The sequence below is a fragment of the Ictidomys tridecemlineatus genome, chromosome 5 (genome assembly GCF_052094955.1).
Source record: "Ictidomys tridecemlineatus isolate mIctTri1 chromosome 5, mIctTri1.hap1, whole genome shotgun sequence".
In the NCBI taxonomy this organism is placed as follows: Eukaryota; Metazoa; Chordata; class Mammalia; order Rodentia; family Sciuridae; genus Ictidomys; species Ictidomys tridecemlineatus.
In genome coordinates, this window is record NC_135481.1 from 113,853,911 (window position 1) to 113,993,511 (window position 139,601).

General features: G+C 51.3%; 6 protein-coding genes across 9 annotated transcripts; 4 read left to right on the forward strand and 2 right to left on the reverse strand.

Moving 5' to 3' along the window:
* Window positions 1-21,626: 21,626 nt before the first annotated feature.
* Window positions 21,627-34,810, forward strand: Ccdc197 (coiled-coil domain containing 197). 2 transcript variants are annotated; one of them, XM_078050770.1, is made up of 6 exons: window positions 21,627-21,736; window positions 22,768-22,854; window positions 24,037-24,211; window positions 25,327-25,455; window positions 26,489-26,605; window positions 29,499-34,810. In XM_078050770.1, the coding sequence occupies exons 1-6, from the start codon at window positions 21,642-21,644 to the stop codon at window positions 29,871-29,873; spliced, it is 978 nt and encodes a 325-aa protein (XP_077906896.1). In that variant the 5' UTR covers window positions 21,627-21,641; the 3' UTR covers window positions 29,874-34,810. The 2 variants fall into 2 exon arrangements, 1 of the variants encoding a protein (XP_077906896.1); XR_013439241.1 differs by lacking the exons at window positions 21,627-21,736; window positions 22,768-22,854; window positions 24,037-24,211; window positions 25,327-25,455 and adding an exon at window positions 25,881-26,132 and having other exon boundaries at window positions 29,499-29,522.
* Window positions 34,811-42,025: 7,215 nt separating this feature from the next.
* On the forward strand, window positions 42,026-62,694 carry Otub2 (OTU deubiquitinase, ubiquitin aldehyde binding 2). The gene is made up of 6 exons (XM_005339162.5): window positions 42,026-42,286; window positions 53,182-53,277; window positions 54,593-54,711; window positions 58,179-58,263; window positions 58,734-58,928; window positions 59,794-62,694. Exons 1-6 carry the CDS (start codon window positions 42,041-42,043, stop codon window positions 59,998-60,000), a joined length of 948 nt encoding a protein of 315 aa, XP_005339219.2. The 5' UTR covers window positions 42,026-42,040; the 3' UTR covers window positions 60,001-62,694.
* A 1,582-nt stretch (window positions 62,695-64,276) lies between these two features.
* On the reverse strand, window positions 64,277-82,927 carry Ddx24 (DEAD-box helicase 24). The gene is made up of 9 exons (XM_005339163.4): window positions 82,774-82,927; window positions 80,569-81,294; window positions 73,518-74,036; window positions 72,497-72,650; window positions 71,691-72,206; window positions 70,502-70,577; window positions 67,869-68,057; window positions 66,257-66,386; window positions 64,277-64,819 (listed from the first exon to the last, which is right to left on the reverse strand). The coding sequence occupies exons 2-9, from the start codon at window positions 81,287-81,289 to the stop codon at window positions 64,551-64,553; spliced, it is 2,574 nt and encodes an 857-aa protein (XP_005339220.2). The 5' UTR covers window positions 81,290-81,294; window positions 82,774-82,927; the 3' UTR covers window positions 64,277-64,550.
* A 28-nt stretch (window positions 82,928-82,955) lies between these two features.
* Window positions 82,956-97,453, forward strand: LOC110599537 (cAMP-responsive element modulator-like). Of its 3 annotated transcripts, none has more exons than XM_078050772.1 (3): window positions 82,956-83,661; window positions 88,529-88,723; window positions 91,725-97,453. In XM_078050772.1, exons 2-3 carry the CDS (start codon window positions 88,647-88,649, stop codon window positions 92,029-92,031), a joined length of 384 nt encoding a protein of 127 aa, XP_077906898.1. In that variant the 5' UTR covers window positions 82,956-83,661; window positions 88,529-88,646; the 3' UTR covers window positions 92,032-97,453. The 3 variants fall into 3 exon arrangements, with proteins under 3 accessions (XP_077906898.1, XP_077906899.1, XP_077906897.1); XM_078050773.1 differs by having other exon boundaries at window positions 82,958-83,661; window positions 88,627-88,723; window positions 89,826-97,453; XM_078050771.1 differs by having other exon boundaries at window positions 82,959-83,661; window positions 88,627-88,723.
* A 6,808-nt stretch (window positions 97,454-104,261) lies between these two features.
* On the forward strand, window positions 104,262-110,144 carry LOC101972259 (uncharacterized). The gene is made up of 7 exons (XM_005339164.5): window positions 104,262-104,405; window positions 105,377-105,533; window positions 107,029-107,133; window positions 107,936-108,040; window positions 108,965-108,994; window positions 109,317-109,478; window positions 109,921-110,144. The coding sequence occupies exons 2-7, from the start codon at window positions 105,410-105,412 to the stop codon at window positions 110,001-110,003; spliced, it is 609 nt and encodes a 202-aa protein (XP_005339221.1). The 5' UTR covers window positions 104,262-104,405; window positions 105,377-105,409; the 3' UTR covers window positions 110,004-110,144.
* A 5,270-nt stretch (window positions 110,145-115,414) lies between these two features.
* On the reverse strand, window positions 115,415-117,068 carry LOC101972532 (interferon alpha-inducible protein 27-like protein 2). The gene is made up of 4 exons (XM_005339165.5): window positions 116,930-117,068; window positions 116,778-116,807; window positions 116,127-116,288; window positions 115,415-115,628 (listed from the first exon to the last, which is right to left on the reverse strand). The coding sequence occupies exons 1-4, from the start codon at window positions 116,934-116,936 to the stop codon at window positions 115,429-115,431; spliced, it is 399 nt and encodes a 132-aa protein (XP_005339222.1). The 5' UTR covers window positions 116,937-117,068; the 3' UTR covers window positions 115,415-115,428.
* Between the last annotated feature and the right edge of the window lie 22,533 nt (window positions 117,069-139,601).

Here is a 139,601-nt window from a genome sequence, read left to right on the forward strand (position 1 = left end):
TCGCCCCACCCCATGACATCCCCCTGTCCTTCCGAAGGACGTCACCTCTTTAGACGTGCCCTCGTGCGTGCGTGGATGTGCACAGGTAAGGAGTCTGCTCGCTTCCCTACCCCCAGCTGTGGACCCCACCTGGAGAACCCTCCCCCCTGTTTCCTCTCCTGAACCCCAAGAGGCTGCAGGTGGAGCCACGGCACCTTGGCCACTCAGGACCCCAAACTCCTGCGCACGCACAAGCCCCCGGGCAGGCGGCGCTCACCGGAGTCCCCTGCGTGAAAGCATCTGTTTGTTCACCTGACCTGAGACCAGTCCCAAAGACATTTGTCAGACACAGATGTTGCCCGAGACCTGGGGACCCAACAGTAGCATCAGTGACAGCCCCTTCTGCATTTCTACTTCTGGACGGTCACAGCAGAGTGCCCAGCTAAACAGGAGTCCTCCAGAAGAACGGAGAAGTACCTGCAAGTTGCCAGTTCTCTGTCCCTCAGACCCCAAGTGAAAGTCCCCAAGGGGCTGCAGGACTCCAGAGAACAGGACTGCTCTCCAGGGAACAAAGCAACCAGAGGTCCCACTGCAGGACAGCTGGCAGGTCCCTACGGGCAGGGCAGGTGGGGCTGCGTTACCTGTTAGACCGGAACCAGGGACTCGCCCGGGGGGCGGTGGTCGGAGCTCTCCTGAGAGTGTGAGAATTCAGAGCCCAGAGCTGTCCCTCTGCCCTGGCCCTGCGCTTCGGGCTGCTGTGCCAGGCAGCTGGGTGACGCGCTCCTTTGAAGCAGGGAGTTTATTTCGGGCCCACCGCATGACCACTGATGGCGAGCCAAGCTATACGGTGCTCCGAATCTCAGATTTCCTGTTCCAAGACGGCACAGAGGAAGCTGCGGGGCCCCTTCCGATCCTCCGGGTGCATTAGAGCCGGACTCTCACTTGGGAGAGCATCTCGGAACGTGGGCCCTCACGTGATGTCACCAGTTGTGATCCTTGACATGGAGGCCATATATGGGTATGTTTCTGGAACTACCCAGGAGGGAGCTAGAGAGGAGAGAGATGCAGAGGGTGAGCCCCAGGGAAGCAGGGAAAGAGAACGAGAGGCAGGGAATTGGGAAAGAGGCAAGAGCCAGGGAGAAGAGATGGCCTCCAGACTTTCCCTGCTAGGGTGGCCCACAACACAGCGGCGGCCAGAGGGGCGGCCGAGGGAAGAGAAGGGACTGAGGAGTCAGCACCGAAGGCCTCTGGGAAACGAAGGGTCAGTGCAGATGGCACAGCTGGTGTTCGGAGACACAGGGTGTCCTGTTGCTGGACACTGTGGAGGGCACAGGGGATAAAGGGTAGGACACCAACTAAGCAGCCACCACACATAAAAGCATGTGGGCGAGCTCTGGGCAGACTCACAGGCCAGAAGGACCCCTCCCTCCAGGCCTGGGGGACACTGCCGTCCCTGAGGCAGGGGGATGGCACACATGGCCAGCCACCGAGCATCCAGGACGTGCCCAGGCACTGCCAGGCGCTCACAGGGCCACAGGCAAGTCAGATCACAGGCTCCAGGGGTGGGGGCCCGGAGGTGCCGTGGTCCACTCCTCTGAGTGGAAAATGATTTCCGTCTCAAAGCCCACTTCCTCCTGGAGGACATGGGATGTAGGACAGCCATCAGATTCCTCCTCAACTCAAACTCAGGAAAGCCTGGGATGCCGCGACCCTCACTTCCGATGTTCCACGAGGAGATAAATCTCAGGTGCCAGGCGTCCGGGGCTGAGCCAAGGTTCGCCAGGGATGGGAGGGGCACCGTCGGTGCCGGGGATGTCTCCCAGCTACTCCGGCACCTGCTGTGTTGTGTACCACCCTAGCTGGGACAGTCCGGAGGTCATCTCAGGCACATCCTTCCAGACCACGTGCTGTGGCAGGGAGGGGAGGGGCTCCGTACTGTTTGCAGATTCTCCTGGGGGTAAGGCCAAGACTGGCTTAGACTGGAGACTTTCTGCATCTTGTGCTTCCTGGGGCTCCTTGCTGGGGGTGAAACACAATTTCCTCTGCTCACCGACTACCACCAACCCCCTCTGCAGATTTGACCTGGGGAGGGTGGGCCTGGGTCGCCTCCCAGGCCCCCGTTAGGTGCCTCCTGCTTTGCCCTCGCAGTAGAAACTTCTCATATCAAGAGAGCTGGGGAAGCTCGGCCTTCAAACCTTCCTGTCTCATTCCTGAACTCGGCATTTGAAAATCAAGAACTAGCCGGGCACAGTGGGGCACCCTTGAAATCCCACAGCTCGGGAGGCTGAGGCAGGAGGATCACAAGTTCAAGACAGCCTCAGCAACTTATCGAGGCCCTGAGCAACTCAGCGAGACCCTGTCTCTAAATAAAACAAAAAAAAGGGCTGGAGGTGTGGCTCAGTGGTTGACTGCCCCTGAGTTCAATCTCTGGTAGAAAAAAGAAAGGAAGGAAGGAAGGGAAGGAAGGAAGGAAGGAGGAAGGGAGAAAATCAAGAACCCAAGTTGTGTGTGGAGAGTCTCAGGGACAGGAAACGCCCAGGGGAGCACAGCAGGGCAGGGTTTGGCTGGGCTCCTTGTTCTGTTGCACTTGTGAAAACCCTCCAAGTAGGGGCTACCACTGCCCCATTTCACAGCTGGGGAAACTGAGGCTCAGAAGCAGCCTGTCAGTCCCACAATTGATTCATGACTGTTTGGCCCTTGGAATGCCTTAGGCCTCACCCCAAATCCTGTGCTTTCAGCCACAGCTCTGTGCGCCACGTAAATATAGGGGCAGAATGAAGAGCCCATAGGCAGTGTGGGAAAATTCCCTAGGGGAGAGGCTTCTGTGTTTCGGTTCCCTTAGGAAAAGAACCTGCTAGGAGAACGCCCAACACACACGCATCCTGCAGACTGGCGGACAGCGCTCCCTCTGCCCCCTGCCCTCTGTCCCCTGCCCCCATACCAAGGAGTCTAGCATCACCGGGTCGCACTGCGCATGCACCTGCTCAGGGTCCATGTGCTCCTGGCTGGGGTTTCAGATGGGGCCAGCATCCCAAGCGTGAAGGGTCTCTCCAGGTGCACACTGGGATCAACCTTCCGGGGTCTTTCTCCTTCTCTCCCCATCGGAGACTCGGACTTCTGCTCGCAGGGCACAGGACTCAAGCACGAGGCCCAGTGTCCAGAGGAGGACACCAAGTGTGTCACTGGGGCAGAGCCAAGGTCTGAGCCCCGAGCCCCGACCCCCAGCACCGTCTCCTTCACTGGGCCCCACGAGAGCCGAGACTTTCCACAGGAGGGACCAACCACGGGCCACTCAGACATGTTCCAGGAGGTGGAGGGCCACCCTGGGCCCCTGCCCAGCACCACCCAGGCCCAGGACCCCATGCTCACTCCCCTCGTGAAGGGATATTGTGTTGATCAACAGCACAACGTCACAATAAATGGCTGTTTTATGCCACTAAGGACAGGGACATTGGACATATGCAGGAACCAGCCCTTTCATCAAACGTTCGCTGAGAATCGGCTGAACAGTGCGGCCATAGAAAGAACTGTGCTAGATCCAAGCCTGGCCATGGTGCTGCCCTGCTCTGTCCTCGAACCTGTCACCTCCCTCTCTGAACTGCAGTTGTTCATCTCCAGAATGAGCAAGTCAGGTCACTGGGTGAGGGCCAGCCCTGCGTACCCGCGTTGTACTGACCGTCCCTGCGCCCGCGTCTACCCCAGAGGCTCTGAGCTAACTCATCGAGGCCCACACAGCACTGACTGGTCTTTAAATTTTTTATTAAAAGCTTAACGGACGCCCAGTAGAGCTCAGCACATCTGCACCAACTGGACACTCCAGCATCTGAATCAGAAAGAGAGTATTTCAATCACCCGGCAGCTGCCCTTTTGTCCCGCCCCCGGGCTCGGCCACCCCACCCGTCCCTGGGCGCTGTTGTCTTGAACTCATGGGAATGAATCCTGCGTCCTTGGAGGCGGACACAGGGAGATTTGCCCGCGTGGGTCCACCTAGCTGTGGAGGGTTTGCTGTGATCTCTGCGTGGATGTCTCACTATGACTAGGTGACAATTTATCCACCTACTGCCGGTGGACTGGAGCCTCGGGAGACCATGACGGGTGTGGCCGTGAACCTCTACCCAGTGCCATCGGGCACACACCTGGGAGGGGAGCGCGGGGTCGGCCCTGAGCCCTGTGTTGGGTTTGGCGGTTCAGGAGGCCCGTGTGCCCGTTCGCCTCCGGTCAGCCAGGAACAGGAGTTCCAGTTCGTCCACAGCCACACCACCTGGCCGTCCCTCTGTTGCACGTCCTCCATTCTGATGGACATCCATTTGCATGTCCATGATGACAAATTCCAGCGAACATTCGAGAAAGCCTGGCCGCAGCCATCTCTGGAGCTTTTCCAGGGTCCCCAGCTTGGCGCGAGGTTCAGAGGTGGTGCTAGGGATAGTTCTCCAGGGAAGGCCTGTGTGGAGTCAGGAAGGAGCCGAAGACGGAGAGACGCGGAGAGAAAAGCCATACAGCTGCCCGGCCTGCAGAGGAGGAGGAAGGTGGGCCACCAAGGGGTCACCCACAGGACTCGGGAGGCCCCAGGGCGATCTCTCCTGGCCCTGAGTCGAACCCGCCTGCCCCGTTCTCCAGCCCCACAGAGCTTGGCTTTTCTCTGGTGCTCACTCTTCGCCCCTGCCCCATGACACACGATCGGCACCGCTTTACTGCCCGTCTCTCTCAAGCAGAATACTTCCTCCCTGGGCTCACTGCCTTCAGTACTGCCTGGCACGTAGTAGGTGCTCAGTAAACCACGGTGGTGTGCTTGGGCTCACACAGCCCCTGTGTGGACAGAGTGGGAAAGGGACTTGCTGCTGTCTGTCAATCCCAGAGAGGCCTCTGGACACACACACACACACACACACACACACACACACACACACACATACACACACAGAGTCCCCAGGCCTTTCCCTTCCAGATTTCTCTCCATGTTCATGCGTTTATTTTAATCTGAATTCCCATGAATAAAGGGGTGTGTGTGTGTGCATGCGTGTGTGTGTGTGTGCGTGTGTGCATGTGCGCGCACGTGCACTAGAGAGGCATCTTAGGAGACCCAGCCCCAGGAGGGTCTGAGGGGAATGAAGACCTGCACACTTTCCTGTGACAGTGCCATCGCTTCCGGGAAGGAGGGAAGGAAAGAGCACAAGAAGGAAGGGCAGCCGGATCCTGGGAGCTGGTCCAGGTCAGTGCCACGCCCTGGGACGACTGACCCCCTGATGGAACGCCATCCGATACCCTGGGCCCTGGCATGCTGGCTCCCGGCCCGGCTGCCTCTCCATATCTGTTTATTTTGGTTTCAAATAACCGAGGTGAAGAGGAGCACGGGCCCTGGGCAGTACTCTGGAGGGGGAGGGTAGACAGAGTCCCCAAGCCCTGGGAAGAGGAAGGGGCAGCTGTGGGGGGGCCCAGGGGAGCAGGGAGAAAGCTGGTCTCTCCACCCACGAGGGTCAAAGTGCACCGTGACCCACACCCTCATGTGCACCCTGCACCCAGATGAGGGGGCACCCTGGGATGAGGCTTGGTCACCCAGCAGTGGCTGGTAGGCACTGGCCCAGAGATAGGCCATGCAGCTGGCTCAGGGTGGCATCAGGGGTCTCCCCTTCTGTTCGTCCTGTTGTGCCTGGGTCCCCCAAGGCCTTCCTGAGCCGGGGCCATTCTCTGGAATACTGCACATATGTGCAAAGGGGGAGCCAGCCAGCGGGGTCTTGTAAGAATGTCCATCAGAATTAGCAGACCTGAGCCAGGTGCCGCGGCTCACGCCTGTATTCCCAGGGACTCAGGGGGCTGAGGCCAGAGAATCCCAAATTCAAGGCCGGCCTGGGCAACTTAGCGAGACCCTGTCTCCAGATAAAAAATTAAAAGGGCTGGCGATGTAGCCATGTGGCAAAGTGCCCCTGGGTTCCACCCCCAGTACCGACAGACAGATGGATGGACACCAAGCGTGGTGTCAAGGGGGCGGGGCTGTTTTCAGCTGCCTGTACCTTCCTGAGCCGTGACTGACACTTTAGATGCCAACGGCCCAGCCTGGGACAGCCCAGCAGGTCAGGCAGCACAGGCAGAGCCTTGGCCTCGGCTGGCCTCGCAGCCCCCTGCTCTAAACCCACTCCCCCTACACTCTCCCAAGTGTCCTCCACACGAGCCCCTGTCCCTGCTCATGGCATCCCTGGGACTGCCTGTGTGAGCTGCCACTTCCTCCCAGGAGGAGTGTCCAATGGGAAAAGGTCCAGGCCTGGTGGCCATGCTTGGCTAGCCCTGGGCAAATTGGCCACCCTTGCTGAAGAGGCCTGTCACTTGCAATCCCAGCGCCCCCCACCCCCCCGTGGGCCCTGGCGTCTGGGGATCCCTTGCTGTGTGACCCCAGCTGCCCCCCACCCCGTCTCTGGGTGTTTTCCCTTCCGATAGCAGAAGTGAGAGCTCCAGGGGTCGTAAGGGATTAAGTGGGATTCCAAACTGCCCTCGGGACCCAGCGGCTTCTTCCTCCCCAGGCCACCTGCAGGAGGGAAAGGCGTCTCCCATGGGCCAGGACTCATGGGTGCTCAAGTAGCCCATGGGCTGAGGCTGGACTGTCCCAGAGGCTGCTGGCTCTGGTGGCCGGCCAGTCACTTGGTCTCTCTGAGGCTGTGTCTTGCCATCCCTGAATCACCTGGGGATCTTGGGACCGACATTAAACCCCAAGTGGCCACAGGCCCCAGTTAACTGCGGAAACAGGTTTTCCATAAACATAAACATGTTCAGAGCAGAGCTGGGAGCAGCCTGTTGCCCTTCAACTGGACACAAAGGCCCAACAAGGCCAGAATGGGGTAGGCCCAGCCTCGTTCCCCGGGGACTGGTCACTGTGGGCTGGTCCTACATCTCCCGCTGGATGTGACAGCACCTGGCCCCTGGGCAGAGCTGGACCAGCCTCCTCCAGACCTAGCTGCAGCTGGGGAGGGGAAGGAAGGGGCAGGCCCGGTCCAGCCTCTTTGGAGCCAGCGCCAGACACACAGCTGCTACCCCTCTGGTGCCTCTGCGGGGGCAGCCAGCGAAGGGTCCCTGCTCTCAGCCTTTCACCCTGGGCCTTGCTCCTCGGGGAATCCTAAGTGGCCAGCGACGTGGCGTTACAGAGGGTCAGCCAGACCTGGCCATCCAAGGGAGGCCGCAGCTCTGTCCACCAGGGGAGACAGGGCTCTGGGGGGGGAGGCGGGGCTGAGAACACGGGGTGGGGGGCCGGGCGAGGTCCTGGGGGAGGCCTGACTCCGTCACCTTGACATGGGAGGGACGGGCAGGGCACTCACTCACCAGCACCCTCCTGGGGTCTGGGCACTTGCCAGGCCATCCCGAGAGGGAGGCGTTGTAAGCTGATGTTAGGGACAGGAACGGAGGCCCACCTGGCCCTGCCCAGTCTCAGTGACGGTGAGACCCAGCCACACGGCCTGTGTCCCACGGAGAACTGAGGGAGCGGGCGGTGAAGAGCTGGGCGGTCTCACCGCCCATGAGCAGCCCTCTTGCTGAGGAAGGGGAACCTTCTTTGAGTCTGGAGGGGGCAGAGCTGTGGGGCCTGGCAGGAGCCATGGCTCTGGCCCTGTGCAGGGCTGTCGCTGCCTCTCGCTGCCTCCCACGCAGATGGGCTGGGTGAGGGCCATGGCACGTCCCCAGGGGCCTCTTTACCTTCCTGGTGCCCTGTCCCGTCACTCTGGGGCAGTTCCCCCACTCCTCCTACAGGAACTCCACAGGTGGCCGGCAGGGGAACCTCTCATTGAGTTAGAGCAACCCAGGAGCAGCGTGGTGACCCCCTTGAAGGTTGGGGGTTCTTGTTTAGACTGGAAAGGGGGAAGCTGGGGGGCCTCATCGGCTGCACCTGTGCTCCGTGGTGCCTGTGGCCACCCTGGCCTCACCCCGGAGGAACAGAGGGTGGGCATCCAGCTGCTGGCAGGATGGCCGATGCGTGAATCCGCTTTACAGAAAAGTATTAAACGTCAGATCAAATCCCTTGTTCTCTGAGTTCTCCGCCTCGTCCCGGTGTGTGTTTGCTGAGGCACATGTGTGAGCTGCTGGATCGTGACGTATGTGCACGTGTGTGTTCTGAAAACTGACAGCTACACACGCAGGGAACACCTGACATGATGGAAAGCACTTGGGCCTGACCCCGTGGCTGGTCTTGGCCCTTCTGGAAAGTTCCATGTGACCTGGGCCAACTTTTCCCCTCTCTGGATCCCTGGGAAGTGGAGGAAAGACGGCCCTGTGGCGCTGTTACGAGCACGGAGTAGACTGAACTCAGCGCCTCTGAACCTGCAGAGTGGCCGTAACCTGCTGTCCCCGTAGCACAATGCCAGTCGGGAACCAGTGGGAATTCAAGTCAGCCTGCCTGAGTATTCCAGATACAGAAATTTAAAAGTGGGATAATTATTTTGGAAGAGTCTGAATCTTGGGACTTGAGCTTCGTCGCAGATGGTTTCACAATAACTGCCCGCTGCGCAGGTCCAGTGGGCACGCGCTCCTGCGGCTGCGCTGGGTGCAGGGGCACACTCGTGCACACACTCGGCCTGGAGCAGGCGCCAGTGAGACCTGCCCTCCAGGAAGCTCGGGGACCCTGGCATGCGCTGCCACGTCCACTCCTGCTGCCCTGGGAAATGGGGCTCCGTGCCTGGACGTGTTTACAATTCCATGGCTCACGTGGGCCAGGTCCTTCTTTCTTCTCCCCCCTTACTTCCCAGTTTTCTCATTGCCACGGAAGCTGGCCGTTCCCGACAAACTGCACTGTCATAGTTCCTGGCCTGGCCCCAGAGAGCGTGTGACCCAGGCACCCAGGCCCAGCGCCCACGACCGCCAGGCCTGCCCTGAGGGTGGCTGCCCTCCATCTGCCAGGCCCTGCCAGCCTGGACTCCTGGGACAAGGCTGACTGGGCCGACACACAGCCTGCCCTGGGCCCTCCTGGCTGGCCAGCTGGCCTCTCAGACTTTGCCCTACCCTCAGGGCCTCTGTCCCTATATTTAGTGTCACTCTTGGCCCAACAGGATGGAGTGTCTGTTGTGCCACACGTCCTGGGATAATCTCCAGGCCCCGATGCCCAGTGGCCTGGTTTCTGACCCAGGGGTCTGTGGGGCCCGAGGGCTGCTGCTTTCCCAGAGGAATGGCCGGTCTTACGGAAATAAAAACAGGCTCCCGTTGATCACATCCCCCGGTCTTCTTTGTGGGGTCTCCAGGGTCAGCCCCAAAAGCCTCCCACAACCTGATTTCTCCCTCCTGCCTCCACCTGTGCCCCACCCTCATGCCCCTTGATGCCGAGGGGCCCTTTTGGCCCCAGCAGGTCCAGAGAGCAGTTGGTGTGGGGCTGTGGGTGCAGGGCTTGGCTCCATCTTCCTGCCACCCCTGGGAGCTGCTGGGTGGCTGCCCCATCCTTCTGAGCCCAACTTCTCACCTGCAAGAGGGGAGTCACAGCTGCAGCACCTTCCTCCAGGGGCGTGGGGCGGGTGGGGGGTGGAGTGGGACTGAAATGAGGCAACACACTGAGCAGGATCAGGGCAGAGGTTGCTCCAGGCAAGTGCCCAATAAATATAACTATTATTATCTTTATCCTCAAGGCGCAAATTATACGCCATAAGCCCAACCAAGAGCCAGAGGCCAACACATGGGGCAGATGGCCCTGCCCAGGGGAGGCAGCGGGGCAGAGGAGGAGGGAGCATGGGGGGCAGGGAGGAGGGATGGGGGAGGGGAGCCAGTGCAGAGGGCAAGGGGACCGTGGGGTCCTGGAAGAAGGATGGGGTGAGGATGGGAGGGAGAGGGAGATCGCGGGGGAGGGATGGAGGATTGGTGGGAGTGAGAGGAGGCGCAGAGTGTGCATTGGGAGGTCTCAAAGCTACCAGGCTGCCTTTGTCCAGGGCACAAGTGGGTGCATGGAGGTCCAGGGCACAGCACAAGTCCAGGCCTATGGGGACTCCCCCAGGAGCTAGATGTGGCCGGAGTGCAGGGGGCAGGGTAGGGCAAAGTGAGGTCAGCCCTGTGTCAGGGCACTCGGCCACCGTCACCAAGGGTTGGATTGCATCCTACGGGAGGCAAGGGGCAGCGTCTAAGCAGCTCAGAATTCCTGACCTCTCCTCTCTCATTTCTGCAGCCCAGTGCAAGGGGTCTTAGTGGGCGGGGTCAGAGCAGGGACCTGAGCCTTGGGAGGGAGCTCCTGGGTGGGACAAGCCTGTGGAGACAGCTCAGGGGCAGGGGGCTTGGGTGGGGGAAGTCCAACCCTGGAAGTTGGTAGAAATCTTGGGAGAGGTTTTGGATGAAGGACCCCAAAACCTGATGAGCCACGGAGCAAGACCGTGAGGGTGGAGGGCCCCATGGACACCTGGCTGCACCTGCTGGGCCTTGACTCTCCTCTTGCTCGGCCGAGGCAGCTAGAGAAGCTGGGGCCTGCGTGTGGCATCTGGGCCTCTGACCGGCCCTCCCCGTCTGTGTCTGACCTGGAAAGTCCTCTAAGTCTCATCAAGGGGACAGAGCCCAAGGAGGATTAAGACCTGGTTCCCTTTTCGGACCACACTGGCCACCCAGGTGCTGCCAGACCCAGGCTCCACCCTCTGTGCCCGGCTGGTGGCATAGGGTGTTCCTGGGCTTCCTTGTTCCCAGGATGCCCAGAGGTCCTGCCTCTTGCCATCTGCATTGGCTAAGGCTTGAGCCTGGGTCCAGACAATGGGAGGCTCCAGTGGACAGGACGGGGACAGGACCGGGTATTGCTCTAGCTTCTCTGTCTCGGGCCACAGTTCTGACAGGCTCCTCCATGGCTGCAGCCCCAGCTGGGCAGCTTCTCACCAGTCCCCAGGGTCACCACTCCCTCTCCCTGCCTCCTCTCTTGGTACCCTTGACCCTATCCCTTCAATGACTTCTTTTTGGTCAACCTTTTTCATGAGCCTGGCGTGTCTTACCTAAGGATCATCAGATCAAATATAGAAATGTCTAGTTAGATTTACGTTTCCGATGAATAACAAATACTATCTGTAGTATAAGTGTGTCCCAAATACCACGTGGGATATACTTACACCACATGATTACTGGCTTCTTACCTAAACTCCACATCTTGGCTTTCTTTCTCCATTGGACTCTCGTTCTCTCAGGGCTCCTGATGGATGCCTCATCCTGCCTCTCAGCCACCCCCGACCACAGGAATAGCTGGGTTTGGAAATGCCACACCCTGTCACACAGAGTGGGGGCTGCTTCTTTCTTAGCTGACAGTGGGAGTCTTCCCTGCAGCAGGAACCGTGGCCTAAAGAAGAGGAGGGGAAGAAATTGACTAGGACATTCCCTAGCTTCCTGATATCAGCCCCAGACGCCCCCAGGCCCATTGGCAGGTCCTGGCCATTGGCAGTGGCATGGCAGAGGTGTGAGGGGGTTGGGATGCAGGACAAGGGCATCTAGAGAGGGAATTAGAAAGATGTGGAGCCTTTATCTGTACTGCAAACTGGCTTTGGAGTCAGGTTGAATTCCCTTTCTGTCTCCTCCTAGTCATGTGACTCTGAGCCTCAGTTTCCTCATCCATGAAATGGGGATAATGATTCCTGTAGGCAGCCGGTCTGCAGTGAGATTAAAGGGCCTGTGTGCTCAGGGCACTCAGACAATGAGAACAGGAAGCACCAAGACCCCGCCTCTCGCCCTCTGCATTGGCTAAGGCTTGCTGCTGTGACAAATGAACCCCAAGATTCAAACAGCAGGGTTTCCTTCCTCTTGAAACATCTGCCTGTGGCCAGGATCTTCACCAGCAAGTGCTTCTCCTCCCTTCGGTGATTTGGGCCCAGGCTGCCTCTATGGGCAGCTTGGCCAGGTCAGAAATGTGTCTCCCCAGGTTGTAGCTTTTGTCTGTGTTAAGCTGGAAGAGGAAAGAGGACAGAGAATGGCGTGTGGAACATTCTACCACCTGGGCCTGCAAGAGGTGAAGTCACTAACGCTCACATCCTGCCAGCCAGAAGGCAGGCAGTGGGGTCCCTTCTAACCAGGCAGCCTGGGAGAAGTTTTCTAGATGTGCTCTCAAGAAGAAGGGACAATGGGTTTGGTGGCCGCCAGCAGACTCAGCCACCTCCACTCCCCAGGAACTAACACTGCTAACAGCACCCGAAGGAAAGAGCCCCAGGAAGAGGACAGTCCTGGTAGTCCCCCTGTGAGGTCACGATGGTGAAATATAGGCTGTTCATGGTGAAGGTTCCCTAGAAACAGGTCCTGAGATGAAGATTTGAGTTCTGATTGTGCATTGAAGAAGAGATCTGTATTAGTATGTTTTCTATTGCTATAACAAAACACCCAAGGCTGAGTGATTTATAAAGAAAAGTCCAACCCTGGAAGTTGGTAGAAATCTTTGTAGGCTGAAAGTCCAAGACTGGGAAGCCCATAGTTTGGCCTCTGGTGAGGGCCCCTTTGGATGGGTCACGTCACGGCCAATGGCATCATGGTTGGCAAGCATGCAAGAGGGAGAGATGGCATGACAGAAAGCCAGAGAGAGATTCAAGAGCCTGCCATTTACCACAATTCACTCTCCGAGGAATTAACTGGGTCCCACGAGAACTGTGTCAATCCCTTCCTAAGAGCAGCACCCGGGGACCTCACCACTCCCACCTCTTGGCTTCCGCCACCTCAGTACAGCCACACTGAGCACCAAGCCTCCACCACTGGAACACTTAGGGGACAAGTCACACCAAACCCTAACAGGACCCCACAGAAGGTGTCAAAGGAGCCGAGGAGTGAGATGGGAGCGGAGCCGGCTGACGGGAGCCGGCCCACAGCGCCCAGCCAGGCCTCTGACTTGCCCGTTGAGGGGGTCCAGAGCTGGGTGTTGAGCTCCCTCTGGGCCCGGCCTCCGTGGCCTCTATACTGGGCAGAGGAGGCTCAGGCAAGGACTGCAGTGGAAGCCTGGGCTGTGTGCCCAGTGGTCATGCTGAGGGCACATGAAGGGGACTCCGGTATCTGCGACACTCATCACATGCAGAGGACACTTGATTCCTCTCGACGGGTCCCATGAAGGTCAAGGCCAGCATTAACTCCCAACCTGTGGTGGTGTCCGTCACATGCTCCCCTGTCCCCTGACTCAAAGGAGCAAGGTCACAGAGCTGAGAGGCCACCATCTGGCCGGGGGGCAGGCACGGACCTGCGTGGAGCTGCTGCTGTCCTGTCGAGACCTGGGTTCCCTTCTCCCCGCCGTCCAGTCTCTGTTCACCACTGAACAGGTGGCTTTGCGCTGCTGGTCCTGAGGACGAAGCTGGGGAGGGTGACTGCCTGCACCCCGAGGCTCACACTGGACAGAAAGAGACAGCCCCAGCTTGGGTCATCCCTACTTTGCAGAAATCAATGGGATTGAGGCCTGTAAAGGCCAAGAGGAGGACCCCCAGCCCCGTCCCCAGGGTGACTTCAGATGCTTTGAAAGAATCGACCAAGCACCAAACCCTGGTGCCCGATCCCTGGGTCACAGGCGCCGACAGGTTTCTGCCGGGAAGATGGGTGCATTCATTCTCCCTCCTGAGGCTGAGGCTCTGCAGACAAGGACACAGGTCAGGGCTGCTCCAGAATCTGCAGGGCCAGTGCGCAGAGAAAGTGCAGGCCCTGGCTCGGAAATGACGGCGAGTCTCAAGACAGCGACGGTGGAGGCTTAACCAGGGGCTTCTGCACGCAGGGCCCTGTGCGTCTGCGTGTCAATGAGGTCTTGCGGCAAAGGCTTGATCGAGGGCCCTGCTCAGGAAAAAAGGGCAGCAAGGTCACAAGCACAGCCTTTCAATGGCGCCCATCCTGGGGGGGCCAGGCCTGTGCCCATCCTGGGGGAGGCCGTACCCGTCCTCCAGAGTCATCGAGAAGCTGCTGCGGGTCCTGGGGGTAGAATAGGTTGCTCTCTAAAGGGCCAGCCAGTCTCTTGACCTTGGCTAAGTCTCAGAACCCTGCTCCCAGGTCACAGGCATTGGTGGCCTGGGCCCCAGGACAAGAGGCACAGACTGGATAAGAACAGCAGGCACAGGGTGACACACAGGGACATGCCATACCTTCCTGAAGCCTGCCAGGGCTGGAGCATACCACCACCCAGGGTACCAGTTGCTGGGTCCCGCCTCCCCCCAGGGTGAATGCTGCTCTGAGGGGGGGGGTCCTGTAATGCAGCTCTCGTACCCAGCATGCTCTGCTGGGCAGGTGGGTGGCCCTCCTCCTGCCCCACATCCCTCAGGAGAATCCCTCAGGGTTTCCACCAAGTATGTTCCCCTGGCCGGAGTTGGGACAGGTCAAGTGGTGGCTTGAAACTCTCCTTGACCTGGCTTCTCATGCAATGGTCCCCAGAGCCCCCAGGATCTAGCCGTGAGTCCTTCCTGTGTCTCCTGGGGTCTTTCCTGGACCCACTCAGATGTGCTGGGGTCCGGAATCTGGGAGGGCTCAACTGGGTTCTCTTTGGGCCTCCCAAGGCCGGAGTCGGGGCCCAGGCTGTGCTCTGGAGGCTTGGGGAGAATCCACTTTCCTACGTCCCCAGTGGGTTGGCAGCTCAGCTCCTTTGGCCGTGGGAAGGGGTCCCATTCTCTTGCTGTTGGCTGGGGACTGTTCTCAATTCTAATGGCTTCTTTGGACTTTGCCCATGACCCCTGGCATTTCAGCCCAGAGAAGGATGCACCCTGTTCCCAGAGAGTCCCGCCCCCACTTCGGATTCCTCACCCGCATCTTCTGCCACCAGCAGAGGAAACGCTCTGCCTTTAAAGGGCCCGACCCAGGGATCATCGCAAGGCCCACTGACTCGTGACCTCGAATCCCCCTGCAAAATCTCTGATGCCGTGGAGGAGAACATACTCCAGGGGAGACCGCGCAACGTTGTCACAGCCCCAGGGACCTTGGGGGAAATCACAGGGCATCCTGGATCCTGGTTCCCTCCCTCCCCCACCCCGTAGCTCCTGCTCTCTCTCCTCACTGACGTCCCCAGCTGCTGCCAGCATTTTTAAGAACATCAGGATCCCTAAAAAATGATATGAAAAAGGGCCGAGTCCAGGCCACCCAGGAAACTCACAGGAGACCCCAGCTGGAGACTTTCAGCACCCCCACCCCCAGGTTTGAGACCTCTCCCTCCAATCCCCGCCGATGGAGACCACCCAGGGTCAGGTATGCCTGAGGGAGGTTTTGGAAAGTGCCAAGACGCCCTCTTGTGGGCTGTGAGGGGACAGCTCCGATGGACAGGGGTGAAGCGGGGGTGGGAGACCCAGACAGAACTGGCCCGTTTCCCTGCTTAGCTGGAAAGCACGCAAGAGAGGCCTGGCCTTAACCACAAATGGCTGTGGACCAAAGAATGGTCACAAAAGCTGGAATGCAGAATAATAGTAATAATAGCAACTGATGTTAAGTGCTTTGGGTATATTGACTAATTTAATGTCCACCACAGCCTTAGAGGTAGCCGTGACAGTAGCCCCCCACACACACTTTTCTGCAGTTTCTCTTCCACAGTTTCAGTTACTTGTGACCACTGAGGTCCAAAAACATTAAGTGGAAAATTCCAGAAATAGACATTCCACACGTTTTTAATTGCATGTCATTCTTTTGAGTAGCATGATGAAATCTTTTGCTATCCCACTCCATTCAGCCTGGAAAACCAATCATCCCTTTATTCAGTGTATCCATGCTGTGTATGCTACCCTCCTGTTGGTCACTTAGTTGCTGTCTCCTCTTATCAGATTGGCCATTGTGGTATCACAATGCTTGTGTTCAGGTAATGCTTCTCTTACTTACTAGTGACCCCAAAGCAGTAGTGATGTTGGTGCTTTTACTATAGCATATTTCTATAATTGTTACATTTTATTATTATTGACTGGATCTAATTTATAAATCAACCTTTGTCATAGGGTGTGTATGCCTAGGAAAAAACGCCATCTATGCAGTTCTCAGTACTATCACAGTGGCGGGCATCTGCAGGTGTCTTGGAAGCCTCCTCCAGGGACAAGGGGGACCCCCTGTGTTGTTTACCTTGTTTTGCAGAGGAAGAAACAGGCTCAGGGAGGTTAAGACTCAGGTGAGGTCAGACGGTTCATGATGAAAGAAGAGATGACGGACTTGCCCTTTGTGGTCTTTTCATGCCAAAATTCACAGCTCTGTCTGTGCCGTGATTTGGATCTGGAATGCTCTCCAAAGGCTCCTGTGCTAGACACTTGGACCCCAGCTTGGCACTCCTGGGAGGTGGCGGGACCCTTAGGAGTCCTAAAGTCCCCTGCCTACTGGGGGGTCCTCAGGCCTTGAGGGCTTGTGGGACCCCAGCCTCTTCCTGTTTCTCTCTTTCTCATCCTGATCTTGAGGGAAGCGGCTTTGCTCGGCCACGTGCAGCTGCCCCGTCCAGAGGCCTAAAAGCCACAGGTCGTGGATGGGACCCTCCACACCTGAGAGCCAGATCAGCCCTCCCTCTTCACCAGTTGACCACCTCGCTGTTTGCTATCGCTAAGGGGGAAGGACACAATCAACCTCCGTCCCAACCCTAGTGGCTCTAATGACCTGAGACTCCCCACGTGGGGAAGAAGTGGGGCTGGAACTACGGGGGGTCACTACGGGGGACAGATCTGGACTCAGCCCAGGGGAAGGTTGACACCCCATGGTCAGATTGGCCCAGGGCAGGAGGCCACCGTGGAGGGGGGACGCTGGCTGCACGGGATCTGTGCAGGCGAAGATGCCGCTCTCACTTCTGAGGTCCTGGAGTGACACAACCGTCCCAAGCCTCTTGTCTGTGTCACCGCTAGGTTCTCGCGCTCCATCTTACGGGTACAACTGTCCCCACACCCAGGTGAGCACACCGAGACTCGAAGACCTTTGTGACTCATGACGCCTACGCTCCTTGATGGGGGAGTCGTGACTCAAACCCAAAGCCTTGTCTCTCCAGACCTCTGCTGGTGACCAAGCATCGATTGAGTGCCTGCTGTGTGCACTACTATCCTAGACACCAGGACTCTAGCAGGACCCATCAGTCCCCGTCCTTGCCCTCATGGAGATCACATTCCAGCTGGGAGGGAGATGACTCAGAGTGCCGAGGGGTGACCGTAATTGGTCAGGGGGCCACTCTGAGGAGGCAAGAGGGAGAGGGCACTGTAAGAGCCGGGAGCATGGCAAGGTGGACAGAGTGAACCACGGGTGCAAAGGCCCTGTGGTAGGGAAAGGGGACAGAAAAGACAACGTGAGAGGGATGGCCACGGCGGGGCCCCAACAGCGGGAATTTGACTTCATTGGTGATTTAACGCAGTGGCCACCAGACCCAGTGACACGCGGGCTGCTCCTCCAGGCACCTTGTTGTTAAACTGTTAGGAGCCGAAGCCAACCACAGTGGGAGAATTCCCCCCATGGAAACTGGCCAGGGCCACAAGAACAGCTTTCCCCCTGGACAGCCCGATGCTGAACAGTCACCTGCAGGTCACTGGTTTTCTGCAGGGAAATGGGGAGGTTGGATTTTCTGAGACGTGCTCCCCCTGGTGGCCGGGTGGAGAACGGCCTGCAGGGGCCTGAAGCCGCAGGTGCAGGGAGGCGGTGGCTTGGTGCAGGTTGGGGAGACCACGGCCAGGCCGGTCAGCGGAGGGAGGAGGAGGGACTCTAGAGGTCTTGGAGGCAGAATCAATGGCCTTGCAGGTTCAACTTGCATCCCAGGTTCAGAGCAGGAAGGTGACGTGGCTTGAACCCAGTCGGCCAGGCTGACTCCCCTGTCCCCCAGACCTGGAGTTTAGGCTCTGGGACAGGAGGAAACAGGGGTGTCCCCGGCTGCCCCTGACCTGGCCCCTGAGGTCAGAGCACCCGGCCCACCTCTGTCCCCTGGAGGGTGGTTCCTCTCAGGTGCTGCCGGGAGGGGACTGAGACCCTGGACACTGGGAAGCCCAGCGCCCGGTGGACCAGGACCAGGGGTCGGTCTTCCCTCCCACGGAGGTGGGTCTCAGGAGGGCTGGGCCAGGGACGGCCTGGATATCCCAGGACCTGCTGGTGACTCCCCAGCCCAGAACCTTCCCGGGGCAGGGTAAGGATGAGCCGGGGGCAGCAGGACTGGGCCTGGCCGAAGCTCCGAGGAGCGGGACCTCAGCAGGGCTGCCTGGGCCCTGGGCTGCTTCCGGATCTGTGTCCTCATGTGCCAAGGACGGAAGGAAGGGCCAGGTGGACCGCGGAGATTCTCCCTCAGTGAGGAGGGCAGGAGGCCAGAAATGCCTGTCTGGGAAACTTCAGGTGGATCAGCAGAGCAAGTTTGTTTCCTCACCCTCTCTCAACTCTGCCTGTGAGCAACCTGAGGCTCAGAGAGGCTGTTTGCTTCTCCTCTGGTCACACAGCTGGTCTCTCATTGACTCCACAGCTGCAGCCTCACTCTTCATCCTGAGCATCCCTCGGGCGGGAGACAGGCTGGCTTTGTCCCTCTTGGGAACATTTGGGGCTGCTGTGAGGATGAGGTTGGAATTCTGGGCAGGGAAGCTGGATCGGGTCCCTTCTCCGGCTGCACCTAATGATCCAGGCCCTGAGGGCTCAGGCCTTTGGAAAGGTGGGTTTCACTGGTTCTACTGCCATTGACGAGCAGCTCTGCCCCAGGGCAGAGGCTGAGCAGAGGTCAGAGACCTGGGCCGTCCCCAGCTGTGTGTCCTCGGCAGGTAGCCAAAGCCTGTCCGTGGGAGAGAGAGAGAGAAGCTAGCGGGGCAGTTCGGAGGGCCTGGGAGGAGCAGGGCAGAGTGGGATACCCAGGCCTGGACTTCCTGGGCCCCGTGTGTGCTCGCGTGGGTCTGTGTGCAGAAGAGCCACGTTCCATTTTCTCCTCTGCTATCCCGTCTTGCAATTCTTACTGATCCTTAATGACAGCCTCGCGTTTTCACTGTGCACCGGGTCCCCCAGGCGATGTGGCAGCCCTGCTACCAGGTCCTAACCCAGACGCGCTCCAGGAGAAGAGCCAGGTGCTGACTATAATAGGGCCACCCCTGATGATGACCGGCACCTGCCAGGGCTGACCAGGAGAAACGGCCCCTCCCAGCCTCATCTGTGTGTTCTCTGGGCACTTCATGGGACTCTTCAGGCCAAGATAAGCCCTCACTGGGAAGCAATGGTTCTGCCAACGCCCCAGCCTCGTGCCTATGGCTTTCGGGGGCCACGTGGGTTAGGGACCTCAGCTTCTGGGCAGCGAGCGAGGTTCTGGGGTTTGGGAAGGAATGCTGCAGGTAAGCTGCCCCAGCACCTGCTTCAGGCCACAGGAGGGTCAGAGATGCTGATGGAGTCCCTCAAGAACAGCCTCCCAGCTCTACATCCTGGCTGATAGGACCCTGTTGATCCCTCTCCAAGTCCTCGCAACTCAACTTCCCGCATGGTCTGGATCTCAACTCCTGGAAGGACGACTCGGCTATTTCACAACAGTGAGACCTTGGGCAAGTTATCCAACCTCTCTGCGTCTCAGTTTCCCCATTTGAAATATCATCTTCGACCTTGTGGGTGGGTCCTGAGGACTAAATTAACCCCCCACAAAAAGTGCGTGGAACCTGCTGCCCAGACGCCACCCCCGCTGCTGGTCCCCTCCACTCCTGCCCTCTGAGTCGGGGAGCATGCTCAAGCGCACAGTGTGACCAGGACCCTCCCTCTGAGAGCTGCCCGCTGGGGGCTTCCCTGGTCCCCTAACCCTAACCCTTGGTCCCCTGAGCAGCCGGGATTCCCAGAGCAGCAGCCAGGTGCGGGCCCCAGGGTGGGGCTGTCAGTCAAGCCCGGGGCGGGGCCATGGCCCAGGCTCAGCCAATGGGCTGCGCTCTCTGGGTTCCTGAGACCGGAGAGGACGCCATCCTCCCCACCTCCCTCCCTCCTGCCATCTGTTTCTTCTCTGTGACAGTGACCTGTCACACTGCTGCCTGCCAGAAGCTCCTCCAGCCTCAGCCCAAGTCCCCTGCCTGTGGCCTGGTGGCCTCGCAGGCCCTTCTGTGCCCCTGAGCCTCTGCCCTGCGGTCCCTGCTGGCAGACGCCTCCCACCGGCTTCTCCTTGTCCTGGAGAGTCATGGCTGGCTCCGGCTCCCTGCTCTCAGCTGCGCCCCAGCGCTCCTCAGCGCAGCCCTGGGGCCTCTGCCCTCTACCCCGGTTCCCCTCACAGGGACCTGCCCCTCCCTCGTCTGACCCAAGACCAGAGCCTGGGACCTCCGCTGCCGGGCTCAGTGGGCTCCACACGCCCTGGTTTCTAGGACGGGGGCAGGGGGCTCCCTTAGGGCCTGCTCATGGGCACAGCCTGGCAGGGGCGGGGTCCATTCCCCACTGACAGGAGGGTTGAGGGGAGTGAGGAGACTGGGGTGGGGAGCAGCCCAGAATCCCAGTGAGTGGTCCCCTCTGTCCCCCATTAACTGTGGTCATCCAGAAACCAGCCAAGCCCCCACCCCGGTGCCAACCCCTGCTCGGCTCCAGCCACAGACCCGCTCCCCCGCCCCCTCCTGCAGCCCTGCCCCACTCTGCCCCTCCCCAAGGCCCTGCATCCCCTCTGTCCTCCCTGAGCTCCCCACTTCCCTCCTGAGCAGTGGCCCCCACAGAGCCGGCTCAGGTCAGCCTGGCCAGCCAGCAGGGCAGGTGCAGGGCAGGATGTCAGAAGGGGCACCAGGCCCAGCGCCCCCAGTGACCCTGGCCCAAAGCGGCACGGATAAAGGCTGACCCATGGGCAGGGGAGGGTCCAAGGCCTGAGTCCTTCTGCCTGCTGCCCGCACTGGGCCAGGCTTGGCCCCAGGTCCTGGGGAGCTAAGCCTGCAGGGGTGCTGGGGACGTGCCCAGGTGTCAGTCACCAAAGTCAGGCAGAAGGGGACGGAGGGATTTGGGCAGACACAAGGTCATCAGGACCTCCGCCTTGACTCCAGGTGACCAGCCTAGAAGCAGAGGCCCATGAGTCCCATGGGGTGGCCGATGCCTCTTGTCCCCTTCTCCATGGAACTGAACCAGGAGGGCAGGGCGGGGGATAGGGGCCACAGGACATGGTGACTCTGGTTCTGCACACACAGGTCTGTCCCAAGGACAGAGCCAGCATTGTGATGTCACAGCTGGCTGTGGCTCTGTGCTGGGAGAGCGCGAGAGTCAGCTGGGCCCCGCTCCTCCTGCTGCTCAGGAAGCCGTGTCCAGTGCAGGTGGTGGACAGGCTGCCCAGCCCTGCCCCTGCTCTCTGCTCCCTGGGAACCCTTGGCGCTGCCGTGCGGAGTCCCTGCTAGCTGCCCTTGGGCCTGCAGCTCGTTGGAGGTGTCCATCTCAGCCCCAGCCCAGCTCTCCAGCAGGCACGCATGAGTGGTGCCCAGTGGGTGGGCGGGCGGTGGGCACGGAGCTGTCATGAGGGCCCTCTGAGCCAGCCCTGCTCCCAACCCAACCTCTTTCCCAGATGCTGCTGGAAGTCAGCCCCTCTTGGAAGATCTGGGGGTGATGGGGCCCTACCAGTTGTGAGGTGGCTGGGGTGATAATGCCACTGCAGAGCGGCACTCTCAGTCCTATATTCCAAAGGCCCTGGACTTCAGATTCAATAAGCCCAGAGTCCAAACCCAGTTCTGCTGTGTGACCTTGAGTGGGTCCCAGCCCTCTCTGAGCCTCGCTTCCATCCCTGTGTAGCGGGATTGCTAACCGGCTGCAGAGGACTGTCAGGAGCATGAGGAGGAAGCCGCTGCTGTGACCGTTCTGACCCTCGACCCCTCCTCCATCCCGCGTGGCCTGGGGTGCTGAGGGGCAATTCTGGTGCCATGGACACAGCCCAAGGAGCTGACCCAAGCGATCCTGGTGACAAGGACGGGGACCTGCAGGTGCTGCTGCAGGAGCTCTGCCAGCTGCAGGCCAAGTACGTGTTGTCCCAGGGCCTGCTGTGCCTTGCCTTGGCCCCTGCCTTGGCCCCAGCCCCAGTGCCACCCACAGTGAGCCCAGTGGCCAGGACGTGCAGAACTGCCCCATAGAGGCCAGGCCAGGGAAGGGACAGGGGCGGGCAGCAAAGCCTTGAAATCAACCCAGCTGTGGCAGGAGAGGTGAAAGGCGTGGCCACCACCCCTTGATGACCTCAGATCCTGGCCAGTCCCTGCCCCCGGGGCTGAGTGACCTCCTCATGAAGGAGGGGCTGCAGGCGGCCATCCCAGTGCACCTTGACCCCCAGGAAGTCCATCTGCGAGGGTGAGCGGGTCCTGAGTGGAGACCCTGGTCCCCGCCCTCACTTGGGCCTTAAGTGGAGGCTGCTCTACAGCCCGAGTAGAGGGCGAGGGACGGGCCCCAGGAAGGGCGAGGGCGCGGGCGCGGGGCACGAGGTACTGAGCCAGACGGCTCCCCCTGCATACCCCAGAGAGGGAGAGGGGCTTGCTGGGTCCCTGGGGGTCACTCTGAGAAGCCACTACAGCCCCTGTTTGCAGAGGCAGACTGGGGCTGGCCCTGCCCTGCCCTCTGCCCTGCAGCGCTGACCTTGACGGGGCCCAGGTAGGCCACCGACTGGACGCTGCTTGCTTAGAGTTCCTCCAAGAGTCAGCTCAGGAGTGGACGGGGGCCACCTCCCCCGACGTGGTCCTGGCCTGCTGTGGGGCTGCTCTCCACCATTGCCCATGGAGAACCCAGGCCCAGGGTGGTGGCGCACCTGGCCAGGGCGGGGTCTGCCTCCTGGACGGGCCACCACCTCCCCGCTCCAGGAGGGGTCTGTAGACCACCCCCACCCCGCACCCCACGCCTGTCTGGGACCCAGTTTGCTCAGCAGTAAGACGGGATGAGAGGCCGTGGCCGTGGCAGGAAGTGGCCAGCTCAGCACAGGGCCCAGCAGGAACCCACAGAGGTGGCCTGGCAAGGGGCCATGCAGGGCCGGGGTCCCACGCCACGTCCTTGCCTCTGGCCCCACAGGCAGAGGAAGCTGAAGAGAGCCGTGCAGAGGCACAAGGTGTTTGAGGACTACCTGATGAAGGTCCTCGAGAAAATCCCCAAAGGTACGCGCCTCCTGGGGCCTCCAGGGCTGACCCGGAAAGGCCACCACCGTGGCTGAGAAGGGCCGAGTCCCCCTCCTGGTCCCCACCCGGGGCCCCGGCTCGCCCCTGGCTCTCAGGCTAATGGAAACAGCTCTAGGGACGGTGACCAAATAGACTCATTCCGCCACGCAAGGAGCCCCGGGGCCGCGTTCCCCGCTCAGCCACGTGAGCCACGTGGACCACCACCGCGGGCCTCTGCGCATCCGCAGACCTGGCCAACCCCAGGTGCAGACCAACGCCCGCCTTGCCCTGCTCCTGAGCCACAGGCCACAGCTCACGGACCCTCACGTGGCTCAGGCGTTACTCAGGTTTCAAGGCCACGCGTGACCTGCTGGCTCGTCATCTCACATAAGGGACTTGAGCAGCCTCAGGTTTTGGTGTCCACGGGGGTCCTAGAACCAGAGCCCCTGGGATACCGAAGGACAGCGGTATTTTGTCTGTGGCTTTTTGGTTTTGCTATCGTGGACTAAGAGTGGGTGCTTGAAGGGGATATGGCATTATTTTGTCTTATCATGATTTGTTCCAGGGTCCACTGTTATAAGTGCTGGAAGTTCTTTAGAAAAGAGAGACAAAAACTTTAGTTATTTTTTATTTTAATATTATTATCAAAAATAAAAAATAATGATCAACATTGATTAAGTATTTACTCTGTGCTAAGCTCTTTAGCAAATCTTTATGACAGCTCTTTCCCAGCCTTGGGCTACTGTGCTACCCAGGTTCAGAGAGGGTAAGGAACTTGCCCAAGATCACACAGTCAGGAAGTGGTGGGCTAGGTGCAGCCTCTGATCCATCTGTCTTCACAGCCGCTGTGCTCAGGGCCATATTAAAGGTACTGGCCAGGGCCGTGGGAGCCCTGACCCCGCCTGAGGGTCAGAAAAGGCTTCACAGAGGAGGCCACCTCTTTCGGGGCTCAGATGAACTCGGCAAAGAGCAGGCATGGGGCTGCAGCCCCGGGGCACAGTGGCAGGTTTGGGGCTGGTGGGTTCCATGCAGGAGCTGGCAGGGCTGCTGGGGGGGTGGGTGGGGCAGGGCCTTGGGTGCCAGGCCAAGGGCGGGTGTGGGGCTGCTCAATTCGGGGCTTAGCCGCAGACACCCCACCCACCTGGTCAGCGCCCGCCCCTGCCACCCTCCCTGTCCCCACAGACAGCAGCCTTCGGGAGGAGCCGGAGTCGGCCCTGCTGGAGGCCATGGTGCGGCACTACGGGCGGCTCCTCACGGCCAGCCAGGAGGCCCGGAAGTGCCTGGACACCTTCTCCCAGATGAACCAGGCCCTCCTCCAGAGCCTGGAGTTCCTGGAGGAGGGCCACAGGACTCTGGTGCCGGTAAGTGCTACCTGGAGCCGGTCACCCCGGCCAGAGCGGCTGGGGACCCATTTCCTGTCCACCCCAGGGGACCTCGGGTCTCCTCCCCACCTGTCACTCTGCCTGTGCTTCAAGGGCCTTCCGTGGGGTAGGAAATCCAAGAGCTCTGGAGTCGGGCAGACGGGGCTTCCAATCCCAGGCCACCCCTGGCCAGCTGCAGGATGGGTGTCCTGTCTGAGCCTCAGTCTCCCTGTCTGTCAAATGGGGCGGACACACCCTCTCGTGAGACACCAAACACAAACTGTGTCACATGAAGTGCTCTTGCTGGAGGGGGGCACACGTCCGCGGGGGAGCCACCCAGCAAAGGCAGGGCATCATGGAGCCTATACTGCCACGTGAGGAAGTGTGACCAGTTGCTTGGTTTGTCCCAGAGGGCCACTGTGGGATGTTTGGAGCGTCTCTGCCCCCTAGTGGCAGTGCTGCAAAACCACACCACTTAGTAGTTTCTTTTCCTTTGAGGGCGGGATCCACGCAGGTGCCGGACACTGGGAGAAGCACCTAAATGAGCTTTATCTCATTTAAACCTCCCTCCAGCACCTGCATGCAGGGATGTGATTCCTGGTTTAAGAGGAGATCAAGCAAGGGTCGGCTGATGCTGTCCTCACCCACGAGGTGGAATCCTGTCCCCTGGGGTCCCTTCCCTGTTACCTCTAATAGCTCAGAACACTGCATGGAAACAGCCCTCATCTAACCACTCATGTTTGGGGAAGGGGCTTAAGTTTTGCCTTCAGTCGCAGCCGTGCTGTTCTCATTTTTGAAGCAAGAAAAGGAAAGGCCAGAGAAGTGAGGCTGTGTCTGCCCCGCGTCTCCCTCTTCGCAGCCCAGAGTCCGGCTGGGCCAGGGCCGGGGCCAAGCTGGGTCCCGGTGCCGCCCAGTCGGTCAAGGCCGGGGCACGCAGCCTGCTGGCTCTGGCTCGGGTGAGGGACACCAGGCCTGGGCAGGCCCTTCCCGCGTCTCCCGGGCCTTGAGCAGCCCTGGTCACTCAGACCACCGTGGGCAGGGAGCTTCTCAGGGTGGCCCAGGCAGATGCCCTCAAGAGTCTGCTGCCCCACGATGACCCAGGCCTCTCACCTCAGAGCCTCAAGATCCAGCTGTGTCAGCTGCAGAAGAAGTGTCACAGCACGCAGTGGCAGAGGCTGAAACACAGCATCAGCTACCAGAAAGACGTGGGCGTGGACACACATCCACACATCCGGAAACACAATGTGAGTCCTGTGTGCTGGCCGGGGTTGGGACTGCTGCCTCCTCAACCAACCATTCCCAGCACAGACAGACAGACAGACACAGACACAGAGACACCGAGAAACATGGACATACACACCGGCACACAGACAGACGCACACAGAGACATGCAGAGACAAGTGCAGACACACAAAAAGACACCCAGAGACTTGCACACACACACACACACACACACACACACACACACACACAACCCACCTGTCTCTCCTCAGCTAAGACGGGGAGACAGACAGTTAAGGACCGAGCTGTGGAGAAGCAGGGCTGGGCCCGCTGGCCTGTCCCAGGGCCTGGGTTTGTGCCAGGCCGTAGTCAAACCTTATGTGATTTTTTTGGCCAATCATGGCATTTTAAGTGAGTTACTGTGCAACGTCGTAGGTCACCTGGTGTCTCTCTGGCCATGGTCTGGCTGTGCTGAGCGCAGGGCCAAAGTCCTGACCAGGCGCCAGGGTGTCCAGCTCTGCTCCGCCATGGCTGGCCTCAGGGACGTGGCTAGCTCCCCCAGAGCCCCGGGTCCTCACCGTAGCCAGAGCCAACAGCCTGCACCCCCCAGCCTCAGGGACTGCTGAGAGGTCAGCTGGGGCCCAGGCTCCGGGCTGAGCGCTGTGCCGGGCTCCCTCCCCTGGCGGGACGCGGTCACTGAGTGAGTGCGGGACTTCTTGGCCCCGTGGACTGTGCCCGTGGGACCTGGGTCGGCAGGACCTGCGGGCTGGCTGTGGCGGCAGCTGGACCGGACAGTCGTGGAGTCCTGGCGGCGGCACCTGACCGTGTGCTGGAGGTTGGGGTTCCTCTAGGCCCACTCACGGCCCCTGCCCCTGGGGAGACGCGCAGATGTCTCCTGAGAGGAGGACCTGGGCTCTGGGGGGAGAGGCTCTTCCAAGCCCCGGGAGCAGAATACGGCAGGCGGAGGGGGCTCCAGGCTCCGGACACCCTGGCCTGCATGAGCTGGGGCAGGGGCGGGCAGCTGGCGGGGCTGAGCCTCGGTCCGTCCTCCTGCAGGGCGAGCTGCTGGACTACCTGCAGCTGACCGTGGACAACATGGCCCGGCAGTGCAGCCGCGCGGCCCACAGAGTGCCCGAGAGCCTGGGCCTCTTCTCCAAGCTCGACTGGATTAAGGTGAGGCCAGGGGCTGGCCACTGCCCCCACCCCCTGCAGGCCTCCAGCTGAGCCCGTCCTGGGCCTTCACCCACGGCCCCCACCAGCCCTCCCTCACGGCTACGTGGTCCCGTGCTTAGGACCCAAGGCCCCCGAGTCTGTCAATGAACTTGAGCCCCATCAGGTGACGGGGTCAGGGTGGTGCACAGGGGAACTCCTGTCGGGCCTGATCTTACGTGCAGCCCCTGGACGTCACCACACACACACACACACACACACACACACACACACACACACACAGCTACACACAATGCAGACATGGATGTTGCTCTTTGCACACCAACAATACTCGTGAAACACACAGACACACCTGAACACTCGCACACGCGCAGACCCAGGGAGGGTCACACAATTACACACACGAGTGCACCAGAAGGAGGTGTTCTAGGGACTGAGGGGCCTTCTGCGCTGGATCTTCAGTTGAAACCTCAATGCTGAGCCAAGTTCAGCCAAGTTCATTCTGGACCCTCTCGTGGTTGCTCCTGCAGGGACCAAATGAAGTAGATGCTTCAGTGTCTGCAGCACACTCAGAATCACACGCCCTCACAGGGGCGAGCTCCAGAACACGTTTGTCTCCCCAGAAGATGCACTTGACATCTGGCTGCTTTCCTTCAGCCCCGTGTTCTTGAGGTTCAGCCACATTGTAGCCCGCATCGACTCCTTCGTCATTGTTTATGGCTGGGTAGTACTCCACTGTGTGGATAAGGCACATCTGTTCTTCTCCATTCATTACTTGATGGATGTTTGGGCTGTTCCCACTTTGGGCTGGTGAACGTGCTGCTCTGAACATCAGCAGACAGGTTTTTATTCGGACATGTTTTCAGTGCTCTCGGGCACCTGGGTACATGCCCAGGAATGGCATTGCCATCATAGCTCTATTTCCCATTTTGAGGAACTGCCAAAGTGCTTGAACAACTCAGGATGGATGCCCGGGGGTCCCGACGTCTCCACCCCTCTGCCAACCTAGGCACTGGCTGTGTCACTGAGCCGTCCTGGTGGGTGTGGAGCAAGTGGAATCTCACCTTGGTGCCTTGGTTTCTGTTTGCATTTTCCTGATGACGTCGGGCATTTTTTTTTTTTTATGTGCTTATCGGCCGAGAGTCTCTTGTTCTTTGGAGAAATATTTATTCAAATTCTTTGCCTGTTAAAAAATGTAGCTATTCATCTTTTTGTAGCTGGGTTGTAAGAATCCCTTACGTACCCTGGATGCAGGTCCTTTAGCAAACAAGGGATTTGAAAACCTCTCCTCTCCTGGGAGGGTCTTTTACCTTTCTAATGGTGTTCTTGGAAGCACAGATTTTTTAAATGTTGATGGTTGTTTGTTTGCTGGTGCTCTGTGGGTCGTGTCTAAGAAACCAGTCCTCGGCCAAGGCCGCGAGATTCACACCTATTTCTGGTATGTGGCCGTGTTGCTCTCCTGGTTTTGACCCGTGTGGGCCGGGGCTCCAACTCCATCCTCCTGCAGGAAGCTGGCCACTTGTCCTGATGCCATTTTTTCTTTTTTTTAAAAAAACAATTCTTTCCCCCGTTGAATCGTCTTGTAACTCCTCAGACCTCAGCCGACTGTGAACGGGAAGTCTGCCTCTGGACACTCAGCTCTGGTCCATGGATTTACGTGTCTCTCCTCTTTTCTGGGGGAGGGGGGTATCATGGATTGAACTCAGGGCCACTGGACCACGGAGCCTCACCCCAGCCCTATTTTGTTTTATTTAGAGACAGGGTCTCACTGACTTGCTTAGAGCCTCACAGTTGCTGAGGCTGGCTTTGAAATCGCGATCCTCCTGCCTCCGCCTCCAGAGCCCCTGGGACCACAGACATGTGTCACTGACCTGGCCTAATGTCTCTTCTTTCGTCAGCACCACTTGTCCTGATGCTGTGGCTTTGTAGTGATTGGGGGCGGGGGGGTATGCCGGGGGTCACCCAGGGCCTGGCACACACTAGGCAAGACTCCACCCCGAGGGACGCCAGCCCTCGGGTAAGTGCTGGAGTTGGGCTCGGCCGGACCCCAGTGCCTCAGTCCCCAGGGCAAGTCTGGTGCCCAGGGTGGGGATGGACATCAAGGCTCAGTGGCACATGGGGACCCTCCCCCTCCTGTCCGTCCTCTTCTGCTCTGGCTCCATCCTGCATCCAGACTTGCATTGGAGGCCGGCTCAGGGAGACGCCCCGTCCCAGGATTCCTAGCTCGGGGCACTTATGGGCAGAGCTCTTCTCTGGGGTCCCCTGTCAGCAGCAGCCAGCAAGAGTCCCCTCGAGAGGGACTTGTCACAGGAGTCTTTCAGGCCAATTCAAGGCTGCCATGAGACTCGACTTGGGACACATCCAGCTGGTCTGTCTGTCTGGCAGCCCCAGGTTGTGACTCTGTCACTTGCCAAGTAAGGGCACTAAGTAGCCACAGCGTATTCACTCAATTTTCTCCCCAAGAAAACAGAAGAAATGACAAGGTACTGTCAGGGGGTCCCCAGGGCCCCCCCATAACAATCACCCATCAGGCCTCGGGGGCAATCTGTCAGTCCTCAACCAACACTAATGAAGTCACCCAGACGCGCTCAGCATTGACAGGCTTGGAGGTGGGGAGAGACAAAGACTCACCTGGTCCTTCAGAGAGGGAGAGGGCACGGTCTAGTGGGAGCCTAGAGGGAGCAACGAGAAGGGGCAGGTGGCTGTATTCAGGAAGTCATCTCACACGACCTCTCTAAGCCTCGGATTGCTCATTTTCCCAGAGGCACTGCACCCCGTCCTTTTGAGAGTTGTGGGAGAGGCCAGCCAGCCTCGGACAGGACAGTGTTCTGGTCCCTGGGAAGTGGTGTCCAGGGGCCAGAGCCCTGTTGGGTGAGAGACTGATGTCCCTTTGCAGGAATTCATGTTGGACAAAATGGAGATGGTGAGGACGAACTCACAGCTCACAGAACCCAGGGAGTGCTGGGCAGCGGACAGTGCCAAGGACCAGGAGCCCAGGAGCTTCCCCAAGCCCTTCGGGAGCTTTCCAAAGAAGCAGGATCCGCCCCCCAGCATCCCCTGGACCCCCGTTCTCAGTGCCCAGGCCTCCGAGTGCTCTGGCCCTCACCCAGGGCCCACAGCATCAGGACCAGTCCTGTACCCGCCTCGCCTCTTTTCTCACCACCGCCAGCCCACGGGGGCAGGGGAGAGTGGGGGGCAGAGGGGTGGGCAGGGTCCTGGGGCCAGCTGGGGGAGGGTGGCAGGGATGGAGTCGGGGCCTGCCTGGATCTAGCAGAGAGGAGGAAGAGGGTGGTGGCAGCTAAGCAGGGGTCTCGGGTGGCAGCCGCACACCCAGGAGCCCAGGCTGCGTTTCTCACTGTCACTAGAGGACCTGGCTCCAGACCTGCACCATGAGGTGGCTCCTGAGACCCAGCTCCTGAGGCCGCTTGCTATTGCCAGCTCTGAGTCCCAACAAATCTGGAAAGTGCCACTGGCCATGGGACACGCAGGAGGCGACAGGATCCCTGACGGGTGCTGAGTCTGCAGGGGGCCCTCCCTGAGGGTCAGGGTGGAGGCTGCTCTGGGGGCACCTGGCAGGGCCAGCCCCTCTCTGGCCTGTAAAAGCCTCAGGGAGTCCCCGACCTGGCCCCCTGCCGACCCACGTTCTCAGGTCAAGCTTGGAGAAGGTCCATCTAAGTGGACACTGGCTTGGCTTCCTCCTGCTGTCGCCAGGGCCCTGAATGACCTCTGGGGCCATGCCAAGGAGGTCGAGCCAATTTATTGCTCCTACGTCGTTTATTCAGCTGAAGGTTCAGGGTAAGGGCAGATGACCTGTAAACCAGAGAGCTTAGAACAGGTGCTGGCGCTTGGTCAGTGGAGCTGGGTCCACGTTCTTCCAGGTCCCGAGGGAGGCGCCGGTGGGGAACCGTGAGCAGGTCTTGGCCCTGAATTCATTAGGAGGCTGAGCAGCGTGTAGAAGGCGGAGCCCGGGCAGGACTTGAAAGTAATTTGAAAAGAGAACCAAGGCCGGGTGCAGTGGCTGTGCCTGTCACCCCAGTGACTTGGGAGGCTGAGGCAGGAGGATTGCAAGTTAGAGGCCAGCCCCAGCAACTTAGGGAGACCCTCTCTCAAAATAAAAACTTTTGAGAAAAAAAGGTCTGTGGTGAGGCGCTTCCATGTGGGGACATGGTCAGAGCTCCTGGGTCCCTTTCTCCCCTGCTCTTTCCAAAGAGACCTAAGGGGTGGGTCCCACTAAGCTTCCGGTGTGGACAGCTGGGCCGAGGCCAGACTTGCAGTGCACATCCCTCGCAAGTCCTGCAGTGATGTCCCTGCTGCAGGTCCCCAGAGCCCAGCTTGAGAACCTCTGCTCTAGACCTGCCCCAGGATCTGCCCCAGCAGGGCCACCGATACCCCTGCCTGGGCTTTGGTTTCCACCTGCATCCTGGGGCTGCACCTGGGTTTGGGGGACAACTGCCTGCTGGTCTGGCCTCCTGGGAGGGTCTGGAGAACAGCGTCCCCCAGGCCCATCTCTGGCTCTGTGGCTGTGCCTGCGGGGCTCTGTGGACGGCTGGTCTGGTTCCCACGTTTTGTCACACTGCCGAGGGATGACAGGACATGTCCTGGGTTGTGGTGGCCAGGATATCCGTCTGTGCCCTCAGCTGGTTCTCTGAGGAGCCCCTGCCTCTCCTGGGCCATGGAATTGACAGGTGGCGCAGGGCACCTAGTGGGGCTGCCGTCTGGGGCTGCAGGGGACTCGACCCAGGGCTCCATGTCCTACCTGCCTAGAAGCCAGCTCTCTGGCCCCGGGTCCCTGCCGAAGGCACTTTATTCAAGGTTGACGGGAGACAGGAGGTGCACTTGAATCTGTCCCCTGAGTGGTCGGGAAGAGGGAATTCCGTGGCCCTGGGGAAAGGGGAAAGAGGGCAGCCTGGGTGTGACCGGGTCTTGGCAGAAGTCAGCGCACCCTGGGGGGGGGAACTGGCAGCTGCTTTGAAGTTGGGGAGTTTGGTCTCTCCATTATTCTGGTCCCTCTAGGGCTACTGACCAGGGTGAGGGTTGGAGGTGGCTGGCTTCTGACGGAGTCCCTAGGTCCCGCGCCTGCGTCCTGCTGCGTCCTGCGTCCTGAAGACCGGCTTGAACAGCCTGGAGCCAGGGAGTCGCCCTTTGACGGGCGGGATTCACCGGCCTGTGCCAGAATGCTGGGGCTGGCCCTTCTGGGTTGCCACACTGTCCAGGGGGCCCTGCCCCCGCCCCTTTAAAGCCCCCCCCAGGAAGGGGGAGGGAAAAGCAGTGTGATGTCCCTTAGGAAGTCCATCCCACCTGACCCCACAGCTGGGCCCTGGGACCCCAGGACACACCAGGCCTGGGGAGAGGACAATTTCTGAGGACCAGACCTGCCGACACATTCCAGCTTTGAGCAACTTGGAGCCTGGGGACCTTCCCCTCCACGGAGGAGGGGGTGACGTCAAAGCTGGGCCCAGGAAACCGGCTCTGGGGGGGGGGAGGGTCCACCTGGGTCCTTTTCCCATCCCGTACACGGGAGTCTACTCCAGTCCCTCTGGGTGGTGGTCGAACATCTTTAATGTTCATTAAAACCACGGGTGACACTTGCCGAAAATGGAGGTGCCCAGGGCTGAATTCTACATCTGTGTCGGGGCCCAGAAGTCAGGAATTTTAGGAAGCTCCCTGTGATTCCGGTGCCGACAGCTCCCAGATCCCAGAGTGAGGAATACTGGGTACTTCAACATGAAAGAGAAATTCTGGTCCATATTTTGTGGTCATTGTCGGGAAGGACTTGGAAACATGAGATCATCATGAGAGACCCAAGACAGCCGGATCTCATGAAGACCGGAACGGCATCAAAATATCCAAATACCTGAAAAGAATGAGCTGGGGAAATGTTTGGCATTTACAGAGCTCTTACAGATGAAGGCCAAACCATTGCCAATCTTTCATAGGCAAATCACAAAGTAAATAAAAATGTTCTCCCAACATGAAAAAAGGTTTCAACCATATAGTTTTTGCCCATCAAAAAAAAAATCAAGCTGATATTCAAATGCTTGTAAAATAGGCTCTCTGATACTCGAGTCCTGTTTGCATAAACTCTCTGGAAAGTCATTTGATAAGAGGTCCAGAGGGTTCATGCCCCTTGGCTCTGTAATTCTAGCTCAAGAACCAATGAGAGACCAATTCAACTTGGCTTAGGATAAAAGATGACGTGTGGAGCTGTCAGAGTAAAAGACCAGAGTCTAGCTTGAAGCACAGCTTCATCCGGGATCATCTGTCAACGGAGTCCTCTCTGACGTCCGGCTTCATCCTCAGGCTCAGCATGGACACGCTGGCGCCCAGCAGCCTCGGCCCTGCAAGCTCTGAAGGCAGAGTCAGGGGGAAGGAGAAAAAGTCTCCTTCCACATGCTCCTGAGCAAGTCCCAGGATTCACAGTGATTGGTCATCTTGGGTTGTCCCTCTTTCCACAAATGACTCATTGGCCAGGCCTAGTCTACAGGTCCAATCCTGAACTATCCTCTCTAACTGGGGTTCAATTTTTGAGCTTTGGGGAGATGGAACATCTTCCATGGCCAGCAGCCATTCCCCTGGGGCCAGTAGTGTGTGCCACGTGAGCCCCATGGACTGAGCGAAAGGGAAGGGGCTCCCCCAAAGGGAAATCAGGACACTGTTGTCAGAGGGAGACAGGACCAGGTGCTGGGCAAGCAGACACAGATATGCTCGTGACAGAGGTGACTACGGTTCTCTACCAAGATGTCCATCACACCATTGTGTAGAGCAGCTCAAACAGGAAAATGCAATGATGTACCCCAGAGGGAAGCCCTGGAAATTATGATAAAACTTTCTGATTCTGCAGCCATCACATGTTTTCAAAGCTGTTTAAGGAAAACTCTCTCTAGGGCATAAAAATAAGTGGGAAAAAGGAAGGAAGAACATGAGCCAAATTTAGTAAAAAATATATGTATAAAAGAGTGGAGCCGGGCACAGTGGCACACGCCTGTAATCCCAGCGGTTCGGGAGGCTGCGCGAAGCGGGGCCCTAAGCAACTCAGTGAGACCCTGTCTCTAAATAAAATACAAAATAGGGCTGGGGATGTGGCTCAGTGGCTGAGTGCCCCTGAGTTCAATCCCTGGTACCCGCCCACCCCCACAAAAAAGAGTAGAAAGAAACACTGTTGGTATCCTCAGGGAATTGGTTTCAGGACCCCCAAAGATACTCAAATCAAAGGATGTTCAAGTTCTTTATATAAAATGGTGTAGTATTTCCATATAACCTGCTCACATCTTCTTGTATCCTTTAAATCATCTCTAGATGGCTTATGACCACGTAAATGCTATGGGCGCAGTTATTGTATTGTTTAGAGAATGTGACAGCAAAAAAAGTCTGTGCATGTCCAGACAGATGCATGTTTCTCTCAAACATTCTCAATTGGCAGTTGCTCTGAATCTGCAGGTGCACAGAGCCAGGTGTACACCAGAGAGTTGCTTCTAAGAGAGAGGATCCTGGCCCTATGAGGCAGTAGCAAATACAAGACTCACCCATTGTGGCAGGTTGAATAATTGTTCCCAAGTTGCCACCCTGGGGTCACAGACACCCATCCTTGAGCCAGCGCCCCCTGGTGGTCAGAGTATGCATTTCCACCTCTTGACTTTGAGTTGGCCAGGTGACTTGCTTTGGCCAATAAGATGCAAGAGGATTATGACACTAGCAGAAGTTTAAAACATGGCTGTGCAGGGCAGCTCACTACCGGTGAGCTTGACTGTGGTGAGAATGTTCCCTGGTTTCAGGAGGATGAGGCCACCTGGAACAGACACAGAGCCAACCTGTAACACGGATTCACCTGAATAATCCAGTCATCAGTCAACCCAGAGGCCCATCAGAGAGAAATAGATGGTTATGAGTATAAGCCAGTGAAAGATTGGGGCTGTTTGTCACTCAGCAATAACTGTCTGATACACCCACATACTCATTCACATTCCATGTCTCTCCAAACTAAGAGTCACCCTCACACGGGGAGCCAGTCCACCTCATGGAATGGTGTACCCCAGAAAGCTGGGGAACTTAGAAGTAGGGAAAGACTCTGCCACGGGTGATAGCAGTTAACTCTATGTCAGAGGATTCTGGTTTTCTATTTTCTTCTGTATAATTCTTTTTCTTTTGTATGTTTTTCAAAGTTCCCATGTTTAACTTTTATAAAATACATTTTGTTTTGAAAGTTGGAAACCAACTGTCCTTGCATCTCACTGACCCTAAGCTGGGTGTCCCCAAGAACAGGGCTCATTGTCAGGTCTTTCACCCACACGACTGTCTTCAGGGCTCTTGGAACCTGCACATTTTCTTTCCTCAAAGTGCATCTATCACCTCTGGTGCCCCCTCCATGCCCCCTCCACCGGCCCCTGCTCTCTGAGTAGGTCGCCCCCGCCCACCGCTCTTTAGCCTTGAAACTTGGTGTCCTACTCTGATTCTGCTCCCCAGGCAAGGAGGCTAGCCGACTGTTTCCAGGAAACATCTGGAAGAGGCTTCCTTACCATGGCCAGCTGGGGAGGGGCCAGGCACTCCAACCTTCACCCCTGCCCTCACACAGGGCCCCATGTCCTGTCCCGTCCTGCCCTGGGTCAGGAAGGGCGGGGCCCTTGGAGGTTTGTGTCCTGAGGCTGCAGGTGCCAGCCTGGCCCATGGAGCTCGGGGGAACTTCTCCACATCTCGCACCTGTGGGTTCCTCGGCCTGCCTCTGCCTCCCGGGGCTCTCACCCCTCACGGGCAGCTGCTTGGGCTTTCCACAGACACGGTCACGTGTGAGGAACTGAACCCACAGAGTGCAAGAGTGGGCACCGTGGAAGGGGCAGACACTGGGGCGGGAGGGGGCTCTGTGCCTGGCTGGAGCTGGATGGGTGTGGAGGGGTGTGGTGAACGGGGTTCCCGATGGCCCCCTCAGTGAGAGCTTCCAGATAGGGTGCCCGAGTGCTGCTGGCAGGCCACCGTGCCTCCCGGCGGCATCCCCCCGCCCCTGAGCAGAGGCATCGGACTCCTACCTCCCTTTTGTGGGTGTCACGCACTCGAGTGCATCAGGTTCCAACAGGAACATCCCTAGTGTGCATGAGAACAAGGAGGCTCCGGGAGCTGCTGCGGCCAGGCCAAGGGCTCGTGGGACAGGCCCCAGGGCTCCTTTCACAGCGGGGGCTCTCAGCCACTGCAGGCTGAAGGACTGTAGCGGAGTCTGGGTGGCGTCCCTGGGTAGAGCGAGGGAGGCGTGTGCTCCTGAAGGCCCTGCTGCTCAGTGTGGGGGAGGTCCTGCATCTGGGCACCTCCTGGGAGCTGGGAGGGGCAGCCCGAACCTTCTCACAAGTGCCCCAGTGGCAGCCCCTGGTGGAGCCCGAAGGCGTGGCTCTCCTTGGCTGAGCTGAGCCTGGCATCGCCCTCCAGGGAGGGAGGGTCCTGGGGACGGCAGGCCACGTGGAGGGCTGGGGCAGCCTCTGCTTCTCTGAGCTCCCCTGCAGGGCTGGGGATGCCAGCCGCCCGTCCCTGCCCGCTGCCTGCCGCCACTACTGAGCTCACGCTGCAGGACCGGGGGCAGTATCGGGGGGCAAGTCACTCTTCCACGTGTGCTCCTGAGCAGCCCCCTTCCGCCCTGGTGTCCTCCCCTGTTCTCTCTTCAAGCCTCACCTCCTCCGCCATGAAGCACTCCAAGCAGAGCTCTCCCCTGGCCCCAGCCCCTCCCCAAAGCGCCCTCCCTAGAGTACTGCGTCCTCAGTCCCCACTGCGTCACCCACACTCTTCGCCCCTCCCTGGAGGAGTTCTCGGGAAGAAAGGCTCCGTCCTACCACACACCAGCACCCAGCGGGCAAACTGGCACAGAACATCCCTCCGTGAACGTGTCAGATGAACACAGGCACAGAGTAAATGGCGAATGCACGAATGAAAGTCTTAAGCAAAGAAATTAATATCTAAGTGAAAATTTAAGGAATGTGTAGGAGCCCAAAGTGAGGGACATTTGGTGGGGTACAGAGGAACCTTGGCTAGCACTCGGGGTCAGCCATGTGCCGTGCACAGGTGCTGATGAACGCCTGGGGGCCACAGCAGGCGGGCAGCCAGGGAGGCTCCTGTGTCATCGCACACTGTGGGAGGGCTCGCCCAGAGTGCAGCAGAGCCACTGTGCCTCAGGCAGGGATCTGGGCACAGCTTAGCTGGGTCCCCTGGCTCAGGGTCCTCCATGAGTGTCTACCAAGCTGCTGGCCAGAACTGTGGTCTCCCTGTCTGGAGGAGACCAGGCCCGAAGCTCACGGGCGAGGCTGTGGGGAGCTGAGGTTCTCCCAGGCCAGTGGTTGAGGGCCTCCAGAGGGTCACCCGGATCTGCTCACTTCATGAGAAGGTGAGAGAGCAAGGGGACGGAGCAAGCCAGGCCACAGGCTTTTAGGAACCTAATCTTGGCAATGACATTCGGTCACCGTGGTTGTGTGGCCAACAGAAGGCAGCCCCGCTGTGAGGGAGGGCCTCACAGGAGGGTCCTTTCCCCGCAGGTTTTGTGAAGCCAAGAACAGGTCTGAAGTCCAGCGCCAACAGCAAAGTTTTATTCCGTGGCCAAAGAAGGGGGCAGCAGGAGCCTGGCTGGGGACCAACCTCCCCACCCCCAGGGGAGGCAGAGCCAGACACGGGCTGCAGAGCTTCGCAGGAGGGGTGGACCAGGTTTTCAGGAAAGGGGTGCAGTTTAGGCACCACCTGTTGGTGGTGCACCCTGTCTGGTCCTTCCTGGCCGCTACCATGGTGATGGTCAAAGGTCCTGGCCCTGCTGGGTGTCATTGGGCATGGAGATTGGATGATAAGGAGGGGTCTGTTAGAGGCCCTGGACAGCCATCTTGCACCCGGCTGGTTTCAGCTGGTTCCTGCAGGAGAACCTCCTGGGGCCTGCTCTTGAGGAACAGCACGGTCAGCCGGGACAGGACAGCGGGGCAGGCCAACCCAGGAGACAGGCTGCGCCCTGCTCTGGTGGCAGCTGTGTGCGGTTGATTAGAGGTGAGTGGCTTGGTCCATTCCATCCTCAAGGGAGTGTTACTCAAGGGCTCAGGAGAGTGGGGAGGGTCCCTGGGGACAAAAGGCAACAGGACTTGGTGTCCCCGCCACAGGGGAGCCAAGACAGGACCCCGGAAACCTGCCACTGACCTCAGCTTTCTAGAGACCACGCCAAGGCTCCTCCCGCTGAGGAAGCCAGGGGCGTCTGTCACCTGGCCCAGGAGGCACTCAGCAGCAGCCCTTGCTCTCCGAACTCAGAGCCTAGGCCCCCAGGCCCACAGCCGGGCAGTCCTCTGGGAACCTGGCCCGTCACTGTCCTTCTGGGGCTGTGGGCCCTGTTTCCGCAGCAGAGGAACCTCAGCTGGGTGGGGCTAACTGCCCTGGGCAACTGTTTCTCCTCCAGGACGCTTGCCTCGCTTCTGAAAGGCCAGAGCAGCTCTCGGGGCGCAGGAAGCCTCGCTCCTTTGGTGGACTCGGCCTGCGTGGCCACCTCCCTGGGAAGAAGCCAGGCTCCCTCCCTCGGGGGCTCCCTCTCCCTCCTCCCCCTCATGGCAATTGTGCGTCTAGGCAGCTCCTTCAGTGCAGACAAAGGCATGGCGTGACCTGTCCTGGGTCCGAAGGCCACACTCCTTGTTGAGCCACCCGGTGTCCTCAAGGGCAGGACGAGGGTCTCTGGCAGGCCAGGGCCCAACAGTACAGGCAGCTCAGCCTTTCCTCTGATGATGCAGTGGGTGACATGTGGCTGGGGGTCTCCTGTTCGGCCCTCTCTTCTGACACACTCCTTCTACCCTGCCTTATTCCAGAAAGTTCTCCCTTTCAGCTAGCTCAGCCTCCCCATTCTCTGATCCCATGGTTCTTCTTGGGAAGATCTTTTCCGACTTGCCCCTGGGGGTGGGAGCTAGGACACCCACTGAGCCCAGGGCCCCATGGTCCTGCTCCCTGGGGCTGGGCCGGGGGAGGCCAAGACGGGCCACTCCAGCTCTTCTTTCTGATCTCCCAGCAGGGGAGACCCAACACGAGACCCTAGGCTCATGGCTGGGGGTGTCAGTGCTGACCTGTGGCCATGGAAACTCCAAACCACGCAGGGCCTGTACTCCACAGGGGCGAAGTGCTTTGCCCCGGGGGTTCCTGGTTCCCAGGCAGAGCACCAGGAGCCTGCAGCTGCCGGGCAGAGCAAGCAGTAAGTGCACGAAATGGCACCAGGTGAAGAGCCCAGGAGGGGCCTGCACTGCCCTGGCTCCCCCAGTGTGGGGTGGCCGCCTGAGCCTCCCCTGCAGCAGCTCCGCCTCATTACCTGGGGGAGGGCGGGCGACCCCCGTTTCAGGCGCAGACACAGCCTCGGGGAGCGCCCTCCTGCCACTTGTGCATCCACACCTTCTAATGTCACAGGGCAGCACTCAGGCCTCAGCGTTCCCTGTCCCCTCAGGCTTAGTCACAGGGGTGAGCAAGAGTCAGGCCCCAGGTCTCTACCAAGCAAAGCCACATTTATTGGGCACTGACTGGATACCAAGTACAGGGTCAGGGTCAGGGCACCCCACTTTACAGACGCGGAAACAAGGCTCAGAGGTGTGACTCATCCAAGCGGTGATGCCAAGGCAACTTGGCACACGTTTGGTGCCACTGCCCACCCTCATCATCACCATGTCTGCTGTCCCCTCCAAATCACAAGAATCTCCACGGGGTGGAGTGGGGGATTCATGGCCGCTGGCCAGTCCGGGAAAGCTTCCTGGAGGAGGAGGCAGACGGTGAAGGAAGGTGGGATTTGAGAAGCAGAGCCCGTGAGAGGGGCGTTGGGGAGGGCCAGGTGCTGAGAGGTGGGAAGGCACGGGGAAGGCTCTAGGCACTGGACGCCATCCTCCGAAGCTCCCTGAGAAGTGGGGAAGTCAGGAGGAGAACAGGAACGTGGGCTGGGGCCACGCGGGGAGTGAGGGGTCCGACCCGGGAGATGCCTGCATATGGCCGGCCTAGGACATGAGTCACAGGCACGGGGACAGCAGAGCCCAGCCCAGGGGGGCCCAGCCCTGCCAGGTCCTCTGCTGGAGGACGAGACACCCCAGGCCTCGCTCTCCCCTGTCCTGGTGAAGTCACAGCCTCTGTCCCCCACTGGGCACCTGGACGCTGGGCAGCAGGGGTGCTGGGAGAGGGGAGTCAGTTCATGGTTCACCCCAGGAAGGACCCATGGACCCTCCCAGGGCAGCCCAAAGCCTGCTCATATTCTAACTCTGAGCCACCCTGAAGGCAGACTAGAGGCTTGGCCAACCTTTCTCCCTTCTAATCAGCCTTCACCAAGCTCAGGAAGGAGCCTGAGTAGAGTCGGGAGAGATGACGATGATCTTTGTTCATTTGAGCTTCAACGGAAGAAAGATTCATTTCACGTACATTGGGATTCAGGGCATTTTGTTTGAAGTCCTCACTGCTATTAGACTTTTTGTAACCACTCAGATTGTCCAACCTGCTCATTTGAACAAGAAACAAGAAGCCCAGAGAGGACCTGGGAGTTGCCTGAGGACACACAGCATGAAGGGCAGAACTCAGAGCCAGGGTCCCAGTGTTCCTTGTGGACTCCGGTCCATGCTCCCTCCACACACCATGAGGAGCCTGGGGCTGTGGGACTCAGGGGCGGGGGGAGTGGGTCCGGGGCTCAGGTATTCATGCAGCTGTTCAAGGGCTTCTGGAAGCCTCAGTGGGCAAACTGAGGTGACTCATGGTCTCACCCATACCCCAAAGCACACCCCATGAAGCCACTCCTGGCTCAGTCATTCCTCCAAGGAGGGAGGAGGGAGGCCTCACACATCCCGAGTTGAGCAATGGAGGAGGGGTCAGAAGTACAGGGGTCCAGCCTTACCTACCCAGCAGCTCTGCAGCTCTGGGCTGCTCCTGTCACTTCCTTGGCTGTAAACAAACAAACAAACAAACAAACAAACAAAAACAGCCTGTGGTCCCAGCTACGTGGGCCGACGCAGGAGGAAGGCTTGAGCCCAGGAGTTCAAGGCCAGCCTGGACAATGTAGTGAGACCCATCTCAAAACAAAACACAAAGCCAGAAACTTTCCAAAAAGCAAATAAGTGCATGGAGGCATGCACAACATGCATATGGCTCCGGTAGAGAGAGTTCAGAACCAGCTCTGCAGTCGGACACCTGGGACTAAATGAAAATCGCTTGCATGTGGTGTAGATTTGGGCAAATAACTTAATCTCTCTGTGCTTCAGAGTCTTCATCTGTAAAATAGGGATAGTAAAAACAGGATCGACCCCCATTAACTAAGAAAATCAAGTAAGATACTATGTCTTCAGAGTTTGGGACACTGCCCAACAGGGAGTGCTCTGTGTCACTGGCCACCTGCAAACAGCTGCTATTGCTGCTGCTCCTTCAGCTTCTATTGACCCCATGGTCCCTACCCACTGTATGATACCCCATTGAAGACAGGTGTTGGTCTGCCCAGAAGCCCAGCCTGGGGCCTGGGGCACAGGGTAACGGTGGGGAGGAGAATAGTCTCCTGAAAGTACTAGTACTGATGCCCCCACCTTATGATGGGGTTACAGTTGAAATCAAGACGATGATAAGCCAGATGTGTGTTCAACACACCCGCCATCCACACACACCCTATTTAGCCACCCCGCACTCGGCAGAGCCTCCCTTATTTTTCCTTCTGATCATGGTGGACCGGGAGCTGCCCAGCATCCTAAAGCAGTATCAGATGAATATTCCAAGCCCAGAAAAGATCAAAATTCAAAACTCCAAGGATCATTTCTACCGAATGTGATTGCTTTCACACCATGGCAAAGTAGAACCAAGTTGGCACCTGTACTCATAAAATGGGTGTGTGCCCTGGGGTATGCATGTCGGAGTACTCCCACTCCCACCATAAGCACAGTAGCTCCTCCAGGGGTCAAGTGAATGAATCTTTGAATGACAAATGCTCCTCATTTGAGGCCCAATAATAACGAGCTTGCCAATGTGAGTCACCCACACCTGGTTCATCGTCTGTTCCTCCTACACACCCCTACAATTCCAGATCCACAGCGTCAACCATGCTGAAAATTCAGCCATTCAACAAACATCAATTGGGTGCATGGCAACCTACTGACTCATGAGCCGGAAGGGGGTAAAATATTAGTGGCTAGACAGGGGTGGCAGGTGTCTTGATGTTATTGGACACATGTTTCTTAAGTGCTTGTCTAGTCTGATCTTGAGCAAACTATACTTATGTGACCTTGTTTAAGAATTAATGAGGGCCAGCTAATATTTCAGGAACTGCAGTTTGCTATTTTAGTTAAAAGCCCTTCAGGCTTGACAAATGAGGACCTCGTCTTCTCTGGGTTGGGCTAACTCTGAGGCTAGTTAAAAATCTTTCTGTATCTTTAAAAAGGGGAGGCATCCTGTCAAATGGGCCCTGAAACATAGGCTGAAGGCGCGTGAAGTCCCACCCACTTTCTGTGACGCCTTATGTCCCGGCTTCTGATTGCTCACTTCCGACGTCAATCGCGGGGCGTGTGTCTTGCTGGGACACAGTGGCGGTCTAACCTTTGCTTTGCGGAGCGGTCGGGTGTATTCTCCGCACGCCCCCCACGCCCTCGAGGCCCCCGCCGCCCGACCCAACGGTGGAGCCGACCAACGCCTCCCGCGGCACCCTCCCGCACCGGATCGCTCCTCGCTGGGGCGGGACGTGGCCCGACGGCGCCGGTCACTATGGTCAGTGTTCAGGGGGGAAAAGGGAAAGGGTGCGGGGGCGGGGTCGCCGCCTCCAGGGCGCATGTGCACTCGCGAGACTGGGGTCGGCGCGAGGGTCATTCTCCAGCGGTGTCCCCGCGGCGTTCCCACCCCCGGGAATTCTAAATCGGAACGGGTACTGGGGCCCCGGTACGCGTCCCGCTGTTCCCTAGGGATGCCCAGCAGAAGGGCCCCAGCTCGGCCCGAGGTCCCCGGGCTGGCACGTCGGCCCCAGGTGGCCCATGAAGTCGCGAGGTAGGCGCCCGGACAGGAGCAGGGGGTGGTGTGTGGAGTGGGGATGGGGAGGGGGCTCCAGGGCTATGATTGTCCCCTCTTTGTTAAGTAGCCCTCCCGCCCTAGGCTCACAGCCCCACCCACCAAGGGCTCGGCCATCAAAACCCACTCCTCTCCTGCCCCTCTGCCTCTGCCCCCGGAATGGACTGACACGGGTGGCCAGGTCCAGGTGCTTGTACCTGTGGGTGGTTGGACTTTCGCTCAGATGTCAACAGGTCTTTGTAATTAGGAGAGGCTGCCTCAAGTGGGGAGGCTTGAGTTAGGGGAAGGCCGACTAGAAAAACCCCTGAGCAGAGTCCTGTCTGCACAGGAAGAGCCCCAGGAGAGGCCAGACCCAGGCTTGAGCATGTGGGGACACAGGCCAGGCAGGAGGGGCTGCTTTCCCACTGGGAAAAGCTTCTGGGCTCCTGGTCCCGTGCTCTTGGTGTAACCCATCAGCATAACTTCCAGGTGGCCATGGGACTGGGCATTTTAGCCACCCAGAGCACCTTAGCCCTGTGCAGAGGCTGGGGGCTGGGTCGGGATCTCGCCTCCACCCCTTGGGAAGCCAGAGGCTTGGGCCTGAGCTTTGCATATCCCTGCACTGGGCACTGGAAGGGAAGCCTGGGCAGCCCTGGACTCAGCTGCAGCCTTTCTGCAGAAGCGAGTCCTGGAAACAGGTGTGCACAAGGTGCCAGGTCCTTTGTGCTCAGCCTCCTCCTTCCCATGATGGGCGGAGAGCGGGTCACCACTGCAGGAAGCTGCGGGGCTGGGGTGGGAGCCAAAACCTGCTCATGGCCAGGCGTGCTCTGAGGGGGTGTGGGCAGCCAGGGCACCTGAGCCCCGCTCTCCCAGACTAGCAGGCCTCATCCTGGGCGTGGCTGGGGGCCTCTGGGGCATCTGGAAGCACCAATTTCCTGCTTCTTCCTGGTGCCCAAGAGTTTCCCTGCTGGTCCTGGAAGGTGGCTCAGGTGTTTTGGCATTACCCACCAGGGAGTGGCAGGAGCTGAGGCGATGGCGGGGCCACCTGGCAGCTGGAGGCTGGCATGCCCTCTGGCCACCACAGGGTAGCAGAGTACACAAGGGCAGTAGGGGCCGGGCCTCAAGTTCTGACCTTTTTGCTGTGCAGACTCCTCTCCCATCTGCTCCTGGCTCAGGGGACCAGAAGTTAGGCCTGACCCTTACCCTTGGGGGTGAGGGTGCCTTGGAGTGGATGAAGTGGCTAACCCCACAGAACGCTTGCCTGGGAGTCGCGGTGGTGGCAGGTTTAGGAACAGTACTGGAGGCTGTGCAGGTTTGCTCTCTTTTGTTCTCCTGGCATTTTATTGAGCACCTCCTCTGTGCCAGGCCCCATGTTGGGCCCTGAGCTAGGTGGTGGGTTTACAGTGTTTGAGCCTGGTGGGGGTGGCGGTTAAAAGAGAATGTCCTTAGAAAAGATAGCTTCTTCTTTGCTTTTTGCTTTCCAGGTCAAAGTCACTGGGCGAAGCCTGAGGCAAGGTCCTGGGTAGAAGCCATGAAGCCTCTTGGCAGGACGGGGGCTGCCACTGGCAGGGTCTGCAAATAGCGAGGGGTCTCGTGCTCCCTCAGGGTGCATTTTGTTCCTGATAAGTGAGGGGATGTTGGATGTGAACAGTGAGCCCAAAGGTCTCTCTGTGCGCCATTTCTGGGCGGGTGCTAGGCAGGAGTGAGAGAGACAAGAGCTGGTCCTCTCGGAGCTCGCTGCCCGTAGGCCAGGTGGGCTGGACCCAGGCAGTCCTGAGCCAGTGACATGGCCTGAGAGGGGGCTTTGCGGGCACAGGGAGAGGTCAGTGCACTCTGGGAGAGTTGGGAAGAGCTTCACCGCGGAGGTCTTTTGAGTGGGGCGTTGGAGGATGCGTAGGAGTGTTTAGGAAGCGTCCGGTCCAGGCAGGGGCTGAGGGGCTGCGCAGCCTCTGTAGGCCAAGGGACTGGAGCAAGGCCAGGAGGGAGTGGAAACCTGTGGGGCGAGGCCGGCTGTGGAGGGCCTCCTGCTGTGCCTTGGAGCCTCCCTATCGCAGTGGGACCACAGCATTTTTGACAAGTAAGAGGTGGTTGATGTGGATGGTCTCTGCAGTGAGTGGACGCAGGTGGCAGTGGCCAGTCCACGACCCGCTGGCCCGGTTCGCTGTGTGCCTTAGTTTGCTGGGCTGCTGTAACACAGCGCCACACACTGGGTGTGCAGAACAATGGCGATTCCTCTCTCAGTTCGGACGGAGGCTGGAAGTCCCAGATCCAGTGTGTGCAGGGCCACACTCCCTCTGAGGACACTAGGGAGGCGTCTGTGCCAGGATCCTCCCTGAGCTCCTGGTGGTTCCTTGGCTGTGGCAGCCGAACCCCGTCTCCACATTCCTGTGCGGGGGTTTCTGGGTCCACATTTCCCCTTTTCACAAGGTCACCAGTCCTAGGATGAGGGACCCACCCCACTCCAGTGTGACGTCATCTTAACATCACAGCTTCAAGGACCCTGTTCCCAAGTTAGGTTGCATTCGGGGGTCTGGGAGCTGGGACTTCAGCATAGCAATTCTGGGGGCACAATCGACTCATTTGGGTTGTCACAGTGAGTCGGATGCTGGGGATCCGGCAGTGACAGGTGGAGTCCCAATGGTTAATATGTGAAAAATATTAAATCTCAAGGTTCAAGGTGATCTTCTGTTTTAGTTAGCTTTGGCATCATCCCGACCAAAAGACCTGACGAGAACAACTTAGAGAGGAGAAGTTTATTTGGGGCTCACAGTTCCGGAGGTCTCAGCCACAGATGGTCCAGTCGTTGCTCTGTGCCCAAGGGGAGGCAGCACATCATGGGGGAGGGCCCAGGGGAGGAGAGCTGCTCGCTCCTGGCAACTGGAAAAAGAGTGAGAAGGGGCTGCAGGACAGATGCACCTTTCCAGGGTGTCCCCCGCAGTGACCCACCTCCTCCAGCCACAGCCCACCTGCCTGTGGTTACCACCTAATAATCCATTCAAGCCAGGATGGACCAATGAGGTTCTAGCTCTCAGAATATAATCATTGTACCTCTGACTGTTCCGGCAGTGTTAGCAGGAACTTCTGGGGGACACCTCATATCCAAACTGTATCATCTTGCTCGACTCCATGTCCTGCCTCCTGGACACACTGAGGCAGGAGTTGGGCCCCCAAGACCTTGGGCAGCCGTACCCTGTAGCTTTGCTGGGCTTAGACGGTGCTGCCCTCATGGAATTGGCAGTCTGTCTAGAACACAGCTGAACAAGTGAACCCACCTGTCAGATCATGCCCTGAGAAAATAAAGCAAGATAAGGCAATAGGGGTGGGGAGAGGAGCTTCAGTCAGGTGCTCTGGGAAGGTCTCTCTAGACGTGTAAAGAGCAGAGGAGCATTCTAGGCCAAAGGAGCAGCATGTGCAAAGGCCATGAGGTAGAAATGAGTGTTTCCCATTGGAGAACAATAAAAAAGCCATCATGGCTGGAGGTTAAGGAGAGCAAGGTGAGCAAGGGCCACATGTGGCCAGAGCTGGGAGTTCATGGTCAGTTCAGGCCTTTCCTAAGTGAGGAAGCCATTGATGCTGTAGCAGAATATCATAGTCTAGGTAATTCTAATGACAGGAAGCCACCTCTTCATACGTGATAGTGGCTTGGGAGGGGACATCTAAACCACAGCATTCCTCCCCCACACCCCATGTCCTCACACACAGAATACATTCATTCTGTCCCAGCATCCCCAGAAATATCCATGCACTCCAGTCCCAACTCAGAAGTCTCAAGTCCAGAGTCCTGGGTAGGGCAGGTCCCCACTGTGATCCTGTGGGTCTCACAGGTGATGTGCATCCAGCACAGTGCCCAGTCAGGCACGGGACAGACACGCCATTCCAAGAGGGAGAACGGAGGGGTGGCCAGTGTTGTACGTCCCACACCCAGCAGCGTCGTCCTCTGCTCTGCAGGGTCAGCCCCATGTGGACAGGGCCAGGGCCCACAGCTGTGGCCACTGGAGCCACCCAGCCACACCCAGGCGAGGGCTCCACTGGACTGTGGGCTGCAGACACCGCGCCCAGCTGTCCCTCTGGCTCCTAGCTCCTAGTTGCCTCCAAGGTCTTGAAATGCCTCAGGTCTTCTTTGTCCCACTGTCTCTGAGCATGGCACCTGGTCCTACCAGCCATCCACACTGATCTCATCTACAAAGGACGGCTTGGCCGGTCCTGCATTTGCTGTCCTGTGGGGACATTTCATGCTCTGCTGGCCAGGTGCAGGGTTTCCACTTCTTCAGTTATAAACTGCACCGAGGGTTGTTTGTCCTCACGTCTCACCGCCTGCCACCACAGCCCCGGCCTCGCTGCCCGGGGGGCTCCTTCCTCCAGGCCCCTTGGTCACGGCCCCACCTTCCACAGGGCGCTCGGGCGTGGACACAGGCGGCAGGTTCCTTGGCGCTTTATGGTGAGGATGGCCTTGCCACCCTGCTCCTTGGCACCGTCTGAGACCTCAAGAGCAGGGCCTACATGTCCAGGGGTCCACTGGTGTCCTGGTCATGGCCACTTAAGAAGTCTCGGAGAACCAGACTTGTCTGTGGCTCTCCCCTCCTGAGCCTCAGGAACGGCCCTTGGTACTGCGCTCACCATCACAGAAGTGGTCCCCCGCATGCACTGTCCCAGCCGCAACCTTTCTCCAGTTCCAAGGCCACTTCCATATTTTCAGGTGTGTGTCACTTTGCGTCTTGGTCTGGTTGTGCTGCTGTGACAGAGTGTCGCAGCCCACGTGAATGTAACGACAGAGATTTATTTGGTGGGTGTCTGGAAGCCGGACGTCCTGCTCGGGCGCGGGCAGCAGGCAGGGTCCTGCTGTGTGTGGACATGGTGGAGGCGTCCCGGGGGCAGAAGGGCTGGAGAGATCAAGGGGGGCATGAGTCCACTCATGGGGCAAGAGCCCTGCCTTTTAGTACTGTCACAGTGGCAGTTAGAGTGCCACATGAGCCTGGGATGGGACAGACATTCTAGCCACCGCAGAGGGTGTTGGGGAAGGGGATTCCCCATCCATTAGCAGCTCTCACTGGCTGTGTGGGGACCATGGCAGGGTGAGCCGGAGGATGGTCCATGTCGGGGTGAGCCGGAGGTCGGTGGGGACCGTGTTGGGGTGACCTAGAGGTCTTTGGGGACCGTGGGGACCGTTCGGGTGAGCCGGAGGTCAGTGCACACCGCTGCAGCCTCAGTGGGGAGACAGCAGAGGCTCAGGCCAGACCCAGGAGCACAGCCAGTTGGGGGTGGGGGGAGAGTGGAAGAGGCTGGGGCTTGGGGTGTGTGCTAGGGAGCTGGGAAAGCCAGTGGGTGACAAGGGGGAAGCTACTGGGGACCAGTGAACTAGAGCTGCTGCTCGGACACCCCCATGGCTGGTGACCTTTGAGGCTGGAGCCCGCGGGTGAGGCCTGGCAGGAGATAGACTCTGAGAGTCCACTGGGAGGATGTTCGTGAGCCCAGGCAGCACTTGAGGGGGCAGCACCCAGCTCAGGGCTCTGCAGAGCCAGCCAGTGCTGACCTGGGCCCGGCCCAGCTGCAGGCCTAACAGAACTTCTTAGCCAAGCCACAGAGGAGGAGCATGTTGTGTGACGTCTGCGTCCTGCCCCTCAGAACCCAGGGACATGTTGCCATGGTGAGAGGAAGTCACAGATGAGATTGAATTAAGGAGATGTCACCAAGTCATCCAGGGGGTGCAGTGATGTCACAAGGGTCCTTACAAGAATAAAGAGGGCAGGGGACTTGGAGTCGGTAGACGTGACCGTGGAAGGAGGTGCCAGAGCCATGCATAGAAGGAGTGGCGAACTGGGACAGGCAGTTTCCAGGAGCTGGGAGCAGCAGAGCGGCAGAGTCTCCGGGCCTGGCAGGAGCCACTCTCCTCCCGTCTTACCTGCAGCCCAGTGAGACTCACTTTAGACTCCTGACCTCCAACTGCAAGAGAAGAAAATTGTGTTGTTTTAAGTCACCAGGTTTGCCCTTGTTTGTTGTAGCAGCAACAGGAAACTCAGGCTGATTGTTGTCCTTTCACCTGAGGCTTCCAAACACTGGATCGTCACCTCATCAATGAAAGCTTTGAGGACTCGGTGCATACCTGTGTCATAAATCATGTCCCCAAGGAGACGTTTGCCAGGGGCATTTCCTTCTAGTGCCTGGAGCAGCCCATGGCAGAGACCTCAGCCCCAGGCAGGCAGGGCCAGAACCTCCAGAACTGACCTGGACCCTCTAAGAGGGGATGGTGCCCCAGTTCTGAACCCTGTCTTGCTGGCAGGTGAGGCTGGAGTCTCCAGCCTCTTCTGGGATGTGGCTTGAGGTCAGGCTGTGAGGCCAGCTGTGGCTGCTGGAGGCAGGGCCTGGTTAAGGAGGCTGACTCAGCCCAGGCCAGCCAGCCCTGTCCCTTGCAGCCCAGGGGGAAGATGGGCTGGCCAGGAGCTGGGGGCTTGATGGTGGAAGTGGCACAGGCAAGGCAGGGAGCCGCACCTCAGGTAGCCCTCAGGTGCATGCAGACAGGGATGTGGGGGAGGGGTGGGCAGAGGTGTGAGCCAGAGGCCTGGCTGGAGATGCTAAAGACTGTTTCCAAGCCCAGGTGCTGTCCTCCTGACTTAATTAATCAGCATCTATTTGCAAACCAGCAATTAAAGATCTGAAATCCTTTGATGTGGCCTGATGAGGTCTGGCAGGGCGTGGGGCATGACCCATCTGTTCTCTCTCCATAACATCCTGGAAATTTTCAGCCAGGGTTTCAAAAGCAGATACCTAGCCTCAGCCAAGGTCAAACGCAGAGCATCCTTACGATTTCCGATTTCCGGGCTGGCACCTCAGGCGCGTGTGTCAGTTTCTCCCTGGAGCTTGAATCTCTAGTATCACAGGACGGGGAGGTGACTCGAGCTGTGCTGGTGGGGAGGGTGGGGGCTTGGGTCGTCCTGGAGGTGTACTGGGTGGAAACCCACTGGTCCCCAAATTGTCCCAGTAAACCTGCGACCGATAGGGGCCGCTAGAGGCAACTCAGGCTCCATCACCCAGGGATGGAGGAGCAGCCTGGAGCCCTTTGTCAGCTGGGTGGGTCTTAAACAGTACTGAGTCCAGAAAAAGGATCCTCGATGTCTATAAAATAACATATGTAAATTTAGGACACCCCTGTACAGGCAGCTCTAGCACATTCTGTTTCTGCGGGGTCCCCAGAGCCATCAGATCCATGAAGACAGGTTGTCCAGAGTCAGCTGCCAGAGGAGGAAGAGGGAGCCAGGGCTTAGTGGGGATGGAGCTTCTGGTGAGGACGATGACGTTCTGGAGATGGATGGGGAGCCGGTCCCCAACAGCGTGGGCACACTTAGCACCACCAAGCTTCGCACCTGAACGTGGTTAAATGGCACGTTTCACAACCCACCTTTTACCATAGTGACTTAAAAAGATAATTATTGAAAGATGTGCCACAGAGACCCTAAAGGGCTGAGGGTGGGAATGGGGCTGGGGCCCTGGAGGCAGGACGTAAACTCGGGAAAGTGCCTCGCGGAGGCTGCGCTGGCCACGGGTTCAGGGCCCTGGGTGTGGCCCGGCCTCAGCAGTGCACAGGGCTCTGAGCTGAGTTTCCAATGGCTTCCTCGGTGTGGCTGTTTAAAACAGCTTACGTCAGTTTGTCAGAAATGCCAGGTCGACTCACACAGGGGAACCTGGACAGGCTCCCCCATGCCTGCCTCGCCCCTTCCACCTTCACCTGGAGCCATGGGGTGGGGGGGGATGTGGTGGCAGTTCTCGCCATGACACGCCCATCCCAATGTACTTAGGGTAGATTCCTCGAGCTCCTCTCTGCTCCTCCCTCCCCACACACGAAGTAACAGGCCGTCGGGGGCCTCCTGGGGCCTCCCTTCCCCAGAGTGTTGGTTCCCTGTGTGTCTGGGGCAGTCCAGGAACAAGCAGCGATAAGTGCGGTCATTCTTCTTTTTAATTCATCATGTTAAGAACCCCAAGTTGTTATGTTAAGCCTTTTGTTTGTTTGTTTGCTTGTTTGTGTTTTGGTACCAGAGATTGAACTCAGGGGCACTCGACCACTGAGCCACATCCCCAGCCCTGTTCTGTATTTCATTTAGAGACAGGGTCTCACTGAGTTGCTTAGTGCCTTGCTTTTGCTGAGGCTGGCTTTGAACTCAGGGTCCTCTTACCTCAGCCTCCTGAGTCACTAGGATTGCAGGCGTGTGCCACCGTGTCCGGCTCATGTTAAGCCTTTTGCAAGGTGTGACCAAGTTGTTAGTGAGGTGGAGTCCCCTGCTGCCCGCCAGGGTTGTCTGCTGGTCATCTTGCAGCTACTCAAGGCCCAGAGACTTGGAGAGCTTGAGGACTGGAGCTTCAGGGGTCCCATGGGCACTTGGCACAGGCAGGAGTAGGACTGGCCCCTGCCTGCCCTGCACAGTGCATTCCCCTATGCCCCAGCCTCCTTTGTCCTGAGAGAGCTGCGGAACTCTGCGCTTGGCTTCCTGGTGGCTTGGCATAGCAGAATGTCCACAGGCTTCAGTTACACAGCAAGGCATTCAATCACTTCCCAGCAGAGGGCGCCAGACCATGACACCAGCATGGGTACAACAATACTCACTGCACAAGATGGCTGTGGTCATTAAGTCACACAATGGGGATATGGTATCCTCTGTTCCAGAGTTTGGCTCATAGTAGGTGCACAAAATGGCATATGTTAGCTTTCAACCTCATGGTCGTAGGGTGGCTGCTGTAAAATAGACATTGCATCTGCATTAGAAGTAGGAAGGAGGAGGATGGAATAGAGCATGCCATCTCTCTTTATCCAGAACCAGAAACAGTCTCAGAAGCCCTCCGCAGATTTGTGTGGGTGTGGATGGCCAGCCCTTGTCACACAGCTGCCCAGAGCTAGCTACAGGGAGGCTAGGAGCATGAGTGGGAGAGAGGTGGGTGGTCATGGCCCACCCGGTCATTTCTCATCATGTGGCCAGAAAACTGGGGTCTGTGGGTGGGGAAGAAATTGGTAACCGCTGAGGGGACAGCAGCCTGCAGCGACTGCCTGAGTGCCACCTCAGTGTCAGGGCAGAAGGGAGCAAGGAGCCTGAGGCTGACTTTGCAAAGGAGCAGAGTATCGAATGGAAACTTCTAGAAATGAACTCAGGATTCCTCTCCCCCACCCAGACCTTTGCACCTCAGGCCCTGTTTGGGAAGACTTTCTCTTGCTCTCTGGGGTGACAGCTTCTCCCTGATCCTCTGGGGAGCTCCAACCCCCAAGTCTGGGGGAGGGGAGAAGAGGGACACGTGCGGGTTCCAGGGGAGCCCAGGCTGGCTCGGCAGGGTGGCTTTTATTTGTTCACTCACAGACTCCTTATCCCTCCCTGTGCCAGGCCCCGTGATGAGCCCTGGGTCTCAGACAGTCTGACGAAGGGAGGCCAAGTGGCACTGGAGACATGGAGGTGGGGACAACCCTGCAGTCCCAGCGCCTATTCCCTGGTCTGATGCTGGGTGTAGGAATTGGGGCCAGAGAAGGTCGTTCTCAGAAGTTTGGAGCCTGTCCCTGTGGGGACAGGAGCGGCCCTAGGAGTCACCAAGGCCCCACTGTTGCCCTGGCTGTGCAGCTCTGGCAGGCTAGTCATCACCACCCCAGGAAGGCTTCTCCCAGCGGCGTCAGGGTTTGTGACATCAGAGGCACTTCGGGGTGTGCCCGTTACTGAGTCAGCCATGAGGCCGACAGGCCACGTTCATGTGATCAGAGGCCCAAAGTGAGAGACAAGCTGAGCCACAGCTAGGTGTCAGGGTCGGGGGCACAGCTGGTGGGGTACTGGGTTTCCATTACAGAAATACGGTGCACAGCCTTCCAGCTGGGTACCCTGTGTGACACTGGTCTCCCTGGGTTGCCGGAGCGCTCCCTTTGACCCAGGAAGTGTGAGCGGCCTGAGTAACACTTCCCCTTGCCGTGTTTTCATGGTGACCTGAGGGTGGATCTGGGGCGGAGTGGAGGCCCGAGGCCTTGGGAAGCCAGCAGAGCAGATTCTTCCGTGGTTTCCCTGGCCCTGGGAAAAGGCCGTTCCCTGCCCGCTGAGTTCTCAGCCCTGGAGAGACCTGGCTCTGGGAAGCCAGTCCATCTTGACTAGACTTGACCTTGACTTACTGGGCTGCAGCGTGAGCTTTGCGGGGAGGCCGTGTCTGCTGCATGACCCCAGATCTCCAGATCCTTCTGGCACCTCTCGACCTCCCCCTGCTGCCAGCGGGGGCCTCCTCATTCTGGGCTTTTCCCTAGACATGGCCCGGTGGAGGGGCCTGGGTGCTCTCCCCTGTGTGTGTGACAGTGGCCTTGGCAGGGGCTGGATGTACAGGAATGTTTGAGCGAATGTCCAGGCAGGATGGAGGCACAGGTTGGAGGTTTTATGTTTTACAAAATGGGTCAGTCTGCAGGTCACAAGTGACTTTCCTCAGAACCAGAGATACCTCTTCACCATGCTGATCCCGACCATCCCTGTCCTGGCACTGTGACAGTCCAGGTGGGCATCTAGGATGCTGGCCACGTGCCCAGGTTAGCAGCTCAGAGGCCATCCACCAGGTAATGTCCGGGTGACCCCGTTAGGTGCTTTTGAAATCATCACAGCAGTTCTACCTCCCCTGTCTTTCAGAGTGAAACATCTTTCAACCTAATATCAGAAAAATGTGACATTCTATCAATTCTTCGGGATCATCCTGAAAATAGGATCTATCAGAGGAAAATTCAGGTGAGGAGGGGACAGGGAGGCTGGGGGTTTTAGATGGAATGGACTGGAGTCAGGGGTCAAGAAGGTGCCGCCTTGAAGTCTAAGAGTCTAGCTTGGGTTCCTGAGCTGATTAAAACACTCCAGATTATTCAGCAAGAAATCTATTCCTTGTTTTGTTGTTTGTTTGTTTGTTTGTTTTTAGACATTGTTTTAAAAGCTGAGCACTATCCCAGGTGCTCAGTTCGCTCACTAAGCTTCATCACTGCTGAGGGCAGGGACTGTGCATCCCCACTTTACAGCTGGGGAAGCCAGGGCACCGTCAGAGCCTGCTCCTGAGTGGCCAAGTTGGAATTTGGACTGGGCATCCTGATTTCCTGGGTCGTATTCAAAACCAGTGCACCAGGGGACTCTCAGGAAAAGGAGCCTCCTGGGGGTTGTGAGACTCCCTCTGGGGACAAGGACAGGGAGGAGCAATCTGCCCTCATCTTGGGCAGATTCCTCCCCTCCTCTCACCAGGGTAGAGTGGGCCTGCTCCGGCACTGACAGGAAGTGCTGCCCAGCCCCCCAACCCTTCTTGTAGTTCTGTAGACCCAAGCTGCTAAGGGCTCCCTCATGGAGTAGGTGTCCTTCAGCAGCTCAGGGTGGTGGCAGTGGGTGGCTAAAGATCCACAGGCCTCCCCAGGGTGCACTGCCCGGGGCAGGAGCCAGGCACTTCCTGCCACCCCACCAGCCTTCTCAGGCGGCCCAGGCTCTGAGCCTCTCCATCTCTGTGATGGGACCTGGGGTTCCTGACCCCTTGAAAACCACGCTTTGCTGGCAGAACCCTGACTGCGGCCCCATGGGATAGGAAAGGGGATCCAGGCCACTTGCAGCCAGGAGCAGAGTCCCATGGAGTGGCATGGCCTTCCTCTGTCCTGCAAGGAATGTCTGTAGGACTGTCCACATGGCCGTGTGCATTGAGGAGGCCCCTCCTCCCACCTGCAGCACCAGTGCCCACCGGCAGCTCCGCTGACCCCCTGGCCCACCTGTCTGCTCACAGGAGCCACCTCCCACCTCCTGGAAGCCCTCCCTGATTACTGCAGTTGGTGTGGATGTCCCTGCCCCGAGTCACCCCTCCTATCACCATCACTCAGCTGCCTGTCACCTCCCCTACTGCAGGCTGCCTGGGGACAGGCCAGGGTCCTCCATGCCTGACACTCGGGCCACATCAGTGTATTTGTGCATTTGAGAATGAGCGCAGGTGGGCAGCAGGGAGCGAGTAGGTGTTACCTGGGAGGAAAGTCACTGTCACATGTTACTGCAAATGTCCTCATGTCCTTTTCTCTTGGGACCACAGGAACTCAGCAAAAGATTCACCGCAATCCGCAAGACCAAAGGGGATGGGAACTGCTTCTACCGGGCCTTGGGCTATGCCTACCTGGAGTCTCTGCTAGGCAAGAGCAGAGAGATCCTCAAGTGAGTGGGTCGTGGGTGGCGTGTCCCTGGGTTCTCTGTGCTGGGTCGGCCCTGGCTCTCCTGAAGGGGAGCTAGTGGGCTGCACGGGTGGCAAGTTGTTGGCACTGGGGAGCCTGCTGCCCTCTGTGGTAGAGGCGAGGGCTGCCCAGAGCTCAGCGACCTTCCAGGAGCTTGGCAGCCCTGGGCACCCCTGCACGTCTGGGTCAAGCCAGGCGAGTCACATTGGCTGGGTACTTGGTGACCTAGGCCAACAAGAGAGGAACACAGAAGAGGAAGCTTACCCTGGTGTTCTGAACCACCCTGCTGGCCTGGCCCCAGTGAGTGTGACCAGGTATTCAGCTGGCCGGGTGCCTCCAAAGCTAATGCCACAGAGGTCCTGACCTCTCCAGCCTCGGTGTCCCCATTTGGGAAGGAGGACAGTATAGTGCACTTCAGAGTTGCCATGAGCATTCAGCAGGGTGATGCTAGCCAAGCCTGTGCCAGCTCCACATGCGCTGTTCCCCTCACCCTGTTCCTGCCGGGATGCCAGCCCTCAGCTTGTCAGGCATCATCTGAGGTACCACATGCAGACCCAGCTCCAGCCTGGGGATAGAGTCATGAGCAAGAGACAAAAATCCCTGCCTCGTTGGGCTTGTGCCCTGTGGGAGCAGATGGAAGTATGTGGGTGCCATGTTTGGTGTGCCTGGTGGCGATGAGTGTCGTGGGAAAGAATCAGGCCCAGGGTGGCTGAGGAGCAATGCAAAACAGAGTTGGGGGCAGGGCACACAAGGCTTCTTGGACCTTTCTAGGGGTTGTGGCCTTCAGCTGAATGTTGTAGTGGCCACCTAGAGACTGAGCAGAGTGGGGACCTGACCTGCTGGCTCTTTGTTCAGGTGGAGGCAGGGTGGGGACACAGCCCAGGAGGCATGCCTGGGGAGAGGTCCAGAACAGAGATGGTGGTGTGAGGAGCATAGGGAAGGGCTGTGGAGGGAAGTGTCAATTCTAATTATCTGAGAAGGTGGCGTCTGCAGGTTCATGCAGGACTTGAGTGTGGCCGGTGGGTGGAGACAGGGTCCAGTCGCCTCCCCTGTGCTAGCCTGGAGTAGCCATTGCTGCAAAGGGCAGGCAGGGAATTGTGGAGCTCCATTTTGGTGATGCTAAGTCTGAAACATCTGCGAGCCATCGAGTGCGAGTCTCCCCAGGTTAGGAGACCAGTATTCCGGGAACAGGCCCTGCGCCCAGTGGCCACCAGCATTTTCTTTCATAAACAAATATGGGATCAAGTCACTCCCTGTTGGAAATATATCCAGGCCTCCAGGAGCCCAGGAAACCCTCCCTCGAGGCTCCCCAACCCCGTACTGCCACCTGCGTTCAGGCAAAGGGTCCATCAGGATGATGGAGCTTGCACCTGTCACACTGCCAGACATGGGCTCTGGCCCGACTCTGACTGTCCTGTCCATAGTGCCCCAGGAAGGCTGCATGTCTGCTCTGTAATTCCCTCTCCCCAGGGAGTGGTGGCCTGCTGTTGTTGTGGGCATTAAGTGGCCGGCTTCTGTGAGTGCTTAGACCCTGATGTGTGCACCATGTCAGCTCTTTTGTCATGCTGTTGGCCCATGGCACAGAGACCCCCACAGAGATGGGGAGCTAACCCAAGGGTTTGCCCCACTCAGCGAGGCCTGCAGGTCACTCATCTCCACGTGCCCCAGGCCTGGCAGAGAGGAGCCCACAGTCTTGGTGAGGAGTGAATGAGGCAGGGGCTCAGGGGTGGGTGGCCCAGGGGCAGAGGGGAGAAGGAGTGGGGGGCAGGGATCCAGGAGCAGAGCTGTGTGCTGTGGCCTTGCCGGGGACAAAATGTGTGGACCCAGAGAGCTGCAGCGGCCTCCTGAAGCGCTGCCAGTGCCCAGGCCACAGCTGGGGACAGGCAGGGGCCACCATGAGGCTGCTGCAGGTCAGACCCTCAAGTCCCCCTGGGACCTGACTGGAGGGGGTGCTGGTGGGCAGAGCAACAGCAGCCACAGCAGTAGAAAGTCCTGTCCTCACGTAGCCTGCAGCAGAGGTCTGTAGGCACCCACATGTGTGCAGACGGGGCCTGAGGCCACAGCTTGATGGAGTTGGGGAGCTGTGAGCAGAATCCAGCTCTGTCTGTGCCCTCCCCTGCGGCCCCTCCTGGTCAAATCAGGGTCTCAGGTGTGTGCGGCCCGGAAGTGACCAGGACGCCTTTGGCAGGAACGCCCACTCCTGTTTTAGCTCCCCCTCCCCGAGGCTCTCCAGGCCTTGCCCAGCTCACGGCTTCTCCAGCAGTGGCAGGCTCTTGTGACGCCTTCTGCTTCCCAGGTCCTTGTCTGCTTTCCCAGGGGACCGGCTGCTGGGCTGGAGAACTGAGCATGGCAAGGGGCCGCGTGTGCCCCTCACTCGGTCCCTGCGTGGCACGCAGCCCTTCCCACACAGCCTGCAGTTCCTTGGTTCTGTGTCTTGTCCCTGCTGTCAGCTCTGTGTGTCTTGGAGCCAGGGGTCAGGCAGGGGCTCCTTGTCCTGCCCCCGCCAGCATCATGGCAGGTGCCAGGCAGGCTCAGTGTGAGAGGCTCCACAAAGGAGCAGACTCAGAGCAAGACCATGGGCGGTGACTGGTGACCGGGTCCTGGCAAGGGTTTAATAACTGTAGGGTGGGGGTGGGGCGTGGCCCCATCCGTGGAGTTGGCCGATTTCTGTGGTGTAAATACCAGCAAAGAGTTGGGAAGAAACCAAGGTACCACACACGGTAGTCCCTACTGTGTGCCCACCAGACACAGTAGGCCCGTGACCTCATGAGTATAGGTGACACCAGATAATTAGAGAATGATGACCTTTGAGTATTTGTCCTCTTTGTTTTTTAGTATGTGGTGTTTCATCGTAGTTTATACCGTTTGGGTTTTAATAATGACCATGTGAACACCTGGCTGCAAACGCAGCCCTCGCAAGTGGGGGTATACCAGTTCTGGCAGCCCCTCAAGCGTGTCCTGCAGAGGGTCGCAGGGGCTTCAGGAGGAACGTGCCAGTGGGGAATGGCAGTGGGGGCCCGTGGCTTGCTGTTGGGTTGCCTGTGAGGTGCCAAGGGACATACGTGTGGGGGTCTGTGTGCTATGGGCAGAGCAGGAGCATTCCATGAGAGCAGCGTGTTGGTCACTCCAGAGATCCCCATGGAGGCGGGGGGGGGGGTAGCAAGTGCAGGTTGCATGGAAGTGAGAAGGTGGGGCCACAGGGACAAGGAGGAGGACTGCAGGCCTCTGAGAGAGGGGGACGAGTCCCTCACCTCCTCCACTGCAGCACGGTAGATGCCTCCCGGGTGGTCACGTGGGGACAGGAGATGGTCAGTGTGGAGTGCTTGGAGAGGTGGACAGGTGCTCTTCCTGTACCCCCTCGGTGTGTGTGGGGTTGGCATGGGCTGAGCAGTGGTCATTCATGATGGCACCCTGTGTTCTCCCGTAATCACCCAGTCTAATGGCCTTTAGGTTCAAAGAGCGTGTCCTACAGACTCCAAGTGACCTTCTGGCTGCCGGCTTTGAGGAGCACAAGTTCCGAAACTTCTTCAATGCTGTGAGTTCACCAGGACCACGCTGCCGAGGAGCTAGGGCCCTCCACACTGTGAAGCGGGCAGGAGTGCCCTGCTGAGCCCTGGGCCTGCAGCTCTGCGCCTGGGACCTCTGGCTCCTCCCATCTGGGCCTGGGGAGGTTCAGGATTGCTCCTACTGGTGGCATGTGTGGGCACAGGGGACCTAGTGCCCTGCCCTCCTTGCTGTCCCCATCTACTAGTAAAGGGGCAGCTTCCAGGACTCCTAGCCCTGTGCCACGCTGAATGTGAGGTGGAGGAACCCTGCCCATGTGGTGGAGGGGCCTGTGCCTGTCCCTTGCAGCGCCTCTGGTCTGACACACTGACCCCATTGCTTGGCCTTGGCAGACTCTAAGAATGCTGTCCTACCACGGCCCGAGAATCTCAAAGTGAACCCCTAGGGAGCCCCCGGGTGGGTTCTGCTGGGTCTCCCCTGCTGACGGCCAGCGGGGTGCAGTTTTACAGTGTGGTGGAGCTGGTGGAGAGGGACGGCTCCGTGTCCAGCCTGCTCAAGGTGTTCAACGACCAGAGCTCTTCCGACCACATCGTGCAGTTCTTGCGCCTGCTTACATCAGCCTTCATCAAGAACCGAGCCGACTTCTTCCGGCACTTCATCGATGAGGAGATGGACATCAAGGACTTCTGCACTCATGTAGGTCCCCAGGGTCTCGGGCCTTGGGGACACAGCCCCGCCCCTGGGCTCTGCACCTGTCCATCTGTTGCAAACTTTAGCACCACTGTCCCTGGCCAGGGGATGGTGGGCGTCAGGTCTGCACTTGCAATTCAAATTACGCTGGGTTCACAGCAGCACCCGGGCCTCCTGGAGCTGCCTGAACCAGGTGACTTAGGGCAAGTCACTTTCCCACCTGGGCATTTCCCTCTGGAAAACCAGGGCTTTGGACCAGCCTATTTACAAAATCTCAGAGTCACCTTGGCCCCCGAGATATGTTTTGGTTAACGGTGTATTTTTCTGAAGGAGGGGGCCAGTATTTAACAATTGGGTAATTTTTATATGAATATCTGGATGTCTCTAAAAAAATCAGAATGTCAAGCCCGAGGCCCCAACTCTTCATGGCAACAGCAGTAGGCCCTAAGTAGCAGCTGGCCTCTCTGTGGGACACATCTGCCACCTCTACTGCCTTTCTCCATGGCCTCGTCATCATCCAGACTCAGATACTCACCCACCCACCCTCTGGCCTGTCCCCCTGAGCACTTTGGCCTGGAAGCCTTTGATGACAGGGTCCTTTCATCCCTGAATCTTTGATGACAACCTGAAAAGTTCCAGTCCTCTTTTCAGATTCCTCATTTGGAATTCCGCATCTGCAGCTCCAGTGAGTCGCTTCCTCTAGAGCCTCAGCCTCCTCTGCAATGAGGTCAGCTCCTACCTCACGCATGGTTGTGAGATCCTGTCCCAGCACAGAGGCTGTAACTGTGGCCCAGAGAGCCAAGGCTGAACCCACCCGTCCTCTACAGGGCCTCCCTCTTAAGCTGGTTTGTTTTTCATTTTGGCTTTGCAGGAAGTGGAGCCCATGGCCATGGAATGTGACCACATCCAGATCACAGCCCTGTCCCAGGCGCTGAACATAGCCCTGCAAGTGGAATATGTGGATGAGATGGACACCGCCCTGAACCACCACGTGTTCCCCGAGGCCGCCGTCCCTTCCGTGTACCTGCTCTATAAAACATCCCACTACAACATCCTCTATGCAGCTGATAAACATTGATTAATTTTAGGCCACGCAGTGGAACCTTCACCTCACGGGACTGCACTCTAAATGGAACATGCCGGCTTTTCAGTTTTTTAAGCGATTTGGACTCTAACTAGAACATGTACAGCCTTTTGGGCAGAGCCATGGGAATGAGGCCTGCCCACTATGGATGGTGGTAACTTCGTGTATTTTTTGTATTTATTTTATGAAGGACCAAATACCTTCTAACTCTGGGCCAGAAAGCCAGGATCCCTGGCTCCGCATGCCAGCCAGTAACCGTGAGACCCTGTGTGGGTCACCTGCCCTCTTTGGACCTGTTTGTTCATCTGGAGGTGGTTCCTGCCAGTGTGGACATTCTGTTGTGTAAAAACGAGGAACTCATGTTTCTCCTTGCCAGGTCCAGGAGGCAAACCTCAAGTCAGCTATTGACTTGGTGATTGACCTGAAGCTGTCAAGGTCAGTCCAGTCTTGTCAGGCTGACTGAAGGTCAGGGCTTCCTTGTGGTTCCTTCCATTCATGATGGGCCTGTTTTCCCACCCTTCACTTACAGAGAAAGAGAGACTTTTATACCAAAGTCCAGCAAAGGGCCTTTAGCCTTCAGAATGAAACTCAGGTTGCTGGAGTCCCTCTACCTCTCAGGGGAGAACAGCCTGGCTTTTAAAGACTAGATGAAGTCTAGGGTCTGCACTGAAATCTGTGTGTGAATGGCTGGGACTAGGAAGCCACAAGTGTCCTGCCAGCCCCAGTAAGTCCTAGATTACATCAAGGAAGGGGAGCTTGCAGCTGTGGACTCCACATGAACAGTCATTTTGCAAGGCAGTCTTTGGCTCCTTCCTCCCACCCGTTTTCTTTATGGCCTGATGAGGGGTTGGTGGGAGAGAACAGAAGAGCAGCTGTGGACGCTGGCAGGAGATTTCCTTGGTGAAGATGGCCTGACAGCCCTGGCTAGCAGCTTCTTCACTCATCCACCTGGACATGCCCCCCACTTAGGAAGCTCCTCGCCCTGCTGCCCCAGGACCCCTATGAGTCCCCCCCCCAGGACCCCTATGAGTCCCCCACCAGGCTGGCAGGCAACACCCCAGCAGTGGAGCGTAATGACACTGGCTGGTTTGTGGTGCTGCCAACCACCTGTTTGCTGCAGGATTACAGGGAGACAGAGGGTGTAGAATCACCTTCTGGGGTCCCTATTTAATGGAAGGCCATTTTCTCACAGGTTTCATTGTGCAGGGATTTGTTAGAATACATTGGTGCTACTGAGGGAGTCTGCTGACAGTCTACGCAGGACTAGGCAGCAGACTCCTAAGTCTTGACACAATCATCACATTTGTATCACTCTTGCCTTGATGAAAGCCAGCAGCACTCTCAGAGTTGGGGTGCTTTAGTTCTAGGTGGGCCCTGGTTCCCACTGTCCTTCATTGGCATTTGGACCCACGGGCTCAAGCTAAGTGATTATGTCCCTCTTTCACAGGATGCCACCTGACTGTCATCTCTATATTTGTTGTAATCCATCCTGCTCTGGGTAGGACAAGTACCCAAGACAAGTACCGCAAGACTCGGTGTATCTTCTGGTATCATCTGCCAAACAAGATCCCAGGGTGTCCTTTTCCACACTGAAGGGCATGAACACACGATGCTGGCTAATACCCGGGCCGCTCCAGGGGGTTGTGAGATGGGTCCTGGGCACTCCAGCTGAGCTCTTAAGCACAGCAGAAGCCAGCCCTAGCTACCAATTCATTGCTTTTGTGGCTGTGATATTCTGTGTGGCTCACCTGACCTTGGCTTCCAGGCCAAGGTCAGGTGAGCCGCACAGAGCTGCACTGGGCCCTTTTCTAGGACAGAATCAGCCAGTTAGGATCAGGATGCCCACAGTCTGGCAGAAGCAGGTCATGTCGTCTCCGGGTCGTATCCTCTGGTTTTCTCCTTTTACATAAACCCACCAGCCAAATTCAAACCACCTGCCCTCATTGCCTCCACATCTTCCCTCAGACCTTTGTCTCAGGGAAAGAACTGGGGAGGAAGAGGCATGGCAAAACTCAGGAAGCCATGTGGTCACCTGGTTTGTCTGAGTGGTGTCAGGTTGGCACCCCCACTTCCTGGGTGACCTGCTGTCCCCACAGAGCCGCCTCTTTCCAGACCAAATGCTGGAAGGAAGTTGCTTTTAGGGTGTGAATTATAACTGCATGTGTATGCTTTTTTCCCAGAGGAAATAATTGAAGGGAACTATTTAGCAACAGGAGGAGCAGTGTGTATGCTTTGGGCTGGTTTCCTATTTTAAGCACAAATGAAAGGGCTCTAAAACCTGACACCTGGGTTCAAATCCCAGCTGTGCCTCTCATCACTTTTGTTTGATCAAGTCTCTTCACCTCTCTGAGCTCATCCTCACATTTGCAAGAGAGACAGCAGGTATCACAGTGGTGAGATCATGTATATGAAAACATGTCACACCTGACCTGTTGGTGCTCTACCCATGGGACACAGGGAGCAGAGCACTGCTAGATGGGGAAACCTGCCACCTTGGTAGTGACTGTGGCTTCCCCAACAGTAGGAACGTCAGGGGAACCATCAGACAAGTCTAAGCCAACACGCTGCCACCATGAGCAGTAGTGCAAGGCAGGGGCTGTGGTCCAGTGAATGCTCAGAGGTCATACCCTGCTGCTTCCCTGGGCAGCCAGTGAAGTTTCCTAACATTAAAATGTTTTCCATAAACAACTTTTGTCTCAGCTTCTTTATTTTGAGTACCTGGCATGTCCCCAAGGGCTATACCACCCTGCTACAGGGCTCTGAATTGGAGTGAACTATGCAGGAGGAATGTTCCTTATTTAATGGGTGGTCCAGGACACTCGAGAGGCTCTGCCCACATGATCTCTCCCAAACCTCTCCACACCAGCTGAAAGAACAGCCTGGAAAGCTGGCTCTCTCAAGAATCTATGTCTGGCCTATGACAATGGCCTTAGGCCTCCCATGGCCCAAGTGCTCCTCAGGCACCTTAAACCGGCTTATTGACCCCATTGACTCTGTCTGCCTCATTTGGAGAGTGGAGTTCCCCTGCTCTCTGGCACATGTCAGGAAATGACCTCCCACAAAGAGGCGCTTTCTCCTCCTGCTCAGGTCACCAGTTGACACTGGGAGCCAGGAAGGTGTATTCCCTGGTGACACTGCTGTTTCCCAAGAAAAAAGCAGTTTTCTGAACCTGCCCTGTGTCCAGAGGGAAGATGCTCTCCGGTTCTAATCCCACTTGGCTCTTGTGTGGCCCTGAGCATAGCCTCAGATTCCTCACTTAAGCTTTGCCTTGGCCTTGAGGAAGACTGAAATGATAATCAAAATAGATAAAAAGCATCTAATAACAGCTGGCACATAGTTGACAGTGCTACCTGAATCTGTTCAGGCACAAGGCCAAGTGTCTTGTCATTTATCCAGAGGGGCTCAGGGAATCCTGCTGCCATCCTCCCAAACTATCGAGGCTGAGGGAGGCCAGGGTCCTCTTGTGTACCCTCTTCAAACCCATAGGGCCCCGTGGACCAAGCAGGTGTGCTCTGCGTGAACATCCAGATGAGCTGTGCAGAGATCTATGCTCCTCCTATGTTGTGACAGCTATGGGTGCTCCCCTAGGGAATGACCCCGGGCAAAGCTGGGACAGTACCAGGACATTCGTTCCCTCAACACAAATTTAAACCAGGTCTGATGCCTCAAGGGCCCAGTCGCCCTGGACCTCAGCCCAGGGAATGCTGCTACAGCAGGTGCTCTTGAGGAGGGACCAGGGCACTGAAGTGCACTACAGGGAGAGCACTGCTGCTCCTGGAGGACACACAGCAGGGTAGAGAGTGCACAGGCATGCAGGTTGAGGGGAAAGCTGTTTTGTAAAATGGCTTGGGACAAAATGAAGCGTATGTGGAATCTGGCAGGAGTCCATTCTGTCAATGAAGAGAGGAGAACAGGCTTGAGTAAGATCCCGGGGCCTCCTGCTCCTGACCCAGCCAATCATGACTTAGCTCTACAATGGGAGGAAGCCTTAGGACAGCAACCTCTGCTGTGCCCACCTTACAAGGCAGCTCAGACAAGCAATGGCCAGCAGGGAATGGCCCAGAGCTAGGTGGCTGGTAGGGTGCCGCTATGGCCAAGGGCAGGAATACGTGCTGAGGTCTTAGAGCAATGTGCTCCAGTGACCAGCTGCCAAGGCCTATGATACGGTTCCCACCCTCTCCAGGAACTAGCACTGTGCTGACCCAGGGGAACCACTAAGTTAATTAGGAAACTGCACACCCCATTTTCTGGCTACAAATATAAGAAGACATTCTGTCTCTGACCATTGTTTTTAATTCAGGAAATCAAAGAAGCTTGTAACACATAAGAAGCCTGTATACACTGGAATACAGAACAACAAGCTGCTGTGCAGGATTTACTCCAAAACAATGTAAACCTGCCTGAGACCCCTCCTGCTATGGGGAAAGAGCAGGAAATTTTCCTAATGGGTTGAAACTGAGTGAAGCACAAGGATGGGGAGAAGCTTTTCACATACAACCAGAGAACAGACACCATGTGCAGACACCAACACTGACCAGGGGCAGTTACTCTGCACTTGTACTTGGCTGCGGCAGTCCTTGCTGCTGCTCTTTTGGCCTCTTCTTCTTCTTCTTCTGTTTGGAGAGGCAGCTCAGTGCCGACTCGCCAGTCCTTGGGGCAGCTGTGAGCTGGGGCAGTCTGCCAGACTGAGTGGGATACTTGGTTTTCAGGTCCTCTTTGAACAATGGCTGGGAGAGCAGGTGACGAAGCTCCTTCTTCAAGACTTTCATCTGCTTTTGTCGCCTACGCTCTTCTTGCTGGTCAGCTTTTCCTCCTGGAGGGAACACAAACAAGCTCATATTTACTAGGATGCACAGAAGCATGTTTCCTTCAATGGATAATACAATAAAAAATGTAAACCTTCCAGAATCTTTTAGGGAGGCAAGTTGGCTTGATGGGATCTGTGAATAGTGTGGACTTCTGTTTAGGAGGAATACACAGGACCACCCTGTCCTTTATTCCTTATAAAACCCTTCTAAGAAAGAAATCATCTTCATTTTACAGAAAAGGCTGCTTGGATTTAGAAGGGTCACTTGCTTACGGAAACAGAGCTAGCTGTCAAACAGACCAGAATGCAAGACTCCAGTGGCAGATCGGCTTCCTTCCTGCCTCCACTTACTGTCCATCTGGGGCCTGGCAACATGACTGGTACCACCAATCCCTCAGGAGTCAGTGAATATTTCTCTGCAGCCTGGCCCTCCTGCACCTCACCCAGTGCTGGGACTGCATGTGCAGAGGTGGGCCTAGCCAAAGGACTCTATCCCTGTCATGTCCTCAGGAGGGAAGGCCAGGGCCTCCACACTTTCACCTAAACCCCAGGCCTGAGCTACAAGAACTTGCTTGTTGTCATCACAACCAATGCTTTGGTTCCTGGCTTCCATGAAAGGACAGCAGTAAGCTTGTTTCTGAAGCTGCGGCCTTTGACACAAGGATGCCATCAACTCAGCTTAGCTGCATCCTTGATGGGATGGAAGGAACCTTGGTGCCATTAATTCTAGATGCGGTTCTGCTTCTGAGACTCTGAAGTTTTCCTAAGCAGGGACTGTGCAGACCCACAGTCTGAATCCATATAGAGGGGGCTCAGGCACTGCTGGTGGGGAAGCTGTTTCACAACACAAATCCCCTCTTTCTGTGAACCTCTAGTAATTCTGATTTATTCATGCCATGAATCTTGTGGACAAGATCAAAGGAGATGGTGACACAGAAATGCTTTGTCAGTGTGAAAGATAGGTATAGTAGTAATAATAATGATAAATATAACTTAAGAAGTAACATAGACTTTGTTTGCCAGGCTCTGTTATACACACTTTATACTCCTTAATCAATCTTCAATCCTATGAGGTAGTTTATTACCTCCATTTTATAGATGAGGAAAGTAAGATACAGCAGAGAGGCTTGACTGGTCACATAGTCAGTTAAGGGAATGGGCTGGCAGTAAACATGGGCTGCGTGATGAGAGGGCCTGATCCCTGCACTATGCATGTCCAATGCAGGACGCAGGCAGCTAGAGCTCCAGACAGGCGAGACAGGAACAGACAGGCCAAGGACATCCAGTTCATCTGGGATTAGGGACCACCAGCAAAGGAGGAAAGGGCTCTGCTGATTCTGACAGGGCTCACAGCAGTCTGTATGGTTCTGACAAGGCAAAAGCTGAGGGATAAAAGGAAAAGCTGAATCCTTCCTTAATTCCCATCCAGCCCAAAGGACTTACCTTTATACATCTCTTCTTCCAGTTCAATCTCCAGGGCAGCTGCTGCCTGCTCAATCCAAGAGTTGTGCAGACAAGCCTGGAAGTTCCGGTACTCGGCTTTCTCAATCTGTCGAGCTAGACGGATTCGCTCCTGGGGGAAAGGAACACAGTATTCATCTGATGGGAGTTCAGGTCTGTAGGAAGCAAAGTCTCATGATGGGAGTTCAGGTCTGTAGGAAGCAAAGTCTCACTAAAATTGTATTCCCAGCAGGCACAGGGCACAGGCCTATAACCCAAGTGGTTTGGGAGGCTGAAGCAGGAGGATCATGAGTTCAAAGCCAAACTCAGCAAAAGAGGTGCTAAGCAACTCAGTGAGACCCTGTTTTTAAATAAAATAAAAAACAGCGCTGGGGATGTGTCGAGTTCCTGAGTTCAATCCCAGGCACAATCCACCTACCCCTCAAAAGTTCCTGAGATAAGTGGTCAGAGAGATGCAGCTCAGCTCCTACTGAAGTGCATCTGCTTGGGTTCCTGATAAAAGCCCAGAGGGCAATCACTATACACACATGCACATATCCAATCACAGGCCTCAGCTCTCCCAAGGATAAACCCTAAATGTCTCCTTGGAAGTCCAGCCCAACCCAACTGCCAACCTACAGGTAGGGGGAGAGGTCACAGCTAGTTCTACAACTCTCCTCATAATTTTGGGGTTATACTACAGTGACAAGAATCTTTCCCCCTCCTCCCCAAATGGGAGAGATCATGTAGTGCAGGAGTCAAGAACCATGAAAAGCAAGGGTGGCTTTCAGTCCTCCTTAAGGAATTCTCTTTGAATTCTACCTTTCCATCATCCTCCACCTTTCCCCACAGAGCTAATATTCCTTTGGAGCCAGAGAAGACACCAGTCCTTGAACCATTCAATGCCTTTGGACCCTCAGTAGCCACATACCAACCAACACCACAGTGCTCCATTGGTACCTGAACTTTAGCACGGACAGGCCTGCTCACAGGCTGGTGAACTCCTGGGGAGAACCCACTTTGCTTTGGTCCCTGACACACTGTGGTCCACAGAAAGCATCACTTACAAATGTGTGCCACTGAGTTAGCATGAACTTCCAAGGCAGGATTTACTGGCTTCTGTTTCAGGTATGTACCAAAATCTTTTTCTTTTTTTTTTAATTTATTTTTTTAGTTTTTGGCGGACACAACATCTTTGTTTGTATGTGGTGCTGTGGATCGAACCCGGGCTGCACGCATGCCAGGCGAGCGCGCTACCGCTTAAGCCACATAACCAGCCCCCCAAAATCTTTAGTATCTACTTCAATAAGACACATTTAACTTGCTGCTCACAGCCCTCTGATAGGAAACCCATTTGACCAAGCCCACTGCACTCTCCAGTAGAGATGGAGGTGGGTGTGACCTTGGGACCAGAGTGAAAAAAACGGATGAGGGAGAATATACCTCATACCTTTGGTCACTCCCCTTTCCTCCCTTTTCACAGATCCCCCCATTCAGCTGTGTGCAGGACATAACTTTGATTTCCAAGAGTAAGGATGCTGGAATCTCAGCAAGGCGCTCTGTGAAGAGTAGAGGGTTCCCTCTTAGCACTGGGGTTTGAATTTTTTTCTTTTACCTTGACTACATCCATGTATTTTGTCTGCACAGGGAACAGTGGAATGTCCTCATCTTTCTTAAGGGTTTTGTAAATCTTCTTAAAGTTGATCACATCCTCAGGCCCAATCAGCATCAGGCTTAGGCCTTCACTTGTGGCTCGAGCAGTTCGTCCGCTTCGGTGGATATAAATCTCTGAGGTGCGAGGGACCTGCCAAGCAGGAACTGGGGTCAGCACCTGGTGCCAAATACTGTTCTTTCCCTCATGGCCAGATCCCCAAACCAAACCCTCCTCCAAGCCAGCCAGGTAGGTAGAAATCTTTCTAGCATCACGAACCAATCCAGGCCTTCTCCCTTAGGCCCACATTCAAACTGTCCCTAGATTAGCCCATTCATTGTGCATGCTTTGCTGTGCCATGCCCCCTACCCTGGCTCAGGTCCTTCTGCCTACTCAGGTACAGACCATGACAGTCCCTTCTTATTTGATCTCTAGTCCTCTATACTCCTGCTCCTGCCTTGGACTAAGCTGACAGTGTCATCTTCTTGAGTCTCATCTCTGTTCATAATCTCTTCCAGCTAAAGAAACTCCACAGGTTCTTCGTTAACTTTGCACGGGTGACTGACTGATGGTACTAACACCAACATTTATTGAGTAGCTGCATTGTGCCAGAAAATTCTAAGCACTTTGCATGTATTATCCCATTTATTCCTTACAGTAACAATATGAAATACTTTATGATTACCAATATTTTATAGACCATGAATCTAACCCAGAGAGATCAAAACAACCCCCCCTTGGTCACTAAGTGGTGGAGTCGGGATTTATTATGAAGCAGTTCAGCAGTAAAGACCATGCTCTTAGGCTACACTGCCTCTATTCCAACATATACCGGATGTTTACCCATGATAATGTGGCATGGTGCTGACACCCCTCTCTCCCCCAGCCTCAAGGCAAACACCATTAATGAAACACAGAGTCTTCTCCACTGGGCCCAGATTGCATTTCAGTATTGTTCTCAATACAAAATTCTAGAATGATCTGCTTCTAATGGCTCTAGAAATAAGATCTATTTGCCATTCTTCACTTACAGGATAAAAGTCCTTCAGTGACATGCCCCCAGTGCATTTCCTTCCATTCTCAGCAACTACTCAAGCACTCCTCTCTAAACACATCCCTCTTTAAACTCTAGCCCAATGTCCTCTGAACTAAATGCCACGCACCTCTGGAAAGCACTTTCCCATCTCCCAAACTAGAAATTACCTCTTTTCTAATACCTTTTGCCTTAAATCACTGTGATGGCCATCTACTCGTTCTGCTAGACTTGACACCTCCTAAGAACTGGTGCTGTATTAGGTTCACCTTGGTATTTCCCACAAAGACTAACCCATAGCCCCTTCCCCAAACAGAAGCAGAGATTTGCTAAACTGAAACTAGTACCCTAAAATATTTTTATAAGAGCAAAGAAGAATTAAAGAGGAAAAATAATAATAAAGATATCATAGTAACTACCACTTATCGAGTACTTACACTACAGGTGCTTCATCAGCAGCTCGATTCAGTTCTCATAACCACCCTCTCTGGCAGGCAGCATTATTACTTCCATTTTACAATGATTCTGCAACAGGAGTACTAAAATAATCTGCCCAAGCCAGTCAACTATGAGGCATGAGTGTGGAGAATGCAAACCTGGCAGTTGGCTCTGGAACACAACTCCTAGCCACAACTACAAGCTTACACTAATATCTCTGCTACTACCAACATATACTAACATTTAGTAAGTGCTTCTGATGTGACAGGTGGTTTCCTAAACTCTTTCCATGAATTAACTTATTTTACCTTAATGAGAATCCTACAAATTAGGTATTATAATAATTGTCATTTAACAAAAAAGAAAACTGAGGAACGGAGAGATTAAATATCTTGTTCAGGGTTACAAAGATGGGATTTAAGCCAAAGGAGATCTTAACTACAATACTTTCACACTTTTCTACATCAGGATAACCATTCGATATGCTGACATGTTTGAACATGGTTTGTCTCTACTAAAACTCAAGTTGTGTCTTAATTCCTCCAGTTCAGCAGTTAGAGGTGAGGCCTAGTGGGAAGTGTTTGGGTGGAGGTTTCATGAACAAATTAATGCCATCTCAAGGGAACGAGTTCTTGCTTGCAAGGGACTAGAATGTGTTGTTACAAAACATGGTTGTCTCTATTCTATTTTCCCTTTGCAGATGCTGCCTGCTTATTACACCTTTCCACCTTGAGGCTCCCAAACAGAAGCTGAACAGATACTGGACTTTCTATTTCTAGCCTCCAGAACCATGGGCCAAGACAAGCTACTTTTCTTTGTAAATTGCCCAGTCTGAAGTATTCTATAATAGCAACAGAAAACTTAACTTATATATTTTCCATTGCATGGAAAACACTAAGATTCTAACTTGATGATATTAAGTAGCTTGGAGGGAAGGGCTCTTTGACATTGGACTACAACTTCTGAGACTGAATCTTATCAGTGACATCAGTGGTTTTTTAGATGCTAGTGGTTATTACCTGTTGTGGAGGCCTCAGAACAATAAATTCTCCTCCTTCCTCCAAACTTTGCTTTAAATTCCCCGTTCAATGTAGGAAGATGCTTTCAAACCCCCAGATATCCCTACCTGGTAATGAATGACATGCTGGACTTTAGGAATATCCAGACCCCGGGCTGCCACATCTGTTGCCAAGAGAACACAGCTGTGGTGGAGATGGAAAGCACATTTATAACTAAAAGCAATCATTATTTAAATTCCCACTATCTGCTGAGCACTCCATAATCCTTACAACCACCCTACAAGATAATACTATTGTCTCCTTTCATATGTAAAGAAACTGAAGCTCAGAAAAATTAGCTTCCCAAGGTACAGACAGGTCTATTCAGGTGCACAGGCCAGGATCCAAATCTGGATCCCACTGACCCGACTAACATGCTACACTCTGTGATGACATAAGCCCCCCCCGCCCCCTCTTCCTCCAGAGAAGTGAATGAGGCAAATGACAAACAGCATGTGCCCTAGGGTCTGACAGACTTATCTGATACCCAGCTCTATACTTCTAGGCTGAAAAAACTTGGGTAAGTAGATCAGTTTTTCTATATCTCATTTTTTTTTCACTTATAAAATGAAAATAGTGACAATGAAAACAAATGACAGCTGGACTAGCAATTATTAAAGATAATATTTAGTATGCACATACTATATGCCAGAAACTGTTCCAAACATTTTACATGAACAAATTTTCAACCACTTTACCCTTATAACAACCCTGAGGTACTTTCTATTATTATCCTAATAATGAGAAAATGAAGCATAGAGAAGTTAAAAAACCCGACCAGATACAAGTAAAGGAGCCAAGATTTGATCCCAGGTATTCTGATTGCAAAGTCTCTGCTCTTGGCAGAATTTATTCTGCTGATTTTCAAGGATGTTAGATAAGTAAAACAATGGGGAGATGCATCTGAAGGGCCAGCACAAGACTATGTCTGTGTGTTCAATAAGGGTAGGTTATCACCTACTCTTTGAGAGTTTCTGTAAGACATTAATAGCAACCAAATACTAAATGAGGGTGACCTTGCCAATGCTGTGCGGGACTGAGCGACAAAACAAACTACCTTCTATAGATAAAGACTTTATGACAGAAAGTAGCTTCCACTGTTCTCCCTACCAGCCTGGCTCTCTGGCCCAGTCTCTGAAAACAGGCTTTTATTTTTTGGTAGTGCTAGGGATTGAACCCAGAGCCTTATGCATGCGAGGCAAGCACTGTACCAACTAAGCTATATCCCCAGCCCATGGAGACAGGCTCTTGACTTACTCTTCCAGACGGGCAAACTGCTCCAGATTTCTGAGCCTCTGTTTTTGGTGCATGCAGGCGTGCAGGGTGAGTGGCATGATATCCAGGACTTTGAGGAGCCCAGAGAGCCGTTTGATACAGGAGATGCTGTTGGCGAACACTAAGCTGCGACCTGGATACTGCATCAGGAAGTAGTACAGATACAAGTCTTTCTCATCCGTCTCACAATGGATCTTGGTCTCTGTCAGTGTCTCAACTGTACCCTCATTCCTTGTGAGGTCAATGACTTTTGGCTTGCCCCTCATGCCAATCTTCTGCATGAGGAGGTCAAGTTTGGCAGTTTTGTCCATTTTCTTTATGTGCTTCTTATGAAGGATTCGAGTTGGAGCTTGATGTACCAGTGTCAGTGTGGCAGAAAAAACGAGTGTCTGTCTCTTTGGATTGTACTGGGAATCATTAAGCATCTCCAGCAGCTGTGAGAGCTCAGCAAAATGACCTTTCTCAATCATTCGGTCAGCCTCATCTACTACCAGGCACCTGTAGATCCAGAAAGAGCCATATCACTGGTTGGTGGTGGGTCACAGAAATCATACAGCAGTACTCTACTCCTACCCCAACCACACACACACACACACACACACATGCAGGCACCCCACCGTCAGTACCAGGGCCTCCCTTTGCATGCTTGGCTCTCTAAAGGCCTAGGCCTGGCTGGTACTATCCTGTGGCATTCTTTTGACAGGGAGAAAGCATTGCACATAGCATCATGTCACCTCAGGCTCACTTCAGAGTGGGTAAAGTAGAAAGGAAGAGGTACCATTTCTCACCTGAGCTGCCGAAGGTTGCTCAAATGAGGGTGCCTTTCTTTAACTAGCTCCCACAGCCGACCTGGAGTGGCCACCACAATCTCAGGATGGCGGTTCAGCATCCGCTGCTGTTTCTGTGTGGACATGCCACCAACCAAAATAGCAGTTTTAATTCCTATAGGACAGAAAACATAGGGATGCTATTATTCAGTCTGGCTGCTTGTTCTATATTAGCTAATATAGCACCCCCAGAATGGCCCAGTCACCAGAACAGCTCCCCACTTCCAGAAGTGCTAAAAGACAGTCCTGGCCTGAGTGCTGAACCTACTCCTAAAGGAAGTATCCAAGTATTCTGTGATTTGGGCCTGCCTACTTCTCCAATCTCATTTTTTTCTACTTCCTCCCTCCAATCACAACAGAAGGTCTGGATCTGAACCCAGTCAAGCTCTGGGAAACATGAGCAGTGCTGCACTACCATGCTGTGAAAGATGTTACCTGCAGCTCTGACATACCTTCTGAAAACCCTTCCCATTCCCCTCATTAGCATTAATGTGAAGTTCCTCTAATGCCTAGTGCGCTGTTTTTCTCTCTAATGGAGGACTTCTCACAGTATTCAACAAAGGAATGAACAGAGGATAATGCAGACAAAGTGTGAATAACGACAACTTGATAACCAAATTTCCATTGTAAATCTCCTTCCCCAAAGGAGCCCCCTGAGAAAATTAAGGTCTTACTCTAAGGCAGGGGTCACCAAACTTTGCGGGGGGGGGGGGGGATCATTAGCAAAAGCAAGCTGTGTTGCTAACCCCTGACCCAAGCATTCATTATATCCAACATATTAACTGTTTTCCTATGTATCTAGAATGACTTAAGCTATGTAGTACTGTTGGGAGGACTGAGAAAATGTCACTCAATTAATTTTCTTTAGGGCTTAATTCCAGGAGAAAGGTTTCTCCTAGCTGACAAGAACGGCAGCTTATTCATCTTCATCCCTGGCATGTGGATTTGCTCAGGAAACATATTAAATGAAACTAAACCTCACCTGTAAACTTGGCCACAGCATCAATATGTTGTTTGACTTGGACGGCCAGCTCTCGAGTGGGAGTCAGAACCAGGCCAAGCAGAGGACGCTTTGGATGCGATTTACAGGGAGCAATTTTGCTATCTACCAACTCCTGTTTTAACTTTCCAGTCTGTTCTTCATCAAGCTTTTCCTCTTTGTCCTCATTCTGTTTGGGGACAGGCTTCTCTGTGATCAGGGAAGAAGGGCCTTCACCAGCATCATCATCACAGAATGGTGCCTGGTCAGAGACTGAGGCACTGATCTTGCCTCTGACCTCAGTTCCAGCCTCAGGGAGCAGAGCTTCACTCTCAATTACTGTCTCATCAGGCAACATTCCAGACCCAGTAGTGGCCTCACTTGGTGATCCAGTCTCAGCTCCAGCCGAAGTCTCTCCAAGTGGCACTCCAGTGTTACTTGGGATGGGCGAAGGTTTCCTCTTATGCCACTGCAACACTGCATGAATCATCGGGATGGCAAAGGCAAGAGTTTTCCCACTTCCTTAGAAGTAAAACAAAATAAGAAAATAGTCATCAACTTGAATGTTGTTGCTTGCATTCATATAACCCTTATTTAACTTAACAATGGTCCTAAAGTACAAAAGTAGTAATGCAAGGAATTCAGATATGCCAAAGGAAAACTATAAAAGTGCTTCCTTGGGGCTGGGGATGTGGCTCAAGCGGTAGTGCGCTTGCCAAGCATGCGTGTGGCCCGGGTTCGATCCTCAGCACCACATGCAAAAAACAAAGATGTTGTGTCCGCCGAGAACTAAAAAATTAAAAAATTTTAAAAAAGTGCTTCCTTTCATTGAAAAGGTGAAAGTTCTCAACTTAGTTAAGGGGGGGAAAAAAAAGAAAGAAAATGAGGCTGTTAAGATCCACAGTAAGAAGAAATCTATTCATGAAATTGTGAAAGAGAAAGAAATCCATGTTATTTTGCTGCTGTACTTCAAACTATAAAAATTATGGCCCCAATGCATAGTAAGTACTTACTTAAGATGAAAAAGGCATTAAATCGGTTAAGTATATATGTACAGGAAAAAGCACTATATGGGTAGGTTCGATATTATGTGCAGTTTCAGGCATCAATGGGGGATCTCAGAAAGTTTAACTCAGGAAAAGCTGCACTGAAGAGCTACAGAGGGCAAAGTACTGGGACAGGGGGAGGTGATAGGGCACAAAGCATCCATATACCTCTCTGGCACATATTCTATGAATTCACCAGCCTAGAAACTCCAAAAATACTGTCGTAGGGTTTTTATGGTATTTCTATTATGTAGGCATGACTGATAAAATCAATGGCCATTGGAGACTGAACTCAAGTCTTCAGTCCTTCTTTCCTCCCTGTTGGCCAGGAGGAAGAGTTGTGAAAGTTCCAGCTCTCTGATCACTTGGTTGGTTATTCTGACAATCAGCTCCCATCCTGAAGTTATCTAAGGACTCCAGCTGCCAAGTCATCTTATTAACATACAAAGATACTCATTGGTCCAGAGACTGTAAGGGTCTTACAAGGTCTAATAGGAAGAATGGAGGACCAAGATCAAATATTGTAGTAAAAGATGCAAGTTACAAAAGTCTTACAAACTCTGTACCGGGAACTGGGTCCAGAGAGGAAATATATGTTCACAGATACCATCTTTTTAAAAAATATTTTTTTTAGTTACAGATGGACACAATACCTTTATTTCACTCATTCATCTTTATGTGGTGTTGAGGATCGAACCTAGTTCCTCACCCATGCTAGGCAAGCACTCCACCAACTAAGCCATAACCCCAGCCTCACAGATCCCATCTTATTTCCTTAATCATTTCATTAACTATAATTTTTTGTTTTTTTAGAGGTTGCTTTGGGATTTACAGTATATATATTTTATCTATCAGTTTTCCACCAAGTGAAGCAGTACTTCACATAGTATGGGATTAGCACCTGGAGTGGGGACAATCATATTGGACTGAGTCATTAAACCTAAGAGTAATGACATAAACTCCAGGTAGACAGCATGAGAATTTAACTGAATTGTAGGGGCATCCCACTGATAGATCTGAAGAATACGTTGTCAGTGTGGCAAGAACCCACACAACATGGGATGTCACAAGTGTTCTGTAGGTATAAACAGATCTTTTTTTTTAAATTTTTTTCTTAATTATTGAAGGACCTTTATTTACTTATTTGTATATGGTGCTGAGAATCGAACCCAGTGCCTCACACATGCTAGGCAAGCACTCTACCACTGAGCTACAACCCCAGCCCCCCCAAACAGATCTTAATACAGGTTAAACACCCCTAATTCAAAAACCTTAATTCCAAAATGCTTCAACAGAACTATTCAAGTGCCAACATGACACCATAAGTAGAAAACTGCACACCTGACCTCATGTGACAGGTGGAAATCAAAAAACAAGTGCACTAAAACTTTGAATAAGATCACTTCCAGGTTATGTGTTAATGTATATATGAAATATAAATGAATTTCATGTTTAGACTTGAATTCCATTCCCAAGTTATCTCATTATGTAGACACATACTTTTTTTTAATCCAAAATCTAAAGCACTTCCAGTCTCAACCATTTCAGATAATACTCAATTGTGGTGTCACAAAAAAAACAAACAAACAAACAAAAAAAACAACCAATCCCTCATAGGTGAAAAAGGAATAAGGAACAAAGAATAATTGTGACAAATAGAAAATACCAAAACAACACATTTAAACTCAACTATTTTCAATAATCACACTAAATATAAATGATTTCAATAATTCAATTAAATAGCAGAAATTGTTAGATTAAAAAAGATAAAATTTTATGCCAACTCCAAGAAACCCATATTAAATAAAGCTTTTCAAAAATACAAGTATGGAAAAAAGACACACCATAGTATCATTAATTAAAATACAGCAGGAATAGCTATATTTATACCAAAGCAGATTTTAGAGCAAAGATTATTATCAGGGATAAATGAAAAGGAACCAATTCACTCAGAGAATATATGATAATGTTTTAATCCATAAAACATTATGCCCCTAAAATATGATTCAAATACATGAAACAAAAAATCTAATAAAACTGCAAGTAGAAAATTATCACAAAGAAAATTACGTATCTTTAGTGTTTAGAAAATTGAATTTGTAGTTAATAACTATCCTACAAAGAAAAGTATAGGCTACTCAAATTAATTTTAACAAATATTCAAGAATGAAAAAAAAAATCTAAAAAGCTCTCAGATAACTGCATAGGATATACTTCAAAAATCATTCTGAGGCTAGTATTACTGAATTTCCAAAACCAGACAAAAACATTACAAGAAAACTACAGATCAATATCCCAAAAAATAAATCTAAAAATTCTCAGCAGAATTTTAGCAAATCAATTTCAATAATATATAAACAGAATATATTGTGACCAGTTCAGTTTATCACAGGAATATGTTTAGTTTCACATTTTGTATGTGTGTGTGTGGGAATTACCATTTATAATAACATCAACATGAAATATTTAAGGGTAAATCTAACAACAAACATGCAAAATCTACACAATGAAAACAAAAAATTGCTGAGAAAATCTGAAATGGAGGCGTATACCACTTTCATGGGTTGGAAGAGTCAATATTAAGATGACATTTGTCTTCTTAAATTCATTCTATAATCAATGTAATCCCAATCCAAATATCACCCTGCTTTTTTAATAAACTTATTCTAAAATTCATATGGGAATGCAAAGGCCTAAAATAACCAAAAGTACTTTTAAGAAGAACTAAGCTGAAAATCACAAAAACCTGATTTAAAACTTATAGCTACTACAAGCAAGTTAATGATAGTACTGATGGATACAGATAAATAGATCAATGATTTTCAACAAATATGCCAATTCAGTGGGAAGAATAGTCTCTCAATAAATGGTGCTAGAATAATTAAATATCCATAGATAAAAAAACAAAAATAATTTTGATCACTACCATACATTAGAGTTAAGTCAATAAGAATCACAGACTGAAACATAAGGCTTAAAACAAAAAACTTAAAAGCTAAGACTTAAAGAAGAGTGACACTTCTAGAGGAAAACAGGAAAAAATTCTTTGTGATCTTGACTCAGGCAAAGAGTTATTAGATAAAACACCATCCACAGAAGAAAAAGTTGATAATTTGAACTTCATCAAAGTAAAAAAAAAAAAAAAAAGGTTTTTTTTTTCCCTTATTTTTTTTTTTGCAGTGCTAGGGATTAAACAAAGGGCCTTGCCAGATTAGATAAGCACTCTACCACTAAACCCCATTCCCAGCCCCAAAGACCTTCTGTTCTTCAAAAAACACTGCTAAAAAAAATGAAAAGACAAGCCACATACTAGGGGAAAAAAATTTCGAGTCACATATCCAATAAAGGATATGTACTTAGAAAGCATAATGAACTTTCAAATAAAGAGACATCAGCAAAGTAGGTGGTATGGATGACAAACACATGCAAAGACGCTCAAAATCATTCATCACTAGGGAAATGCAAATTAAAACCACAAGGAAATAACCCTAAAATTTTAGAAGTCTAAAATAAAATTAAAGACTGACCATACCAAATTATTCGCAAGAAATGGACCAACTTGAACTCGAGTACCTGGTGGGTATATAAAATAGTATAATCATTTTGGAAAACTCCTAAAAAGTTACATTTACCAGAAAACCTGGCCATTTCACACCCAGGTATTTGCCCAATGGAAATCCTAAGAGTATATCCAGACAAAGACTGTTATACCGATTGTTTACAACAATTTTATTTCTAATAACGAAAAATTTGAAAAGCACGTAAATGTCCTATCAATAGATGGTTAAATCAGGTTCTATTCATTCATCAGAATATTGCTCAAAAAAAGAAATGAACCATTGATATCTGCAATACCATGGCTTAATCTCAAATTACGCTGAGTAAAAAACAGCCAGATGTTATTTGCAGGTAAATGGATGGCGCTGGAGAGGATGGTTAGATGAAGTTGGCCAGTCCCAGGGATACAAATGTGTTTCCTCTGATGTAGGGAGTCTGATTCATGGTGGGGTAGGTAGGGGGAGCATGGGAGGAATGGAGAAACTCTAGATGGGGCAGGGCAGGGAGGTGCAGGGGGTTGGAAATGATTGTGGAGTGTGATGAACATCATTATCCAAAGTACATGTATGAGAACACAAATTGTTGTGAATGTACTTTGTATACAACTGAAGATATGGAAAAATGTGCTCTATATGTATAGTGTGATTTGTGATACAGTCTGCTGACATCCTGTTCTATGGACCTCCTCACTGGGCGAGAGAGAGCCCACGATATAAAATTCCAGAAAACACAAATGAATTTACAGTGATAGAAAGCCTATGGGTGACCAGGTATGGTGGCACACTCTTGTAAACCCAGCAATTGAGGCAGAGGATCACAAATTTTTGAGACCAATCTCCACAAATTAGCAAGGCACTAAGAAACTTAGTGAAATCTTGTCTCAAAATAAGAAATAAAATGGGCTGGGGATATGGCTGAGTTATAGAACACCCCTGGGTTTAATTCCTAGTACCAAAACAAAACAAGTAGGTGGGAGGGAGAGGGAGGGCTATCAGGGAGGAAAGGATTTACAAAGGAACTCATAGTATCCTTTGGGAGTAAGAATGTATTCACTACTGCATGGTCAGCAGTCTGTCCACAGCCCCAATCAAAATGCATGGTCTATCCCAAGTCTTTTTGAGTCTTAGACTTGCATATGCATAGCACTGTATGGGAAAGTTGTGTTATGGAACCAAATGTCAGATTCTGGTCATAGTGGCTGACAACAAAGACTTTGCCTTTGCCTTCTAGAGACCCAGTTCCAGGACTGTGCACATAGCAAAGCAGTACAGCAAAGTGTTTAACAGCATAAAGGCCTACCTTAGAATACAAACATTACCACCCTTTCAGTTTTAGGGACATCATCTATCTTCTGTGAAGCTGTTTCCTCACTTATGAAATGGTAATAATGTCATCTACCTCAGGGTGGTTATGGGAACTGAGTTCATCAAAATAAAGCATTTGACATAGTTCAGGCCACATTTTAAATGCCCAGTAAATGTCCTAAGTTGATATTATTATCTCCATTTCCCTTTTCATGGCGTTTCTTTGCTCTTCAAATTATGACTTTCACTTAGGACCATATCCCTAGTTTTCTTGACCACTATTTCAAAAACCCAAGGCACAAGATGTCTAGATAGTCTAGTTTTTGGTGGCTACTGTACAATACTGTATGTATATATTATCAGAATGTATGTATTGTTAGAATTAATTTTCACCTTTTACCAACTTAAAAAAAATGTCTCCCAGGAATTTAAAATTATATATGTAGTTTACATTATCTATATTTCTACCAGATACTGCTAGTCTTGCTGGACCAATAGTTCGAAGCTGTACAAACGCCTCCCCAGATGGTAATCTAATATACTCCAGTCAATAGGTCATTGTTTCCCAAAATCTTAGCCCAAGGGATTAGGAAATTTAAGTCTCTTCACACCTGCATCTACCTACGAAATATACCCAGTATCTATCCAGCACACTCAAAAATCAATGACAAGAAACTCACCAACTCCCAAAGCAGCCCTTTCTATATTTGGATAAGTCTTGAGAACAAGATGATACTTCCTTAATCTCATGAACATCTACTTACCTCCCCAGTAGGCCAATTTTAGCCTTACATTAGTCCTTTGAGCTATTCAGAAAGGCTCAAGAACAAGAAAAAACCACCATTTGCAGGTCATTTACAAAGAACTGTGTAAAATTTACTACAGCATTTAATCTTCACAGCAATGTAAGAATTACTGCTGTTCTCTCCATTTTATAATGGGGCCTTCAGGGCTTAGAAAATAAAGCTAGGATATCAAAATCAGGAAAAGGCAGATTTTAACCAGACCTGGCTGACTTCTCAACTACTTTATTCTATACTGCTTTTGTTGGTTACACTCTCAACATCCCCCTCTCCCTAGTTCTCCCACCTGGCAGCTACAAACTCAATCTAGATGCAATCCTGTTCTAGCCAGAGCTGTCCTTACCTGTCTCAGCAGCCCCTAGGATGTCCAGTCTGTCACGGATGGCAGGTACCAAAGTCAAAGCTTGGATTGGTGTGGGTGCAGAAAAGCCTAGAAAGCTGAGTGCTCGGAGAACTGGTTTGGGCACAAACAGGTCCTTCCAAGCTGACACATCTGCCTTCTGGTCATGTACCTCAGGCATCCATGTCTTTGCTTTCTTTGGTACCTTGGGGACAGTGCTCTGCGAAGGCTCCAATCTTTTTTTCCCTTTGTTTTTCTTCTTTTTTGGAACAGTATGTTCTGGGCTTTCTGATGCTGTCTCCCCTACCTCTGAATCAGGACAAATAGTGTCATCTCCCTGAGGCTCTGGCTCAGCATCTTTGACTTCAAAGTCTTTCTGGGTAGTAATGATTTCTTCAGTAATTGGTACCACAACTTTACTCTTCTTCAATTTGATCTTTTTCTTTGGAGAACTAGACTCTCCTTCCTCTTCTTCTGAACCAGCTTGTACCTTTCTCTTCTTGAGCTTCTCCTTTGAGAAGAGATTGGAGGGATTCTTGACAGCAGAGACCAATCGATAATCTGTCAGTTCCTCAAAGCATACCAAATCATCCATCTGTCCATCTGCAAACATGTTTGGGTCAATCTTCACCTGCTTCCATTTCCCCAAAACTTTGATGCCTTTGGTCTGAAATTTGCCACGGCTTGGTGGCTTTGGCCTTGATTTTGTCTCCTTCAACTTCATGGTTGCTAAAAAGGAGAGAAATGTTCCTTTAGGTTGGTGACTGAAAAGCATGGGGTTCTAAAGCAACAAATAATTTCTGGGCAATCTATCAAGTACCAGGCCCTGCAAAGAACTAAGAATACAAAGATGGCTATAACAAAGATGCTCCAGCCAAGAAAAGATGCTCCAAGCTAGAGAAAGAAATACACCCACAGCACAGGTGGCTTGGCCTGGAACACGAGACATAGGAACTGGAGCAAAGGCATATGAGGTAAACCTGGTTTGAATTCCAGACCCAAAATTTAATGCGTGCCTGACCCTGCACAGGGCTACTTATTGTCTCCTGAACCTTAGTGTTTTCTTTTTTTTTTTAATATTTATTTTTTAGTGTAGATGGACACAACACAATGCATTTTATTTTTATGTGGTGCTGATAATCGAATCCAGGTCCTGCCTGTCCTAGGCGAGCACTCTACCGCTGAGCCATAACCCCAGCCCAACCTTTAAGTGTTTTCATCTATAAAAAAGGGAAAGGGACCTGATAATATCTAAGATTTGTGTTTTATGCAAATAACTGAAATTATATAAAGCACGGAGAATGGGGCTTGGTTGATTCCTAAGCCATTTGGAAGACATAATAAAAATCTGAGTTTTTGTCTGGGGAGTGAGGTGTGCTCTATTAAAAAGTGCACCGAGAGGCTGGGGATGTGGCTCAAGCGGTAGTGCGCTCGCCTGGCATGCGCGCGGCGCTGGGTTCCATCCTCAGCACCACATACAAATAAAGATGTTGTGTCCGCCGAAAACTAAAACTAAATTAAAAAAAAAATCTCTCTCTTTAAAAAAAAAAAAAAAAGTGCACCGAGCTTCCTCTTTCAACCAAGAAGGCAAATGCCTGTTCCGTCCCTCTGGCTTTTACCAAACGGGTTAAAACCCACCAGCTTTTTCGTCATGTTAAGTGACTTAACGTCCAGGCGCAATTTCTTCGGGTGGCACTCGGCCCATGCGTCTACCTAACCCGTCAAAGTTAACAGATCCTGCGCAAAAGGCAAATAACCCTCGCTTCGAATACGGACCCACCCCCGACAGCCCTGGGTCTGGGGCGTGTCAAACTCCAGGAGCCTCAGTGTCCCCGTCCGCGGGATGGGGCCGCGCACGACCCGCACTGAACAAGCGAAGGTGACGCACATCAAAAACCGCCGTTGAAGGGAGGCCGGTCGACGCCGGCGGCGACCGCGGTGGGCAGGGGGCGGGGACTGTCACTAGGACGGGGTCGAGGTGGCGGCAGAGACTGCACCGAAGCTCCCGGGCGCGGCTGCGGCCCGCGCTCTCGCCCCTGTAGCGTATTCAAAACCGAGGCCACGGGGCAGAAGCCCGAAGAACGGGTGCTGGGAGCGAGGACCGCGTGCAGCGCGCTCGGCGGCCTCCCTCTGAACCCAGCCGCCCGCCGAGGTCCGCGCCAGGAGCCCCGGGTCCCGCCCCGGCCGGGCTTCTGCTCGGGTACTCACCGCGTGGGTAACGTGGGGACCGAGCCGCAGCTCCCTCACGCGCGAGTCAGCAGCCTCAAAAGCCACCAAAGCAGTGCCTCAGCTGCAGCGTCGACCGCAGTTCCGGGGCGGAGCTTCCACTCACGCGTGCGCGCTGCCGGAGGAAGTTCCGCCTCCACGCCAACTCCGCGACCTGATTGGCTGCTGCGCGGCTTCAGCCCTAGGAGCGTGGAGAGCGAGTTGGAGAGTGTACCCAGCCTCACGCCTGGAAGTTCCTCTGCGGCGTGGGGCTCGGCACAGGCCAAAGGTTCGTGCGTTCCATTCCTAGGGGTGGTTCGCCGGCGCAGCTCGGAACGCAAACCTTCTTGCGGGAGTTGTCCACCTATTGGGTACCCACTGTGTGCCTGAAGCTTTGCGCACCGTTTTGTCATTTAACCGCCGAAGGTGCGGTCTCCTCCAGGGTTTTGTGCCTTGCCCGTGGCACCCGGATCGTTAAGGTCGATCTGCTCGACTCAAAACACAGGCTTTAACCGCCAAGCGGGCTGGCTCCTTTGTTGTAATGCAGAGAAGTTGGCTTCACAGTGAGTAGTGACCTTTACCTCGTGGCTGTCCCGGGGCCACCTGAAACTCCTTTCGCATACCTTGTGTCTGATGATGCTGGGAATCACTAAAGGACATTCGCGGGGAATTGGCCCAGCTTCAGTCCATTGTGCACTAGCCCCTCTCCATCATGGAGCCACCGTGGCTCAGGGCTTCACCCTTGTCTTGGGGGGCTTGCCATTTGTATCTTCAAGATTTGAGGCAGCATAGAGCCTGTCTGTAACTGGTGCCCGAAGAAGTCTGACAAGACACTGGAGCTGCCCCTGTTGGCGGGGCGAGGAGAAAGGGCTGCACGTCCCTGAGTGGCAGGTAAGTTGTGGGGTTGTCTTTCTGGAACCTTACCTAACAGGGCTGTTTGCTGGGGAAAGGAACCCCAAAAGAGGGGCTGGAAGTAAGACCCCCTGTGGTGGAAATTGGGAGCATCTTTCCTAGTCAGGATGCTACCCTGTGTCAGGATTCTCCAGAGAAAGAGAACCCGCAGGACGGGTGTGTGTGTGTGTGTGTGTGTGTGTGTGTGTGTACATTCATTTAAAAGAAATCGGTTTAATTTTTTTTAATAAGAAAGAGGGATATTCCAGCAAAAGAAGAACAAAGATTGTATTATAACAGTGGAAACAGGTGTTTTTTTCTCTTCTTAGTATTTTATTTTCTAAAGAAATAAAAATGTGTGATGATTTAATAGACAAAAAAGCAGGGCTTTTTTCAGTTGGTAAAAGTAATCAAAATCAAGACAAGTAAGGAATGAGTCCATGAACCCCAGGGACCCAAGCAGAAGCCTCCAAAATCATTGGTTGTTGAGGGTGTACTTAACAATGTATAGGTATGTCTTCAAAAACAAAACAGAAGAATATATGTGGATCATGTGGTTATCATCAAGAGTGTACCTGAAACAGTTGGAGATGGTGAGCTCATAAAACTCCCCAGTAAGAAGGTGACATGTCAAGTGGGGGAGAGCTCCTGGGGAGGGCTGAGGGTCTAGCATCAGATTACCTGGATCTTGATCTAAACTCTGTAACATGAGCTGTGTGATTTAGGCAAATTATTTAATCTGGCATCTGTTTCTTCATCTGTCAAATGAGAACAGTACTGTTATGGGGAGCTGCTTCAGAAAACACTCTTAGTCCAAATTCAAATCATTGAGAGCTTTATTTATCTGGCCAGGACTGTCACCCACCCATAGAGACTGAAGGTCTGTGGGAGAACAGCAACTTCCTGGCCTGTATCCTGGGAACTTCAAGATGAAAACCACAATTCAAGGACTTTCCTTAGTGTCATGCAAGTAAGCCAATCCCAGAAATTAAAACAATAGTTAGTGGGACCCAGAGCTCTAAGCAGGGCTGGAATTTTCCAGTTAGCAAGCAAGGACAGAAGTAGAGAAAAGGCAATCAGCTTTGCAAGTCAGTTAACCACATTTCCAGGTTCAAGCAGATGCTAGACAACAGTATCCTGACTTTGAGCAAGGGTCGGCAGGGGAGAGAATCTATTTCAAATTCATGTAGACCCACAAGTGCACTCAAACCCAGGATGTAGCTCGGCAGGGGAGAGAATCTATTTCAAATTCATGTAGACCCACAAGTGCACTCAAACCCAGGATGTAGCTCTCCGTGATCACCACTGCATCCTGAGAAAGGTATAATTTGTGGGGTACAAAGTACAGACAAACAGTTTTTATAAGAAAACAGCTTTCATTTCAGTTTCTCAGAAACAGCTCTTGTAACAGTTTTTATTTTTAAAGAAGGCAGCAAAATGGAGTCTCAGGCCTGTCTGTGACAGCTCTCACTTTGTAATTGTCTTATCTCACTTATCATGTCTGTATTTTTTTTTTTTAACTAATCTGTAACCTATAGCTTACATTCTTACTGATTTTGATTAGTTTACACCACAACAGTACCAGTAACCCTCAGAGAGTTGTGAGGATTAAGTGGGATAATCCATGTAAAGTGCTCCCTGTGGGACCTGGTGCATGGTGAGGCCAGGTCAGCCTTAAAACTATTCCTGTTATTTTCATCATACACTTTCTTCTAAGCATTTTTTTATAATACACATCAAAATACAAAAAAAGTTTGGGGAAAACAGTTCAGTCAAGTGCCCCACAGTGTTATTTCAACCTTTTGCTGTTATCAATAACACCATGATAACTCTTCATGTGCATATGGTTTTTGCACATCTCTGATTCTTCTTTTTTACAACGAATGTGAAGATGAACAATTTCCGGTCAAATGAACTTATACTGCATGTTATTAAATTGCTGACCAGAAAGTCCATGTCCACCCTACCCAGCAGGGAAAGAGAATTTATCTAATCCTTCCCAAGTCTGCAAATGCTGGTATTTTCAGGTTTTTGCTTTCTGAGCAGATAATAAGGACGTATTCATTTTCATTCCATCCCTGCCATGAACCATGGAGGAATAAAAGATAATGATGACAAATTGTTCTGCAGGTGGCCTGGACTGTGCCAGCTGACTTCCCTGTGTAGGAATGTGAAGGTGGAGGGGAAACAGGAACTGTAATTCTGCTTTTGCTGCAAGCAAAAATAAAAAAAATAGGGACTTAAAAAAAAAAATAGGGACTTAATTGGGTCCCTATTTGATCCTTCCTTCCTCCCTCCCTCCCTCTCTCCCTCCCTCCCTCCCTCCCTCCCTCCCTCCCTCCCTTCCTTCCTTCCTTTTTTCCATCCAGGGGCATTCTGCCACTGAGCCACATCCCCAACCCTTTCTATTTATTTCGAGACAGGGTTTCACCAAGTTACCCAGTTTGTCCTCAAACTTGAAATCCTTCTACCTCAGCCTCCCAAGTCTCCAGGATTACAAGTGTGTACCACTGTTGGTACGCTGGTGTTGGTTTTCTGCAGAAGTGGAGTTCCAGGCTCCAGTTCTTATCCTATTGGACATTTTACTGCCATAGATGACACTTGCAGTTCATCCTCTCTCAGCCTTTTCTGTAATATATATCATTGTGTGGTGTGTGATTCGAGTTATAGATATTAGTAGTTAAGATTGGAATGGAATGAAAGAACTTGGGGATTGTCAGTGTCATGACACTAGGTGAATCTGAGAGGACTCTGAATTAAAGCTGATGGAATTGATGTAGCTTGTGAATTTATTGTTAGTCAATAAATTCTGATATTGTGCAAAGACACAAATTTGTCCAGTCTATGTTATTTTCTTGTGATATATAGGAAAGGCGAATTCAGTTCAAGGTCATGCTTTGCATATTCAAAAAATGGCAGATGGGAATGCCTTCCTCTAAGGAGAATTTAACATTATAAAGAGCAAAGTTTACTCTGAGGTCACCTAAAAGGAAAGAGTCTGAAGGATTCTTTTTGACTAGCTCCTTGTAAGATTCTCAGGAGGCTCTTACCTGAGACAAAAACAGAAAACAACTTGAGTGAGTGAGTTTTAACACTGGTTAGCAGTGGTTCTTCCCCACATTACCCAGGCACAGGTGATTGTCCCTAAAAGCACCTGCTTAGCAGCTGGGGATCACGGTAGCACCAGTTCATGCTGACTCCCTGGTTATTATTACAGCACTAGAGATTCATGCTGCATGAAATAAGCCAGTCCCCAAAAAGTCAAAGATCAAATGTTTTCACCAGTATGTGGAAGCTACACCAAAATAAAGGGAGAGGTGATTCATAAAAAAGAGGGAAGAAAAGGGAGAAGGAATTTCACTGAAATAGAGAAAAGATTAGTACACAAGGAGATTGAGGAGAAGGAAGGAGGGACAGGAAAAGGGAAGAACGGTGGAACCGCCAAACTTTGGTACGTGCGCCTTGATATGGCAGAGGAGTCCCCACATCAGGTGTATCTACAGAACAATAATTTAAAAAAACAAAATAAACTGTAAATGGATTGAAGAAGATGGAAGGGAGTGGGACAGGGGGTGCTGGTGTTAGAAATATCAGACATGCAAGAATTCAGATACGCACTAAGTAAGTTACTCGGCAAGGCAAATTTTACTTCTGCAGAAGGTAGTGCTATCAAAACATCTGGCAAACTAGCACATTGGGCAGGAAGTGTGCCCAGGGCTTTATCCCCGAGACGGCACTGCCCCTTGCTCTGATAGGAGGAGTTGGAGTTACAGTCCAAGTGATTGACTAATTTAAAAGAGGGGAGGGCAAGGGGAAGGGCTGTAGTTATGATCAGATCATTTCCTACACTGCAGGCATTATGATTGGCAGACTGAGGACAAAGGGAGATATATTGGGGGCTTCAAAATGGCTACATTTCAACCACATGGTTTAGATGACAGCAAACACATTTTTGTTACATATGAGGAAACTCAGACTATTGGTTTAACTTTGACAGAAAAGAGAATGTGAATCTTACACTGGGGACTGAATTGGAGCGAGTTGTGTTCCACGCTTCTGTGATTGTGTCAGACTATATCCTGTTGTAGATAATAAAAAGCAAATTTTAAAATTAAAGCAGTTTAACATAAAGATCTTAATTTGCTTTATTTGAAATTCTAGATCAGGCAATACTTCATTTCATACAATAGGACCCTCCCCAATCTGGCCACAGTGGCACCCTGACCCTGTCACTTGGTCACTGGTAATGAGCCTTGCCCAGGAAAATCACCACAGTGGCTAGTCTCCCGTTTCCTGTTCCTTCGAGTTTCAGCATAGCACAGTATCTCTTGCCCTCGACACAGCCCACTCCAGGCCGATTCTCCAAAACTGAAGTTGCCCACCGTCTGGACCCTTTGCATGGACAACTATGTGGAGCTGGCTCATTAAAATCCTCCACTGACCCCCTACAGTGACCTTTGACCCTCTGCGTTCCTCTCTGCCTGTGCTCTTGGCAGGGAATCCTGTAGCCCTCACTGGGCTCTAGTGGAGGGGCTGCTCTGTATTCTGTATATGTGTACATACATCATTGTATGAAGAGTGGTGTGTGACTTGAGTGTTATATATATTCGAAATTAAGTTGGAATGAATTAAAAGGACTTGTGATTGCCCAGCGGATGACTATTAGGTGACCCATGGGTATTTGGTGAAATCACTACTACTATAAGTGGTTTGCTTGCAAATTTATTGTTATTCAATAAATTCTGACATTGTGGAAAGATACATTGAATTTGGCCTGTGTTAGTGGCTTAGCTTACCCACAGCCAATGAGCCCATCCTTTGCAAGGCAAGTTTAATTGACACTCATCCTTGATTAATTTGTCTATAGTGGGATGACAGTATCCCCGTTGACCTTTGGGTATGGACTTCATTCAGGCAGGGCTGTTTAGCCTGCCTCCAGCTGCAGAGACTCTTCTGTGTTCTCAGGGTGGACAGGAGCCTGGGAAATGGAGAAGGAGACGGAGCAACGGAACCCTGAGTACCTCTCTGCGTCCACCCAGGGCCACAGTCACCGTGATCAGAGGTGAGTGCCTGCTGGGAAGGGGCTCCAGCCCACCCTCACCCTGAGCCTTTGGGAGCAGCTGACCTGGTCCCAGCCTGGGCTTCCCTTAAGACCTACGACCTGCTTGGGTGAGGGTTGGATGGGCAAGGGACAGAGATGGAACGTTAGAGAATAGGACCATGGAGACAGGGACCCTAGAAAAGTTATTAACTTTAAAATCTGAACTGTACATATTTGGAGGCATCCTGGAAATGGCTCACAAACTACAATAGGACACAGGACGCGTCACCAGAACTGAAAGTTCTGCTGATCCACTAAAGCTCAGGAGACAGGTTGTGGAGGAAAACAGGTTTAGTAGAATGAGCTAGGGAGTGCTGGCCTGAGAATAGTTAACAATTTTGGTTTTCCGGAACTTTTCTGGCGCCTGCTCAGGCTGGGCTGGGGGTTCCTCGGTTTCATTCTCAGCAGGAGGAAACTCAGTTGCAGACAGACAGTTCATCAGGACCCTGGGAAGCCTGGGGCTTTCAGTGTTAAAGGGCTGTGTTCTGTGCTCACCATCAGAGGGCACTCCTGGGTTACACTGTTTCTGGGAAAGGCTCTAAGCTTTGGGTGCTTCTGCACTGCCACCAAGATGTCAGCTGGAGCCACAGAAAATGGGGAAAGAGTACTTCTGAGTCCCTTCTGCAGGAATCTCAGTCAGATAGAAAGTTCCTGGAAGGAGGTTCCAGAGGGTGAAGTGGCCCAGGGCTTGAGGTGGGGGTAGAAGCTGTGGCCCAGGGGCACAGAGGGTCTGGGTTCTGGCCTGGAGCTGCCCCTAACTTGCACTGTGTCCACGTGAACTTCTTCCCTCCTGGGCTCCAGCCTCCCACTCTGATTTGAGGGGGCCTGCCAGCTCTCAGTTGGTGGCTGGGTCTCATCCTGTCTCCCACTTGGGTTCACCCCTGGGCATGCCTTTCACCTGTCAGCATAGCTGCCCCTAAGACCCCTCCCCCAGTGAGAGCAACAGGGGGCTTCTGGAAGTGTAGGATACAGTGGGTCCCTCGGCTTCATATCCTTCTGGGGACCCTGGGGCCTCTGACCACAGCTGCCGGCTCTATATGTTCTTCTTCTTCATCTTTTTTAGGGGAGGATGAGATGTCCCAGTCATCTAGTGTGGCCGAGGCCTTCACTGGTTCTGTCCCTGTGGGGGCTCCAGGACCAGCTGGACCAGGGTCTGATCCCCCACATGCAATTCCTGTTCAAGATTAAAATTATTGCTTCATAATTGAAATATAGGGAGAGAGAGAAAAGATTGATTCTTGTCAAGTAATTATATTAAATAGTCTTTCTGGGGAGGAAGGTGTCAAAAAAAACTAGAGCAGTTTATAAAAACTCACAGAATAAATCAACTTCTTCTAAAATTGTTTTCCTTGTGCCCACTCTTCTCAGCTTTGAAATTTATGTTGAGCTTTCTCCAAAACAGAAAATAGCATAGAACTATTCACAATTTTTAAGAGATAGGAATAACCCAAGTGCTCCCTGATGCAGGAATGAGATGAGCAAGATGTGAGTTATAAATACAACGGAATATTATGCAGTATTAACAAGGAAGTTAGTTCTGTCACATACTGTAACAAAGCTAGGCCTTGGGACATTATACTATGTGAAATAAATCATCACAAAAAGCCAAAAACTGTCGATTTCCACTAATGTGAGGACCTAGAGTAGTCAAATTTAAACAGGCAGAAAGGAGGATGGTGGATACCAGGGGCTGGGAGAATGGGGAGAGGGGATTGTTATCTCGATATAGTACAGTTTCAGATTTGTAAGATGAGAAAATGCTGGAGACCTTGTTCACAACAATGCGAGTGAATATACTTGAATGCTATTGAACTGCACACTTAAAAACGATTAGGATAGTAATTTTGTTGTAGTTTTTTTTTTTAACTTCAATATAAAGTTGGACATGGAAAGAGACACATCAGATTTTACTGAGCTTACTCTGGTAGTGTCCCCCAAAGATCCATATGTAAAGACTTGGTCCCCAGAAGGGCAGGGAGGTACTGTGGAACTTTAAGAGGTATGACTGAGTGGGAGGTCCTCCTGTCATGGGGGTGTACTCTCTAAGGGCATCATTAGGTATCCCTATCTCCCTCCCCACCAAACACACATTAAAGGACTTGGAGTAAATTACAGGAATAAGATGTGATCTGGGTCTCAACTGTCCAAATACCCCAGTCTCTACTCCTATGGCAGGCACTGTCACATGTCCCTACCACCTTCAGGATCACACACGAGATATGACTGCCTGCTCCAACATATGATTGCACCAACCAGAGACCAAACCAGTGGGGCCCACCTGATCTTGGATTTTGAACCTTTACAACTGTAAGCTAGTTAAACCTTTTCTCTTTATATGTTAGCTGCCTCAGGTCTTCTGTTGTAGTAATACAACAAAGACTAATGTACATATTTTCTTTCAGTTCTTTAATTTTAATAAGGCAATATAGTCCTCTGAACTCTGAGCCAGTTGTAATCAAATTTCTGGTATTTATAACTATATAATTCTGAAGATAGCGTCTCCTTCAGGAAGACTTCACAGATAGCCACCATTAGAGTTAATCTTTGACTGCTTTGTCCTACATGTCAAATAGCGTGATCCTCTCAGTGTCTTATACACATCATGTTATGCAGTCAGTTAGCTCTGGCTGGATAATAAGAAACCACAAAATTTAGTGGATCCAAAAATTATTTAGGGCCGCGGCCGGCGCTGGATTGCTGGGCTGCAGTGCCACTCTTGAGCGGCGGTCGGGCTCGGTGTCTCCACCTCCTCGCATCCGTAATCAGTGACCAGGTAGGCTAGGTAAACCCCATTCAGGGGGGATAAAGAAAGAAGAAAACGGAGAAGGAGCAAAGCATTGATTGCAAATGACCATGGAAACTATTGAATCTCGGCAGGATGGAAATATAACTGATTCTGTGGCAGAGAGAGAATCTGCTCATATGCATACTCAGACTGGCCAAAATTCAATTTCTACTTTAGCTCAGCTGCCACAGGTGACATGCCCACTTATCAGATCCGAGCTCCTACTACAGCTCTGCCACAGGGTGTAGTGATGGCTGCCTTACCAGGAAGTTTGCACAGTCCCCAGCAACTAGCAGAAGAAGCAACACGTAAAGGAGAGCTGAGGCTAATGGAAAACAGGGAAGCTGCCCGGGAGTGTCACAGGAAGAAGAAAGAATATGTCAAATGTCTTGAAAATCGTGTGGCTGTGCTTGAAAACCAAAACAAGACCCTCATTGAGGAACTCAAGGCCCTCAAAGATCTTTATTGCCATAAAGTAGAGTAACTGTCTTTGACTTGGACCTTGTTTAAACTCTAATCAAGGCAGGTGTTGCACCAGTTCTACTAATTGCCAGGTGAACTTGTGGAAGGGACATATGTGACCCTTAACTAAGAATCCAGTTTGGCTTTGTGTTGTTTGAATTGAATTGGTAATATTGTTCCAGGATTTGGAATGCAACTTTGTTCACATTTACCAAGCTTACTTCAATCTGTTTGTCAATAGCATGCAAAAAATGTTTTGTTTGCCCTTTGCTTCTACTTTTTCCAGGGAAGCTGCTAAAGAATGTCAATGTCAAAAGAAAGAATATGTAAAGTGTCTGGAGAGTCAAGTTGCAGTGCTGGAAGTGCAGAATAAGAAGCTTATAGAGGAACTTGAAACCTTGAAAGACATTTGCTCTCCCAAAACAGATTAGTAGAATATTTAACTATGAACTGATTACAACATGTACAGTTGCTTTTGAAGGCAATACAATATATAGCCGGCAAGAATTAGGGCTTTTTTCCTTTGTATCATTCATCTTACTTTCTAATCTCTAACATTCCTAAAATGCTTCCCTGTACGTAGTTAACTCTTAGGTATAATTTCAATTTTTTTTAAAAAGAGACAAACTAAAAAATGTATGTAACAAATTCTTTTTTTTTTTGCATTGTAACAAATTCTTAAAATGAAATATTTGTAAGACTTGTTCCAATGCTACATATTTGCAGTTCCCAATTTCTGTGTCATGAATAATGTCCTATGTAATAAAACTTTTTGCAGGTCTAAAAAAAAAAACCAAAAATTATTTAGCTCATGACTTTTCTGATTCTGCAAGTCAGCAATTTAGGCAACTGGCTCTTCTGGTCTCAGCTGCAATCAGTTTTTCGGATCTTAGCAGGGCTAGCTTATGAAGCCTTGTTGGAATGAATGGGCAGCCTCACTCTGTGCGTGTGCTTGATGTCCTCCAGCAGGCCAGCCTGACTTGTTCTCATGGGGAGATGGGGTCTGGGAGCTACAGTGGAAGGCCATGTGACCCTTCCATTGCTTTCTATTGGCTAAAGCAGGTCCCTAGAGCAGCCAAGATTCAAAGGAGGGGGAATAAATCCGCCTCTGGAAGGGAGGGGCTGCACAGACACAGGACACAGGAAGGCAGGGAGCACGAGGTTGCTCTTGTAATTCTCCCCAAGCCCCTCCACATGACTGGGTGTGAGCTTGCCTGGATCCCTCAGCACCGTGCACCCTGGGCAGAGGTAGACCTCTCTGATCCTCTTTCAGCCAGAGGTTATGTGGGAAGGAGCCCTTGAGTCAGCTGGGAACTGAGGGGGTTTACTTAGCCAGCATCTGAGAGGAAGAGAGAGCTCGGTAAGGGTGGGGCCTGAGTCCTTAACACTAGGCAGAGCATGCCTGGACTTCCTGAATTGCTTAGAGATCCTGGAGTTGGCAGTGCATATGTGACAACGATCACCACAGGGGTAGAGACGGGGTGCTCAGGCAGCTGAGACCCAGGGTTCCAGAGAGTTTAGGACCTGCAGGATAATCTCAGACAGATCCCTAGGAAGAGGAGGCATGGTCCCTGTCCAGGGAGAGAAGGTGCAAAGATCAGCTCCCGAAGCTTTAGCTCATGGTTCATGACCTCTGTCTCTCCTTCCATTCACTCACACACACACACACTGAAATGACACAGTAGTCCCTCCCTTATTTACATGGGGATACACTCCAAGACCTTGAAGCCCATACACACATGCAGTTTTGCCACAGAGTACCAAAATTCATCTGTCCTGTTTTACATTCTGGTGTCTCCTTTATATCACTATTTTCGTGCTTTGAGGCCATTATTAGGTACAATAGGATTGCTTAACACAGCATTGTGGTACCACCAGTCAATCTGACAACCTAGAAAGATACTAGGTGACTAACAGGCAGTAGCATATACAGTAAGGATACACTGGAAAAAAGGATGATTAATGACACAGGCAGGATGGAGCAGGAAGGCCTAAGATTTTAGCACACTATTCAGAGCAGAATATAGTTTAAAACTTATGAATTGTTTATTTCTGGTATTTTCTATTAAGTATTCTATCTGGTGTAGTACTGAGCATGGTAATAAGCGTTTGGATGCAGCCTACCGTTCCCTGAATGGGAAAGGCCCACTCTATGTACTCTTTAGTGTGAATGGAAGTGGACATTTTTGTGGAGTGGCTGAGATGAAGTCTGTTGTGGACTATAATGCATATGCTGGTGTCTGGTCTCAGGATAAATGGAAGGGCAAATTTGAAGTTAAATGGATCTTTGTGAAAGATGTTCCCAATAACCAGTTATGGCACATTCGCTTAGAAAACAATGACAACAAACCAGTAACCAATTCAAGGGACACTCAAGAGGTACCCCTAGAAAAGGCTAAGCAAGTGCTTAAAATAATTGCTACTTTCAAGCATACCACCTCAATCTTTGATGACTTTGCACATTATGAAAAGCGTCAAGAAGAGGAGAAAGCCATGCGTAGGGAGAGAAATAGAAACAAACAATAACCATATGGAGATGTCCTATTAAAATTACAACTCTAATGATGTAGACTTTGGAAATGCCTAATAAGTCAAAGAAGACGTTTTTTAAGCTTTTTTTCTGCTTAAGGTGACATCTTTGAACACTTTAACACACAATTGACTCTTCTTGTAATGGTTTTCATCAGCGCATCTGCCCTTATACTCACACCAAACACACTTGAGAACTGTAACTTCGTCAAGCACTTTTTGTCCTGAAGCTTTTACCAGTATCTGCTGTCTTTTGTAATTATGCATCCTAGCTAAGGCACAGAAGACTGAATGAATGCAAGGATTCATTAACTCTTTGAATTTGTTAAATACTAACAGTTAACCATTAGAAGTGGTTCAATGATGTAAGAGTCACACTGCTTCAACTTTTTCTTTGTTGTAGTTTTTAAATTGTCAATTTTTAGCTATTTCAACAGATTAAAAGCAAAATAATCATGCCATATTTAGTCCTGGAGTTCAAGTCTAAATGTTTATGTGAAAAATTATTGTAGTAAACTTTTAATATGGCAAAGCAACCTTAAGCTCTATTTTAGCCAAATGAAACATAATCTGAAATTATATTAGAACATTTCCCTTGTCTTCAAACTGTTTGGTGTAACAGAATATTGATATGCAGCTTGGTGGATTTCACCAGTTAATGCACATTCTTTTCTCCTCCTTCCCTCAATTATATGTATACTGAGAAATGTGCATTTGTCTGAGGAATTATTTTGTTTGCTACCACTTAATGAATCTCAAAATTTTGAGTAAATGTACCTCAGTCTAATCAGACTTTTTATGACCTTTATAACTATGTTTAAAATCCTTAATTCCTATTTCTGGGTGTTTGTGAGCCTGATTGCTATCATGAAGTAAAAATTTATTATTCTAGATATTCACTAGCTAAATAAACATAGTTCTTGTTTAGCAAGCATATATTGTTCCTCAACTCTTTTCTCCAGCTTTTGCAGTGTCCTGGATCCTTAAAATACTTTGAGAATATGGCCTTGATCCATGAATTAAATCAGTATCTAAGTGAATGTGTTGATGTTTTATTGATCAGATCTATATAAGTGGGAATACAGCATATATCTGGGTATTCTTATAGTTATCTTTTTAACATCTTATTTTTTTCATTAATTACATATCAACATTAATTTTATATCTTGAAACAAATTAATTTTGTATAATTGAATGTGTCAAGCATCTGTATTAACTAATTTGATGGCATAAGGTTATGAAAATAATGTCCTGCCTCTTATATTATTGTTCCAAAAGGAGAAAGCTATGTAGTATTATATGTTAAGGGTGAAAATAGCAATACAGTAGATTTGCATACCTTGATGTTTTGCATTACTCCATTTATGTTTACATCATGTTTAGAAATGTTTTCATTTACTATGATCTTTGGTCACTTCAACTCAAAAGCCTAGTGACATATTTCTTTGAGGCTTTCATTTATATAATATTTTTTTTGTACAATGTTTTCTTAAAACGTACAAATACTGTATTTTTTTTTCACTCAAATACAGTATTTGTAGAAAACTGTAGCTACGTCACAGTTCTTGGGTAGTCCCAGTGTAGTTATATCAATGTTTACTGAAGGGAACATCAAAATGTTAGTGGTATATTTAAAAATAAAGATTTTTTTTAAAGGAAAATTGCACCTATTTTACCTTTTTGAGACTAAGCCATGAAATCTTGTAACACATCTCTTAACTATTTACAATAAAAATTGGCATTTGGGTACAGTCACCACAGCAATGTTCTATGTCTCTAATATTGTATAGGTAAGGCTTGCCAAAGATGATTGTTATCATTTCTGGAGGTTCTATTGGAGAAAACTGTAAAAGGGTGACCTTGTTGGAAGGATCTGAGTCCTCCCCCTGAGGTTCTCTTTTTATTGGTGCTTTATTAGCAAATCTGGATATTTTTATAAAACTAGTTATATTATAAATGGGTTCAAACTTGTTTAATTTATATTAGGTTTCTATTAGGAAATGTCATGGAAACACCCAGCATGTAGGCTGATTGCAATAGACTCAGACATTGTCAAGTGTTGCTTAGAGTCTATGCATGGTGGGGAGTACATCCCAGTGCCTTTAACATGGATTTCTAATATTAAGTGAAATGGGTGCAGCATTCCTTTGGGAAAAAAATATATCAGTTGGTAATTTTGTTGTTTTCTCATTTAAGTTTTCCCCAACATACCAACTTTCTCTTTCTCTTGGTCTGCCAGGTCAGTGTATTACAAGATGTTTTTTTCTCTAAATGAAATTATTACAGGTTGTCTTGAATGCAACCAAATGAATGTTTCTTCACTGTAGGGACCAAAAAAGAGAATGTGGGCTCTACAAGAGGAAATACATAATCAAATGTTTGAATAATCATGAATGAAGACATTATTGTCCCAGTAAATTTCTCTCTTAATGTTTTTCTGAGGTCTGGTTTGAATGTTTCTTTTTAAAGTTATCTTATGTGTGTATTTTCTTTCGAAAGGTATTATAGTTTGTATACTTAACAGTAAGGGGGAAAATGTAACCAAAATTAGTATTCTTTATCTATACATATTGGTACTTGAAGATTCCTTTCAAAAGAAACCCAGCCTTTTTTTAAATTTTAGTACTTAATTTCTCATTTTAACTTAAGTGATCTTTCTAATCCAAAAGCTGTGTTATTTTTTGAGTACAATGCATGGGGGTTAAGCTGATGTTAAAACAGTTTGCAATAAAAAAAAAAAAAGAATCAGCTTAAGTCATTTAATCAAGTGCATTCTGCATCCTTTAAAATTAAGTTTGAGAGATTTAAGAGAATCGTGTTTTCATTAAGTTTTGCATATCTTTTGTTATGCCATGTAAATTCCCTTTTTCATATGATTAAAGGAAGGTTATGATAAAATGATTAGTTCATTTACATTCACTTGTAGCAATTACTTGAGAATTTGAATTTTGTCGTGTTTGGGTTTGTTCATTCCTGTGAATGATGGTACAGTTAGGTGAGATTTTCTGTTATGGTACCCAGACTCACCATTTGGTCCTCTTTAATCTTTGAGGGTTTCAATAAAAATTGTTCACTCAAAAAAAAAAAAAAAGACATAAAATATCTGAAGTGTTAACTACCATTGAAGACTGTCATTTGATGTCAATTAAAAAAAAAAAAACCTCTGGGAGAAAAAAAACAGTATTTCTATATTATATTGCAAACAATCATTCTTAAAAGTTGTTACCGTATATCAATGGTAATATAGTTGTTTTAAAACGACATACCCTCCCACGGTCAACCCACATGATTGACACAGTGGTCAAATCCCAGCTGGAAAACGGAGGAGAGTGGCGTCTCTCATTTTGTTGCTGGATCCCAGACCAGAGACTCTCCTGGGGTCCCAATGAATGGGATTCCGTCACCTTTCCACATCAGAAATCAGAGAAATCTGTTAGGTAGCAGTTAAGGCATGAGCAGGAGGTGAGGATTCTGAGAAGATACTCAGTACAAAGTCTGTCAGTTAATTGACAGTCCTGTCTCAGTGGTAGTGGAAGGCCTGGCAAGACAGCTGTTTCAGGACTCTTGCCTGATCTCAGCCCCATAGATGAATCTTCTTACAACTGGAGAAAAAGAGATAAATCCAGGGGAGGGCAAAGATAGGTTTGCTTAGTAGGGCCTAATTACTAAGACACCTTAAGCATGACCCTGCACAAAAATACAACCAGAGATTTCCAGGCTAGGAAAGAGGGGTGATCATCACGGATGATTGTGGGCCCCCTCACCATGAATTTTGCCAAACCAGTTCCAATTAGGACCTGTCAGCCAGGAAAGATGACCAAGAGTTGCCCTTTGATTGTTAGCTAGAGTAGTCTGTCCGTCCGTTCAGAGCCCACAGGTGATACTTGGGTGAGACCTAACAATCTCCCTCCACCCCATTAAAAGCTGGGATATAAGTGGGAGAGGGCCCACCTCTCTCCCTGTGGGTGCTCCCCCCACCCCACCCCACCCCCGATGCTTTTTCTTCAAGTAAACATTGCTATACTTTTGCTAAGCCTAGTGTCTTGCCTGAAATCCTCTCGTGTGAAGACACTGTTGGGTATGACTCCAAAATCCCAAATAAAACTCTGGGTCTTTTTGAAGTAAAGAAAAGGATTTCTTCTGGTCAGGGCCAAGAGAGCAGACAGTAGGTGTGCTTTTGCTATTCTACATGGGCAGTAAGCCATATACAGGGAGCGAGGGTTGCTAACTGCCGAGGGAAATTCTATTAAAAATAAAAAGGAAACATTGGCTCTACTTGAGGCAATTTGATTACCTAAGCAGGTGGCTGTCGTCGCTACCCGGGTCACCAAAAAGGAGACACTCTGGTCATCAAGGGCAATAATTTTGCCGATGAGACAGCTCAACAAGAGGCCCTGGACTCCAAACCAGAACCAGTCCATATTCCCTTTGGCCTTATATCCCCAAACCAGCCTTCCTTCCCTCCCACATTATCTGCCAGAAGAAAAAGAGAAGGCTAAAGAAAATGGGGAACAAAAATTCAGAAGCTGGTGGGTCCTCCTGACTCCAGACCATGGTACCCTGAGCTTTGGGAAGAACATTAGTATTGGATTTATGTGCCACAACTCCTTGGGGGAAGAATCAACTGGCTGCCTTTCTAAGACATACTGTATCCCAGGGCTAAAACAACGTCCCAGGACATCTCTGGGCAATGTCCAGCCTGCCAACAGGTAAATGCCAAACAAGAAAGGTGGACCCATTCTGGGGTCCGCAATCGAGGAGAGCTGCCTGGAGATCACTGGGAGATTGGCTTCACCGAGGTAAGACCTCCCTCCAGTAGTTACACGTTTCTCTTTATTTTTGTGGATACTTTCTCAGGTTGGCCAGAAGTGTATCCAACAAAATTTCTTCTTCATAAAGTCCCACCAGGCTGTGAACTGCCTGTCACCAGAAGATCAGCTGTCAGGCCGGCATTCACTGCAGAGACTGGAAATTTCATTGCGCTGACCAGCTTCAAAGTTCTGCACAGGTTGAGCACATGAACCAGACCCTCGAGTACCCTCAGTAGATTTACATTAGAGACAGTGCTGGGTGGCCAGTGCCTTTGCCTGTTGCTCTTTTGCGTGCCCGATGTACCCCTTAATCTTTGAGTTTATATATGGGAGACCAACCCTTCTACTTCCCTGGGTTTCTGATATTAATTTGGCTAAAATCAGCCTCCAGTTTCTTGTTATCTACCTTAAGTCTCTCTAACAGGTACAAGAAAAGGCTTACAGACTCTTCCTTCAGGAGAACCAACCCAGAAAGTTCACTGGTTTCCAACACCCATTCCAGCCAGGAGGCAACGTGCCCACCTGCTTGAGACACCTGAAGGCTTTACAGTCAGTCTGGTTGATTTGCCCCTAGGCTTCACATCCAACCCAAAATGGAGAGAGTAGATAAGGTACCTCTACACATGAAGCTTCATGCTTCTCTTCATGGCTGGGCTCCAATTGGTCAGCTCCCATTGGTCACCACCGGGAATCCAAACCCAACAAAATAGCGCTCCCTTAAATCCTGTGTCAAGGTGATTAGTTCTGCTCACTGTGCCGAGTTTCCCCTCAGGAGTGCTTGAGCCCAAGTGACTTCGGTTTCTGTTGTGACCGAGGCTCCAGCCTTCCAAGCCCCTTCTATGACTTGGCAGCTGCCGTTGGATGGCTTTCAGCCTCAGTCAAAGGAACACGGGTCGAGTTGGCCTTCCTGAGCTCACCTGGTCAAGCATAGCCTTGTGGTTGTGGAGGGGCTCAAGTGGGTTTTCTTCTGGTATCAGCCAGGTGGGGCTAAGGGCCCTTGTGGGGGCAAAGGTGAGTCGAGGGTGGTCGTGCAACAAACTCTGATATTGCATAATACGACTGTTAGTCATCCATCTACCTAGTGCAACGTTTAGGAAGGTCTCTACAAAGTGTGGGGTTGCCACTCTGAGGGATTGTCCCAAAGTTAACTCATTGGCCTCTCTGACCATAAGGGCAGTGGCCATTATGATACATAAGCAGGAAGGCCATCTGGATGCTACCAGGTCCAATCTTTCAGATAGGCTATTGGCCTTTTTCAGGGTCAAAGACCTTATGTGAGGGGCCCTTTGGCAACCCTTGGGCTTTTTGCCACCAGCAGGTTGAAGGACTCAGTAACAGCGGGCAGAGCCAGAGCAAGGACCTTGACCAGGGCTTGGGGCTTCAAAGGCCTGCGGTTCCTTCTTAGTCCATTTTAAAGGGCTAGTTCCTGTGGTGGCTTTAAACAAAGACCTTGCTAGTTCTGTAAAGGAGGCAGTCCAAAGCCTGCATGCAGTAACTGCCATTCCTAGAAGTTCACAGATTTGTTTCTCTGTAGTAGGGCTATGGAGAGAAAAAAATCAGATTTATAGTTCACGTATTTTCTGGTGTCTCTAGGTCAAAGTGGGAACATGTCCTGAAAGCATCTTGCAGTTTTTCAAGGAACAAGCTTCGAGCTTTGTTGGGGCCTTGGAGTACCTCAGTAGTTCTAGACAATTTAATGGGCTTTTTAGTAGCCCCTTTTAGTCCCCCTAACAAATGCCGGTGATAGGCATCCAAATGAACATTCTTTGCCCCAGAGTTAGGGTCCTAATCAGGACGGATGTCAGGAAGGGCCGCCTCTAACAATTGTTGTCCCTTGGCTTTGGTGCAACTGGCCACTGAAAGGTTGGCTCTCTTGGCCTCCACCCTGAGGCAGTCCTGCTCATCAGAAGTGACAAGAGCCAGCAAGAGCTGCTGGCAATCGTCGCAAGCAGGCCTGTGCATGCAGAAAGTGGCCTCGAGGAGAGAAATGAGGGCCTGTGGGCGGGCAGAGAAAGGAGGATTTTGATTTTCCCAATTATATATCTGAAGTTGTCAAGGGGACATACACAAAGGCAGTGGTTCCGTCCCTTCCCATGGGTAGCTGCCGGAGGGGCAACATGGGAACAGTCGGGGTGGGGGAGGAGTCCCACCCCGGAAATCAGCAGCAAGGGAGCCGAGAAGAGAGATGGGGGAGACACCACCACTTCCGTCAAGTGTTTATCTCCCTGTGAGGATGGGGGGAAGCTTTGTGCCCTTCTGGTGATGAGAGAACAGACCCAGGGGACCTTGGGGAAGACACAGATGAACGAGAAGGAATGTGGGGCCCATGAGGAGCATAGGGAGGTGGCAACATTTCATCCTTATCTGAAGAACAGAGGCAGAAGGGTGCCAAGAAGACTCTTAGTTCTTGTCTGTTACGACCCTGGAAACCTCTGAAATCCTGAAGAGCCAGGACTTTGGCTGACCTAGGTGCATCCTTGAGACATTTTTGTAAACATTTTGGAGGATTAAGAACCAAATCTAGCCATTGGTCTGTATATGGGAACTGGTCAGGATGGCCAGGCCTGCCAGTTACCACATTCCAGACCTTCTGGACTATGAGGGCTTCCAGAGAGCCCTCAGATGGCCATCCAACATTGAAAGTGGGCCGTTGTACCTCACAGAATTTCAAGGTGCCCTGGTGTCACAGGCACCCCATAGTCAATGTGAAGCCCTGATGAGAAGTTTTTCAACATGTAGTTCAAAAGGGTCAAAAGACAGGACTGATTAGATCCCATGATAAGGCCAAAAGTTAGAACAACAGGCAGAAATGGGAAGAAACTGGTAGGCAAAAGTCGAATTAGATAGTTGGTGGATCCAGGGGCAGTGAGTTGGGAAAGAAGAAGGTTTTCTTGCTGGGGCAACAATGAAGGAGCAATGTTAGGCAGTCAGGCAAGCATGTAACTACCAAAAGACAGTTATCCTCAGAAAACAGACTCTCCTCCATCCCAGTCCCAGATCATCACCACAATCTATGTAGCGGAGCACCTGGGTCCAAAACTGGCATCTCGACAGGTATCCAGTTTATTTGAGACACAAGGCCTCACAATCCACCCAGCTGAAACACCTCTAAGTCAATCTGGTTGATTCTCCTCTAGGTTGATATTCAACCCAAAATGGAGAGAACAAACAAGATACCTCCAAACACACGCAGTCTTCTTTGTCTTCCTTCAAGGCCAGGCTTAAATCAGGCACCACATAGGATCCAAATGGGACAAAACAGAGAGCTCCCACAACTAGAGGGGGAAGGTGCCCCTTTCTGTGGGGTGGGGGGTCCTGATGGGCCGAGAGGCACAGCCTGGACCCCAGAGGATATCTCTCTGGGGCTTCCCAATATTTAGGCACTATTCCAAAATCCCAAATAAAACTCCGGGTCTTTTTGAAGTAAAGACAAAGGATTTATTCTGGCTAGAGCCTAGGGAGCAGAAAGCAGACAGTTCTGAAGCCTAAGACACTGAATGTGGGTGAGGGGGCCACTTAAAAACACAAAGAAGGGGGACAGGAGAGGCAAGTACAATTACAACACACATTTCAGAAAGTGTCACCAAGTTCTCGGAATTGGCACCTCCCCTACCCACTCTGGAAGTAAGCTAGCACCAGCTCCATAGTGTCAGGGTGCAAGTGGGTGGGGGTGTCAGCTTCTAAGCAAGTGGACTCTTATAGGAGGGGGAGCCAATTTTGCGCAGGGTGAGATGTCTGAGCAGAATAAGGTCAGCCTGACCTAACTTCCAAATCAGCCCATAACAACATTAAGAGCTGAGAACATGATGCAGACTCTGGGAAGATTATCTCAGGTATGAGTTGATCTCCTGATATAAAGCAGGTTGAGTTAGCATATGCCTGTAATCCCAGCAGTTTAAGAGGCTGAGGCAGGAGGATTTCAAGTTCAAAGCCAGCCTCAGCAATGTAGCAAGGCCCTGTCTCTAAATAAAATATAAAAAAGGGATGGGAATGTGGCTCAATGGTTAAACGCCCCTGGGTTCAATCCCTAGTACTGTTAGGGTCTGGCAAACGTCGGAGGAAGAGACCACCAAGAGACTCGTCTCATGCAAAAGCAAAGGGATTTATTGGGGGGAGGGGACCAGCATGCTGGGGCCCAGAGTTCTCCTGAGAGAAACTGGAGCCCTGAGTACAGCTTAAGCAGAGTTTTTATACAGTGTTTAAACAGGGAAGTTCATATGGCAGTTAGGGTGCCAGAGTGGGGTTGTTACAAAATAACCATTACAGAATAATCATGCGTTTTGTCAGGGGGTGTTGGGCCAGGGTACATTTTGACATAAGTAACTGTTTTTTTTTTTTTTAATATTTATTTCTTTTTAGTTATTGGCGGACACAACATCTTTGTTGGTATGTGGTGCTGAGGATCGAACCCGGGCCGCACGCATGCCAGGTGAGCGCACTACCGCTTGAGCCACATCCCCAGCCCATAAGTAACTGTTTTTAACATAAGTTTCGAGTTCCAGGAAAACAGAACTTAAACTTACAGAAAAGCAAAACTTAAACTTAACAGGAGAGAAAAACTTAAATTTAACCTTTACAGTACAAAAAAAAAAAAAATTAAATTAAAAAATAAATAAATAAATAAAGGGAAAGGAAAAATTAATTTGATTATAATTTAGCCAAAACTGGGAAGACAGCTAACCTCCCTTCCCCCTTTCACAGAAACTTTATGATTAATAGAAACAAAAATCAGAAAATACGGCAGAGCCAGGCTAGGCCAGCCAGAGATCAGTTGTAATTCTGGTTTTATTGGCTCCTATCTGGGGCAGGGTTAGCTTTTTGGTTTCCATTGTCCATTTAAGGAAGCCGGCATTTCATGGTTGCTAGATTTCACTTTGGCATCCTTACAGTTTCTGTTTCCTAGGAAAATGAAACCTAGCTCCTTGGCTGCCCAAGCACTGGGCGTGCCCTGTAGCCAGTTGGTGGGGGCTTCATCAGTCTTGGGGCTGGACAAAGAACACATGCTCTAGATAAATACCAGGGTCCATTCCACACTCTGAGGACTTCCCTTCACCAGGTAAGGCAGGGAGGGTGGGCAGGGACTGTCTCTTGCTGTGGCCCCCAACCTCAGGTGGGCAGTGCCCAGTGTGCACCCACTCTCCCACAGATCCTTTTTTTCATCCAGGTAGCTGCGATTGGAATAGAGGAAGGGGATCAGAGTGAGGGAAGAGAGAAGGGAAAACGAGGGAATGAAATTACCCAATTATGCTCTGTGCATGTACGAATATATCCCACAAATCCCACCATTATGTACGTCACAGTATCAACTTAAAATGAGAAAAAAATAAGGCATCAGATTTTTTAAAAAGTTAGGTATCGGGAGAGAAGGGACTTGAAACCCCACCTGCCCCTGACTTTTCTCAAGCCTCCAGGGTGGGTGGAGGTGAAGTGGGCTCAGGGGAGAGGTAAGTGTCTGGAGGGAAAGCATCAGTCACGATGTGCCTGTGAACTAGAATACCTGCCCCCGGCTGGCTCTTGCCTTGCCAAGGCCTGGAGCATATAGCATTCCCTCTCTGGGCTGCACCCTGTTTTTCCCATCCCTAAGATGGGGACAGAAGCCCAAGTTTCTCATGTTAGTGAGATCACAGAGCAGCAGGCACCCACAGTACCTCGGCTGCTGTTCATACCTTAACAGTGTGACTAGTTCTGACTTCCCAATTTTGGTGCTTTAAAAATTGCTCCATGGAGATTTAAAGGAATCCCAGAAGTGGCTAAGTGGGTGCTGGGCTTTTCTCGAGGAGGAAAACAGCTGCTGGAGGAAAGACAATACCCTGCGGCTCTCCCCTAGCCCCTACCATGGGTCTTTTGGTAACCTTGATGCCCACATTCCTCCTTCCCTCACCCAAGCCTCCTTCCAGGTCCACTGTCCCCACCAGCTCACAGCAGACCTCTCTACCCATCCCAGAGCCCCTCAGATTTTTCAGGACAGTAGGCAGGAAGCTAGTTCTGGGGGTTACATTTCTCCACCAAAGTACTACCCTTTGGTAGGTTTGGTCCAGCTGAAGCTTTCTGCTCGGCAGCATGGCCCTTACGTCTGCAAGCATGCTGGCCTCCTCCCTGGCCACCCAGTTAACATCAGCAGTGACCATGTATGAAGCTGGCGGGGCAGCCTGTGGCACCCTTCTGGCTGGCCTTTCGTCACAAGGTAAGTATTCTTGGAAGGGGCAGGTGCTAGGGGACAAGAGGACCGCTAAGGAGGATGCAGAGTCCTGCCCTTGAGTGTCCTTGTCCTCCCAGCACATCTATATGTATACGGCATCCTCTCAGAGAAGGGCCTGAGGGAGGCAAGACCCTGGCTGTAGGCCTAGGGGTCCAGTTCCCCAAGGGCTAGACCTAGGCGCTTCCTGCGTCTCCTTCTCTCTCCAGATGTGAGCCTCCCCATGGCCATGTCTATAGCTAGGGGTCGTGGGAATCTCTAGCTAGGTCCCCCTCCCTAAGTTTCCTTTGCCAAGGAGCCCCCTCTGGCGAGCCTTCCCTAGTAGTTTGTCCTACTGGATCTGATTTTGAGCATTGATCATAACAAACTTCTTCACTTCAGGCCTTCTTTCTTCGTGTGTGTGTGTGTGTGTGTGTGTGTGTGTGTGTGTGTGTGTGTGTGTGTGAGTGAGGGGGGGGATTGAATCTAGGGCTCCTCTTTGGTTTATTTATTTATTCCCATCATTTATGTACCTTTTCAACTCCATTTACCTCCCCCAAAGTCAACCTTTCTCACATGTTTAATGTGTGCCTCCCTACCCATCTCAGCGAGTGTGGTGTGTGTGTGTGTGTGTGAGAGAGAGAGTTTTCATGTTGCAGAAGAGACCTGCCCATGGAGCCAGAGTGGCCATTGTCTTGTGATTCCACAGGAAGAATTTGAAACCGGATGCACAAAGAACAGACAGCAGTGTATTAGAAATGTGCAGGATTGTGGGCAGTGCAGTGCTATGTAGGCCAACTCTGGAGAAATGGGTGGTTCTTCCAGAGTCTAGGGTCTTAGGATTTATCCCTTAGTTCTTGCCCTGTTCTCTCAAGGCCCCCATCAGTGCTTTATTACCCCTCATTAACTTGCAGCAAATTTTCTTTGTGAAGGTTGTAATGACCTAGTTCCAGGGGTGGGTGCTGTTGGATGCTGACACAGTAGTTCCCTTAAGGAGTTATAATCGACTGTGGCTGGGAGGTTTTACATGCCAATTTCCATTTTTCCAGATGTCTGTTTAGATAAGGTGATCCCCAGTCCTGTCACCTATGCACTCTCTTTGATGTGTGTGTGATGTCCTCCCTGTAAGCTCCCTGCTTCACTGTCCCTCCCCAACCTCGTTCGTGCCAAGTGGCCAGCCAAGAGTCCACGTGGGCTGTTGCAGACTAGTGGTGGTTTTCATTAACGCGTGTGAGTTGCACACAGGACAGTGTGTTATGTATGTCGTGCTACTGGATTATTTTTTTCTTATGAGAACTCTTCCTTGAGATCCATCAGTGCCCTTAGGGGAGCTTCTGTCTGCTGCCAAGGGTTTCTCTGGGGTGCCTCCACTTCCTGTGACCTTTCTGTCTCCCTGGGTGGACACCCAGGGCTTCTTCCAACTCCACCAGCACAAACAGCATGGATGGGTGGGGGTGGAGCCTCTGATACCTTCCCTGACCTCTGACCCTCTGCTCTTCTCCAGGGGCCACGCTGGTATCCCAGGCTGCCCTGGGTCCTGTGGCATCTACTGTTGGCTCCCTCCTGTCGGGGCTCTCTGCTGTCACCTCGGCTGCTGCTCCAGTTGGAGGTAACTGGCTCTGAGTAACAGATACCACTTGTTGGGCTCCCAGTTCTGCGTGGCGAAGGTCAGGGCCTGGAGCGCACTAGCGTTCCTTTCTGCCATCAGAAATGCAGTCGAATCCTCAGCTCATGGTGAAGAGATTCATAAGATTAAAATAACAAGATTGGTTAAATTTTATTAGTGTTTTTACACTTAGTTGCTAAGTCTAGCACTTGACATTTGCCAATTCATTTAATTCTTCTAACCACTCCAGAGAAGTTAATATTGTGCCTTATTTATTTACCAAGGGACAACCGTGGGCATTTGGTCCCACAATTATGCACAAAGACTGAGTCCTGAAACTGACAATGTGTTGATGGGAGTGGGGGCTGGGGAGCCTGCAAGCTGCAACTGCTTTGTTCTTGCAGGGCTCATGGGGCAGTGTGAGCTTAGATCTTATCTAACTATGGCAGAACGTATTGAAAACAGCCAACTGGCTTGCTAGTACTAAGAAACATATTTCCCAGTGACAAAACAGGATGTTCTCATAAAATGCCAGGAAACATACTCCTAAAGGCCTTATTTTTCTCCTTAATCAGGGTCATTATTAGTCTAGCATGAGGAGTTATGCTGTCCTTGGCTTTGGCTAAGATATGGGAACTCCGCGTTAGGATTCTTCAGGCTTGCACTCTCCATGACTTCAGGAGGCTGAGCCCCAACACTGGATGGACATTCGGGGCTTCTTCCAACTCCACCAGCACAAACAGCATGGATGGGGGATAGAGCTTCTGATACCTTCCCTGACCTCTGACCCTCTTCTCTTCCCCAGGGGCCACAATGATATCCAAGGCTGTCCTGGCCCCTGTGGCCTCTGCCGTTGGACCTCTGCTAGGGGCACTGAAAGTGGGCTCTGTGGCTGCTGCCCCAATTGGAGGTAACTGGCTGAGTAACAGATGCTACTCGTTGAGCTCCCAGTGCAGCGCAGAGAGGGTGATGAGAAGGTCAGGGCCTGGAGCACACCAGCGTTCCTTTCTGCCTCAGAAATGCAGACAGACCGTCAGATCATGGTGAAGGGATTCGTAAGACTTAAATAACAAGATCAGTTAAATTAATTATTAAGTGTTTTTTTGGCTTAGCACTTGATATTTGTCAATTCATTTAATTCTACTAACAGCCCCAGAGAAGTTAATACTGTGCCTTATTTACCAAGGGACATTTACCATTGTCCCTGTGCCCTGGGCAGGGAGGAGGGGTGGGAGGATGTTTTCAGAGCTTGGGACAGGAAGTAGAACAAAAGTTTGGAGATATTCCAACAGCAGAGGGTGGGGTGGGGTTTGGGAGGAACCCTCAGGCAGGCCAGGTTCTGCACACGCCAGGGGAAGGGCCAGCCACCTACACCCGTGACCTCTGGTTGAGACCAGCAGGCAGGCCATGAGATGATAGCCTTCCATGTAAGGAGCCCAGTGTGCCAAGCTGCCTGCCGGCCGGGCGTCACCTTCCCTGCCTGCCAATAAGTTGAGCAGCAAATGCCTTTCAACCTGGTTCCTGGGTCCAGAGGATGCCCCTGGTCACTCAGGGCTTGACCTTCACATGCCTGTTGCCCAAACCAGGGAGAACCAGGACCCTAAACCCTGTTCCCAGATCACTCTTGACCAGGGTGGGTAAACACATTCAGGACAGGTCTTTGGTCTCTGAACTAAGACAATCACACCTTCTGCAAAGTCCTGCTTCTCTGAGAAAAGCAGGGAGGGGCAGGCAGGGGCCATTCCTTCCTGGGCAGCAGCTCCCTACAGTGGGTCTTTGGCAGGAAGAGGGAGGCACGGCGTGTGAGCCTCACGGCATGTTCTTTCCCTTCTAGTCAAGGCTGCTGCAGTCGTGACTGGTGGAGGTAAGCCTGCAGGAAGGGGGTTCCAGCCCTGCTTCCCCTAAACCCAGGGTGCAGTCAGAATTGCCAGGGCTCTTCAGGAGGGCCTGAGGCCTGGGCAACCCATAGCAGACCCCTCTGGGAGTGCAACCCCCTGTCCTGGTGGCCCCCAGCCCTTCCCCCACATTCCCTGCCTCGCTGCCCTGGGCTCATCACTGCTGTCCTTTCCTGTGGTCTCTCCCAAGCTCAGAACCCAGTTACAGACCCCGTGAGGCCTCGGGATGGGCCCAGGGAGCAGGGAGTCCTTCCCCTGGATCCACCCCCATGCAGTTCCTCTCCCCTACAGTCCTGACCGTGAATGCCGTGCCTGTGGTTCTGGGTGCCATTGGCTTCACCGGGACAGGAATCGCTGCTTCCTCACTGGCGGCCAAGATGATGTCCATAGCTGCCATTGCCAACGGGGGCGGAGTCTCCGCGGGCAGCCTGGTGGCTACTCTGCAGTCAGTGGGTAGGTGTTCGGCAGGGCTTGCTGGGGAGGGGACGGAGGAACACAGGAGCCACAGAGGACCCAGCCCAGATCTCACCCGTGGCCCTCGGCCGCAGTCCTGCCTCATCCTCCTCTTCTCTCTCTGAGGGTGGGGGGTGGGGGGAGCCCTGGCTGGAGCTGCTGGCTTAGGGCCAGGTCACTTGGGGCATCTCCTCCCACTTGGGGCTCAGCCTTCCTCTACGCGGAGCAAGGCAGTTCCCGCAGATCCACCACTGGAGTCCCTCCTGGGCCACTGCCCGCAGCGCCTCTCCCCTAGACCAAGATGCTGGGGTTCAGGAAACAGAGGGTCTGCTGTGGGGTGCCCCGCCTCAGGCCCTCATGAGGAGCATCCCTAGCCCTGCACTTTTGTCCTTCAGAGCTGCCTTGGCCCTCCCCCCTCTGCTCACCCTCTGCTTTTTCCCAGGAGCAGCTGGACTGTCCTTGTCGTCCAAAATGGCCCTGGGCTCTGCTGGGTCTGCCCTTATGGCCCGCATAGTGGGTTTGTAATAGTTCCTGCTACTCCCATAGAGAAGAAGACCCCAGGAAGAGGTGGTACTGCCCCTCAGCCTGACCCGGGAGGGGCCAGTCCTGGAGGGTCAGCACCAAGGACATACATTCCTTGAGAATAAAGCTTGTTGTTGCAACCCACCCGAGCCTCGCCTCCTGCTTCCAAGATGGGTGGGAAGGGCCAGGCAGGGGCTCTCTCCCACCATGTGTGGGTGTGTGCTGAGCAGGAATGAAGTAAGTGTGAAGACAGGAGCTGTCCCCTGCCCTGCTACTGAAAGTGTGTGTCACCCTGGGCAGGTCACTCCTCCTGTGCCTCAGTTTGTCCTTCTCTAAATGGGGAGTTGAACCAAACGACCTCCCACATCCCAGCCTGGGTGGGTGTTTGGCTCGGGTTCTGCGAGCAGCCACTTCCCTCAAAGCCAGATCCTACTGTCCTTGTACTTGCCACCTCCTTGGTGTCTGGTGGCCATTTCCCTAGTAGCCTAGGCTGTTTTCCTTTTCCACACTCTTCCGCCCCAAGGAACTGGGCTGGCCATCTATGGGCTGAGACTTCTGAAACTATGAGCCCCAAATAAACTTCTCCTCCTCTAAAATTGTTCTTGTCAGGTCTTTTGGGCACGGGGGTGGAAAAATCTGACTAGAACAGACATGCTCAGGGGGCTGAGTTCTGTCCAGCCAGAGGGGGACAGAATCAACTCTCTGGGTGTGCAGCTTCAGGGAGTGGAGGGCTAGCTTTGCCCTGTGTCCTCTCCCTTGGGCTCTGTTGCGGGGGCAGTGAGCCTTCTACACCCAGGAGAGGACGGCAGCACGTCAAGGGAGGCCCACAGCAGGGCCACGGGGGTCTGGTCTCCCGGAGCCAGATCACTACCCTGCCCCCAGACTTTGCAGAACTTGGTAGCAGAGAAAGCAACTTCTCTTGTGCAATCCAGCAGGGTGTCTCTCAGTGGAAACAAACACATCCTGAAGAACACCAAAGAACCTTCTAACTCCGAGCAATAAGAGAATGAACCCAACCAAAAAAATGGTTGCTTTGACCTTTCCTCCCTCTCAAAAGAGCATTAAATACCTGTCATGGATTAAAGAAGCCCTGGCCTATAAGGAGAAAGAGAAGGAAAGAGGAGATGACAGTAACAAAATTTTAGGAGCCAGAAATGACCTGGACAAGGGGTCCTACTTAGCAGCACCATGAAAGCAGAATCTTAGCTGTTGGTAAAGACAGGATAACTCACCCCACAGGACCCTGCGCAGCTCAGCCACTGGAGTGGCCCAGGCCTCTGGAGTTCAGCACAAAGGTAGGCTGACAGCAAGAGGGATGGTGGCCAGGCTGTTTAAGAAGCAGGCAGACCCCAAGGGTTCCTCCCCACAGATCACTGAGGCTGGTATCTTTGGAGAGGTTGGTCTCTGGACCAGAGAGTACCAGGCACAATGGAGAGCAGGAGCTTCATACTGAAAGGTGAAAGCTTCCAAATAAGTGTGAAGACCCTCACTCTTCATCAATGCTCCTGGGATGTGGGCAGCAAATTGGACTTTGTCCTGCCAGAAGCAGGACTCGGTCACCCTTGACACAATTTCCAGTCCTCCACCCACCTCTCGAGATGTTCATCCAGGACTTTGTCTTATATAACCGCCTCCTGGTGACCACCTCCCTACAGGGTGACTGGACACACCTGCCTGGTCACCCCACTGGCCATCGTCCTTGTGTGGACTGCACAGAATTGCCACAGGGACCAACTCTCCGTCAGTGTGACCTCCGGGAACTCTCGCCTGCTCGTTCTACCCCCCCCCCCCCAGCTAGGACTCCCAGGGGAAACCTGCTTGGCAATGCCCTGGTCCCCAAAAAAGACACTGGCCCAAGGGACCCTTGCTTTTGCCTCTTCCTCCCACCTACTGGCTGAGCGTATGGGTGCCGGGTGGCTCCCTGGTCCCATGGCCCGGTGAGGCAGGCTGCCCTCTCCATCTGGACCTGTGAGCAACCGGCTGCTTCTGTCACTCGTGGGCTGTGTGGAGCTGCCTCCTCCGTCTCACACCCGACCTCACCCCCAAGTCTAACTCTCCTCCTGCCAGGGCTCTGCGGCAGAGGGGCCGTCTTGGAGTAAGTGACATGGTCAGACAGGAGCCACAAGGACATGTGCCAGCATGAACAAGTCTCCTGTAAAGGGGACACCTGGTCGTGGTTTGCATACTTAGATATTAAATAGCTGTCCCCTTGGATAAAGAAGTATCCCATGAGCTGGGCATGGTGGCACATGCCTGTAATCCCAGTGCTTCCAGAGGCAGGAGGATCATGAGTTCAATGCCAGCCTCAGCAACTTAGCAAGGTCCTGTCTCTAAATACAATATTAGTAAAGGGCTGGGGGTGTGGCTCAGTGGTTAAGCATCCCTGGGTTCAATCCCCAGTACCAAAAAAGAAGTATCCCATGAAAAGTTCATAGTGAACACCACTGACCGACCCCTGGAGTTCCATCCGGGAAGTCTAGAGTTTATGGCCGCTCTCCAGAGAGCGAGAGCTCAAGACCTAATTAAAAGAGGCAGGACAACAATAGGAACAACAGCAGGGGCAGGCCTGCAAGGACTCTCCCAGGGAATCTCACTGGCTCTGGAAAACCAAGGCTCCCATGCTGACACCCAGTAAGGGGGTGGCCCTGTGACGGCTCAGACAGATCACAAAGCTGTCCCCGGACTGTCAGAGCATCCTGTGGCAGAGCCTGATATCTACATCCCAGGAGGCTCCACAGAAAGGGAAGCAGTTGTGAGCCCCACCCCTCTGAAGCCCTCAGGGTCCCAGCAGCAGCCATTGCCGCTGCTGCTGTTGGAGCTGGCATCTTGCCATAGGCTGGAAGTGATCTACTTGTGGGTGGATCCTCCTTGAAGAAAAGAAGGCCAGTAACATACCACCCCTGGAAATGGTCCTTTCTGTCCCAAGAACCCAGCCAAGTTAAGGGAACAAGAAGAGCAGTCCTGGACGGGAATGTCTAGATAAATCTGTATCTTGAAGGACAGAGAGTCCTTTTCTCACATATATTGCAACAGGGCAAACCTCTCTGAGAACTGCTTTCTTGCACACATGCCAGGACAGCTGCTCCTCTGAATGCTGGTCCGAAGAGGATTTCAGGAACAGTTCGATATTGTGCTCAGTCCCATGTGATTGTGGGAGGCCCTGAGCAGTGGGAGGGATCTGTCTTAGACTGAGACCTGGGGACAGATTTGAGTGCAAGTTGTTTATTTGGGACGTGACCCCAGGAAGCACCAATTGGGGGAAAATGGAAGTGAGACAGGGACAGGAAGGTAGCCACAGAGCGTCCACTAGTGGGTGAGTGTGTACCGTGGGCAGCTGGGGCTCCATCCCACTGTGCACCCCTGGTTGTCCCATCCAAGGGGAGTTTATCCCCTAGCTCCCATCCATCATTGGTCCAGGGATATTCTTGAGGGGCCAACACCCGACACTTGCAGCCTGCCTTGGGGCCTGCAGGGAGGTACTGGGGCAAGGAGTCAAGAGGGCTGGATATAGAGAGCAGCAGCAGGACCGGAAGCACATGGGCGCAGAAGTAGGTCAGGATGGAGGTCATCCAGTCTAGACCCACATCCCTCCAAGACCTGCATTTCCCAGGGCTGCCTGGATGTCTCCCTTCACTGACAGTCTTGTAGGTATTTGCCACCCACCATTGTTGCCATGGAAACATCTAATTACTTACTTTCTCCTACACTCTCTCCTAGCAGCTGGGACCTGGTTCCCTGGCACACCTCACTCTCTGCCAGACTTCCATGTACCTTTAGATGACCACCCATTTGTCCTTTCTCCAGGAAGTCCCTCTAGCTGTCCCCCTCAGGAAGAGATCCCTGTCTTCTCTGGACTCCCTGCTGTGATCAAAAAACCATCTGTTATATTTGGGAGACAAGGTGTCCCTCAATAGCTCATGTAATAGACAATAATGATTAGATTAGAAGAGCTGTGACCTGATCAGAGAATTAAGCCATTGGATGATTTAATCATTGGAATGAATTCCTGGATGCTAACTGTAGGCAGACAGGGCATGGCTGGAGGATGTACGACCACCATTAGCAGAGCAGCACCTCCCCCATGCCCTTCCGCCGTGATGTTCTGCTTCATCTTGAGCCCAGAGCAATGGAGTCACCCGACCATACACTGCATCTCGGAAACCATAAGCCTGAAACGAATGTTTCCTCTAAGTTGTTGCTGAAGGTATTTTGGTCATAATGACAAAAACCTGACTAACAGGCCATCACCGCACTGAACAGGTGTCCTGTGTCACATTCATTCATGTGAGTGCCAGTTCCTCCTGATATCAGACTCCTTGGGTCAGTGTGGACCTCTCCTGTCCACTGCAGTATCTGTTGCGAGGACAACGACTGCAAGGTCTGGGTGAGGGCACGATCAGGGTTCCAGAGTGTCATGCGTGAATTTCAGTCTCCTTTTCTATTTTCGGGATATGGAGGTTGCTGTTTTTGATTCAGTCTCCCTCGCCTGAGGTACCCAGTGCCCAACTTTTACACTCAGCACATTGTATTTCCCCGGCAGTTTGCTTGTTGACCTCTGGACAGGATTGAGGACAGACCAGAAAAAGAGACTGTCTTACTCTTCCTGGGTGTCTAGTGCCTTTCATGAGGAAGGGCTGAGGGCACTGGGGTCAGTGGTTCATTGTGTGTCCCAGCTATTATGGTCTGGATCTGAAATATTCCCCCAGAGGCATATGTATTGAAGGCTTGGTCCCCAGTGCCGCAAAGTGCAATGTTCTGGAGGAGTGACTGGATCGGGAGGGCTCTCACCTCATCAGTGGATTCATCCATTGATGGATTCCTAATTTGATGGCATATTAATGGGAGGTGGTGGAAACTCTAGGAGGCGGGGTGTCATTGAAGGGAGTGTGCCATCAGAGGGTGTGCACTGGGGGCTATGTTATATCCCATCCCCTTCCCCTCTCACTCTCTCCACTTCCTGGCTGTCAGGGGAGCAGCTTTCCTCCACCACAGCCTCCCTGCCATGATGATTCTGCCTTGGAGCCAACCACGGACTAAATACCACTGAAACCCTGAGCCCAAATCATTCTTTCCTCCTCTGTTTTCATCAGTTGTTTTGTCTCAGAAGCACAAAGCTGACTGGCCCACTACCCATCGTCTCTGCCCGCCAACAGGACTGTCTGTCCCCCGACACTGAACAAGGGGTAAACTTAGGCCCACAGAAGTCCCTCCAACAGCTCTGGACCATTCAGTTCATCCCTTGCAAGGCTGGGCCCAACCAAAGCCTCCCATCTGTTGACACTGTGCTGGAGCAACCTGCCCCTTCCCTTTGCCCTCTGTGACAAAGCTGGCTAGGAGAACCAGGGGGACTTGACACCCCCAGCTCACAGCTCCCCAGACAGAGCCATGAGGAACAGAGATGGGCGGGCGACACATTAGCAATGGATCTTTATTTCTCATCATCCTCTGATCTGAGTGGGGGTTTTGGAGGTTCAACTTGGGGTACATTTTCTCTTGGCTGGTCCCCTTCAGCATTGGGTTCATCTGGGGGGGAAGTGGTAGTCTTTTTTGAACCTCCCAGCCAGGCTCCAAAAGCAGACCCAACAGAGCCCAGGAGGATGTTAGATGAAGTGGAGAGCCCAGCTGCCCCTGGGGAGAGACAGAGGGTGAGCACAGGGTAATGGCCAAGCCTGAGGTCCAGACAGCTCCTGGATCCCTCCTCTACTTCCTGAGTCACCCAGGGCTCTGCTTTGACAGAGGACTCTGGAGGTAGCTGAGAGACAGAGGAGAGGGGTCACCATCCACACACAGACCAGAAAGCTGCAGATCCCCCATTTTCACAGACCACCAAGTCCCAGAGAAGGGAGGGTACCATCCAAGGTCACCCAGGGGTCAGATTTGGGGAGGGCTGAACTCAGAGCCTAGGCAACCTAGGTACAACCTCTTGTATCTTGGGCCAAACTTCTGTTTTCTCCCTACGGAGCACCTCTACACTTCCACCCGAACGTCACTCAGAAGGAACCAGAGGTGGGGACAGTGAGACAGAAGAACTGCAGGGAGCCAGAAGAGGCAAGAGAGGAACCCTGGGAGAGGACCCCCCTGGGGCAAGGCTTCTGGTGTGGAACCTCACCTGGCTTTAGTCCTTACCCACTGACTGCAGTGTCGCCACCAGGCTGCCCGCCGAGACTCCACCCCCATTGGCGATGGCTGCAGCCGACATCATCTTGGCAGCTAGAGAAGAGGCTGCGATTCCTGCCCCGGTGAAGCCCACTACGTTGAGCACCACGGGCACAGAGCCCACGGCCAGCGCTGTGCGGGAGAGGCGCAGGGTCAGGTGGGGCCGGGGGAGGGACCCCTTAGGAATTCCTCACAGTTTCTGGGGACGGTCTGATCTGGGCATTTGGGAGAGGACGGCTTGGAGGGGGACCCAAGGTAAGGGGGTTGGAGTAGCGTGGGGCCAAAGGGGCGACGAGGTCGTAGGAGGATCAGGAGTAGCCTGGTCTTGTCTTAACCTGCTGTGTGACGCTGCTATGTCGCTGTCCTTCACTGTGTGCCATCACCACTGCGGATTTTAGCAGCAATTGTCCTCACCTTCCCCATGTCCCCATGTGCCCATGATTGGTAAGGACTAAAGGAGACCCTGGGTAACTTTTCCCCCTGGAGTACTGCAAGTGCGCCTTCCTGGCCCCGCGCTTCGCCCAGGCAGCTCCTGGAATGGCCGGTAGGCGGCTGGGAGCCCCCTGAACCCTGCCGCGACGCGTCTCCAGTCTCCCAGCAGCGCGGGGCCAGGAAACAAACCTCCTCCGATTGCAGCAGCAGCCGCCCGTTCTAAAGAGAGGGGCGGGAGAGGAGTTAGCCAGGTGATTGACGAGCGAGGCCACCAGGCGCTCCCCGGGCTTCCAAGGCCAGGGTCGGGGCGTGGGGCCTGCCCCTGGCCCAGGGAGACTCACTCAGCATGACGAGGCCGTCCCGGTCCCAGCTCCGCTCAGGAAATGACAAGGCTCTTGGAGGGTTGCTTCCTCGGGAACCAATCGGGACAAGGCCCGCCCTCGCAGCCCGGCACCCAGAGCTAAGCGCTGTGCACCCCGCGCCGCGCCTGGCGCCCCCCCGCGCCCGCTGCAGGTGCATCCCACGGGGCGGGGGTGGGGGTCGGGGCTTGGTCCGTGCTGAGGATCTACCAAAGAGAAAAGAACTCCCAAGCCCCGAAAACTATAGCAGATGGGCGGTGCTTCCCGGTTTAGCCTCCCTCCTCCCCGCAACGGAATCAGTATTCGCTGCAAAACCCAAACAAAATAAAATCCAAAACTTTAAAGAGACAAAATATAACTTGCAAATTGCTCTTGTATCTAATTGGTCATTTATATTTTCTCAGGCTGCTTAGTATTTTTCCACAAGATATTTGAAAGTCAAGTTCATTGAGGTCTAATTTGCACAAAATAAAAATTTGTCATCCCTTTAAGCACCCCTCTGTGATTTTGGACAACCTCCTACAGTTCTGGAACCACCAGCTGTCACATAGACTATTTTATTTATCCATCACCCCCTTCTTGCATGCTCTTTGGTATCATCCCCAACCCCCACTGACCTGTGTGCAGTCTCACACATTTGCCTTCTCAGAACTCAACATGATATTTAATAGTCATCAAATATTCTGTCCTGAGGATTTTCTACAGTTCAATGCATTGGCCTCCCTTCCTAAAGATCCAGATTCCTCCTAATTTTGTTCTTAGACGTTATCTTGCTAACATAGTGAGGCACCAATATTTTCTGATAATATATCCCCAGAGGTAGAACTGCTGGGTAAGAAAAGGCATTTCAAGCAGGCGCGGTAGCCCACACCTGTAATCCCAGTGGCTTGAGGGGCTGAGGCAGGAAGATGCAAAGTTCAAAGCCAGCCTCAGCAATTTAGGCCCTAAGCAACTCAGTGAGATCCTGCCTCAAAATAAAACATAACAAAAAGAGGCTGGGGATGTGGCTCAGTTGTTAAGCGCCCTGGGTTCAATCTCTGGTCAAAAGAAAAAAAAAAAAAAGTACTTGATACCAATAAGTTGCTCTCCAAAATCAGTGTATTAGTTTACATTCTCCCAGAAGTATGTGAGCAGATCTATATTTTTCTTTCTTTTTTTTTTTTTGTGTGTGTCTTCATACATGTATTTTGGATAACACTGTCCATCACATTCCACCATCATTGCTAACCCCCTGCTCCCTCCCTTTCCTTCCCACCCCTCTGCCATATCTAGAGTTTGTCTATTCCTGCCATGCTCCCCCTCCCTACCCCACTATGAATCAACCGCCTTATATCAGAGAAAACATTCGGCATTTGGTTTTTTGGGATTGGCTAACTTCACTTAGCATTATCGTCACCTGCAAAAGCCATGATTTTATTCTCTTTTACTGCTGAATAATATTTCATTGTGTATATATGCCACATTTTTTTTTATCCATTCACCTACTGAAGGGCATCTAGGTTGGTCCACAGTTTAGCTATTATGAATTGTAAACATTAAAGTGGCTGTGTCCCTGTAGTATGCTGCTTTTAAGTCCTTTGGGTATAGATCAAGGAGAGGGATAACTGGGTCAAATGGTGGTTCCATTCCCAATTTTCCAAGAAATCTCCATACTGCTTTCCATGTTGGCTGCACCAATTTGAAGTCCCACCAGCAGTGTATGAGTGTACCTTTCCCCCCCACATCCTCGCCAACACTTATTAAATCTTTCTATCCCTCATCAGCAATGAGCTTTGTCATTTGAAGAAGGCTTTGTTGACTGGGTGAGCTCAGGGATGGAGACTTGTGGAGCAGGCTCCAGGACCTGGGTTTCATTCCCAGCACTGGGGGGAAAAGTGATCTTAGTTGTTTTAATAGATTAAAAAATGGTGACTTGTTTTAATTAACATTTCTTTTTTTTTTACTGGTTGAGGGAGGCCAAACCATTAAACCATTTTTAAGGGCTGGAGATGTGGCTCAAGCAGGAGCGCGCTCTCCTGGCATGTGTGGGGCCTGGGTTCGATTCTCAGCACCACATACAAACAAAGATGTTGTGTCTGCCAAAAACTAAAAAATAAATATTTTTTAAAAATCCAAAAAACCCTACAAAACCATGTTTAAGTTTTGGGGGCTTATGCAGTCCTTATTTTGTGAATTATCTACTTGTATTCTTGGGCTTTTTTTCCCTCTTGAAGTATCTTCCTAATCAATATGTAAGAATTAATCATTACCTGGTTTTTTTTGTTTTCTTTTTTTTGGTTTTTTTTCTTTTATACAATCTTCAGAATTTATGCAAAATTGTTTATATTTGACTTTTAAACTGAATTTTTGCATTTACGTGTCCATTATGGTTTGGATCTTCAACATTTCTCAGAAACTCAGGTGTTGGGGGGTCCTGATGCAGCAGTGCTGGGGGTGGGGGCATTGGAGGTGACTCTGATTAACACATTTACAGATTAACTCAGTGGGCTATTGGGAGGCAGTGGATACTTTTGGGAGTAGGTCACCTGGGGCATGCCTTTGAAGGGCAGATGTTGTCCCCAGTCCCTTCCTATCTCCCTCTCTCTGGCCACTGTGAGGTGAGCAGCTCTGCACTGCCTCAGGCTGCCCCCATAAGGCTCTACCACAGGGACAGGGCCAAGCGACCTTCACTGAATCCGATGATACTGAGCCCAAATAAGCCTCTCTCCTTGACAGGAAGCCGACGAGCACAGTGCCTGAAAAGGCTGTCCTTACCAGCTATCAGATATGTCATCGCTGGGTTTTTCTTAGATGTTTTTGGGAGTTCACTTTTAAAAGTTAACTTCTCCTCCATCTGGAATATAGTCTAGTACATGTACAGTGCTTTACAGAGCTATGTTTAAGGCAGCTTTTCTAAGACCATTTGTGAGATTATCTGTCAGTTCATCTTTGACTTGATATTCCAAGTCAAAGATGTGTATATAAATGTATATTATATATGTGCATATGCCAGTATATATATATAAGCTGATATATATATAAATATCATATATGTATGTGTGTGTATATATATATATATATATATATGCTTATGTGTGTGTGTATAATACACACATACATCCAATATACAAGTTTTGAAATTTTCTATTATGTTCTAAAAAGATATCTCTTCAGGCAACCAAAATCACAATTTTAATGCTTATACACTTATGATTTGATTTAAAATATGATTGTGTTTAGCAGTATAATTGTTAATATTTAAGCAATTTTATATCCAATAATAATGCAACCAATAATTTTTATCTTGACTATAAAAATGTCCATTTTTATATCCAAAATTCTGTTCTTTTTTTTTGCAATTTAAATATGCTTGTAACCCTTTTACCATTCAGAAATTAAATATATAGATAATAGCATCTAGTTTCACACAATCTATTGCTCAAATTTTAATAGAACATGTAAGTGAAAGGAAATTGTGTCTAATGAAGTAGTCCGTGTGCAGGTTGTGTGTGGGGGCACAGCTGTGTGACATCAGGTGCTGCAGTGAAAGAATCCATTTCTCATATCCACGTAAGATTGAACTGAAGACAATAAAGTATTCAACTGAAAATGCTTGATGCCTTTTTAAAAAATTTCAATAGTTTGAAAGAAAGGCTTAAGAAATATATCTATATATTTACAGATTTGCACCCAATTCCCAGGAATCTGACAATTGCTCATACAGACTGAGTGACACCATGATTGATACTGCTACCAGCAACTTAATTTTCTGAGATGTTGAATAACTCTCTGTAAAGTTCAAACAAACCGGCTAACAATCTCTCCCTGATTTGCAATATGACTGCATTCCTGAAAATTCTATCTATATTAGAACCATACAAGGAATAATGCATAGAACATGTAAAACGTGGTCAAGTTCTAGGCTTAGGTAATAAAGAGGATTAAAGGACATTTAAATTGTGTATAGGATGACTTTAGTTGTGCAGTATTATGTACATCTTTGTCTTTCAGGGTATCAGGAGCGCCTAGCCCCCGTACACTAAGTCCCAGTAGCACCCTTCAGTCAAATTGACTTTTCAAAGCACACTGTGAAATTCCCCAAGTGTCCCACTAGGGGGCAGACTATCCCCGTTAAAAATTACCATCTTAGCAGGTAGATATTTTTTAAAACCTAAGAATTTTTATGATTGTTTGCAGTGAAAATAAAGTCACATAAGTAAAAACAATGATATTAGTATTTCTGGAATTAGTTTTAAGACTAAACTGTGCATTCTGAGTGCTTGTCTTGTATATAGGAACTGGTTTCATGTGACAGATTATGATTTCAATCTTAAAAGTGTACTTCAGTAAGAGATATGATCTTGTGATTGTGAAGTTGAAAATATTCTATTTTTAAAATAATTTTGTCGGGGCTAGAGATGTGGCTCAAGCGGTAGTGCACTCGCCTGGCATGCGTGCGGCCCGGTTCGATCCTCAGCACCACATACCAACAAAAATCTGTCCGCCGAATACTAAAAAATAAATATTAAAAAAATTTTTAAAAATAATAATTTTGTAAACAAATTTTAAGAAAATTAATTTCAAAGTTAAATAAGTTTATTTTATTTATAAAATTCATCTAATACAGTGTTTGATTATTTTCTATAAAATTATTAAGGGGAATTTGAATAACCAAATTGTAAAAGTTCTCAGGCTTATAGATAAAACATCAATATTATACTTTAAAGTAGAAACTTAAGAATTATTGGATTTTCTTATTTATTTCAATAAATTGATTAATTAAAAAACCCAAGTTGCCACAAATAGCCTTTATTGTTTGTAAAAACTGCTTTAAAGAAAAACCCAAAACTCACATTTGTACCAGCTACCTTCATCGTCTCTCCTGAGCTAACTGAGCCTTATAAAATTTCCTATAATATATGAACTAAGATCATAAGCTTAAACCAAACTCAGAAAAGCGCTGCATTAGCTGCACTTAAGGGGAAATATTATTCAAACACAATAAAATTAAGATCCTTTATTTCAACAAAAGGCATCATGAGAACAAGAAGCCCTCTACAGAGGGAGAAACTATTTGCCATACATATAACCAACACAGCACAGAGATCCTGGGTATATAAATTACCTTTACAGTGCAACAAAAGGCAAATAATCTAGTATAAAACATGCAAGAGACTTTAGAAGAAACTACAAATGAAGCTATTCAAACAACTAATACATAGAAAATGCACAATCTTCTTAGGAATCAGGAAATGTAAATTAAAACTATAGTGCAAGGAGTTCTGCTTCTGGCTAAGATGTAGAAGGACATTGAAGACCCTTTTTACTCTTCAAAAATAAGAAATCACCAAATAACTGAAAAATGTATATTTTTCTCTAAAGCAGATACTGACAAATATTCTGTGATAGGCCAGGGAGTAAATACTTTAGGTTTTCAGACCACATTTAGTTTCTGTTGTGTATTGTTCTTGTTATCTTTTTTTTTTTTTTTAACAATCTTTAAGACCTTTTAAAAAAAGTCATTGTTATATCATGATCTGTACAAAAATAGGTCATATACTGACTTTGGATTGTGGGCCATAGTTTTCCAACCCCTTCTTTAAAGCCACCGAAGAGCTATGTACAAAGAAATCTAAATTAACCAACTCTAGAAGGATAATTCTCTCCTAGACACTGTGTCCAGTATCCAATAAAAATAATTATTTTTATAAGACATACAAAGAAACAGGAGAATGTAACCTGTAATCAAGGGAAAAAAATCAGTTAACAAGAATGATTCCACAGATGATCCACATCTTAAAGTTATCAGAAATGTACCTTAAATAATTATGCCTTAAAAATGTACCTTAAATAAATATACTAAAAAATCTAGAAGGAAGTATAAATTTAATGTTAGGAGGAATTAGAAATATCATTAGATTTGTAGCTATAAAAAGGAACTATGTGGAAACTGAAAAATATATGAGATTGTAAATTCACTGGAGGGGATTTATAGCATAGCAGACACAATGGGAGAATGTGAACTTGAAGACAGTTTTAAAAGATAACCCAAACTGAAGCTTAGAGGAGGAAAGAGAGAGAGAGAGAAAATGGTCAGACCGTCCATCACCTGTGGAACAGCATCAAGTGGGCTAAACGTGTATAATTGGTGAGAAGAGAGAGAAGGAGGGAGAAATGATATTTGAAAAAATATTGTTTAAAAGTTTTACAAATTTGAAAACAAAACAATGCAGTAACTCATTGATCCTGAAAGCAGACTGAATCCCAAAGACGATAAATAAAAGGAAAAATAAGTCTATCATAGTCAAACTTGAGACAGCCAGAAATTAAAATAAGAAAAACAACAAAATTAACTACAAATTTCTTAAATAAAGATATAATGGCAGGGGTTGGAGGGTGGGCAAGGTGGGGTTGTGGCTCAGCGGTAGAGCACTCTCCTAGCACGTTCAAGGCGCTGGGTTCGATCCTCAGCACCACGTAAGTAAATAAGTATATTAATAAAGGTATAAAAAAATAATGTCACCCAGAAGACAATGGAACAATATGTTAGTCAGCTTTTAGTCACTGAGAGAAAATAACTTGAGAAAGCCACCTTATAAGGAGGAAAGGTTTATCCTGGTTCACAGCCTCAGAGGGTCCAGTCCTGTCACAAGCCGTCCATGCGTTGCATGAGGGTCACTACCCATGGAAACCTTGTGGATAGAGACATCTGATGTCTGGGAATAACCAGTGGACATTTCCACGGGTCAATTGCCCAGGGACAATGTGAAACTCTTTCCCTACTCTGCTGTGGCCCACACAGCATGTGAGATGGGTGTGACCTGCTAATGTCAATCAACCTGCTGATGGCAAGACATCACCAAGCAAGACTCTGCCCTTGAAACCTTATCCCGGCCTTTGATGTGCCTCCTTAAATAGTCCACTGGAGCCATTTTCCTTTTGTCCAGTTCCAGAACCCATGTTCCCTAGATCTATCAGGGACTTTGCATTCTGGAAAGATATTTCTGAGTATTTGTGCTTTCTTACTTGCTAATTATCTGAGATTGTACGTTTAGGGTAGCTTGGATTCCTGGGCAGAAAGAAGGACCCCTGATTGAAACTCTGGCCATCATTTCCCCCCTGAAACAGCCCATGATCACTTGCCCTGTTGCTGGGAGCCTGTGGACAGGCAGAGCCTCATGGTGGGAGCACATGATCTTGTGGCTGCTGAGAAGCAGGGAGGGTGGGGAAGGGGTTGGGGTTTCAGTATCCTCTTTGAGGGCTTGCACCCAGTCACCCAACTTCTATCTATGAATCCCCACCTTCTAAAGGTTTCACCACCTCCCAGCAGCACCACAGGTTGGTGACCAATCTTTTAGCATATGGGCCTTGGGGGGATGTTATGGATTGGTTGGCAGTTCCCCAAATCTCAAGTGTGAGGCAATGCAGGAATGTTCAGAGGTGATAGGAGTCAATTATGAGAGCTGCACCACTGTGTCTTCTGGGTTTGTTGTTGTTGTTGGTTTTTTTTTTCCACATATTTTAAAGTTGGATAGTCTTCTGCAGGCAACCAAATGATTTTCAACCAAAACCTCTCTCTCTGGAAGTGGCATCATTGCATCATACCGATACTGTGCAGTCCCTTTGAGCAGGTATGTACCATGGGACCTCTGGTCCACAGAAGAGGCTGTTTCCATCTCCTCAGCTCCTGGGGCACAGGCTCTCGAGCTGGGAAGGGCTGAGGAAAGAGCATCAGGGAGGCTGGGGGCCATCAGGCTGTCAGGCAGAACTGGAGGGACTCTCAGCCTCTCTGCCTCGGTTTCCCTCCTCTGTGAAATGTGGGTGATATCTGGGTCCTCCTGGAGTGCAGCTAAAGACAAGGGAGATGGTCCAGTAGAGCTCAGCACAGGGCCACGATACCCACGGAGCTGTCAGGGTCCAGCCCTGATGCGGATAGGAGTCTTAGCGTGTCCCAACACCATCTGGCCCTCTCTCCCTCTTGGCCCAAGGAATACAGTCCAAGGCTCTGATTTATTTGTTTGTTTATTTATTTCTAATTTTAATTTTTTAAAGTTGGACCCTGACAGCTCCGTGGGTATTGTGGCCCTGTGCTCAGCTCCACTGGGCCATCTCCCTTCGTCTTATAAATCAGTAGGCTTTAGTATGCAGTGAGAGATACGTGGTCATCACAATAATGTAATTTTAGGACATTTTCATCATCCTCAAGGAAACCCTGTACCAATATTAATCATTTCAATCCCCCCCCCCATCCCCTAGCATCCAGCTACCATTAATTCATTTTGTCACTGTAGATTTGCCTCTTCTGGACATTCCATATTAATGGAATTATACAATCTGTATCTTTCTGTGACTATGCTTTTGTGCTTTGCATACTGTATTCAAGGTTCATCCACTGAATCTTGAATCTGTTTATTAATTTCTAATTGATTTTTTTTAAAAATAAATGACAGTGGTGTACTTTTCTGTGTGTACACTCTAACAAGAACAGTTTAAAACAGGATAATACATGATTCAGGGGTACGTTTTTCAATAGAAAATATATAGTGTTCAATGGTGCTTCTAGTATGCACTAGTTGTTACACAGCAAAGATTGAAAAGAGGGAAAGTTTTATAAAAATGCATAGGAAAATTTAGAAGTCAGAATTCTAAAAATATAATGAAAATTGATTGAAGGATGAAAAGATTTGAGGTTGGATAGGCATTAAAGAAGTTGAGTCAAAAGTTTGAAATTATCCCATAAGAAAACATTAACATTAGACCTAATTTCTAAGATGTCCTGTCCATCTTTATGAAAAAAATACTATAAATAAATAAATAAACAAACAAATAAATGGCAGTGGAATTCATCACCATTCTTATTACACATATAGAACAATTTTTCATACCTCTGTTTGTACATAAAGTATGTTCACACCAATTCATGTCTTCATTCATGTACTTTGGATAAGGATGTCCATCACATTCCACCATCCTTGCTAACCCCCTGCCCCCTCCCTTCCCCTCCCATCCCTCTGCCCTATCTAGAGTTTGTCTATTCCTCCCATGCTCCCACTATGAATCACCTCCTTATATCAGAGAAAACATTCGGCATTTGTTTTTTTGGGGGGGATTGGCTAACTTCACTTAGCATTATCTTCTCCAAAGCCAGGCTCTGATTTATATAAGGTTAGACACTTTAAAATCAAGTAATTTGCCACATAAACAGATCAAAGGACAAATGACTTATGTCAATCTCAGTAGATACTGTCATTAAAATTTCTGAGCAATTTAGGAATAAATGGAAACATTCTCCATCTTACCAAATTTTTGTATGAAAGAAAAATCAGAAGACATTATTACTTTATGAATGTATATGACTGCATGACCAATATGGTACATGTACACTCAAAAAAATGAGAAATTATATCCCATCTGTGTGTGATATATCAAAGTACATAAATGCCTTCTACTGTCATGCATAACTAATTAAAACAAAAAAAATGTTTAAAAATCAGTTGCAAATATCATGTTTAATATGGTTATACTTAGTACTGTTTACTGAGTGCTATATCAACAAATTATGTCAAAATATATGCAAGTTATGTGGTCCTGTCGAGGTTCAGACCCTGGGAAACAGACTTGGGATCCTGGCAAGTGAAAGACAATGTGAGGGACAGTCGGGAGAGTAGGCATGCTTTATACAGAGGTAGCCGCAGCCCCAGCCCCCAGACCCCTGAATCTTCCCATAGGCCTTTTTGGTTTGCAGGCCAAATAAAGAAGGCACATTACCAACAGGTTAGATAAATAAGTACACGCTCATGACCTTGAGTAGAAATGCCAAATCAGGGTGTTTATGACCTTGACTATATACTGAAACATTGCTGGTCGGAAGTCTCAGTGAGAGAGACTAACTCTAGCCATCTTGGGCCTGCCTTACAATATGTAAACTTTAAGATAAATATTTTAAGTCCAAAATATTTTTGAAAGAAATTGAAGTGAACCTAAAAAAAATAGAAAAGAAAATTCATATCAGTGGGTTGGAAGAATGAATTTTAAGTTGTCCATTCTCCACAAATTGACCTATAGCCTCAATGTAATCCCAATCAGAATCCCAAAGGACTTTTCTTTTATGAAACTGAAGATTCTCAGGTGTATATGGAAATGGAGAGGACCTCAAAAGCTGCCCCCCACGAAAAGAACAAAGTTGGAAGATTTTTTTTTTTTTTAAACTGGGGATTGCACTCAGGGCACTCTACCACTGAGCCACATCCCCAGCTGATTTTTAATTTTATTTAGACACAGGGTCTCACTGAGTTGCTTAGTGCATCACCACTGCTGAGGCTGGCTTTGAACTCATGATCCTCCTGCCTCAGCCTCCCAGCCACTGGGAATACAGGCATGCACCACTGCACCCAGCCAAAGCTGGAAGATTAAACAATACTTTATTTCAAGACTCAGTATAAAACTTTATAGTCAAGACCATGTATTGTTGGTGTAAAGATAGGCAAGAAGACCAATGGAACAGAAAATAAATTCCATAAGTAAACTCAAATATACTTCGATTGAGTTCCAGTAAAGTAACAAGTTCATTCAGGAAGGTTTTTTAAAATCAATTGTTTCTAGAAGATCCATGTAGTGGACTAATGGCCCCGAAATATCAGGCCCTAATACCTAGAACCTGTGAGTATTACCTTTTATGAAAAATTGCACAGGTGATTAGCTAAGGATCTTGAGGTGGGAGGTGTTCTGGATTTTCTGAGTGGATCCTTACTGCAATCACAAGTACCCTTAGAAGAGAGAGGCAGAGGAGAATTTTAGTCCTAAAAGAAGAGGATGATGTGACCACGGAGGTGGAGGCCGAGGCTGTGGTGATGCAGCCACAAGCCAAGGACTGCAGCAGCCACCAGGAACCAGAAGAGGCAGGAAATAGATTCCCTGTAGACCCTCTGATGCTTCAGTATTGGCCCAGTGACACTGATTTCAGTCTTCTGCTTTCCACAGAGAATATGTTTCTGTTGTTTTAAACCACCAAGGTCACGGCAATTTGCTACAGTAGCCATAGGAAAAGGAATATAATTCACATGGAAAAAAGAAAACTCAATTTCTACCTCATGCTAGGTACATAATATGAATTGGAGATGAATCACAGACTTAAAATAAAAATAAACAGCTAGGGATGTAGCTCCGTGGTAAAGTGTTTGCCTGCCATCCACAAGGCCCTGGGTCCAATTCCCAGCACTGCAAATAAATAAATAATAAATACAAAAGCTAAAACTGTAAAACTTGTCAAAGAAATCAGAGGAGAATATCTTTTTGATCTTGAAATAGGAAAAGAGTTCTTTTAACAGGGAATGCAAATCTTAAAAAGAGAAATTACTTATCAAAAAGATAACTTCAACTCATCAGATTATATCATGAAGAAAAGAAAAAGGCAGGCCAGAAACTGAAAACATTGTTTATAATACATTTATTCGATAAAGGACTTATATTCAGAAGATATAAAGAATGCACAACATTAAAAAAACAACAAACAGTTCCATTTAGAAAGGGGCAAAAGTTTTGAGCAAATGCTTCCCAAAGTAAGATACGGGAATAGCTACTGAGCACAGAAAAAGTTTCCTGGTATCTTTAGTGCTTGAGGAAATATAAAATCATGTCACAAAGGAATATCACTTCACATGCCCTAAAATGGCTAAAATTAACGGCTTGTCATGCCAGGTTTGTGGTGAGGATCTGGAGCAACGATCATGCATTCCTGGTGGAGGGTTAGAATGGTACTACCGCTTTGTTCTTACAAAGTCAAACTTCTGTACATATAAACATCCATTAATCCCATTCCTCGGTACCTATTCAATGACAATTTTCACACAGACTAGAATATAACGTTCGGAACAGCTTCAATTATAATAGCCCCCAACTAGTGATAACTGGAAGAGTGTAATTCCCTGTTCACATACTTTTGAGCAAATATATGTCCATGAGGACATTTAGAAGATACAGGTGTGTGGTGTGAAAAAGAAATCAAAGTTCTAGAATTTCCTACCTGCTTCTGGTGCAGAGTTTTATTTATTTTTTAATTTTTTTGGCCTTTAATGTAGCCTTGGACCCTCCTCAGGCTCAGGTCTCCGTGTACAGCTCTGAAGTCTCCATGTGCTCCGACCATCCAGCTTCGAACAGGGAATGCACAGGGATGGACGTGCCATCCTTCAGGAGACCAGGTGGCAGCTCCGGGCAGCAGGCCAGGCCAGGGAGTGTGAGTCCTCCTGGGCTTCTTTCGGGCTCCCAGACTACCCACCCCTAACCCCCTAGAAGAATATGTAAGGACTCCCTAGAGGGACTGCAGAGGACTGGCATTCCCAGGGCTGGACTTGGGAGACTCTGCTAGGAGTGCCCTCTTCTGGCACTCTCTCAGACTGCCACCGCGGCTGCAGGCGAGAGTGGCAACCGGACAAGGGTTTTGAGGCTGGAGTGGGCTTGTCCTGAACCGCAAACCTAAAGGACACGAGGGCAGCGTGGTTTCTTGGAGCACACACGTGCACTGGGAGAGCAGAGACCTCGCACGCGAAGCGTTGGGCAGCACCTGTTTAGGGAGCCTCCCCAACTGAGTCGTGTCCTTTGAATGTGATCTCACTTCCCCAACCACAGCGACAGGCCAGTGGGCATCTGGCGAATCTAGATCAACCAGAGTTCTTTCCATACCATTCTGGAGAAAGAGAGACAGACGGACAGAGGAGAGAGATGCAGAGGAGACTCACAGGCAGAGGATCTATAATAAATAGCAGGGAGTCATGGGCAGCTGCCCCCTGCTCTCTGCACAGGCCGAGTAAGGGATCAGGTACATCTCCTGAGAAAGAGGAATGTCCAGAGAAGTCAGAGGGAGAGACAGAGAGAATCCTGCCTGTGTTCTCAAGCTAGACCCTGGAGATCTGGAGCGGCCGGAGTCTGGGTTCTGAGAGGCTCCTCAATCATTATTATTATTGTTATTATTATTATTATTATTATTATTATTATTATTATTATTATTATTATTATTATTATTATTATTATTTTGGGGTACTGGGGATTGACCTCAGGGGCACTCGACCACTGAGCCCCATCCCCAGCCCTATTTGGTATTTTATTTAGAGACAAGGTCTCACTGAGTTGCTAGCGCCTCGCTGTTGCTGAAGCTGCTTTGAACTCGCGATCCTCCTGCCTCCACCTCCTGAGTCGCTGGGGTCACAGGCGTGTGCCACCGTGCCTGGCCAGTCCTTAGACTTATTACTATGCCACATGTGTTTTGAGTACTCGGAGCCCTAACCAATCCATTCTTGGCGGCTTCTTCTGGGGCTACTCGTTCAGTCAGCAGATATTTACTGAGTGGTTCTACATGTTGAGTGCTGCTGTGGAACCTGGGGAAAGGGCAGTGGATGCAGCAAAGTCTTTGCTCCCTGTAAGACAGATGGACATTCAGCCAACCCCAAGGGCATTCCCTGTCAGGTGGTGTGGAGGCTGCGAAGACAACTGAAGTGAAGCAAGAAGGACAGTGAACGGAGGAGCGGACGCTGCTGCTCGAGAGTCTGTGTTGCTGTAACAAAATGCCCGAGACTGGGAAATTCATGATGGACAGACATTTATCTGTCATCCTTCAGGAGGCTGCAAGTCCAAGATGGAGTCACCAGCATTGGTGTCTGGTGGAGCCTGCTTCCTCCAGAGCAGAGAAACACGGCATCCTCCCAGGGCAGGGGGTGGAAGAACAAGAGAGACCAACTCTCTCCATCAGGCCTTTGATGAGGGCACCTAACTCCAGTCTCCAGGGAGGAGTCCCTGGCCTAATGGCCTCTCAGAGGTCCCACGTATTAATGCTGTCACACTGGCAACACCTGAATTTTGGAGGAAACACAGAGCAGATCTCATATCAAGAAGGGCATGTCTCCCAAGGTGGGACTTCAGCCCAAATTTGAAGGAACTGAGGAAAAGGAAGGAGCTATATAGCAACTTGGGGGAAATCTGGCCATATAGATATGCACTGGACAGATAAAAAACAGCAAGTGCAAAGGCCCTGAGGCGGGAAGGGTCTGAAGAGCACCAAGGATGTGCCAGTGTGGTCAGAGGAGTGAATGGAAGCTAAGGTCAGGGTGGTGGAGGAGCGATGTCAGGGGAGGCTGTGCATGGCCGGGCACTTAGGGCCTTGTCACATCAAAAGGACTTTGACTTTTGCTCTGAGTGAGGTAGAGAGTTTTAAGGTGGAGTTGTGGTTAATGCTGGTGCTAATATATTTTAAAAAGAGAAGAATCAGACATTGGTGCTTGATTTGGGAGCCTGAGGGGTCCGTTCAAGACTCTAGAACTGCATAAGCACACACAGGGTGGGTAACACCCTTGGAGTGCGGATCTGGGTCCTTGGCAGCATTTGGGATGTACTTGTAGGAAGAGGGGACCTCACGGTGGAGCAGACTGGGCTCCCGTAAGGACCACTGTTACCTCCAAGTTTTGTCCTTTGGGTTTGCTCTTTGGAAGTTTTCCCCGTGAGACTGAGAGCTTTAGCTGGGTCTGGTCTGGTCTGCTCTGGCTTAGGAGGAAAGGCCCCAAAGACCCTCGCTGGGGGCCTCAGGGATCTGCCTGCGGAGTTTGCATATTCAACAACCTGGAACCTTCCTCAAATTCCCAATTTAAAGTCGCCTTCCATCTTGACACACGCCACAGCAATTGTCACTGTCTCATCTCGGTGTAAGGATGGCCGCGGTCCGAATCCATGAGGAACGGCAGCGGAGGCTGGGAGGACTCAGTCGACCCAGAGAACGGACCCTGACCTGTACAAAGGGAGGTGCTACCCTGCAGGGTGGGGCTCCAGGACGGCCAGATTTTCTGAATTTTGCAGACAAGGGGAGTCTGGGTTAGCCTTACACAAAGACAACAACCACCACCTCGTGGCCGATTCATCCAGCCGGGGGCCACCAGGCCTGGACTCCAGCCTCAGGGAGCAGGGTCTTCCCTCTGATACCCACAGTGCCAGGCCGTGGCCCCCTGAATGCCCTGCCTCCCTGTCCTCTGCCTGGAGGGGACCAGCTTCCTTTAAGGCACCTTTTGTGATCCTTGTCATCTGGAGAAGTAGGTGGAGCTCCCGGCAGCCTGTGGCCCCACTCTCCTCACAGCTCCTCCTGGGGCTTCCTGCAGCCTAGGGCAGAGCCGGTTCACCTGTTCACGCAGCGAATACTCGAGTTTCTCTGCTGCCAACACTTGAGAGTGCCCAGGTCAGGACAGGCAGAGCGTTGCCCCGGGAGTGTGCGGAATGCTGTATCATCTGGGTGACCTTGAAGATTCAGTGGCGCCCCATTTTCCCACTTTTTAAATCTAGAAATGATGCCACCATGGAAAATTAATCCCAAGTCACAAGTCCTCATTTGTACGACATCAGGACATAACCATGTTCCAAGCCGCTTTACCAAAGTTCAGTCCTGCTACCTGCTGTCCAGGGGACGAGACCCCGCCCAGGAGTGATTCTGCACTCCCTGTCCGCCTGCTCGGCCAGTTGGATCCAGTTGGATCCGGGATGCAGAACCCACCAGGCAGGAAGGGTCGGGAGGGGAAGGGTTCTCACCTGCTCTCATTTTCTCCCTCCCCATTTATTTCCTACCTCTTTTATTTTGTCGTATTTTAGTTTGCTATAACCATAATGATGCAGTGAGATAAACTATCCCCAAAGACAAGGACTTAAAAATCCTCAATAATAATCATAATAACATATAACTATATATGATTAATGATAATAATAATTAATAATAATGACGCCTTCTTGTAGGTGTGTGGGCAGCAGGAGTGGCTCGGTTGCCCTAGGTGGGGCTTGGCCGGGTGGCAGTTCTGGTGACCTGGCCTTGAGCAGTGACAGCTGCAGCAGCTTCCACGTGCATGGCTGACCTTGGGTCAGGGGAGGTGGCTCTGCCCTCTGCACCTTCTGCCTGAGGTACAGCCGAATGGGCAGCAGCTGTGGGCTTTTCATGGCGAAGGCAGAAACAGGAGGCCTCTGAAGGTTGGAGTTGTCATGCTGTCACTTTCCATTGGCCTAAGCAAGTCACATGGTCAAGCCTAAAATCAAGTGATGTGGCCCTGCCGGGGCCAAAATGCTGCTGCTGCTGCTGCTGCGAGGGATCCGGAACGGGGCTGGTGACCCAGTCCACCAGCCTGACCCGAGCTCAGGAAGTCCTCCCCCCTGAATTCCACGGGCAGTGGGCATATTCCCTGGGTTTTGAAAGTGCGCCCGGGGACACTTAAACTTGCTGCCTGGGTGGCCTTCTTTAACTTGATTTCCTCAAGGGAGCGGGTTCAGCTGTGGCCTGCGCCGAGGGCCAAGCCGCTTATGGCACTTGAAAAGGACAAAAGAGCTTTTCCAGAAACGAAGCCGCCAGCCAGGAGTCGGGCTCTTAGGATCAGGGCTCCATCACCATGAACTTGAAACGTCCATTAGCAGAGCCATTAGCCTGTAGCTGCCCGGGTGAGGTCAAGGAGGGGCTCTGGGCCAACGGGGAGCTTTCGCCTCATCTGGAAAACTGCCCAGAAAAGACTCATAGGATGCCGATGCCAGGCGGGGCCACACATTATGCCATTTAATGATCACAGAGCTCCATAAAGTCGGTATTTTTAAACCCGCGGAATGGAGCACTTACATGGGTACAATCATGATCCCTCCTCTGGGTAATGACTCGATCTGTGGAGTGTGGCGCAGTCACTTCCCAGCATTGCTGGAACATTTGGAGACTCAGGTCAAGTGCCCTCACCTTCAGGTCTTAGAAAGAAGCTTATCGCTCATTAAGAATGCAGACAAGGGCTGGGGATGTGGCTCAAGCGGTAGCGCGCTCGCCTGGCATGCGTGCGGCCCGGGTTGGATTCTCAGCACCACATACCAACAAAGATGTTGTGTCCACCAAGAACTAAAAAATAAATATTAAAATTCTCTCTCTCTCTTTCTCTCTCTCCCTCTCTCATTAAAAAAAAAAAAAAAAAAAAGAATGCAGACGAGGGTATGGAGACAGCCGCAAGACTGGCTTTGCACCTGGCGATGGGGCTGCTCCGTGGTTCCCCATCGGAGCACTGACCTGTCCTCCGTCTCCAGTCCCCATGTGGGAGATGCTCTGTGGCCTGGGGCAGGTGTGGGACTCTCCAGTTCTCCTGGGGCCACTTTGGATATCTGGCAGCCAGGTCTTTGCTGTCCATTGTTCTAGCTTAAGTCTGTAGCAAGAAGCCCCCTGGGAAGGGACAGCGTGGAGGTGAAGAGAAGAAGCACCCTCACCTCCTGCTCTTCTCTAGGGTCTTATCTGCTCCTCCATTTCTTGCCTGGCCACAGTCACTCCCTGATCCCTTCCTCCTCCTTCACTCTGCTGGGAGAGGGCTCCCTGTCACGCAGCCCTCTGCCCCCGCCCCTCTCCTTTCCACATGCCTAGGCTACTGCCTTCCTGTTGAGGAAACGGAGCCCCCAGCTGGCCCTCCAGGTCATGAAGGCCACCTAAGAGCTCCAGGCTCCAACCTGCACATTCTTGTCACCCACACACTTGAAGTTTGCATATTGTAGTGCTTAGTCCTGAAATCACCAGGGGGTCTTGTTAAAATGCAGATCCTGATTCCCTAGGTCTGATTCAGTGGGCAAGCAGGGTGATACCAATGGGGCCAGACCTCGGAGCAAACACTGAATAGCAGGGAATGGTGTTTAAAAATAAAAAATTAAAACCTCCTCCTCCTCCTCCTCCTCCTCCCCCTCCCCCTCCTCCCCCCTCCCCCTCCTTCCCCTCCCCCTCCTCCCCCTCCTCCCCCTCCCCCTCCCCCTCCTCCCCCTCCTCCTCCTCCTCCTCCTCCTCCTCCTCCTCCTCCTCCTCCTCCTTTTCCCCTTAATCCTTGCTCTAACCCAGCAGGTCTGGCAGGGCAGAAGCAACACGTATGTACTTTCTGGTAAGTTGGCTGAAGTCCAGAGTTGACATGCCTTGTTTGAAGCCCCCTGGTAGCAGACAGCATCCTGCCAGGAACCCTGGGTCTGGCTTGTCACACTGCTCATCTGCAAAGATGTGACTAAAGTGGGGGCCCAGACAGCTAGGGACAGCCGAGCAGGTGCTGCAAACCAGCTATGTGTTTCATGCCGCACCCCTGTCTCCGAGAGCAGCCTTAATATTGTGGTGATTGTCCTATTATTCTGAGGTCCCATTGTTCCTGGCCTAGTGAGATGTCCCAGTAAAGCACAAGACTCAGGACAAGTTGTGTGTGGCTGGAAGTGGAGAGCACCTCCCCAAGGGCAAAGCTCGCTGTTTTGTGGTGCAGGATCAAGTGTGCTTTGTGGACTGCTCTTGGCGGCAAAAATGGGCCATATAAATTATACATGGAAAGAATAGACGCTGCTGCCACCCGCCAGGAGGTCTGCGATGGGAGAGAGGACACTCTGCAGGAGAACTGCAGGCCACTCAAGAAAGGAGGGGACATTGAAGCCAGGTGTTCAACTTCTGGATTTCCAATCGGTTAAGACCATACCTGTTGTCAAAGCTCGCTGGTCTTTGACAAAGGACCAACATGGTCAGGGGTTCAGACCCCAGGTAGGAAAAAGAAAAGGAAAAGTGGTCCAAACAGTGAGGGTTCACCCCAGGCAGCCTGAAGTCCCTGGCAGTGTCTGGGTCAGAGGGGCAGCGGTGAGCCTGAGCTCTGGCTCCTTTGCGGATCAGCTGCAAACAGCCGCCCACACAGCGACACGCGCCCCAGGCACCCAGTGTGTGGCAGGCAGCTTTGGGGCCAGGGTTTGGGCTTCTGAATTGTGGTCTCAAGTTCCTCACCTAGCTCCACCCTGCGCCTCCTCCTGGTCCAGGTTTTGTCTGATTTCTCTTAAGCAGGTCAAAGGGACGGCAGCAGGGCAGCAAACGGAGGAGACTTGGAGAGAAGGACTCGTTCAGAGATGTGAAGGTGTAGATCTTGAAGGTTTCTCAAAGGCCCTCTGTTGAAGGCTGGGTCCGTCCCCAGCCTGTGGCACTACTGGGAGGTGGTGGAACCTATAAGAGGTGAGCCCTAGTGGAAGGAGCTCATGTCTTGGAGGCATGCTCTTGAAGGGGATGTGGGGACCTCATCTCCTATCTGTCTCTCTCCTTTGCACCTGGCCACCAAACAGGACTACATGCTGCTGCTATGATGTGCTGTTGCCACCCAAAGCAAAAGTGGCAAGTGACCATGAACCGAGATCTCTGAAACCATGTTTAATAACCCTTGCTTTCTTTAAAGTTGACTGTCTCAGGTATTTTGTTACAGTAACAGAAAACTAACACAGGAAGTGCACATGGAAAAAGACCAGATCTGACATCAGAGAAGACACATTTCAACAAATGGTCATCCCCTTTGGCCCCTGTGCAGAGCAGACTTTTTCTTGGGCCTGTTCAGCTGGCATTTCTATCTTCCTTGCAGTAGATCTCATCGTTTATTTGTCTGGCCTTCAGTTAAATGTGTGTCGGTTGAATGAGGGAATGAACTGCTATTTTCCCTGCAGGTTCTCATATTCTTTTCTGAAAAACTTGATTGGACATCTCTCTGCAGGACAGGTCCTGAGCCTGGCATCAGTCATTTTTAAAAAATTGGGATATTTATTTTCTTACTTGCTTGCCAAAATTACTTATTGGTTAGGGAGTGTTTTCTTTTTTTAATTTTTGAGATTTTCTAGGTAGATGATAATAGAACTTTACATTTTTCACAGGTAAAATTCGCCTCACGCCATGTCTGTCAGGGAACCTCAAAAAACAGTAGCTTAAAGGACACCCATAGTAGTTGATTGTCACTCAGCTCTGCCTGTGCAGTCTTGGAGCCTCCTATCCCCAGGACACTGCTTCCATCTGGTCTGAGTTCTCTCACTTAATCTGCATTCCAATGGGGACAGGAAGGAAAAGGCAGCTCTGGAAATTCTGCTCACATCCAACTGCTAAGGATGCTGGGAAGCAAGGTCTGTATTCTGCAAGACCTTGTCTCCAACCTCTTCTGTGAGACCCAAGAGGCAGCCATTGCCCTCCTGCTACAACAATGAGGTCAAGAAGTACCTCATTTCTTCCTTTTTCTTTTTTTTTTTTGTACCAGGGATTGAACCCAGGGGCACTTAAACACGGAGCTACATTCCCAGCCCTTTTTTATATTTTATTTAGGGACAGGGTCTCCCTGAGTTGCTTAGGGCCTTGCTAAGTTGCTGAGGCTGGCTTTGAGCTCTCGATCCTCCTGCCTCAGCCTCCTGAACTGCTGAATTACAGACATGTGCCACTGCACCCAGTTAATGCCTGGTTTCTTTATCTTTTCAATCAGATAAACTCTGGTTTGGAGCTGCCTTTGGGACAGCTGGTTATCGGTGGTGCTACTCCACCTCCTCTGTCCAGAGCCAGGAGGGCATCACCCCCCTCGCTGCTCTGTGCTGCTGACGGGGTGGGGGCAGTTTCTTCATCCTCAAGGGGCTCTACAGGTAAGGAGGGGGTGGAAGAGCCTCCAAGCTCGCTGCAGAGATGTGAGCCCATGTAGCATCTTCTCAGCCACCCTTCACCCGGGCCCCTCACTGTGAACCATGCATGGCAACAGGCCCCAGCCCCCCCCCCCCCACATTCTCAGGCAACCTCAAGGATCAATATTTAAAATCGGTATGAATTTTACATTCAACCAACAGTATTCTTAAAATGCATCTCTGTTTAAGATGGTCTTAAAAAATACACCCAGAGGAGGCTCAGGGAACCCAACTAACCTACGTCACAAAACGTGATCATGGATAGTATTTAGAGAGTAGGTGTCTCATCCGGGTCCTGGCAAGAAATGTTGACATCAGGCTGCCTCAGGGCCAGGGAGGGACGGCTGTCAGCCTGGAGAGCAGAGCTCTGAGGAGGAGGCTCTGGAAGGAGACCACACCCTGACAACACTCCCCTCCTCCTGGCCCTCCTCAGGGCTTCCCCTCCCTTCCCGGGTGAAAGGGATCAGCAGGAAGCCAGATGCCAGGGAGCCTGGGGATGCGGTCCTGGGCAGGGAGGGAGGGCCTGTGGGCGGAAGCCAAGGGGATGGGGGGGGGGAGGAGGACGGCAGTCACCTCTTCCATGGTGCCCCCCCCCAAAATGGCTCTGTGGGTTTCCATTCTCACAGGGTCAAGGGCAAAGGAGGGGCCGAGGGCAGTGAGCAGGCAGAGGCCTTCCAGGGAGAAGTGGCTTGCAGCTGGGCCCATGGGGTGGAGTGACCTGAAGAGGATTCACTTATTTAAAATGCCCAGACTGAGGCACAGCCGAGGCAGAAGTGACACCCTGGATCAACAGGAACCAACAGTGGCCAGTGAGTGGCCTTCTGGGTGTGAGGCTGGAGGGGCGGCCGGGGTAGGAGGAGTTTGCATGTTCAGACAGGATTGGGACCAGGAGGAAGTCGCTACCTCTGGGCTCCTGCTGTAGCCAGTGGGCTGTCTTTGATTATTACCTTGGAGAAGGCCAGGAGAAAGAGGGCTTAGAGGTCATGAACACAGTGGCGGCCACCATCATTGAGCTGTGTGTGTGTGTGTGTGTGCCATCTACGTCCAATCCCCACAATCCTGCAAGGTAGGGGTAATTGTGTCTTTTGAATAGATGAGCAAACTGAGGACCAGAGAGATTAGGTAACTTGCCCCAAGTGACACAGCTAATAGTCAACCATGTTGAGGCTCAACTCTAAATCCAATGAGCTTCTGTTGTTTTCCGCATCTGAAACAGACATCAAACCCAGGGAAGCTCAGGAGACCAGAGCAAATCTCGTGCCTAGGTGACGGGGGAGCCAGACCGAGGACAGGAGGGGTAAGGATGTGCAAGATGGTTCTGGGAGGGAAGCAGCCATCATGGAGTGTGAGGGCAGGTGATTAGTGTTAGTGGAGAGGAGCACTTCGGAGGTGAGAGTGTGAGCAGATCTGGAGGCAGGAGCATGACCTCCAACACCCAGCAAGGAAACAGTCTGCATGAGCCTAACTTGGGGGGGCTTTGCAATCAAACTCAGCGGCAGGACTTTGGACTGGCTTTGGTAGGACTTACATGCATCAGAAAAGTGACACAATGAAAAGGGTGATTAAGGAAGATTAAAATTCAAGGGAACTTGGAAGCCTGTGTCTGAATTACCTCTGCCAAGCAAGCAGCTCTTAAATACGGTCACCGTCTGTGTTTTTCCTTTGGCATCAGGTAGATATTAAAACAAAGGGCTGACATTTGAAATGCAGCTAACACCTAAAGTTGGTGTTTATTTTTCTTCCTTTTCTGGCCTAATGAGTTAAACTGACACTTATATTATTAATCTAGAAAACTAGTGCTTGAAAATGAACCCTGTGAGTGTCTGTGCCCCAGCAGCTTGGGGAGCTCACCTGTCCTTTCGGCAGCGTTGGTGGTGGGCACCTGTAGAGTAGCATTGCCACCTGTCCCCTGCGCTGCCTAGGCCCCTCCACAGGGGCTGAGAAGGAGGGCTCAGTTTGAGGAGCCCAAACGGGCTCAGGTGCTGAGCTCTCTTTGGATCTCCTCCACCACCACGTGGTGAGAGCCTGGAAGCTGGTTTTGATTTGGGTTTTATAAAATTTTCAAATCAAACTTAAACACTCATCACCTGTAATCCCAGTGAGTCAGGAGGCTGACTCAGCAACTTAGTTAAATCCTGTTTCAAAAAAACGGAGGGCTGGGATGTGAGGAGCAGAAGCAGGAGGAAGGTGGAGCCCGTTGCTAAGATGATGAGCAGTTGGTCTC

Bases quoted from the DNA above. Each gene is read 5' to 3' on its own strand.
- Ccdc197 (XM_078050770.1), top strand. From the start codon at position 21,642: ATGGACACAGCCCAAGGAGCTGACCCAAGCGATCCTGGTGACAAGGAC. The intron at 24,212-25,326 runs GTAAGTGCTACC...CTCTCACCTCAG, and splicing joins GCCACAGGACTCTGGTGCCG to AGCCTCAAGATCCAGCTGTG. The intron at 25,456-26,488 runs GTGAGTCCTGTG...GTCCTCCTGCAG, and splicing joins CACACATCCGGAAACACAAT to GGCGAGCTGCTGGACTACCT.
- Otub2 (XM_005339162.5), top strand. From the start codon at position 42,041: ATGTCCCGGCTTCTGATTGCTCACTTCCGACGTCAATCGCGGGGCGTG. The intron at 42,287-53,181 runs GTCAGTGTTCAG...CCTGTCTTTCAG, and splicing joins CGACGGCGCCGGTCACTATG to AGTGAAACATCTTTCAACCT. The intron at 58,929-59,793 runs GTAGGTCCCCAG...TTGGCTTTGCAG, and splicing joins TCAAGGACTTCTGCACTCAT to GAAGTGGAGCCCATGGCCAT.
- Ddx24 (XM_005339163.4), bottom strand. From the start codon at position 81,289: ATGAAGTTGAAGGAGACAAAATCAAGGCCAAAGCCACCAAGCCGTGGC. The intron at 72,651-73,517 runs GTGAGGTTTAGT...TCTGTCCTATAG, and splicing joins TGCTGTGGCCAAGTTTACAG to GAATTAAAACTGCTATTTTG. The intron at 70,578-71,690 runs GTAAGTCAAGAG...TCTCCACCACAG, and splicing joins CAGTTTGCCCGTCTGGAAGA to CTGTGTTCTCTTGGCAACAG.
- LOC110599537 (XM_078050772.1), top strand. From the start codon at position 88,647: ATGGAGAAGGAGACGGAGCAACGGAACCCTGAGTACCTCTCTGCGTCC. The intron at 88,724-91,724 runs GTGAGTGCCTGC...TTTCTACTTTAG, and splicing joins CACAGTCACCGTGATCAGAG to CTCAGCTGCCACAGGTGACA.
- LOC101972259 (XM_005339164.5), top strand. From the start codon at position 105,410: ATGGCCCTTACGTCTGCAAGCATGCTGGCCTCCTCCCTGGCCACCCAG. The intron at 105,534-107,028 runs GTAAGTATTCTT...GCTCTTCTCCAG, and splicing joins GGCTGGCCTTTCGTCACAAG to GGGCCACGCTGGTATCCCAG. The intron at 108,041-108,964 runs GTAACTGGCTGA...TTTCCCTTCTAG, and splicing joins GGCTGCTGCCCCAATTGGAG to TCAAGGCTGCTGCAGTCGTG.
- LOC101972532 (XM_005339165.5), bottom strand. The intron at 116,289-116,777 runs GTTTGTTTCCTG...TCTCCCGCACAG, and splicing joins TGCTGCTGCAATCGGAGGAG to CGCTGGCCGTGGGCTCTGTG. The intron at 115,629-116,126 runs GTAAGGACTAAA...GTCTCTCCCCAG, and splicing joins GGCGACACTGCAGTCAGTGG to GGGCAGCTGGGCTCTCCACT.